We start from the raw sequence: 144,179 nt of genomic DNA, 5'->3' as shown, positions 1-144,179 counted from the left end.
CAAATGTGCGGTTTCGTTCAAGAAAAATTTCAACATCTGGAGAAGTGATGCGGAGAAGATGAAAATGGTGCAACCATATGACATATTTCTGTCCACCCCTCATATTTCAGCAGCAGGGATTCTAGGTAAACTAAGCCACGTGACTCTAATAAGTTTGATTGTAAGTGATATTTGTTGCTTTTGTTCATAATTATTGGTTGAAGGAAAATGCCGAAAATATTATTCTTTACTCAGGGAAGCAGAATGTATTTGTTATTATAGTAGTAAGTTTATGACTAATCTTGGAAAGTAAGTTTGTGATTAATCTTTATATGCATTGATTACGAAGGGCTCCCAAGATTCACATACTATCAATGTATTCTATTTTCCCGGGTGTCGTGTTTGGATGAATTTGGTTTCTGTGGAGGTATTTGAGATGAGAAAATTACTTGAAGCTGGGATTCTAAAATGATATTAACATCGTGTGCATTTAAAATCTGTTATAGTTCTCAGTACAATAATTTAAATAATAAGAGAAGAATTTGAAACATCTTTACGTCAAATTTATCGAAACAATTAAATTAATTTGAAGTTATGGTCTTAGAATAGTTGATTTCAGATTACTTAATCCCAATATGGCTTGATAGATAAACGAAAACAAGGATTCTGAGTCTCTCTCAATTGGTGTATGTATAGAGTAAAAACTTGTACATCCTTGTCATTGATGTATGTTCATTACTATTGTAAAAAATACACAAAATGGCCATAACGATGCCGGGCAAAGCTGTTTCGGGGTGCGGTCTTTAAAATTTAGTGCATTGTAAGTTCAAGCTGAAATTCTATGTAAAAGTAATTCATATTTGCTTATACACAAATTAACATTAGTTTTCTATATTTGTGATTAATTAGTATGTGAAGTAAAATCTAATGCTACTTGACAGAATTTTCATTGTGTGTCGTAACAATTTTATGTCGTAACTCATCTTAATTTGATAGGACATGTGCCTCACCATGCTATGTGCACCTTAGAGACTGAGGTGTCGGTGTACCTAGTGCATTTAATAACTATGCTAAGGGCTTGTGCTGAACAAATAAACTGCTGCATTATATTGTTCTCCATCAGTATATCATTATGGTCTGATTGGGCTCTGTCAACCAGTTGTGTAATATATTTTTTCTCCAATACCACGCAACAATTATGATTTTGGTGTGTACATTTCATTTTAGGTGCTGTCGTCACTGCATCTGTCGGAGATAATTCACTTCGAGCACAGGAAGAAAATATGTCTTCTGGGTTTCGAGCCAAAGGCGTAAACTCTGCAATTTTAGCTGATTTATTTGCGTCCATCTCACTATCTGCTCAACATGGAAATTTCCAGAAGCCTTTCCTAGACCTTACTCGCTTTTATGCCCGGATGGATATTCCTTCTGGGTCGAACTTTCTAAAGGGCGCCACTTGCATGGCGTTTGATCTCTACAATTCGCAAGTGCCAAATGTGGAAGCAGTTCGTGCAATGTGTCCCTCTGCCAGCTTCTCTTTTCAGCAGCAGGTTCATTTTTAATCTTGAGTTAACTTTTCGATTACTGAACTTCATAAAACCGAATTCCATGACTGAAACTAGTTCTGATTTTTTGTGCAGATTTCTGGACCTTTCAGCTTCCGAGTCGATGCAGGAGTGGCGCTCGACACAAAGAAAAAGGACTGGATTTTGAATGTGAATGATCCTGTTATTGCCATCGAATATGCCCTTCAAGTACTTGGTTCAGCAAAGGCTGTAGCTTGGTATTCCCTGAAACAAAGAGAGTTCATGGTAGAACTAAGATTCTTTGAGAGTTGAATAAAGAGAGATTTAAATCTTTTTGCCAGTAAAACTTCTGTGTTTTCTGTTAGCATTTTTAGCTTAATTGTAATTAAATAGATAAACTAGAACCAAAAAAAAAACCCTAACTTTTAAACTATTTACCTTCATTTTATTGAAATAAAAAGGACATCATTATTAGACATTTTGGATTGGTGGGGGATATTTGGTAAATTTTTTTTTTTTTAATAAAATAATGGCCATTGCTTGATATGCAGGCTGCAGGCACCATATTAAATTTGATTAATGATCGTTGTGCAACGGCTACAACCATATATTTTTTAAAGAAATTCCCTATAAATACATCTTTTCTTCCTATCTTCTTTTCATTCATTTCAACATTCTATATAAATCCATCTTTGTCACACCAAAAAAAAAACACCAAATTTTGATTCGAAATGGATAAAAGTTCAGACGAATCTTTTAGATATTTGTTGAATTATCCAAATAACCATTGAAATACAAGTATTGAAAATTCTCGAGTTCGTCTTAATCTGCAACAATCTTCATTTCTATTTCACACATAATACCCATCAAATTTTCAATTTTTTCTATACCCATCACCTTATTCTAAAAAATTCCAAAGTTATCCAAATTTTTTGACAGACGACCCTCGAGCTCTGTTTTATACTTTTATTCATGTCTGCCGGAATACAATCAATATTTTTTTTTAAAAAAACACTCCCTATAAATACATATTTTCTTACTATCTTATATTCATTCATTTCAACATTTTTTTTTATTTATTCATTTCAACATTCTATATACACCAATCATTGTAAAAAAAAAAACACACACACCCACACCCACACACACTTTACACCAAATTTTGATTCGAAAATGGATAAAAATTCCAATGAATCATTAGAGATTTGTTGAATTATCCAAATATCCATTAAAAAAATTCAAGTGATGAAAATTCTCGACTTCGTCCTAATCTGCAACAATCTTCTTTTCTATTTCACACACAATTCCCATCAAGTTTTCAACTTTTTTTTTTGTACATTCTCAAATTTCCAAAGATATCAAAATTTTTGGACTAACGACCCTCGAGCTTTGTTTTATACATATCCCTTGAAATATTGACAGAGTAGTCAATATTTCATGCAAGCCCTTTTCCATGGAATTTATCTGCTTCGATCATGGGGGATTCAAGCAAATGAATCGAGAAAGACTATTGTTGATGCAAGTGTCAATGATTAAAGAACATAACCAAATCATCAGGCAATCAAACTAAAAAAAAAAGGCAAGGAGCTCCAAATCATCAGGAGTGCATGCCGCCGACTCGTCTAATCCAAATTCAACTGTTGATGTGGATGATATTGAAGCCCCATCTCGTCCAATGAGACATAATACAGTAAAGAAAGGGCAAGAAAAAAATTGACTCAAAATGAAGAAGTGAATCATATTCTGCAATAGTCAATAAGATATTTAGAGGAGCATAACAAAAATAATCCAAAAAAAAAAAAAAACTTTGAACATACAATAGACTTGTTTGTTTTATTAACTTATGTTTTTCATAATTTTTGTTTTCAAATCATGTAATTTAATTTTTTCATGTGATATATTTTAGTTTCTAATCGATCGAACATTCGTATTGCTATATTGTACCATTTATTTTTTAAAAATATTAAGATTTTATTAATTGTATTAGCTGTTACAAGCTACTCGTTACGAAATATATACATAATTAAATATTAAATGAAAAAAATATAAATTAAATTAATTAAATGATAAATTATTAGCCTAAATACCCAACCATGGTGTCATTTCATGTCAGATTTTAATATTAAAGGCTTCTTATTATCAAAATTCTTTATTTCTAGCCCCATCTTGCAATTTAACGTACATTTTAAAATTTTGACTGGTCAATTTATTGATCGGATTTTTTTAAAATAAAATATCGGCTGGACCGAGCCGCCGATTTTTTTGTGGCTCGACCTATTAGATGCGCCTTGCTGAATCTAGGACAGTTTGTCCCATAATATATTAAATTGTTAAATTTTTGTAAAATGCAATATTTTTTTAATTTTATATTAATTTTAAAAAAAAAGCCAAAAAATTCATCATCGACTTGACGACAACTGAGTAGTTGCGTGAACAAACTAGTTCCCACTACGACATTTCAGCTGAGCTGAAAATCACCACAAGAAAGATCTTTTAATTAAAACTGCGGATCGATCAATCAATAATGCTACATATAATTAGGTCCAAATTTTGCACGAAAATAGTAAGTTTATATATTGATCATTCTATGAATTGTTCTAATAATATCACACCACCAAACAAATTAAATGGAATGCTCATTTTTCAATTCGGTTTTTTTCAAGTGGCTACTTTTTGACAAATAATTCATGTTCATCTTCCGAATTAATCATTGGATGATCATACACGTTCTTTGTCTTTTACGAGGAACCCACTTCATATTTGGACGACCTTCTAGTTATATGTCATGTTCACGACACCATATATAGTATATAAAATCTTATTCTTTGGGAGAAATTATATATATTTTTCGTTCAAGTACGTTTTCCATTGTAGTCTTGAATATATTCAAGTTCTGACTTCTGAATTTTAGTTTGGTATGCATTATTCGATTAGCAAAGAGCGAACTTGGTCTCTTTTAGACATTTGAAAATAGCATTTTCTTTGTTTTTGGTAATAATTCCCATATCGATCTGTTGTAATATTATTGAAGTTTCTTATATTAATTTTAAATTTTCGTATTCATATTTTTACATTTTTCATTTTGACGTATACACAAACATCGCTATTTCGGAGCATTCATGTTAAAACCAAACAATTTTAAAAATTATTGCCATGGAATAATATTTCCGTCACAAATTAATATTCGTAACGGAACTATTATTCCGTCACATAAAAATGTTTGCGCCAGATTGAAAATATTCTGTCACTATTTAGTAACAGAATTATATTTCCGTCCTTAAAGTCGTTACTAATTAGCAAATTTTTTGTAGTGCAACCTAAAACAGCATTTTAATGGTAAATAATTACAATTTTGATGAGTAATTCGAACATTTTTTTTGAATAAACTACATGCAAATTTCAATTAACATTTAACATTATATATACATACACACATTTTTATATATATATATATATATACATATACATATTAATTGGATATGCATATCTTTTTGGAAACAATGAAATGAGTTCATGTATGATTTAAAGAAATAAATACTTAATTAAAGATTGCTTGATATATATATATATATATATATTAAAATTCATGAAAATTAAAACACCATAATTATTATTTCATTTCATTTTATTTTTCACATCTATATGACTGAATTTCCTAATGAAAACATATGTATATGACTGAAATTGAAATTTTAGGAAACATGCGAATCAAAATATGGATAACAATCAAATATATTTATATTTATATCCAAACTCTTAGGTACCGTTTGGTAGGTATGATGAGATAAATAATACATAGATAAGTAATATAATGTAATAAAAAATAAATAAAAATGATAATGAATATAATATTTGATTTGATTGATGTATTATAATTTATTGATTTGATTGATAAAATTTTATATTAAAAAATAACAAATTACCATTTTATCCTTTTAACTATAAATAAAATATGAATAATATTATTTATAAGGGGTAATATAGTAATTTAAATTAAATTATTTGATTGATGTAAGATAAATAATTGATGATTTGATTGATGTAAAATAAATAATTAATAGATTGATAAATAATATGAAGAGAAGAACGTGTGATTTGATAGAATAAGTTATACACATATTAATAATATAGGCTATCAAACGGAGTCAAGCATATATACAAATGATTAAATTTCGAAGTAGAATAAACAATAAAAGATCGAAATTACAAACCCCGAGAACAACTAGAATGCAATTTTTGAAATCTTAAAAAAAAAAAGGTGGGGGGTTTGGGGGAAGAAAGAAATAATGAATGAATAGATGCAATTTTGCCTTTTCTTTGTACCGGAAACGAAAGGCATTTGTTGTATAAGCGTTTTATAAAATATGAATGGCCCTTTAATTAATTTCCCACGTGCTATCCCTCTCCAATTGTTTTTATCTTATTTTTATTTTTTAAAAAAATTCCTTTAATTTATCGAAGCTTATTTGACATTGACATACGTACACTGGGTTATTGTTGGTTTTTTTTATATTGGATTTTACGTATTTATAAAGATATTGTTGATAGTAAAAGTAAATTCAACACAAGGAAGCAATAATTATCCATCACGATGTTATCAGGATATTCAAGTTTATGGAGTAGATGAATGTTTGACTAATGTTCATTCCAATTCTTTTTTGGGTAGTCGCAGAAGAATTTTTTTTTCAGTGCAGTTTACCTAGATAGCTTAATTTACAAACTATTGCATTAACATGAAGTTTAAGCAATGCATATCGAAAAATAGCAGTTGTGAGTTTGATCATCATAAAAAATATTTATCCATAGAGAAAAATCTTATAAGAAGGACACTGAGCTGAACTGTTTCACGATTTAAAATATCTGAGTTTTACTATAAGTATCAAGTATAACTTTTGGTAAAACATTAAATACATGCACAATTATGCAATTGGTATAACAGTGGTTGTCACATGTTTGATAACCATGAATTGCTTGGATTTCATAATCATGTATTGTATTAACAATTTTCAATTCATATAATCACTTGGATGGAAAGATGTAAGCCAAGATTTCAAATTCATTTGGTTGTTTTTGTTAGGTAGATTTTAAATTCGTCCCCCTCCTATTCGCGTAGATGTAATGTTAATTACGATGGGTTTGAAATAAATCAATTATAGAGATTATTAATTTGAGATCACTTACCAAATCAAATCCTTCATTTCAAATCAAAATTTTCCATAAAAACGCAAGTAGTTACCTTATTTTTATCAAAACGTGTAAGTTGTAAAGAAAATTGTGTGTGCATACATTATTTTACAATTTTCAGTGAGCCAAATGACATTTTCTAATAGATACCTTGTAACAAACACAATTATTATCCAATCACTGAGTTGTCAAACTAAATATTTTTTGTTCGAATGTCAAAGTTTTAATAATTGCAACTTAGGTTGTGGCTTTCTTATTAATTTAATAAAAAAATTATATATATTAATAGCAATAATCTGAACACGTCTATATTGAAGATTTGCAGCAATTTTTATGACTCGTCCTTGCCTTAATGGGTTCCATTTATTGAGTTTGCACATAATCAACCATTTGTCTAAATTTCTAATGGAATGGAAAAATAAAATTATAAATATTTTTCCAAGAAAAAAAAACATTGGTATTAAGAGAAAAATATTTTTAATTAAAGAAAATTTTTTATTGAAGAAAATTTGTTGGAAGTATAATTTTGTGGTTTCAACTCTCACATAAAAAAATTTACCCTCATCAAAGAACTATCACAAAATACTATCTTGACGAGAAATGTTGCCCCCGATAGCTTCGCGTAAAGAGTTGGCCATGGTCCGGGTCCGGTCCGAGTCGGACCCATCCCCGGACTCGTCGGGTTTGGTACAACAAAAGATATACCCTTAACCGGCCTGCTCGTGGCCGATTCCGGTCCGGTTCGTGGAACCGACGGTTCCGGTCTGGATCCGATTAATCGTCGGTTTCGGGTCTAATCCGACCCTTTTATTTCTTTAAAAATTATTTTTAAATAAATATTTAAAGAATAAAAAATAAATTTAAAAATAAAGCTTTGCACAATTTTTTTTAAGCTTTGCAAAATTGAACTTATAAAAACTATCAAATATTTCATTATCTCAATAAAAAATATATTACATTTATTCAATAAAAAATATATAACATTTCAATTTTTAACATTTTATATATAAAAAAATATGTTTCATTTTCATTATATTCAATCACATCCACTCACATTTCATTATATATTCAATATATATATTAATTTTTTTTTAAAAAAATATTGATCCGTCAGGTCGACAGTCCAATCCGGCAGGTCGACGAGTTTGTTATCCGTCGGATCAACAAGGCCGGGGCCGGGTTAGACCCGGCCCTTGGCCAGGTCTATTAATCGCGTAGCCAATAAATGTTGTACATTATATATCCAAACAGAATGAAAAATGTATGACGCAGGAAACCTTTTTTTTTTTTTTTTTTTTTTTTTTTTTTTTAAGAAAATATAGTTTTAATTGGCATATGTAGAAGATGAAAAGACGATATATTCAAATTAATTAAACTTGTTAGCAGTGTTTTCAAAACTGGACCGTATCGGCCGGTTCGACCAGGAAATGGTCACTTGTCCGGTCCGAAACACTCCCAAAAATCGTTTTAGCGGTTGAACCGCTCAGAACCGGTCAAAACCGATCGAACCGGCTAAAAAACCGGTTCCATCGGTTTTCAATTTTTTTTTAATTTTTTTAATTTAAAACTTTAATTTAATATTTTATTATATATAATAAATGATTATTTGTAATTTGTGCATCGTTAAAAATATTATTTTAGTGTTATTAAAGTTTTTTTAATTAATTTATTTACTTTAAAAATATATATAACTATAATTAATATTTTGAATATATTTATATCGTTATTTATTTTTCAAACTAGGATAAATTTATTTTTTTGTCTATTTATATACATCTTTTAAGTTTTAAAATTTAAAATATATTATAAATTATATTATATTAGATAAACAGTTTTCCGATCAGATCGTTCGGTTTAAACGGTCTGACCGATTAGACCGTTTTTTCAAAATAGATCGGTTCGATCACTAGTCCGATTATGAAAACATTGTTTGTAGTATCAATAAATAAAGTAAAAAATGCCAGGCATCCGAAATCACATTTCACAAGTCAAATAATATATTTATATTGTAGAATCCGGTGGTCTCTAATTTATTTGTAAGGTAAAAGGGGTAAGTTGAAGAAATATAGTTAAAAACAAATGATTATCTCTAATTTTGTGGAGATTTTCTTCTTCTACGTGATAGTTTATTTAATTTTATTCATATTGTAAAAATAATTATTTATTTCTAAAGTCACGTGGCACATTCTTAATGGCAGCATTTGAAGATTATGAAAAAATGTAATGTTTTTTAACTACTAATTCTGTATCTGTTAAGACATAGTCGACGGTAGAAAAAAGATAAAATGATATCGAAGGGATATGATACATTACCAATAATGGTAACGCTCCAAAGAATCCATAAATCCACTCACAATTATTAAAGAGAATTTATTTTAATTTAAATTTATTTATTTATGATTTATAGATTATGTCAAAATTAAATAATTTTTGTTTTACTTAGTCATGATTTAAAAGATTGGCCGTTTAAAATGTTTTTCATGCTATTTTGCGTGAGATTTTATGTTTCCAAATTTAAGATTTTAGGTGTTAAAAATATATGTTTAAATATTGTGTAAAATAATTTAATGTTATATAAATTGTTTGATGTTTAATGGTTGCAAATTAGTTTTAATGTGTTTCAGGTATGAGTTTAATTCCGATGCCGAAGAAAATCGAGACTAGCATATGAACGAGGTTAAAAAAGTTTTAAGTTAATCGTGTTTTACATGGATATTTATTTTTAAGTTCAAATATTTATTTTTAAAGCTTTTTATTTTAAAGATGAGATTGACATTTAATTTTAAGAGTTTTGGGAGAGATATTTTAAAAACTGAATTTTTAAGTTGTCGGACCAACTTTCGGCCCAAGAACTTACTATAGATTTGTGCTTTAAGTTTCTTTCCCCAAAATCTTCTGTTTCACGCCGCCTCTTCCCCTACCCTTCTCTAGCAGCCGTCATCCCTTCCCCTTCTCCCTATTTTCGAAAATATGAACTATTTGGAAGAAGTTTATCGTTCAACTCGTTCGTTTCAAGGCTAGGTCGTGTTTCTGAGGTTCGGGTTTCTCCATACCAAAAAAGAAAGACAAGTTTTAAATGCTTTTGAAACCACCAATCAAGAATACATATATTTTGATATGGAGAAGATGTATGTTGATGTGTAAATAATTATGTATAATTCATTGATTTTATGAATTTTTGATAAGCACGATGTAGAACTGTGAAACGTGAATCGTTCTTGATGTTTTGGTTAAAGATTTTTTAGAAAGATGTAAAAGGATTTTGAGAAAGATGGTTGAATATGAGTATTTTTGGATGTATGTATTTTTAGTTTAAAACTTTTGAAAGTTTGTGTTTTTTTTATCGAATCCTTTCATGTTTAGAAGATTTTTCATGTGAGAAATTAAGTTTTCAACGAGTATATGTTTTGTCTAAAGTTTTGAGATTTGATGAAATTTTGTTTGAATCTGAGAATTTTGGTATGTATTGATGTATGAGAGGTTTTGATTCAAATGTTTAAAAATACGGGACATCACAATTGGTATCAGAGTCCAGGTTGGCTCTGGGAGACAGTTCGTGCATGCAATTTCGCCAAGGACTTGGATACTCCTGCCTCCATGACTGTAAGGTTTATGTTTTAAAGTTAAAAATTTTGATTTTTGCTTACAAGTTATGATCATGCATGATTTGCAATATAAATTTTTGTTTTGTGGAATGCATTTTGGATATGTGACTATGTTGGATTTGATCTGATTAAGAGTATCCTCGAGAATGAATGATTTATTGTTCAGAAGCATTGACTGGAACTGATATCATTTCCACCCCCCCCCCCTCCCGCCCCCCCTTATTTGGGTTAGTGGAAGGATCTTATTTTACTGAACCGAATGATAATTTTAGATTTAAGTCAATCTACTTTGGATGTTATTGTTTGAGTTGAAAGGTCTCGTGTCTGGCACAAAATTATTTGGTGAGATTTTAACTTTGGGTCTTATTACTAGGATTATTTTATTTTCGATAATGCACTTGCACAATAAGTAATATAATATGATGGTTGATTGTTCTCTTGGATCCTTTGTTGTATAGGATATGTATGTTGATAAGCTTGTGTTTGGTGTTTGTTGCTATAAACTCTTGGAATAATGATTGTGGATTTGGTTCCGATAAAAAACTTAATTGATCTTTGATGCGATTTTGGGTCCGCATGGTTAAATATCGCTAAGATAAGTTTATTATTAGATTTGATAGTTTAATCGCCATGTACAAATAAGTAAAAATTTAGGAACTTATAAAAGGGTGTTTACAGATATTTGAGAATGGATAAATGGATTGTACAAACATGGGTAATTAGTGAAGTTGTGGTATAATGCAAATTTTTTGTTTGGAAAATGAACATTAGAGTTAACCTTTGAGTTTTATGTTTAAGTTGATGTAGGCATGTGGTTGAAATTTCATCTATGGTACTGAAAATTGTGAAAACTCTCAAATTTGGGTTTACACTGTGACATAAGTTAAGTGAAATAATTCGCTTGATGTTGTGCTTAGCGAAGAAATTTCATAAAGATAGGTTTGATAGAGTAATGGGAACGATAAAATATTTTGTTGTATCATAGTGCGCAGCGGAAACATGGCTTTTGGGACACTAAAATTTGGGAACTAGACATGTGAGCGTAGATTTAGTAGATCAGATTATTGGGAGTTTCAGTTATTGGAGTTGATCAGACGAATTTCGAGGACAAAATTTTTTTTAAGGAGTGTAGATTGTAACGCCTAGAAAATTCATAAATTCACTCACGAGTATTAAAGAGATTTTAATTTAATTTTAATTAATTTATTTATGATTTAAAGATTTTTTCGAAATTAAATGATTTTTGTTTTATTTAGTCACGATTTAAAATATTGGTTTAAAATGTTTTTCATGTTATTTTGCGTGAGATTTTATGTTTCAAAATTTAAGATTTTAGGTGTTAAAAATATATGTTTAAATTTTGTGTAAAATAATTTAATTTTATGTAAATTGCTTGATGTTTAATGGTTGCAAATTAGTTTTAATATGTTTCAGGTATGAGTTTAATTCCGGTACCGAAGGGAATCGAGATTAGCCTATGAACGAAGTTAAAGAAATTTTAAGTTAAGCGTGTTTTACATGGATATTTATTTTTAGTTCAAATATATATTTTTACTTTATTTTAAAGATGGGTTTGGCATTTAATTAATTTTAAAAGTTTAGGGAGAGATATTTTAAAAACTAAAATTTTAAGTTGTCGGGCCAACTTTCGGCCCAAGAACTTACTATAGATTTGTGCGTTAAATTTCTTTCCCCAAAATCTTATGTTTCACGCCGCCTCTTCCCTCCCCTACCCTTCTCTAGCAGCCGTCATCGAATTATATGAGTTTTTGATAAGAATGATGTAGAACTGTGAAACGTAAATCGTTTTTGATGTTTTGGTTAAAGATTTTTTAGAAGGATATTAAAGGATTTTGAGAAATATGGTTGAATATGAGTATTTTTGGATGTATGTATTTTTAGTTTAAAGCTTTTGAAGGTTTGGTGTTTTTTTTTTATCGAATCCTTTCACGTTTTGAAGATTTTTTATGTGGAAAATCAAGTTTCCAACGAGTATATGTTTTGTCTAAATATTTTGAGATTTGATGAAAAGTTGTTTGAATCTGGGAATTTTGGTGTGTGTTGATGTATGAGAAGTTTTGATTCAAATATTTAAAAATACGGGATATCACAGTAAGACACGTCCCTTGAATTAGCCCTAGTTCCGTTTTATGAGATTAAATAGTAAAAAAATTATTAAAGAATCTTTATTTAAACTAACCAAGTGATTAAATAGTTCAGAAATAAGAAACTAAGGATCGGACCTTCCGAAGAGTTCGGACATTCCGAAGGCAGTTCAAAAGCACCCAACTGATCAATGTGTAGTTTGAAATTAGATGGTAAGTTCGGAATGTCTTAACTGATAGCTGACCTTTCGAAGTGAGTTAGGCCATGCACACAAATGAGGTATCAAAAATTCACAGACACGTGGAATATTGGAGCTTCCGAAGATGAGATTGGACCCTCCGAAGACAGCTATCCACTTAGCTTGACAAGATGCAAAATGACACGTCACTGCATGCATGCGATTGGAACGTCCAAAGTGCTAATTGGAGATTATGAAGTCAGTCGTTTGGGAAACTGGCACAATATGCAAGACCGGGCCTTCCAAACCAGGGTTATGAGCTTCCTGATTTCGTTTATAAATAAGCCGTGAATTTCTCATTCTAAGTGTGTGTTTGAGGTGTTTTGGTATGTGAAGTATATATTTTGAGTGCTTCTAGTTGTCTTCTCGGAGTCCGAGCGATAATAAGACTTTTTCACAGTCGTAGCAGAGCTGTGCCTAAGTTTTAGGGCCTTCGACAGCGGGTTGACGACGGATGCTAGTATAAGTATAGACTTTTATAGCTTTTAGAGTAACAATTCGCCTAGTTAAGGGCCTTGAGGCTTTTAATAAAATATTAGTGATGTATTATTTACTTGATTATAGGCTTGAACTATAGTATCCCGGTCTCATTTTACAAGATTAATTTGCTAATCATGTTTAGATTTAATAAATCATGATGAAAAGATTTTTATATGATTAAACAGACCAAGAAATTGGACCCAGAACATCCAAAAAGTGGTAAATGAGCTTATATGGGTTTTGACAAGTTCGAAGGGTCCGAAGAGATCAGAGTCAACGAAACAAGATCAGATGATATGGGGACGATCGGAGCGTCTGAACAGATATCGAAGCGTCCGATCGTGGTGTCCTACACGTGGCAATGAAACTTTAACACGTAGCCGCATGCATGAGATCGAAGCGTCCAAAGTGTAGATCAGAGCATCCGATCTGGGCCGATCGGAACGTGGCATGCATGCGCAGATCGGAGCCTCCGATCGTGCTCTATAAATAGGGGTCGAGAGGCTCACTTTCAATTCACTCCAAAACCTCTCCTCTCCCATGATGGCTCGATTTTAAGGGCATTGAGACTCTTTTATAAAGAGTTGGAGTAGGTTCTAGTATATTTTTATATAACGGACAATGTCCGTAATAGTAGGCAAGCAGCGAAGCTTTGACGAGGTGTCCAGAGGTCGTAGCAGGGCTGTACCCAAGCTCTGGGGCATTCGACATCAGCGGACTGAGGACGGACGAAGGTATAGCTCTAGCTCCTTATACAAGATAGGGAGTATGTTATAGTTTAATTAAGGCTTTTAGAGCATGTTAGATGATGCATGGTATTTATGAATTGTAGTATTGCATGGTAGGCTTGGAACCTAGATGGGGGCTTCTAGGAACTGCCTTAGAGAGGTAAATAAGTACTGACTGATATTGTTAGCGGGTTTGTATGCTTATGTGTTGCATATTATCTGACATGATGCATGTTATTGTTTTGAAATATTATGTTGCATGCGCATTTCATATTGAGCCTGCATCTCCTTTGAGATAAGCTAGTATTATAGGGTGCTCAGCCCTTTTTAGGACGATTAGACACTGAGAGTCACTATGACCGACGAGTCTGTTGAACTTTAGTGATCCAGGGACATTTGGTCCACGTCTGTTAGGAATGAGTGGTTGGGTCCAGCGGTTTGAGTCCCAACGGCTACAGCTCATGTCCTAGGCGCCAGTTTGAGTGGATTTCTGATTTGTTATCCAGATATGATACATGTTCATTACATTGCATGCATCATAGACGTATGTTTACCCGTACTAGCGTACTGAGCTTTATATGATCACGTCCATTTATTTTCTATTGTTTGGACACCTCATTCGACGAGGCAGTTGCAGGTAGTTCTCCTAGAGATTTGGAGATTGGGTGGTGACCAAGGCAGGATTGCAGGGTCAGCCACTAGGTTTTGCCATGCTGATACTTTAGTTATTTGAATTTCCGCAGTATATCTCTGATTACGATTATTTTATTGTTTAACCCCAACCTAGTGTGTATAATTGCTTGTTAGAGATATGAAAGTACTATCCGAGATAACCTGATTGAGTATGCATGCATTATATGTTGCATTTTATATGACATGTTTTTATGTGTGTATCTTATATCACGATTATTATGTTGCATACATATCATGTTAAGATTTCCTTCTTGAGATAACACAGTGGGTCACTCAACCCCTTCTTCTTTAAGTGGATGGTTGGACCCGTTAGTACGGATTCATGTCACTGCATGTTATCCACATATTTTATGATGTGGGAGTCAACTCTTAGTGAGATGGCACAAAGTGCTACATGTCATGGCACCACTTGACTGAACATAGTTCTTGATCTAGATCCTGGGTACTTTGTACACTTGAATTCATGTACTCATAGCACTTGTATACTCATATTTTCATATTGAGTGTTTTCATCGCTCACGTCCTTGGTTTTGTTCTTGGACACCCTATTCCACAAGACTGACCTTAGGTTGGATGGATCCGATAGGAGAGGTCGTTGAGAGGGCAGGGGCAGCACTGTCAGGAGTAATGAGCATGGTCCATACTTTTCTATGAGTTTTTAGTACTTGATTCGATATGGTTGTTAACATTTGGTATTTACGAGTTTATTTCGATTGTGTCGTACTAAGTATGTTTTAGTTTTCGTTGATTATCTGATTTTTTTAATGAATTTAATTGTATGCTATTAAGAATTGTTTAGTAGGTCATTTGGGACAGGTCACTACTCCCCTCCCCGAACTCGGGCTTAACAACCCGACACATCCGTGTTGCCACAAGTATTCATTTACTATTGTATATTTAAGGTCTTTACATATGCATCTTTCATGAGTAATAAGATAAAAATACATGCCATATAAAGATTAAATTATATTATTATAAGGAATATTTATTACATATATTCAATAAAATTCTTGGCCAACAGGACCGGAGCCAATTACCCATAAACTTTAATCTCATCGCTTCGTGATGCTTCTTAAACAATCATGGAAAGGGATATGTCTTCTCTTCCCACAATCTCTCGGATGATGTGAAATTTTCATAGTATATATTTGGATAACTGACCTTGGTTTTTTTGCTTGTGAAATGACACCAGTGTTGTCATAGTATATCGATATTGGATCAGGTTCATTAGAAATGATGCCCACTTCATGGATGAAACTCCTTTTCTAAACAACTTGTTTCATTACAGCTTATGAAACAATGTATTCGACCTCAATAATGGACTCTATTGTGGTGTCTTGCTTGGAAATCTTTCACGAGACAACAGTACTACCATTGAACATGAATATAAATTCAGAGGTCGATCTCGAATTATCCATGCATGATTGGATGTTAGAATCAGTGTAGCCTTCCAATTTTAATTCTCCACACCCCTATAAACTATGAATAAATTCTTAATCCTTTCAAGTACTTAAGAATGTCTTTCACGTCTTTCCAATGCAATGGACTGAATTTTTTCTGATATTTGCTCGCAACACTCTGAGCATATGCTACATCAGGGCGGAACTCATATCGTACATAATACTACCAATGGTTGACACTTAGGGTGCATGTGTTATCATCTCTATCTCCTCATCAGTCTTGGGATACATTGACTTGGATAAAGTAACACGATGAAACATTGGTTCCTATCATCTCTGTGACTCTTATATAGAGAATATCTTTAGTATGATATCAATATAGGTGGTTTGGACGAGCCCCAACGACCTCTTTGATCAATCTTACATATTTGTATTCCCAATACATAGGATGCTTCGTCGCCTGTGAATATCCTACTACAATGTACTGACTCCTACATTTGTCGTAACTGCACCCAACCTCACCACCTGACGAACTTCGTGGAATTGGTGAATGAGTCGAAGTAAGTCCAAACATGTAGAGCTTCAGTGTTGTCTCAGTTCATAAGAACTAATGGTGTACAACCCTAACATCGGACTTATCCACTCAATGAACGGTTATTACTTGAAAAGTATGAGGGAGGATAGTTCAGTGAACCCATCATATGAATTTGTATGTTTAAAAATATCTACATCCTTACCGATGAAATGAGGTACACAACACACAGATGCTAGTCTCAAGCTCAAGCGATCACAATCATATGTACGCCTACATATTCATTCAAAATATTTATTTATGCAGTTTTCATGTGTAGTAAAATAATGTAAATGGAAAATGAAGATTAAATTATACTAAAATAAAGTGTGTTTATGTTAGGAATCAGTACGAAATTTGAAGATCGAGAATTCACCAGGCAAACGAAACACACAGATAAGAACAATAATCCCAGAAAGCAGATAAAACCAACGCACACAGATCAATCAACCAACTCACGCAAAAACGATTAAACGACACAAGTATTTACGTGGTTCGGCAAAAATTTGCCTACGTTCACGGGAGAGTAACACAAAAATTTTATTAATCACCCAACAGAACAACCCAAGCTCAAAAACAGAGCTTATTACAGATATGAACAACGAAAAACTCTCAAGCTAGATACAGACTCAATTCAAGCTTTTTATTCTTGAATTCTTCCCGTTACAATCTTCGCTTGTTTCTCTCCTCCGAAATCTCTCTTTTCTTCTCTCATTATATTCTGAAGAATTTGATTTTCTATTATGTTCGTTGCAGCCATCTTCCATCTGTATTTATAGAGGATTAAACCGACTTTCATCTTGGGCTTTAGGTCAACATTAACTTACGGCCCAATTACAAAGTCAACATGGTCCAACCGGATAAGCCTTCATTCATCAGTCTGATCTGCCCTCGTACATCGATTTGCATCGATCTGCCTGCAAGCGTATAGCTTCTCGGACACTTCATCTGACTTCTATCCAAGTCACAGTACTCGAGCAATCTATCTGCATGAACTCATCCGAAGACTTATCTGGCCATCACTTCGATTTGATCCCAGTACTCGATCTGCACCGTGAACTCATCTGAACTCCGAGCTCATCTGATCTGTACAATTCAATCCGATCTCTTCTCTATTCCCATTCAATCTGATAGAAGCATACTTCAACAATCTCCACCTTGATTCTTTCAGAAGGAATGGTGCTCTCCATTCTAGCCGCCTTGGCTAATTTCCAATCACCGCATTAACTAAGTCCAAAAATTTTTTGAACTTAGCATACGGCAGTGACTTAGTCATAGCATCTGCAGGGTTGTCTTCTGATGCTATCTTCACAAGGATCACATCTCCTTTTTCAATTACATCTCTCACGAAATGCATTTTCACGTCTATGTGTTTCGATCGTTCATGATAGACTTGGTGTTTCGTCAAGTGTATTGCACTTTGATTGTCACAGTGTGCTACAACTTGATCTTGTTTTACACCCAACTTTGCTATCATCCCTTTTAACCACAATCCTTCCTTTATGGCCTCAGTCACAGCTATGAATTCTGCCTCAGTGGTAGAAAGAGCAACCACTGACTGTAAATTAGACTTCCAGGTGATCGTTGTGCCATAAAAGGTGAACACATAACCAGTCAACGACTTTCTCGTGTCTAAGTTCCCAGCAAAATCTGAATCCAAATATCCAACTACCGGATCAATCCCATATTGCTGTTTCTCAAACTTCAATCCCAGCCCAGTTGTGTTTATGAGATATCGGAGAATCCACTTCAAAGCTTCCCAATGATATGTTCCCGGATTAGCCATAAATCTTGACACTACACTGATTGCGTATGCCAGATCAGGCCTACTACACACCATTCCATATATGAGACTCCCCACTCCACTAGCATATGGAATACCAGCCATCTTCATCTTGTCTTCCTCACTTTCAGGTGACTGATTCGCAGATAGCTTCAAATGCCGTCCCAGAGGGGTCAAGACAGATTTTGCATGATTCATATTATACCGCAGAACAACCTTCTTTAAATAGTTCTTCTGACTCAGATGAATCTCCTGTCTTTTCCCGTTTCTCACTATGTCCATGCCCAGAATTCTCTTCGCTTCACCTAGATCTTTCATCTCAAACTCTGTGTTGAGCTGTTGTTTCAAGGATGATATCTCTGTCTTACTTTTACTTGCGATCAAGATATCATCAACGTAAATTAGTAGGTACAAGATAACCTGCCTTTCATCCTTCTTCAGATAGACACATCTATCATATTGGCTTCTCACAAAACCAATACCAATCATGAACTCATCAATCCTATTGTAGTGACCCTTACCCGGATCACCTACTAAACAGAACTTATGCATGCAATTAACTTAATAAAACAGATATCAGAATAAAACTGCGGAATCCAATAACATTATACAATCCCAAGTAAAGGAATCTGTAATTTTCCAATAATATACAACCAAATCGAATAGCTGTATAAACCCAAACAACAGTAATAAAACCTAGACGAAGCTCCAGCTGGCCAACCACTGACTAGCCCCTCCTGGATCCACCCTCCTCGTCCAATCGCAAACCTGCCCCATGGAATAGGGTGTCCAGAAAAATACAGAGTACGAGACGTGAGCATAAAACGCTCAGTGCGAGAGTATGAGTATACATGCATGCAAAGTGAACTCCCTATAGACTCGAGGTCAAGGATCAGATAACAGAGACAGACCGGGCCCTGGTATGTAGCACGCTGTGCCGTCGCTTCAGGAGGTGGCTCCCATACCGAGATAATCGTGGATACGCCGGACCCAAATCGATGGAAGTCCATCCACTAACAGGATAGGGTAAAACCCTACTAACAGACATCTCGAAGGAGATACAGCAAGATGCAAATGAATGCAGCATAATGGCATATAAATCATGCGGTCACATAATACATGCATACTCAGTCAGGATATCTCGAACAGTACTTTCGTACCTCAAAACAGTGAAAGCTCTACCAACTCTAGGTCCACGCCTATAGTCTGCTCTACACTGCCAAATGATACTATTATCATTAAAGTGCTCTAAAAGCCTTAACTAAGCTATTGCATACTCCTAAATATTTATAGGAAGCAAAAGCTATACCTTCGTTCGTCGTTAGCCCTTTGATGTCGATGCCTCCAGAACTTGGGCACAACTCCGCTACGACTACCGAACGCCTCGCCGACCTCCGGACCAAGCCTAAGAAGACTAGAACAGCTCCAAAAGGACTAGAAAGGAAAGGAGAACTCGGAATTGGCAAATGAAAGTGAAGTCTCGGCCTTCTATTTATAGACAACGATCGGAACTTCCGATCCTTGATCGGAACGTCCGAACCTCGATCGGAACGTCCGATCCTGCCATCGGAGCTTCCGAAGATCCTGATCTGCCACGTGTCAAAATATCACTTGTTGACTCCGGATAGGGGTGATCGGAGCTTCCGGTCCTGATCGGAGCTTCCGATCCAACCACACGTCATGCCTGAAGTAATAACATCGGTGCCTCCGATCGCTCATCGGAGCTTCCGATCCTGTTCGGAGCTTCCGATCGTGCCTTCGGAGCTTCCGATCCGTCCGATACCTAACTCAATTAATTAGCATTAATCCTTTAATTACTCAATTAGGGTACGGGCTACTACATTCTCCCCCACTTAAGATATTTCGTCCTCGAAATCAGATCTTAAGTACCGAACGCAAATACAGAAATCAGAAACATTCTTTTATTCAAATCAAACGTTTACAGAGTTTGAAACTGAATACAACTTAAAGAATGAAATCAAAACAACTCAGGATGGTCTTTACGCATCCTGTCCTCAAGCTCCCAAGTAGCTTCCTCAGTGCCTCGGTGCTGCCACTGAACTAAAACCAAAGGAATGACTTTGTTCCGTAAAACCTTATCCTTATAATCAAGGATGCGAAGAGGTTTCTCAACATAAGTCAAGTCCTTGTCTACCTAAACCTTAGACCGCTGCAGAATATGAGATTCATCCGCCACATACCGTCGCAACAGAGATACGTGGAACACGTCGTGAATACTGGATAGATGCGGTGGCAAAGCTAGTCGATAAGCCAAATCGCCAATACTCTCCAAGATCTCAAACGGACCGATAAATCTGGGAGACAACTTGCCCTTAAGGCCAAATCTGAGAATCTTGCGGAAAGGTGACACTCTCAGAAACACTTTCTCCCCGACCTCGAACTGCAAAGGCCTACGTTTGATATTAGCATAACTGGCCTGACGATCCTGTGCAGTCTTAATCCGTTTCTTGATCTGATCAACAATGTCTATCGCCTGCTGGATAAACTTCGGTCCTTCAGCCTGTCTCTTCCCCACTTCTTCCCAGAAGAGTGGAGTACGACAACGTCGCCCATACAACGCCTCAAAAGGTGCCATCCCAATACTAGTGTGATAGCTGTTGTTGTAAGCGAACTCGTTCAACGGCAAATGATCCTGCCAGGTTGAACCAAAATCCATGACGCACGCTCTAAGCATATCCTCTAACGTACGGATAGTGCGCTCTGACTGACCATCAGTTTTCGGATGATAGGCTGTACTCAAACTGAGAGTAGTACCCATCGCACGCTGAACACTCTCCCAGAATCTAGAAGTAAACCTGGGGTCCCGATCGCTGACAATGCTCACAGGCACTCCATGAAGTCGGACGATCTCCTGAATGTACATCCGTGCCATGCGATCCACAGAGTACTCTCGGCTATAGGCAATGAAATGCGCTGACTTGGTGAGTCGGTCCACCACAACCCAGATAGCATCACAGTTCTTCGGGGATACCGGCAAATGGGTCACAAAGTCCATAGTGATAAACTCCCATTTCCATTCAGGAATAGGCAGACTGTGAAGCAATCCTCCAGGTCGTCGGTGCTCTGCCTTGACCTGTTGACACACCAAACATCTCGAAACAAACTGATAAACACTGCGTTTCATTCCCTTCCACCAGAAACGAGTACGTAGATCCTTGTACATCTTGTTGCTCCCAGGATGAATACTCAACTTAGTGCGATGTGCCTGAGACAAAATCTCCTCTCGCAACTCTTCATCCTGTGGAATCACAAGCCTACCAGACAAACACAGAAAGCCATCTGACTGATAATGAAATCCAGACAAGCTACCCTCGTTAGCTAGACGAGCTAAACGCTGGGTCTTTGAATCAGACATCTGAGCATCTCGGATCCGCGAATATAAGGCTGGCTCAGATAATATCGCAAACATCTGGATACTCTGCATACCTTTCTTATGCTTGAAGGTAAAACCTGAAGTACAACAGTCACTGATCGCACTAGACATCGAACAAGTCTGAAGTGCGGATAGTCGCACCTTGCGACTCAAAGCATCAGCGGTGAGATTAGCAGCTCCCGGATGGTACTTAATCTCGCAATCATAGTCCTTAAGCAAGTCCATCCAACGTCTCTGTCTCATGTTCAATTCTGCCTGAGTGAACAAATACTTGAGACTCTTATGGTCGGTGAAGTTCTCAAATTTCTCGCCATAAAGATAATGACGCCAGATCTTCAAAGCGAACACAATGGCTGCCAATTCCAAATCATGGACTGGGTAGTTGTCCTCGTGAAGCTTCAGCTGTCTAGAAGCGTATGCGATCACATGCCCATTCTGAGTCAGGACACAACCTAACCCCTGAAGAGAAGCATCCGTGTAAACTACATACCCTCCAGATCCTGACGGTAATGCTAACACCGGCGCAGAAGTCAACCGCCGTCGAAGCTCACGGAAATTCTCCTCACACTCGGAGGACCACTCAAAATCCACACCCTTGCGGGTAAGCTGCGTCAACGGTCGAGCTAACTGAGAGAAGTTCAGAATGAAGCGACGATAATACCCTGCTAGACCCAGAAAACTACGGATCTCAGCAACTGTCGTCGGACGCGACCAATTAAGTACCGCTTCAATCTTGCTTGGATCAACAGAAATCTCCTCCCTGGATATGATATGGCCAAGAAAAACCACTCTATCCATCCAGAACTCACACTTGCTCAGCTTGGCGTACAATTGCTCATCTCGAAGAGTCTGCAGTACCAACCGCAAGTGAGAAACATGCTCTTCCGTATTACGCGAATAAACCAGGATGTCGTCAATGAAGACCACGACAAACTTGTCCAAATACTCCCTGAAGACACGGTTCATCAGATCCATGAATATAGCCGGCACATTAGTCAAACCAAATGGCATCACTAGGAACTCGTAATGCCCATAGCGAGTACGGAATGCAGTCTTGGCTACGTCCTGATCACGGACTCTCAACTGATGATACCCAGATCTCAAGTCAATCTTGGAGTAAATTGATGTGCCCTGCAGCTGGTCAAACAAGTCATCAATACGAGGCAACGGATACTTGTTCTTCACAGTGACTCGATTCAGCTGCCGATAGTCAATGCACAGCCGCAACGACCCATCCTTCTTCTTCACGAAGAGAACAGGAGCTCCCCAAGGAGATACACTAGGACGAATGTACCCCTTGTCCAAAAGATCCTGTAGCTGATTCTTTAACTCACGCATCTCTGACGGAGCCAGACGATACGGTGCTTTAGAAATAGGCAAAGTACCCGGCATCAACTCTATGCCAAACTCGACTTCCCTAGCAGGAGGAAAACCCGGAATCTCATCAGGAAACACATCTGGAAATTCATCCACAACAGGAATGCTCTCTATCCCAAAACTCTCAGCGGACAAATCAACTGCATAGATAAGGTAGCCTTCCCCGCCAGACTCTAGAGCTCGACAGGCTCTCAAAGAGGATACCAAAGGCATCGGGGGTCGCGCTCCCTCACCATAGAAAAACCAACTCTCACTCCCTTCCGGATGAAAGCGTACTAATCTCTCATAGCAGTCCACTGAAGCTCGATAGGTAGTCAACACATCTATTCCCAGAATGCAATCAAAGTCGTCCATCGCCAGGACCATGAGATTCGCCAACAGAACGTTCCCTTCGAACTCTAAAGGTCAACCCATCACTAGACGCTTAGCCAAAGCAGATTGGCCCGTCGGAGTAGAAACAGACATCACTACGTCTAGTGCAATGCATGGTAACTTATGCCTCTTAACAAAACGTGCAGAAATGAAGGAATGAGATGCACCAGTGTCAATAAGTACAAGAGCAGGTATACCATAAAGCATAAATGTACCTGCGATGACTTTCTCATTCTCCTCCACAGCCTGATCATGTCTCAGGGCAAACACCTGGCCAGAAGCTCGTGGCCTCAAATGAGAACTCCCAGCAGACTGTCCCTGCGACCTCTGCTGTACGGTAGCCTGAGAACCCGATCCTGTACCAGAACCAGAACCGCCTCCCCCAGACTGTGGACAATCCCTCCGGATATGACCAGTCTCTCCACAACGAAAACAAGCTCCAGAAGCTCTACGACACTTGTCGGATGGATGGTTCTTTCCACAGTGATCACACTTGTCCTTCTTACCGAAACGGACAACACCTCCAGAACCAGAGGAAGAAGAAGATCCAGACTTCTTGAAAGTTTGGGCACGGGGACCCAAAGAACTAGCAGGCCTCGACTGAGGGAAAGACCTGTTCCGCCGAATGCTGTCCTCCGCCTGGTGACAACGGCTCACCAAGCCCTCATAGGACATGTCGTCACCAACCGCCACACGGTCATGGATCTCAGGGTTAAGGCCCTGAAGGAACAGATTATACTTCATCTCTGAGCTATCAGCAATCTCGGGGCAATAGGATAGCAGATCAAAGAACCTCTGCTGATACTCATCGATAGACATGGTTCCCTGTCGCAGACTCAGTAGCTCGCCTGCCTTCGACTGTCGGAGTGCAGGAGGAAAATACCGCTTTTGGAAAGCTGTGCGGAACTCGGCCCAGGTGGCCACTCCTCTCGCCGCAACAAAAGGTGCAGAAGTAAACCTCCACCACCTACGCGCACGCCCATCCAGAAGATAGCCAAGGGTCTCCACCTTCTGCTCATCGGTGCATTGAAAAGTCTGAAAAGTCGTCTCCATGCGGTCTAACCAGTTCTCCGCATCCTCCGGAGACTCACCTCCAACTAAGGGCTTGGGACCCATAGCTAAGAATCGACGCACAGTGAAACGCTCGTCGTCATGGTGACGATGACGCCGTTCTCGACGAGGCTCCCGGTCGGCATCACCCCAACGCCCACCAACACTGCCATGAGAACTCTGGTCGTCACGATTTGACATCTACAAAAATACCTCAAGATGAGACTAAATCCCAAGAATTCTTTTGCATGCTCTGATACCATAAATGTAGTGACACTTACCCGGATCACCTACTAAACAGAACTTATGCATGCAATTAACTTAATAAAACAGATATCAGAATAAAACTGCGGAATCCAATAACATTATACAATCCCAAGTAAAGGAATCTGTAATTTTCCAATAATATACAACCAAATCGAATAGCTGTATAAACCCAAACAACAGTAATAAAACCTAGACGAAGCTCCAGCTGGCCAACCACTGACTAGCCCCTCCTGGATCCACCCTCCTCGTCCAATCGCAAACCTGCCCCATGGAATAGGGTGTCCAGAAAAATACAGAGTACGAGACGTGAGCATAAAACGCTCAGTGCGAGAGTATGAGTATACATGCATGCAAAGTGAACTCCCTATAGACTCGAGGTCAAGGATCAGATAACAGAGACAGACCGGGCCCTGGTATGTAGCACGCTGTGCCGTCGCTTCAGGAGGTGGCTCCCATACCGAGATAATCGTGGATACGCCGGACCCAAATCGATGGAAGTCCATCCACTAACAGGATAGGGTACAACCCTACTAACAGACATCTCGAAGGAGATACAGCAAGATGCAAATGAATGCAGTGAAAGAGTGGGTGCCAGTGAGCCAACTTGTGGCTATGGGCTTTGATGACTCTTTGTACAAACGATCTTTTGTTTAATGTAATTTACACTTTTATTAATGGCAATGACTTTATCTTTCTTCATATTGTTATATTATGATATACTATTGTTGTTTTGATAAAGACCTTGAATATACTATAGTGTATGTAAGATGTGGTAGAACATGGGGATGTCTATCATGAAATACATCTTATAGTCACTGTATATTCTAAACTGTCCCTAGTCGATTGAGCCGTCCGATAATAAGGATAAGGATCGCTCGAGTTTGAGACTAGCTTTGCGATGCGGAGTACCACGTTTCATTGGTAGGGAACATGGAGATGTTCGAAGCATGCAAATGGATATTCATAGGATGAATGATCGAACTACCCTATCCGGACTTTTCCAAGTGGTTATCACTTATCGAGTGGATAAAGTCCGCGGTTTTGGTTGTACACCATTAGTCCTTACTACTTGAAACATCATGGAGACTCTATATGCTAGTACTGTGCTTTGACTCGTTTACCGACTCTATGGGGTCATCAGGTGTCGGGATTGGGTACAGTTACAACACATATAGGAGTCGATGCATTGTTGTCAAGGATTCACCACATACTTGCGAGTGTGGATATCCTATGCGATCTGAGGAGATATTAGTGTGACGAATCTCTGGCCAGAGTACTTGATGTGATTTAAGAAATGGTTTCTTAGTAGCACATGCGATGTCACTAATTTGATCTTCAAGATATATTGCATAGTTATCGAATCTTGAGCGACTCTCGATATACCAATGGTTGTTGATTCGATCGGGATATATGGATGAAGGGACCGTACTGTACGCTAACCAAAATCTACTGGTTCTTGTAGGCACTATCAGTGATACCTAGGGAATCATGGGGCGATGTTGCTAGGCGCTTTACCATGATTCGTTGGGCAAGTCGGAAATCGTTGTTCCGAGTCACAAGGAGTTGTGAGCCCACGGCTAGCTGTATCCCTGAACCATTGAGGGTCACACAGTGTAATGGAGTTTTAATCCCCGTTGAGATAGTTAAATTTAAAGAGTTAAATTTAATGAATAAAGAAGTTGGACTTCTTAAATAAGAGTAAGGGAGTAGGATTTCCTAAAATGACATAGGGATGTACATTTTTGGAAACCACTGAATTCGGATTCAGGAAAATTTATCTTGACTTTAAAATGTGCAGAAATGGTTTCTGTGCACATTGGTAAAATCGGTTTATCAATCGGAGTCACGATGAATTTTATATTAATTTCTGAACATGCGGGCTTTGCTTGTCGGGCCTCAACTTATGACTAATGGGCCCTAAGGTGTTAGTGGCCTGCATTATAAATAAGTTATTGCAGTACAGAAATTACACACAGTTGGTCATAATTTTGAGAGACAGTTTTCGAAAAAAAACCCTAGCTCTCTCTAGAAATTCGGCCGCCCCTCCCTCTCTCTGTCAGAGATTTTCCGGTCTGTGATTTTGAATTGCAGACAGGATTAGCGAATCAAATTCGTTATTCTCTTCGCAGAAAACTTCTGATAGATTTTCTAGTGCAATCTATCAGAGGGATTAAACCTCCATTCGTGGACCTGATTGAAGGAAAGCTTGTTCATCAGTTCCAGGGAGATACAAGAAGCGCAGAGAAATCTGTGTGGTGTCCAATAATCTCGCTTCGAGATTGAAGGTAAAATTTAATAATAGTTATTTAATTTTACACACACAAATAATTTAATCGTATGGTTGATACCCACACTATGGAATTGTTCCATACTAAAAATTTTAAACTTCCGCTGCACCGGGTATCAATCGTGATTGATCTGAACGCCAGTTACCCAACAGTGGTATCAGAGCCAGGTTGCTCAGATCAAACGATTAAATTAATCGATTGTACAAAAATTTTTGAGTCTTGGTTTTTTAAAACAAAATAAATATTTTAAATAAAAAAATTTTTTTTTCGGGCAAAACCCGGGCAGCGATTGGATCGCTGCCCGGTGGGGCAGCGACGGTCGCTGCCCCGGGCGGCGCACGGCGCTGCCCACGGCGGCGCACGTCGCCGCCCAGGGGCGGCGCTCAGCGCCGCCAGGGCAGCGCTCGGCGCCGCCCAGGGGCGACGCTCGGCGCCGCCCAGGGCAGCGCACGGCGCCGCCCAGGGGCGGCGCTAGGCGCCGCCAGGGCAGCGATTGTCGCTACCCTAAAGGGGCAGCCGGGCTGCCCCGGCCCGCGCCCACGGGTGCGGGCCGGCCCGGGAGTGTACCGGGCGGCCCGCGGGAAAAATTATTATTTTTTATTTAAATTAATTTAATGTGTTAAAATTTTATTTTTGGTCCGGTCAAAAATTGTTTTTGATTGGTTCACGAGGCATCGGATCGAATTGTTCGAGTCCGAAAATTTTAAAATTGATTTTTGGATAAATTTGAATTTTTGGAAAATTTTAATATTTTATCCTTAAATTGAATTTTGAAATCAATTATTTTTGGTACAATTGATGATAAGATTTGATCTTATGTATATATTAAGTAAAATATGATTTTATCTATAAAATTAGATTCTGTAGATAAAATATGATTTTATTTAATAAAAGGTAAAATATGATTTTATATGTAAAATATGATTTTATCCTGTTTAAATTTAAATTGCCATATGCATGATATCCAATAAATTAATTTTGAATTAAATGTTATTGGATAAGGATGATCGATTGCCATGACCAATTTTGTAGGTGTATGTTAGGAATTTACATTTGTTTTATTGTTGTTGGTTTTATTAATGGGCCTGGTTTATGGCCCAATATGAATGTCATATGTAATAAAAGTGGGCTTGGTTTATGGCCCGTTCCCACCCCTAAAATGTATCCCCTACTTGTCATTGCTATTTATTGTAAATACATTAGATTTAGTGGGAGATCAAGATTTGAAGATGGTGGGCCCAGCAGACAATAAAGACGAAGAAATGTAAATTGGAAGCTAATGTAATAGGATTGCATTGCATACTGCATATTACCTAGGATTGGACTAAGACTCGTGATTGGCAACCACGAGTCAATTAGAAATGGAATCGATCATTTATATAATATATGATATTATGATTGTATGCATGTTTTAGACATAATTGTATGAATCCGGCAAGCATACAATAAATTGAAAAATGATGAGACAAATTTTCATAATTAAAAATCCCTCATTTTAAATATGATTTAAAATTGATATCAAGATAAATAAAGGAAATTTAAATTTGTTTAAATGTTCCTACCTTCCATCAACGGTCAATGTATGTGATGCTACCCGCGGATACGGTTCGGCTCATATTATTGGGGGGGCCCGTCCGTCGGAAAGCTGTACATTGGATCGACACATGTTGTAAGTTGGGTGGAACTCCCATGGGATCGGCTCATATTATTGGGGGATCCACATGGCGACCGTCCATCACAACTTAATATTGATGGGTCATCTTGACATGTCACTATAAACGGCGTCATATTATTGGGCCCTTATTGGACATGAGGTAAATACATGGGGGTTGCTTTAGAAGCAATTGGGCTCTACCTTTTGAGAATTATGGTTGGCTGATATTATTCGGGACCATAAGTTTGTCAATTGGACTCCATGTTCTCACTAAGGAAAAAGTTTCCCGTTTTCACTAGAGGGTAGTGAAATCGTTAAAATAGTGGGAGTGAGATTCATAAAATTAAATTCGCCTATTTTATGTCTTAGTAAATTGCTTAAACAATCATTGATATATGTCTGTTTTTCTTTTCAGTATTTCATACAATGAATTCGCGTAATCCATTATTCTCGATCCTCGAACAAAACAAGTTGACTGGCGCAAACTATACGGAATGGTTCCGGAAGTTGAAGATTGTCTTGACTTCGGAGAAGATGCTCTACGTGTTAGAGAAATCACCTCCGAAGGAAGCACCAGCTGACGTAAGTCCGGAGGAATTGGCCAAGCTTGATGCATGGTGGGACCATGACATCAAGACCAAATGCTATATGCAAGCCTCGATGTCTGATGAACTCCAGAGGCGATTTGAGGACACCGTGAATGCTGCTGACATTCACGCTCAACTCAAGGAACTTTTTGGGGCTCAATCGAGGGCTGAAAGGTTCGCTACTGTTAAGGAGCTAATGACGTGTCGCATGCGTGAAGGGACTTCGGTCCGTGATCATGGGGTACGAGTGATTTGGCTCATACAGAAGTTAGCAACTCTTGATTTGGTGTTGGAGCATGAACTCAACGTGGATTTACTGCTTCTGTCTCTTCCTTCTTCGTTTGACGGATTTGTGGTAAATTTTAATATGAACAAGATAGAGGCCACCCTTGAAGAGATGGTCAATATGCTTGTGACATATGAATCCACACTTAAGAAGGATAAACCGGCTTTCTTGGTGGGCTCCTCTTCTTCTGCAAAGAAGGGGCCAAGTACGAAGGGTAAGAAACGTTCTGCCCCACCCAAGAAAGTCGAACCCGAGAAGAAGCACAAGACAAAGGCTTCAAACAATGGAAAATCCAAGGATGTTTGCCATTACTGCAAGAAGCCCGGTCATTGGAAGCGCAACTGCAAGGAATATCTAGAGCAGTTGGGAACTGCAAAGGGTATGTTCTATATTGAAATAAACATTTCACTTAATACTACTTCTTGGGTATTGGATACCGGATGTGGATCTCACATTTGCAATGATTTGCAGGTGATGACAAGAAGTCGCAGGCTTAGAATGGGTGAGACCCAGCTGAGGCTCAGGAATGGTTCCAGAGTTGAAGCTACAGCCATTGGAGATGTTTGTTTAATTTTGCAGAACGGTTTTAAGTTATTTTTAAGAGATGTTTTATTTGTTCCGGATTTAATTAAAAACATTATTTCTGTTTCTATGCTAGATAGAGATGGTTATTCTTGCAATTTTGTGAATGGGATTTGCAATATTTACAAGAATGAATGTTTGATTGGAAATGGACAACTTGAAAACGATCTATACAACTTAAAACTAAAAGACGTTCCAATAAATTATGTTGATAAACCGGCGACAACAAACAAAAGGAAAATCGATAGTCAAAACCCGGCAAACCTTTGGCACGCTAGACTAGGTCATATTTCCTCAAGGAGGATGAACAAGCTAGTGGGAGAGGGCATGTTTGATATGTCTGATATTAACTCTCTACCTACTTGTGAATCCTGCCTAAAAGGGAAAATGACTAAATCTCCTTTTAAGGGGAAACCTGAGCGTAGTCAAAATCTGTTGGATTTGATCCATACAGATGTTTGTGGTCCATTTAGAGTTGGGACTCAACATGGCCACACCTACTTCATTACCTTTACTGATGATTATTCAAGGTATGGGCATTTATATTTAATGAAATATAAGTATGAAGCATTTGAAAAGTTCAAAGAATTCAAGGCTGAAGTAGAAAATAAGCTAGGTAAAAGTATTAAAGCACTTCGATCGGATCGAGGTGGAGAATACTTGAGTACCGAGTTTTTGGACTATCTGAAAGAGAATGGGATTCTCTCTCAGTGGACTCCTCCTATGACACCACAGCTGAATGGTGTATCGGAGCGTCGTAATCGAACTTTGTTGGACATGGTTCGATCCATGATGAGCTTCACTGAGCTTCCACCTTCGTTTTGGGGCTATGCACTTGAAACGGCGGTATTGTTGTTGAACAACGTCCACACTAAAGCAGTGGACAAAAAACCATACGAGTTATGGAATGGCAAAGCTCCTAAGTATTCGTACTTAAGGATTTGGGGATGTCCTGCTTACGTGAAGCAGACAGTGGGAGATAAGTTGGATAGTCGATCCAGCTTATGTTATTTTGTAGGGTATCCGAAGAATTCAATCGGATATTATTTCGATTATCCTGCTGAAACAAAGGTGTTTGTTTCTAGGAATGCCACCTTCTTGGAGAAGGAGTTCTTATTGGATAAGAAAGGCGAGATGATGGAACTCGAAGAAATTCGAGAAGAACCCGAAATACAAAATAACGATCCTACGCCTCAGGAACCATTACTGGACACGCCTGAACCTAGAAGATCCGAGAGGACTTCTAGACCTCCTGTTCGATATGGTCTTCTTCTTGAAGGGGATCAAGATGAACCCGACATTGGATGTGATCCAAGAAACTTCAAGGAAGCAATTTCTGATGCGGATTCAAATTTATGGCTTGAAGCTATGCAGTCTGAATTGGATTCAATGCATACAAACCAAGTTTGGTCTTTAGTAGATCCTCCTGATGGAATTGTTCCAATAGGGTGTAAATGGATCTACAAGAGAAAGCTTGGGCCTGATGGTAAGGTATTGACCTACAAGGCGCGATTGGTGGCGAAAGGTTACACTCAAAGACAAGGAGTTGACTATGATGAAACCTTTTCACCAGTTGCAATGTTCAAGTCCATAAGAATCCTTATTGCCATAGCTGCATGATATGACTATGAGATATGGCAAATGGATGTGAAGACTGCTTTTCTTAATGGAGACATTAAGGAAGAAATCTATATGAAGCAGCCGGAGGGGTTCACATCCATGGGAAGCGAGCATAAGGTATGCAAGCTTCAGAGATCAATTTATGGTCTAAAACAAGCATCAAGAAGTTGGAACCAGAAATTTGATGAAACAATAAAAGATTTTGGTTTCATCAAGAACCCGGAGGAACCGTGCGTGTACAAGAAAGTAGTTAAGGATGCTGTGACATTCTTAGTACTTTATGTTGATGACATCCTACTCATTGGGAATGATGTAGGGATGTTGCAGTCAACAAAGATATGGTTATCAGGTAGATTCTCGATGAAGGATTTGGGTGAGGCATCCTACATTCTTGGGATACAGATCTATAGAGATAGATCTAAGAGAATGATAGGACTCACTCAATCAACCTACATCGACACCATATTGAAACGGTTTTCAATGGATGGGTCCAAGAGAGGACATCTACCCATGTGTCATAGAGTTTCTTTATCCAAGTCTATGTGTCCCAAGACTGATGCAGAGATAGAGAATATGACACATGTACCATATGCGTCAGCTATAGGTAGTATCATGTATGGGATGATATCTACCAGACCGGATGTAGCATTTGCTCTGAGTGTCACGAGCAGATATCAGGCTAATCCTGGTCAAATGCATTGGAAAGCCGTGAAGGACATTCTTAAGTACTTACGAAGGACTAAGAATATGTTCATGGTATATGGAGGACGAGATCTGAAATTGGAAGGATATACCGACTCTGGCTTCCAAAGTGACGTGGATGACTCGAAGTCAACCTCTGGATTTGTGTTCATGCTCAATGGCGGTGCTGTCTCTTGGAAGAGTTCCAAGCAGGACACCACAGCGGATTCCACCACTGAGGCTGAATACATTGCAGCATCAGCTGCTGCTAAAGAGGCCGTTTGGATGAGGAAGTTCGTCCAAGAGTTGGGCGTCATTCCTGAATTTGTTGGTCCAGTCCCGGTGTACTGTGACAACACGGGTGCCGTTGCTCAAGCAAAGGAACCAAGGTCTCATCAAAGATCCAAACACGTACTGAGGAAATACCACATCATCCGGGAGATTGTGGAAAGAGGAGACATCACTGTCGAACGAGTGGCCTCTGCAGACAATATCGCTGATCCGCTTACTAAGCCCTTGCCAGGACCATTGTTTGACAAACATCGCAAAGCAATGGGTCTACGTAGTATGACTAGTTGGCTATAGGGCAAGTGGGAGATTGAAAGAGTGGGTTCCCAGTGAGCCAACTTGTGGCTATGGGCTTTGATGACTCTTTGTACAAACGATCTTTTGTTTAATGTAATTTACACTTTTATTAATGGTAATGACTTTATCTTTCTTCATATTGTTATATTATGATATACTATTGTTGTTTTGATAAAGATCTTGAATATACTATAGTGTATGTAAGATGTGGTAGAACATGGGGATGTCTATCATGAAATACATCTTATAGTCACTGTATATTCTAAACTGTTCCTAGTCGATTGAGCCGTCCGATAATAAGGATAAGGATCGCTCGAGTTTGAGACTAGCTTTGCGATGCGGAGTACCACGTTTCATTGGTAGGGAACATGGAGATGTTCGAAGCATGCAAATGGATATTCATAGGATGAATGATCGAACTACCCTATCCGGACTTTTCCAAGTGGTTATCACTTATCGAGTGGATAAAGTCCGCGGTTTTGGTTGTACACCATTAGTCCTTACTACTTGAAACATCATGGAGACTCTATATGCTAGTACTGTGCTTTGACTCGTTTACCGACTCTATGGGGTCATCAGGTGTCGGGATTGGGTACAGTTACAACACATATAGGAGTCGATGCATTGTTGTCAAGGATTCACCACATACTTGCGAGTGTGGATATCCTATGCGATCTGAGGAGATATTAGTGTGACGAATCTCTGGCCAGAGTACTTGATGTGATTTAAGAAATGGTTTCTTAGTAGCACATGCGATGTCACTAATTTGATCTTCAAGATATATTGCATAGTTATCGAATCTTGAGCGACTCTCGATATACCAATGGTTGTTGATTCGATCGGGATATATGGATGAAGGGACCGTACTGTACGCTAACCAAAATCTACTGGTTCTTGTAGGCACTATCAGTGATACCTAGGGAATCATGGGGCGATGTTGCTAGGCGCTTTACCATGATTCGTTGGGCAAGTCGGAAATCGTTGTTCCGAGTCACAAGGAGTTGTGAGCCCACGGCTAGCTGTATCCCTGAACCATTGAGGGTCACACAGTGTAATGGAGTTTTAATCCCCGTTGAGATAGTTAAATTTAAAGAGTTAAATTTAATGAATAAAGAAGTTGGACTTCTTAAATAAGAGTAAGGGAGTAGGATTTCCTAAAATGACATAGGGATGTACATTTTTGGAAACCACTGAATTCGGATTCAGGAAAATTTATCTTGACTTTAAAATGTGCAGAAATGGTTTCTGTGCACATTGGTAAAATCGGTTTATCAATCGGAGTCACGATGAATTTTATATTAATTTCTGAACATGCGGGCTTTGCTTGTCGGGCCTCAACTTATGACTAATGGGCCCTAAGGTGTTAGTGGCCTGCATTATAAATAAGTTATTGCAGTACAGAAATTACACACAGTTGGTCATAATTTTGAGAGACAGTTTTCGAAAAAAAACCCTAGCTCTCTCTAGAAATTCGGCCGCCCCTCCCTCTCTCTGTCAGAGATTTTCCGGTCTGTGATTTTGAATTGCAGACAGGATTAGCGAATCAAATTCGTTATTCTCTTCGCAGAAAACTTCTGATAGATTTTCTAGTGCAATCTATCAGAGGGATTAAACCTCCATTCGTGGACCTGATTGAAGGAAAGCTTGTTCATCAGTTCCAGGGAGATACAAGAAGCGCAGAGAAATCTGTGTGGTGTCCAATAATCTCGCTTCGAGATTGAAGGTAAAATTTAATAATAGTTATTTAATTTTACACACACAAATAATTTAATCGTATGGTTGATACCCACACTATGGAATTGTTCCATACTAAAAATTTTAAACTTCCGCTGCACCGGGTATCAATCGTGATTGATCTGAACGCCAGTTACCCAACATGCAGCATAATGGCATATAAATCATGCGGTCACATAATACATGCATACTCAGTCAGGATATCTCGAACAGTACTTTCGTACCTCAAAACAGTGAAAGCTCTACCAACTCTAGGTCCACGCCTATAGTCTGCTCTACACTGCCAAATGATACTATTATCATTAAAGTGCTCTAAAAGCCTTAACTAAGCTATTGCATACTCCTAAATATTTATAGGAAGCAAAAGCTATACCTTCGTCCGTCGTTAGCCCTTTGATGTTGATGCCTCCAGAACTTGGGCACAACTCCGCTACGACTACCGAACGCCTCGCCGACCTCCGGACCAAGCCTAAGAAGACTAGAACAGCTCCAAAAGGACTAGAAAGGAAAGGAGAACTCGGAATTGGAAAATGAAAGTGAAGTCTCGGCCTTCTATTTATAGACAACGATCGGAACTTCCGATCCTTGATCGGAACGTCCGAACCTCGATCGGAACGTCCGATCCTGCCATCGGAGCTTCCGAAGATCCTGATCTGCCACGTGTCAAAATATCACTTGTTGACTCCGGATAGGGGTGATCGGAGCTTCCGGTCCTGATCGGAGCTTCCGATCCAACCACACGTCATGCCTGACGTAATAACATCGGTGCCTCCGATCGCTCATCGGAGCTTCCGATCCTGTTCGGAGCTTCCGATCGTGCCTTCGGAGCTTCCGATCCGTCCGATACCTAACTCAATTAATTAGCATTAATCCTTTAATTACTCAATTAGGGTACGGGCTACTACACCTCTTGTTCCACTGCCTAGGACTCTGCTTTAGCCCATAAAATGATTTTCTCAGTAAGCAGACTTTGTTCTGGGTTTTCTGATGTATGAAGCCCTTTGGTTGTTCCATATAAATGGTTTCTTCCAGGTCACCATGTAGAAATGCAGTTTTCACATCCATCTGCTCAAGCTTCAAGTTGAGCTGGTTCACCAGTACTAACATAATCCAGATGGAACAATATTTGACCACTGGAGAATAGACCTCATTAAAATCTATCCCTTCTACTTGACCAAAACCCTTTGCAACCAATCTTGCTTTATACTTGATCTGATCTATACCAGGAGTTTCTTTTTTCTATTTATAGATCCACTTGCATCCCAATGTCTTTTGATGCTTTGGTCTGTCTACTAGCTTTCAGGTTTGATTTTTCTCAAGTGAGTTCATCTCTTCATTCATAGCTTCAATCCACTTGTTTTTCTGTTTACTCGCCATAGATTCATTATAAGTATTTGGTTCTGAATACCCCACCTCCTCAGCTACTGTCAGTGCATACCAAGCCAGATCAGCTTCACCAAACCTCTTAGGAGCTCTGATCTCCCTTCTGGTTCTGTCCCTTGCAAGATTATAAGTTCTTAAGTCCTCTTTTGGATCACTCGCTGTCATATCATCATCTTGCATCTCATCTTCCTCTTCATCTGGCACAGAAGACTCCACCTCGATCGGTAGTTTATCATTCACACTGATCTGACTGTCCTTTCTACCTGTATTCATTTTATATCCCAGTTTGGATTCATCAAACTTCACATCCCTGGTCTTGAAGCACTTTGGACCTCTTGACTCCAGGTTCCAAACCTTATAACCCTTCACACCATCCGGATACCCAATGAATATACATCTGACTGCCCTTGCTTCCAACTTATCCTGTTTCAGATGAGCATATGCTAGACATCCGAATACCCTCAATTTTGAGTAGTCTGCTGGTGTTCCACTCCATTTTTCCATTGGTGTCTTGAAACCAATCGCACTGGATGGACACCTATTGACCAAGTAGCACGCAGTAGATAATGCTTCTCCCCAGAAGGACTTAGGAAGAGAAGCATTGATCAACATACATCTGACCCTTTCCAGAAAAGTTCTGTTCATTCTCTCTGCCAGACCATTTTGTTGTGGCGTTCCTGCCACTGTTCTGTGTCTGGTAATGCCTTTCTCCTTGTATAGATTGACAAAATTATCTGATAAGTATTCCAACCCATTATCTGTTCTCAGGTGTTTCACTCTTCGATCACTCTTGTTCTCAACTTCCAGCAGCCATTCTCTGAACTTGTCATAAGCTTCATCCTTAGTCTTTAAGATGAATATCCATACTCTCCTTGAGTAATCATCTATCAAAGACATGAAGTATCTACCTCCACCATGAGTTTCTGTCCGAGAAGGACCCCATAGATCTGAATGAATGTAGGCCAATGGTTGCTCAGTTGTGTGACTTCCTTGACCAAACGATACTCTTTTAGATTTTCCAAGAGCACAACTATCACACATCTCAAGTGATTCGATCTTATCTCCACCTAACAGACCCTGTTTAGACAGCTCATGTAATCCCTTCTCACTTACATGTCCAAGCCTCAGATGCCATAGCTTGGTCCTGTCTTGCTGTTCCTGAATACTTGTTGTACTTTCAATAATCGTTTCACCTTGTAGTACATACAGGAGGTTCCTCTTGACAGCCTTCATCACAATCAGAGATCCTTTAGACACTGAGATACTGCCTGCTCCTGATTTGAATGAATATCCCTGAGCATCAAGCGTTTCCAATGATATCAAGTTTCTCTTCAACTCAGGCACATACCTCACCTTGGTGAGTACTCTGTCGATCCCATCATGCATCCTTATTCTGATATTTCCAGAGCCCTTTATCCTTCATGATTGATTATTCCCCAACAGTACCATGCCCTGATCCGATTCCTCCAATTTTTCAAACAAAGATCTTATAGGACACATGTGAAAGGAGCATCCTGAATCCAGTATCCACTCGTGGTTTTGATCACCTTTAGAAACCACCAATACTTCTGCTGAGTCATATCCATCTGTAGCTATGGCCAGTGTACCATAATCCTTGGGTTTTTCCTGTTGCTTTCCTTTCCTTTCAGGACAATCTCTTCGCAGATGTCCAACCTTCTGACAGGCATAACACTTCATATTACCCAAGTTTCTGTTCTGGTATCTTCCTTGACTCTTCGATCTGGACTTTGGCCTGTATTTCCCACTGGATGTCCTCTTATCATTTCTGCCCCTCGCCGTAAGACCTTCTCTATGTGATTCAGTGTTTGTGTTCGATTTTCTCTGAAGTTCCTTGGATTGAATAGCAGACATAACTTCTTCCAATGTTATCATCTGTTCTCTTCCATATAGCAAAGCATCCCTGAAATTTTCATATGCTTTAGGAAGAGCATTCAGAAGTATCAAAGCTCGATCTTCATCCTCAAGCTTTACTTCAATATTCTCCAAGTCATCCAATATCTTGGTAAATTCTTCGATCTGGTCTTCAAGGTTCTTCTCATCCTTAATCACAAAGGAATACAATCTCTGTTTCATGTACAGATGATTAGCCAGGGATTTCGTCATGTATAAATTTTCGAGTTTGAGCCACACCGCCGCTGCAGATTCTTCTCTGGCCACCTCCCGAAGAGGTCTATCTCCCAAACAGAGAATAATTGCACTGTGTGCTTTCTCGAGCAATTCATCCTTGTTCTTTATCTCATCGGACATCTCCTCCTTCTTCTTAAGAGCCTCCACCAATCCTTGTTGTATCAGGATTGCACGCATCGTAATCCTCCAGAGTGAGAAATCGTTCTTGCCCGTAAACTTCTCAATATCAAACTTCATTGATCCCACCATCTTTGCTTGGTTTTCCACAGACGGCGCCACTTGTTAGGAATCAATCCGAAATTTGAAGATTGAGAATTCACCAGGCAAACGAAACACACAGATAAGAACAATAATCCCAGAAAACAGATAAAACCAACGCACACAGATCAATCAACCAACTCACGCGAAAGCGATTAAACGACGCAAGTATTTACGTGGTTCGGCAAAAATTTGCCTACGTCCATGGGAGAGCAACACAACATTTTTATTAATCACCCAACAGAACAACCCAAGCTCAAGAACAGAGCTTATTACAGAGATGGACAACGAAAAACTCTCAAGCTAGATACAGACTCAATTCAAGCTTTTTGTAACACCCGGTACTTTTAATACGTAAATTCTCATGCATAATTAGGGATTTTATTTATTTAGAATGTTAGATTATGGGTTAAATAATTATGTGAAATTATTTGTGCATGATTTAAGTTATTTTAAGTATTTAACCCATAATTAGTGATTTTCATGAATTATTGGTATTTGAATTATTTTATCGTGTTGACGGGACCGTGGACGGACGAGATGACAACTTTCTATCCAATTTATTTCATGAGCCTTTTTAGAGCCCAAAAATATTATTTTGAGTTTTATTTCCTCAAAAAATTTTAGTATTTAATTTTATATAATTTTAGGAGTCCGTTTTTATTTAAATTTAGCCAAAATAGTGACTTTTAATTATTTTTAAAATTTCCTTAATTATATATTTCGGGATTTTAATTTTAGTTATCAGATTTTAATTCTTAATTAGAGTTTTTAAGTTATATATTTTAAATTTAAAAACCCTTATTAATATTTTAATTATCCTAAAACTTACTTTTAATTAAATTAAAAACCTAAACCTATTCTACCCAAACCCCTCACCCGATCACTCTCACTCAGCCGCCTCCATCAGTTTCTCACCCCCATCTCCATCGTGTTCTTCAAGTTCTTCAGCCTCCATAGCTCGATTTTGAAGCTTCCAAGTCGGTTGTCATCGCCCCGACGTCCCGAAATCGTTCTACGCACTCCTTTCTCTTCAAACTACGGTGCAAGGCATGATTCCTTCTCCTTTGTTTCGTGCCATATCTGTTATTATACGTGTGTGTGCGTGAGCATCAATCTTCTTTTAAAAAAATTTCAGAAAACTAATTGATTGTGGTTGTATGCGCACGGATTCGGTTGTTTGCTTGATCAATCTCACGTTTTTCTTAGCCATGGTTCGTACCACTGCTGATCTAAGGGTTGTAGGGTGTGTGAGGGTTGCCTAGACTCGAATGGCTCGAGTGGTTCGAGCCAAACGAGCCCAGGAAACCACAAGGTTCAGTCGGCACCCTTGGAGGCGCAGGCTAGGGTTTCGTGGAAGGGGGCTCGGGTGTTGGTCCGTGGGTTGCATGGGGCTGGGTTAGTGGCCAGGTTAGGACCGCCCAGACATGGGCTACGTCTGGGAGGTGGCGCTCCGGCCAGGGGCAGCCGGAGCCGGCCGGCAGCAGCCATGGAATGGCTGCTGCCGCGGCCGAGAAGTGTGGGGAAGGGGGGGCCGACGGGTTTAGGTGTTAGGGTTGGTTTCGGGTCGGGTCTATGGCTTGGGTCGGGTCAGTAGTGTGGTGGGTCGGGTTAAGTTGGTTCGGGTCCGGGTTGGTTGGGCCGGGCTCGAGTCTTTTTAATTTTAAAGTATTTTATGATTTAATTGGTTTTTGGGCCATTCAATTTGAAATAAAATGTTTTGGGTTCCATTTAATTACTTTGGGTTAAGTTTAAGTATTTGGGCTTAATTAATTTAATTAAGTGAGCCCACTAATTTTTTTATGGGCTTTAGGGCCCATGGAAGTTATTGGGCCAATCTTTGGGCTTTAGGGCCCATTGGGCCAAAATAGGTTGTTATTGGGTCAGGAAGGTTTTAATGGGCTTTAATTAATTAAATAGGCTTAGAATAAATTTTATTGGGCTTAAGTATGTTAATGGGCCAGTCTCAGTGTTAATGGACCAGATTTAAGTAAATAGGCTTGAGTGTTAGGGCCAGCAGTTCAGTACAATCCATGAGAAACTTGCATGTGTCCTCAATATATATTTAATTATTTTATGCATGGAAGTTATTTTTAATATTTATATGTTAGTATGAAATTAAATTAAATATATATGAGGGACACACATTTTATTTAAGTACATGCATTCATGAAATAATTTTTATGCATGATTTAATGTTTAAGGTTGAGCAAAAGAAAATAATTTTATGTTGGAAGTTGAAGTAGTGTGACAATTTGAGGGGGATTCGTCCCCATATGTGAACTATTGAAGGGCAGTTTACTACCAATTTAAGAGGTGATTCGTCACCGCCATGTACGTTGGTTACCACGCTGATCAGTATTTAATGTATGTATTTAAGGTTACACTATGGATACAACCATGCGATGTTAGAAAATACTTTGCTCAACAATGTTTATGTATTATTATGATATTTAAGTTTAATTTAAGTTTATGTTATGTTCATGATATTTTTAAGCATGCTCATTCATGTATATGTTATGTATTAGTATTAAAGTGATTTAAATTATTTTAAACCCTTGTTATGTTAGCATGTTGGGCCTCTAGGCTCACTACACTGGTATGGTGCAGGTGAGTACGTAGAGGAGGAAGTAGTACCCACCGGCGGCGAGGACCTATGAGCGGACATGCAGTGACCCCGTGACCGTTGTCTGAGTCTATATGCATGTTTTGAATATTTTATCATGTTACACATTTTTACTTATTTTCAGTAAATTGACACTATTGTATGTTTTTATTCAAATATTTTCAGTGCATGCAAATTTTATTTATTTTGCTTATGTCAGTATTTTATTAAATGTTAGACTCAGATATTTAATTTATTAAAGGTTGTTTTTATTTAAGTTATTTATTTTAAAATCTATTTATTCCGTGCATCTATGTATGGGCATGTATGTACATCTATTTTACTTAGTTTTATATTTAAAAAAAAAAAATTTCCGCATATTTATTTATATTTAGAGAGTTAGGGTCGTTTCAGTTGGTATCAAAGCGCGGTCCTTGGAGGGGTCATTACTGCTATGCGAGCTCAGAAATCCACGCTACCGGTCTGTAAGTTTTAAGTGTTTATAGTATGATTTATTTTTTTTAAGGATTTAAGTTAGCATTAATTTTAAACCACTTAGTTATGCATGGCAATTTACGTAAAGAAATATGTGGTGGTGCAGAATGCCTCCCAGACCGATGAACAGACGTGGGGGATCTTCACCTACACCTCCACCTCCACCTCCACCTCCGCAGAACCCACTTGCAGCATTGGAGCAGGCCAATGCTACTTTGATGGCAGGATTTACTGCTCTGTTAGAGCAGCAGGCTTCACGTCCCAGAATGTCCCATGAGGAGGACGTAGCCGAGCGGTTCCAGAAGAAGGGGCCGAAGGAGATCCTTGGTACCACCGATCCATTGGTGGCTGAGGGGTGGATTCGTTTTTTGGAATCCATCTTTGCATATATGGGGATCACAGATGCGGACATGGTGAACTATGCGACGTATATGTTGAGGGGAGACGCATCTCTTTGGTGGGAGGGTGCTGCCAGGGGAGTACACCTCCCTACACTGTCTTGGGCGGAGTTCAGGCGTGTCTTCTACGCCAAGTATTTCACGGAGGATGTGAGGAGTCGCATGATCCGAGAGTTTATGAGTCTCCGGCAGGGGGACAGGTCAGTGGTGGAGTACGTGAGCCAGTTCGAGAGGGGCTGTCATTTTGTGCCTCTGATTGCAGACAGTCCACCGGAGAAGATGAGACAGTTTGTGGAGGGACTGAGAGAGGATATTAAGCACGACGTACGTATGATGGACGTCGCTACATATGAGGCGGCAGTTAGTAGAGCACTGAGGTCAAAGGAGGGTAGGAGAGAGATGCAGCGAGAGCAGCAGGGGAAGAGACAGTTTCAGTCGGGGTATCAGCGACCATATTCGCAGCCTCCTGCGAAGAAGCAGTTTACTGGGCCGGCTAAGGGCCCGAATCCGCAGCAGAGGCCGCAGCAGCAGAGGCCACAACAGCAGAGGGGCAGGGCCCCTAATGCTATAGGTTTTCCTACTTTCCCGAAGTGTCAGAAGATGCATTCGGGACCTTGTCTGTTGGGAGCAGGAGTTTGTTACCACTGTAGGGAGCCAGGGCATCAGATAGCTAACTGTCCAAGGAAGAAGAACACTGCTGGTAGAGTGTTCGTCATGCAGGCAGAGGAGGCAGACCCAGACACCTCCTTGATCACCGGTATATCTTATCCCTAGTATTTTATAATTTTTCCTTTGGTTAAGAATTTCGTTTTCTTTATGGAATTGTTGTTCTTTGGGTTATCTATCTGCATGTTAGAATAAGAAGCATGTTTTACTTGTGATTAGAATTAAGGGTTAGTAGTGACTCGTTGGGGAAAAGTTTAGTAGTGGTATGAAATTGTTGAGAATTTTCTGCGTGCAGGGAGAATTCTAGTTGGAGGCAACTCCACGTTTGTGTTGCTAGATTCAGGGGCTACGCATTCGTTTATCTCCCTGGAGTTTATCAGGCGGATAGGCATCACACCTGAGATTATCGACAGTGGGTATGATGTTACTATGCCGTCAGGGCAGATTATTTCTACCTCGAAGGTTATTCGAGGATTGGAGTTGGAGCTTCAGGGACACTCCATTCGAGCAGATGTGGTGGTTTTTCCATTGAGTGGTTTTGATTTGATTTTGGGTATGGACTGGTTGACAGTCAATGGAGCTTCGATTGATTTTCGTCGAAGGTCAGTGTCAGTGAAATCGTCAGGAGGCGACCCGTTTACTTTCCATGCATCTCAGAGTAGTGATGTTCCTCAGGTGATATCTCTTATTCAGGCGAGGAAGTTGTTGAGACGGGGTTGCCAGGGGTTTCTAGCGAGTATTGTCACGGCCTCAGAACCATCTAGCAGATCATTATCAGAGATAGAGGTGGTTCATGACTTTTCGGATGTCTTTCCGGAGGATGTTGCAGGAATTCCACCAGTGAGAGATGTGGAGTTCAGCATCGACTTGGTGCCAGACACCGTGCCTATCTCTAAGGCACCGTACAGACTTGCTCCGACCGAGATGAAAGAGTTGAAGGAGCAAATTCAGGAGTTATTAGAGAAAGGCTTTGTTCGTCCTAGCTTTTCTCCATGGGGGGCTCCAGTGTTATTTGTGAAGAAGAAGGATGACAGTATGAGACTGTGCATCGATTATCGAGAGCTCAATAGGGTCACAGTGAAGAATAAGTATCCGCTGCCGAGGATAGAGGATTTATTTGATCAATTGCAGGGAGCTTCAGTGTTCTCCAAGATCGACCTGCGATCTGGTTATCATCAGCTGCAGGTTAGAGATGCAGATGTGTCCAAGACTGCTTTTTGGACACGGTATGGGCATTACGAGTTCCTAGTGATGCCATTTGGGATGACCAATGCTCCAGCGGTTTTTATGGATCTCATGAACCGAGTTTTTCAGCCGTATCTTGATCAGTTCATCATAGTCTTCATTGATGATATCTTGATCTACTCTAGGAGCATGGAGGAGCATAGGCAGCATCTACAGACAGCCTTGCAGACTTTGAGGGAGCATCGTTTGTATGCCAAGTTCAGCAAGTGCGAGTTTTGGCTCGAGCAGATGGCATTTCTTGGCCACATTATTTTGAGAGATGGGATTGCAGTTGATCAGTCGAAGGTTGAGGCAGTGCAGAATTGGGGTATTCCGAAGAATGCTTCGGAGATTCGCAGTTTCTTGGGTTTGGCAGGATATTATAGGAAGTTCATCAAGGGTTTTTCCTCTATTGCAGTACCCTTGACTTCCTTAACCAAGAAGAATGCGAAGTTCATCTGGAGTTCAGACTGTCAGAGGAGCTTCGATCAGTTGAAGGAAGCACTCACTACTGCACCGGTGTTAGCGGTGACAGTACCACACGAGGAGTTAGTGGTGTACACCGACGCATCTAAGCTGGGTTTAGGCGCAGTACTTATGCAGTGTGGCAAGGTTATTGCGTATGCGTCGAGGAAGCTGAAGCTTCATGAGCATAATTACCCGACGCATGACTTGGAGTTAGCAGCAGTGGTTTTCGCTTTGAAAATCTGGAGGCACTATCTGTATGGCAAGAAGTGCAAGATTTTCACTGATCACAAGAGCCTCAAGTACTTCTTCACCCAGAAGGAGTTGAACATGAGGCAACGGAGATGGTTGGAGTTGGTGAAGGATTATGACTGTGACATTAGCTACCATCCGGGTAAAGCTAATGTAGTAGCAGATGCTTTGAGTCGGAAGTCGTCAGTGATATCATGTTTGACCTTACAGTTACCACTACAGAGCGAGATTCAGAGATTTGACTTGGAGTGTTATCCGAGTGGTCATGCACCGAGCTTGTCAGTGTTGACGGTGCAGCCAGTTCTGCGAGATCGGATCAGGGATGGACAGTCTACTGATGAGGAGTTGCAGCGATGGAGACAGAGAGATGAGGCTAGGGGTAACCTCTTGTATACAGTGGTGGATGGCATTGTTCAGTACCGTGGTAGGATGTGGGTACCGAACGTCGATCAGTTGAGAGCTGAAATTTTAGCAGAGGCTCACACATCTCCGTACTCCATTCACCCCGGAAGTACGAAGATGTACAGAGATTTGCAGCTATTGTATTGGTGGCCCGAGATGAAGAGAGATATCGGGAGAGTGGTGTCAGAGTGCTTGACTTGTCAGCAAGTCAAGGCAGAGCATCAGCGTCCAGCAGGACTTCTTAGACCTCTTCCTATTCCGGAATGGAAATGAGAGAATATTACGATGGACTTTGTGGTTGGCTTACCGAGGAGTGCCAGAGGTTGCACATCGATTTGGGTGATTGTGGATAGACTCACCAAGTCAGCTCATTTCTTGCCGGTGAGGACTACTTACTCATTGACACAGTATGCAGAGCTTTACATCAAGGATATTGTTAGGTTGCATGGCATACCAGTGTCGATTATGTCAGACAGAGATCCGAGATTCACATCCGCGTTTTGGAAGAGTCTGCACACAGCTATGGGGACTAGACTTTTGTTCAGCACAACATTCCATCCCCAGACAGATGGTCAGTCTGAGAGAGTGATCCAGGTTCTCGAGGATCTTCTGAGAGCTTGTGTCATCGATTTTCAGGGCTCGTGGGAGACTAGACTGCTATTAGTGGAGTTTACCTATAACAACAGTTTTCAGTCGTCTATAGGTATGGCTCCTTATGTAGCATTGTATGGGAGGAGATGCAGATCACTTGTGCATTGGGATGAGGTTGGTGAGAGGATTTTACTTGGTCCTGAGATTGTGCAGCAGACAGCTGACATTGTGACTCAGATTCGAGATCGAATGAGGACTGCTCAGAGTCGTCAGAAGAGTTATGCAGATACCAGACGACGAGATTTGGAGTTCGCTGTAGGTGATCACGTATTCCTGAAGGTGTCACCTATGAAGGGAGTAGTGCGATTTGGCCGGAGAGGCAAGCTTAATCCGAGGTATATAGGGCCATTCGAGATCTTGGAGAGAGTTGGCACGTTGGCCTACCGTTTAGCTCTACCACCAGGGCTAGCGGCAGTGCACAACGTTTTCCATGTATCCATGCTTCGGAGATATGTCTCCAACCCGTCGCATGTGTTGGATTTTGAGCCTCTTTAGTTGACACCGGAGTTAGCATTTGAGGAGAGGCCTATACGGATCTTGGCTAGGGAGGAGCGGAGGCTTAGGACGTGTGTCATACCGATGGTCAGAGTCCAGTGGTTGAATCACTCGGAGGAGGAAGCTACTTGGGAGACCGAGGCAGATATGATGACTCGCTACCCGGAGTTGTTCGGGTAAGTACTTTAATTTCGAGGACGAAATTCAATTTAAGGGGGGGAGAATTGTAACACCCGGTACTTTTAATACGTAAATTCGCATGCATAATTAGGGATTTTATTTATTTAGAATTTTAGATTATGGGTTAAATAATTATGTGAAATTATTTGTGCATGATTTAAGTTATTTTAAGTATTTAACCCATAATTAGTGATTTTCATGAATTATTGGTATTTGAATTATTTTATCGCGTTGACGGGACCGTGGACGGACGAGATGACAACTTTCTATCCAATTTATTTCATGAGCCTTTTTAGAGCCCAAAAATATTATTTTGAGTTTTATTTCCTCAAAAAATTTTAGTATTTAATTTTATATAATTTTAGGAGTCCGTTTTTATTCAAATTTAGCCAAATTTAGTTATCAGATTTTACTTCTTAATTAGAGTTTTTAAGTTATATATTTTAAATTTAAAAACCCTTATTAATATTTTAATTATCCTAAAACTTACTTTTAATTAAATTAAAAACCTAAACCTATTCTACCCAAACCCCTCACCCGATCACTCTCACTCAGCCGCCTCCATCATTTTCTCACCCCCATCTCCATCGTGTTCTTCAAGTTCTTCAGCCTCCATAGCTCGATTTTGAAGCTTCCAAGTCGGTTGTCATCGCCCCGACGTCCCGAAATCGTTCTACGCACTCCTTTCTCTTCAAACTACGGTGCAAGGCATGATTCCTTCTCCTTTGTTTCGTGCCATATCTGTTATTATACGTGTGTGTGCGTGAGCATCAATCTTCTTTTAAAAAAATTTCAGAAAACTAATTGATTGTGGTTGTATGCGCACGGATTCGGTTGTTTGCTTGATCAATCTCACGTTTTTCTTAGCCATGGTTCGTACCACTACTGGTCGAAGGGTTTTAGGGTGTGTGAGGGTTGCCTAGACTCGAATGGCTCGAGTGGTTCGAGCCAAACGAGCCCAGGAAACCACAAGGTTCAGTCGGCACCCTTGGAGGCGCAGGCTAGGGTTTCGTGGAAGGGGGCTCGGGTGTTGGTCCGTGGGTTGCATGGGGCTGGGTTAGTGGCCAGGTTAGGACCGCCCAGACGTGGGCTACGTCTGGGCGGCGGCGCTCCGGCCAGGGGCGGCCGGAGCCGGCCGGCAGCAGCCATGGAATGGCTGCTGCCGCGGCCGAGAAGCGTGGGGAAGGGGGGGGGGCGACGGGTTTAGGTGTTAGGGTTGGTTTCGGGTCGGGTCTATGGCTTGGGTCGGGTCAGTAGTGTGGTGGGTCGGGTTAAGTTGGTCCGGGTCTGGGTTGGTTGGGCCGGGCTTGAGTCTTTTTAATTTTAAAGTATTTTATGATTTAATTGGTTTTTGGGCCATTTAATTTGAAATAAAATGTTTTGGGTTCCATTTAATTACTTTGGATTAAGTTTAAGTATTTGGGCTTAATTAATTTAATTAAGTGAGCCCACTAATTTTTTTATGGGCTTTAGGGCCCATGGAAGTTATTGGGCCAATCTTTGGGCTTTAGGGCCCATTGGGCCAAAATAGGTTGTTATTGGGTCAGGAAGGTTTTAATGGGCTTTAATTAATTAAATAGGCTTAGAATAAATTTTATTGGGCTTAAGTATGTTAATGGGTCAGTCTCAGTGTTAATGGACCAGATTTAAGTAAATGGGCTTGAGTGTTAGGGCCAGCAGTTCAGTACAATCCATGAGAAACTTGCATGTGTCCTGAATATATATTTAATTATTTTATGCATGGAAGTTATTTTTAATATTTATATGTTATTATGAAATTAAATTAAATATATATGAGGGACACACATTTTATTTAAGTACATGCATTCATGAAATAATTTTTATGCATGATTTAATGTTTAATTGAATAAAAAAAAATAATTTTATGTTGGAAGTTGAAGTAGTGTGACAATTTGAGGGGGATTCGTCCCCATATGTGAGCTATTGAAGGGCAGTTTACTGCTAATTTAAGAGGTGATTCGTCACCGCCATGTACGTTGGTTAACACGCTGATCAGTATTTAATGTATGTATTTAAGGTTACACTATGGATACAACCATGCGATGTTAGAAAATACTTTGCTCAACAATGTTTATGTATTATTATGATATTTAAGTTTAATTTAAGTTTATGTTATGTTCATGATATTTTTAAGCATGCTCATTCATGTATATGTTATGTATTAGTATTAAAGTGATTTAAATTATTTTAAACCCTTGTTATGTTAGCATGTTGGGCCTCTAGGCTCACTACACTGGTATGGTGCAGGTGAGTACGTAGAGGAGGACGTAGTACCCACCGGCGGCGAGGACCTATGAGCGGTCATGCAGTGACCCCGTGACCGTTGTCTGAGTCTATATGCATGTTTTGAATATTTTATCATGTTACACATTTTTACTTATTTTCAGTAAATTGACACTATTGTATGTTTTTATTCAAATATTTTTAGTGCATGCAAATTTTATTTATTTTGCTTATGTCAGTATTTTATTAAATGTTAGACTCAGATATTTAATTTATTAAAGGTTGTTTTTATTTAAGTTATTTATTTTAAAATCTATTTATTCCGTGCATATATGTATGGGCATGTATGTACATCTATTTTACTTAGTTTTATTTTAAAAAAAAAAAATTTCCGCATATTTATTTATATTTAGAGAGTTAGGGTCGTTTCAGTTGGTATCAAAGCGCGGTCCTTGGAGGGGTCATTTGTAACGCCCGGAATTATTTAATTTTAATCCGAGAATAATTAATTTGGGAATATTTGGAGTTTTGATTCAAATTCTAATATTCTTAAATTGATTAGGATTGAAATTGAATAACATGAGAATGTGAGGGCTGAATTGCAATTATTGCATAGTTGAGGGGCCAAAGTGCAAAATCATTATTTTGAGCTGGACACTTGTTATTCCTCAGCATGTTCACGTGTACTACACTATATTCCATCAGAAAATTCAGACAAGGAAAAAGGAAGAACCGAGAGCAGAATTTTCCAAACTTTTCTTCATCTTTCAAATTGTGATATCTTGAGCTACGGTTATCCGTTTTTGATTCCGAAAGATGTTCTGGAATCCTCGCAAGACGACCTTCGATTTTATGTAAGTTTCCTCTTTGTTCTTCGGGGTTTGAGATTTCAAAATGGACAGATATCAGATGTTGTTATGAAATTGTGGTGTTGAGATTCTATCTTGTATAATCTTGAAGTTGGGTTGAAGATGGAGTTGTATATCATGTTCTTGTGATTCCCAATTATGATTCGATCTATATATATCTGTTGTTCTGTTGATCTTGAAGTTTTAACAGCTGATGTTCATATTAGAAATGTTTTATTGAGTTCGGAATCGCCGAAGTACTACCGATATGCCGTTGAACTCGTGAATTGAAGTGTTTTGCTACTGTTCTTGCATTTAGAAGTTGTTGAGCTATTAGTTAATGGTTCCTTGATTGTTATGCTATCATTTCAGTGGTTGAACAGGGCATATCAACTCAAGAACGTCAACTCCAAAACTGATAAACAATAGAACAAGGTTGGTAGAGTTTGCCTTTGAAATTCTTGTTGAAGTTTGGGGTTGATATTGAGCAGATTTTGATATAGTCTTGGTGGTTGATCTTGTACAGACTTTGACAAGTTTGAAGACATCCTAAACACCACATTTGAAAGGTAAAAGTGGACTACTATTTGATTGGGACTACAACTCGAGATGGTTTGTATCGAGTTCCCCTAAATCACATACTTGTTTGCTTAATTGCTCTTATGTGTTTTTATTTGAGTTGTTGAATAAGTTTTGATGTTATGAATGCCTTGATGATGATATATGTTGCATTCATCTTGAAGACTTATTCTTTGATTTTGAAATGAACGGAAACGTTCGAATAGACGATTTGAGGAATTGTATATGTATGGCCTGGGTGGTTGTTTTAGCCTAGCGTCTGATTTGCATATATGATTGCTTCAAAGTCTAGAGAATAAAGATAAGTAACCCCACCTCGATCGGGAGAGTCGATGGATTAGTTATGATATCTACTTCTCGGGATCCCAATTGACGAATGACGAAATGAACCTTGTTTTGAAAACATGCATTGTACTTACTTTTATATCATGATCTTGATATATGTTGTTATGCATGTTTAGTTGCTTTTACTGGGAAATATATTTCTCACCGGAGTTATCCGGCTATTGTCTTGTTGTATGTGTCATTGCAATAGGAGGGAGTGGAACCGGGCAAAGGCGTACATGAAGAACAAGGAATGAGATGAACATAGCGTGATGATTCGAGTTTAGATGATTATGAGTTGTCTTGTAGTGAAATGGAGCCTTAAACATGATTATGGTTTAGATATTTGTACCAAGACTTGATTATGATGATGTTGTAGTCTTGTTTGTTGTAGTTGGGATTGAATAGATATATAAATCCTTGAATCAATATGATGTATCTTGAACTTGAATTGTATATAGCTTCTTGTGTATCTTGATGCATCTTGGTTATGTTTTAAGGCCTTGGAGTGATCTAATTGTATTCCTTGTATAGCATGATAGATGTTGCTATTGATTATACCATGTCTATACCTTGGTAGGAGATGATCTTGAATCAAAGGGATGCATGAACTCAATTTTTGAACAGCAGCAGAGTGCAGCCAAATTTCTGGCCGATTGGCCTGCGCACGGGCGAGCTACTGCTCGCGCGCGCGCGGGCCAAGCCAGGGGGCCTTTGTCCCATTGGCTTGCGCGCGCGCGAGGGGTGATGCCCGCGCGTGCGCAGGGCAATTTATTTAAAAAAAAAAAATTTATTCTTTTGTTTAGACATTGATACTTGTCTATTATTGTTGATTAATGTTTATTGAGAGATTAGAACTCGGGTCATCACAACAGGTGGTATCAAAGCAAGAAAATTCTGGACTTAGATAGACAATGAGTGGGGTAGATCGAGTCATCTGCTTTGCTTATTGATGATTTACGCTATGATTTAATTACGTGATTGAATTACATGTTTTAATTGATAGCATGATCTACTTTCAAGTAATGTATTACAGTATTGTATTTGTTTTATTTGAAAGTATGAGTACTATAATTAACGACACATGTTTACTGGAATATCTGGAATGATTAGAGGCATGTGATTTGTTAATTATGATATGCTACCTGATTATCGAATTTGATTGGAAGCATGTCTTGATGTGTACTTTGATTCTTTATTTACACCTGAATCAGAACCGAGTCTTGATCAGAGGTAAGATGATCAGAGGAGGACTGAGATAATTTGATAATTTGGTATCCTAACCATTTTGATAATCAGATATGTCTCGACGACCAGGAAGACCTCCTCTTCGACCACAGGTTCCTACTCTACCACAGGTTCCTATTCCTCTGCCAGAACAGACAGTTCATACTCCACCGACAGTTGTTACACCGATAGTGCCTCGAGCTACTGCAGTGCCGAGTAATGAACAGGGAAGTACGTCAAGAGATATGACTGATATGACAGCAACTCCTATGGAAACACTTCTGAAACGTTTCCAATCCTACAAGCCGCCTACTTTGAAAGGTACAGAAAATGCTGTTGAATGCGAGGGATGGCTTGATGATATGGAGATGCTATTTGATTCACTTGACTACAGGGATGAACGGAGAGTTAGATTGATTGGGCACCAGTTGCATGAAGTTGCGAAGAGCTGGTGGTTCACTACAAAAAGAGCTTTGGAGCGTAGAGGAACTGTACTGACTTGGAATGTCTTCAAAACTGAGTTCTACCAACGCTTCTTTCCTGTGTCTTACCGCAAGGATAAAGGGGCTGAGTTTGCAAATCTGAAACAGGGGAATTTGAATATCGAAGACTACGTTGCAAAATTCTCTACATTGCTACGTTTTGCTCCACATGTTGCTGACAGTGACGAGGCTATGGCTGATCAGTTTATCAATGGCCTGAGTCCGGATGTTTTTACACTGGTGAATACAAGGCGACCGAATACCTTTGCTGATGCCTTGAACAGTGCCAAGGAGCGGAAGCTGGTTTGATACAGCAGCGAGGAGCTTCGTATACCGCACAACCTCCGATACAGTCACAACCTGCAGCTCCAACTCCGCAACAGCAACCTTTTCGATTTGAAGGTGGTAGTAGCAGTGGAAAGAAAGGGTTCTTGCAAGCAAGAGGAAAACAGTTTAAGAAGTCTGGGAGCAGTTCTTCGAGTTCCAGTGGTACGAAGCAGAAGTCAGGAGTGTTCTGCAACAGTTGTGGTGGAAATCATCCAACCGATCAGTGCCGAGGTGTATCTGGGAGGTGCCATATATGCCAACAGACGGGTCATTTTTCAAGGGTGTGTCCTCAGAGAAATACTGGACAGGCAAGAGGTGCAGAGTCATCACGATCAGTGGCTCAACCTGGAAGACAAGCCTCTTCTGTTCATTCTTTCCAGCCAGCACATCCACAGCAGCAGACTCGACCAGGTGGAAGTCAGGCAGGCAATCAGCCTCAGAGACAGCAGGCTCATGTCTTTGCTTTGACTGAGGAGCAGGCACAGGGAGCACCTGATGATGTGATTGCAGGTAACTGTTTTATTTCTGGTTATTCTGCTTATGTGTTGTTTGATACCGGTGCATCCCATACGTTTCTATCTGCCAAATTTGTTGCATTGCATTCTTTGCCTGTTGAGTCATTACCAGTTGTAGTATCTGTTTCTTCTCCTTTGGGGAGGGGTCTTATCTCGATTCAGATAGTAAAGAATTGTGTACTACAGTATGAGGGTAATGAGATTGAGATCGATTGTTTTGTACTTGGTATGTCTGATTTTGATTGTATTATTGGGATTGATATGCTGAATAAGTACAGAGCTACCGTCGATTGCTTTCAGAAGGTAGTGAGATTCAGACCTGAGATGGCTGGAGAATGGAAGTTCTATGGTAAGGGTTCACGTGCTAAGATTCCTCTTATTTCTGTATTATCTATGACCCGAATTTTGCAAAAAGGAGCGGAGGGATTTCTTGTTTATGCAGTGGATTTGTTGAAACATAGCCTGAACCTGGCTGACTTGCCAGTGGTTAGTGAATTTGCGGACGTCTTTCCGGATGAGATTCCAGGATTACCTCCGTATCGTGAGATTGACTTCAACATTGAACTGATGCCTGGAACTGCACCGATTTCGAAAGCACCATATCGAATGGCACCAGTGGAATTAAAAGAGTTGAAAGAACAGTTAGAAGATTTATTGGCCAAGGGATACATTCGACCCAGTGTTTCTCCTTGGGGAGCTCCAGTACTGTTTGTTAGAAAGAAAGATGGTTCAATGAGATTGTGCATTGACTACCGGCAACTGAACAAGGCTACGGTAAAGAACAAATACCCTTTGCCTCGTATTGATGATTTATTTGATCAGTTGCAGGGTTCTTCTGTGTATTCCAAGATCGATCTGAGATCAGGATACCATCAGCTGAGAGTTAGGGATTCTGATATTCCTAAGACTGCGTTCAGAACCAGGTATGGACATTATGAGTTTATAGTTATGCCGTTTGGTTTGACGAATGCTCCAGCTGTATTCATGGCTTTGATGAACCGTGTGCTTCAGAAGTATCTCGATGATTTTGTGATTATTTTTATTGATGATATTCTGATCTATTCCAAGAATCTGATTGATCATGCTGAACATCTGAGAACAGTTTTGAAAACCTTATGAGCCGAGAAATTGTATGCTAAACTTTCGAAATGTGAGTTTTGGCTGAAACAGGTTGTCTTTCTTGGACATATTATATCTGGAAATGGTATTTCTGTGGATCCAAGTAAAGTCGAAGCAGTGATCAATTGGGTTAGACCGATATCTGTTCCTGAGATCCGGAGTTTTATGGGATTGGCTGGGTATTATCGTCGATTTATCAAAGATTTTTCCAGTATTGCGAAGCCAATTACTCAGTTAACTCAGAAAAATGCTCCTTTTATCTGGTCTGAAGCTTGTGAATCTAGTTTTCTTGAGTTGAAGACACGACTGACCAGTGCACCAGTCTTGACGATTCCTTCAGGTACTGGTGGTTTCACTGTTTACTGTGATGCATCTCATCGAGAATTAGGGTGTGTTTTGATGCAGCGAGGACATGTGATTGCTTATGCCTCAAGACAGTTGAAGCCTCACAAAACCAGATATCCGATTCATGATCTTGAATTGGCCGCCATTGTATTTGCTTTGAAGATTTGGCGACATTATTTGTACGGGGAGCAGTTTGAGATTTATTCTGATCACAAGAGTCTGAAGTATCTATTTTCACAGTCAGAATTGAATATGAGACAGCGGAGGTGGCTTGATTTGCTTAAAGACTTTGATTGTGAGATTAAGTACTATCCAGGGAAATCGAATGCGGCAGCAGATGCACTCAGTCGAAAGGTATGTTCTTTGTCCTTATCGACGATTGGTGTATCGAATTTGATTGAAGACTGTTGTCTGTCTGGGTTAGTATTTGATACGAATTATCAACCTCTTCGACTCTATCAAATGCAAGCTGAACCAGCTTTATTGGTAAGAATTCGAGATGCTCAGAAACTTGATCAGAATATACAGAATTCGATTGAGAAAGTCAGATCAGGGCATGTATCTGAATACCGGGTTCGAGATGATCTTCTTTATGTTCACAATCGCCTTGTAGTGCCTGATACTTCTGATGTGCGACAACAACTACTGACAGAGGCGCATTGTAGTCGTTATAGTATTCATCCTGGAGGTAGGAAGATGTATAATGATCTGAAGACTCGATACTGGTGGAAGCCAATGAAGTTTGATATCACTGAGTTTGTGTCTCGATGTTTGAACTGCCAACAGGTGAAGGCTGAAAGGAAGAAACCGCCTGGTTTACTTAAGAGTTTATCCGTGCCAGAATGGAAATGGGATCATATTTCCATGGATTTCATGACGAGATTACCTCGATCTTCTAGAGGTTATGATGCTATCTGGGTGATTATCGATAGATTGACGAAGTCTGCGTGTTTTATACCTTATTGATGACGTACAGACATGATCAGATGGCAGAAATTTATGTCCGTGAAGTTGTCAGATTACATGGTGTGCCGAAGTCTATTGTATCAGATCGTGATCCTCGATTTACATCTCACTTCTGGCATAGCTTACAGAGTGCTTTGGGTACTCAGCTTTGTTTGAGCACAGCTTATCATCCACAAACAGACGGGCAGTCTGAGCGTACCATTCAGACATTGGAGGACATGTTGAGAGCTGTAGTGCTTGATTTTGGCACGAGTTGGCAAGATTCATTACCTCTTTGTGAATTCTCGTACAACAACAGCTATCAATCGAGTATTGGAATGGCTCCTTTTGAAGCTTTATACGGAAGAAAATGTCGATCTCCTTTGTACTGGGATGATATTTCAGAAGTACCTGACACTGGGCCTGATATGATACGTGATCTGACTGATCAAGTGAAGCTTATTCAGACAAGAATGAAGACAGCTCAAGATAGACAAGCGAAATATGCTAACATTCGACGTCGACCTTTGTCTTTTGATCAGGGGGATCGAGTATTCCTGAAGATTTCTCCTTTCAGAGGTACAGTCAGATTTGGCAAGCGAGGGAAGTTGTCTCCACGCTACATTGGTCCGTATGAAATTCTGGAGAAAATAGGCAATCTTGCCTATCGATTAGCTCTTTCTCCGGCGTTATCTGGAATACATGATGTCTTTCATGTATCAATGCTTCGAAAGTATCTTTCTGATGAATCTCATGTACTTCAATCTGATGAAGCTGAACTTGATGAGACTTTGAGTTATTTTGAAAAGCCGATTCAGATTCTTGATCGTAAAGAGAAGCAACTTCGTACGAAGACTATTCCGCTTGTGAAGGTTCAGTGGAGTCGTCATGGTATTACAGAAGCGACTTGGGAGACTGAATCAGATATGAGACAACGATTTCCAGAGTTATTTTCTTGATGTGAGTCTCCTTTAGTTTTCTGTTATCTGATATCTGTGATATGATTTGTTGATATTACTAAGATTTCGAGGACGAAATCGAGTCTTAGTGGGGGAGAATTGTAACGCCCGGAATTATTTAATTTTAATCCGAGAATAATTAATTTGGGAATATTTGGAGTTTTGATTCAAATTCTAATATTCTTAAATTGATTAGGATTGAAATTTAATAACATGAGAATGTGAGGGCTGAATTGCAATTATTGCATAGTTGAGGGGCCAAAGTGCAAAATCATTATTTTGAGCTGGACACTTGTTATTCCTCAGCATGTTCACGTGTACTACACTATATTCCATCAGAAAATTCAGACAAGGAAAAAGGAAGAACCGAGAGCAGAATTTTCCAAACTTTTCTTCATCTTTCAAATTGTGATATCTTGAGCTACGGTTATCCGTTTTCGATTCCGAAAGATGTTCTGGAATCCTCGCAAGACGACCTTCGATTTGATGTAAGTTTCCTCTTTGTTCTTTGGGGTTTGAGATTTCGAAATGGACAGATATCAGATGTTGTTATGAAATTGTGGTGTTGAGATTCTATCTTGTATAATCTTGAAGTTGGGTTGAAGATGGAGTTGTATATCATGTTCTTGTGATTCCCAATTATGATTCGATCTATATATATTGCTGTTCTGTTGATCTTGAAGTTTTAACAGCTGATGTTCATATTAGAAATGTTGTATTGAGTTCGGAATCGCCGAAGTACTACCGATATGCCGTTGAACTCGTGAATTGAAGTGTTTTGCTACTGTTCTTGCATTTAGAAGTTGTTGAGCTATTAGTTAATGGTTCCTTGATTGTTATGCTATCATTTCAGTGGTTGGACAGGGCATATCAACTCAAGAACGTCAACTCCAAAACTGATAAACAATAGAACAAGGTTGGTAGAGTTTGCCTTTGAAATTCTTGTTGAAGTTTGGGGTTGATATTGAGCAGATTTTGATATAGTCTTGGTGGTTGATCTTGTACAGACTTTGACAAGTTTGAAGACATCCTAAACACCACATTTGAAAGGTAAAAGTGGACTACTATTTGATTGGAACTACAACTCGAGATGGTTTGTATCGAGTTCCCCTAAATCACATACTTGTTTGCTTAATTGCTCTTATGTGTTTTTATTTGAGTTGTTGAATAAGTTTTGATGTTATGAATGCCTTGATGATGATATATGTTGCATTCATCTTGAAGACTTATTCTTTGATTTTGAAATGAACGGAAACGTTCGAATAGACGATTTGAGGAATTGTATATGTATGGCCTGAGTGGTTGTTTTAGCCTAGCGTCTGATTTGCATATATGATTGCTTCAAAGTCTAGAGAATAAAGATAAGTAACCCCACCTCGATCGGGAGAGTCGATGGATTAGTTATGATATCTACTTCTCGGGATCCCAATTGACGAATGACGAAATGAACCTTGTTTTGAAAACATGCATTGTACTTACTTTTATATCATGATCTTGATATATGTTGTTATGCATGTTTAGTTGCTTTTACTGGGAAATATATTTCTCACCGGAGTTATCCGGCTATTGTCTTGTTGTATGTGTCATTGCAATAGGAGGGAGTGGAACCGGGCAAAGGCGTACATGAAGAACAAGGAATGAGATGAACATAGCGTGATGATTCGAGTTTAGATGATTATGAGCTGTCTTGTAGTGAAATGGAGCCTTAAACATGATTATGGTTTAGATATTTGTACCAAGACTTGATTATGATGATGTTGTAGTCTTGTTTGTTGTAGTTGGGATTGAATAGATATATAAATCCTTGAATCAATATGATGTATCTTTAACTTGAATTGTATATAGCTTCTTGTGTATCTTGATGCATCTTGGTTATGTTTTAAGGCCTTGGAGTGATCTAATTGTATTCCTTGTATAGCATGATAGATGTAGCTATTGATTATACCATGTCTATACCTTGGTAGGAGATGATCTTGAATCAAAGGGATGCATGAACTCAATTTTTGAACAGCAGCAGAGTGCAGCCAAATTTCTGGCCGATTGGCCTGCGCACAGGCGAGCTACTGCTCGCGCGCGCGCGGGCCAAGCCAGGGGGCCTCGGTCCCATTGGCTTGCGCGCGCGCGAGGGGTGATGCCCGCGCGTGCGCAGGGCAATTTATTTAAAAAAAAAATTTATTCTTTTGTTTAGACATTGATACTTGTCTATTATTGTTGATTAATTTTTATTGAGAGATTAGAACTCGGGTCATCACATCATTACTGCTATGCGAGCTCAGAAATCCACGCTACCAGTCTGTAAGTTTTAAGTGTTTATAGTATGATTTATTTTTTTTAAGGATTTAAGTTAGCATTAATTTTAAACCACTTAGTTATGCATGGCGATTTACGTAAAGAAATATGTGGTGGTGTAGAATGCCTCCCAGACCGATGAACAGACATGGGGGATCTCCACCTACACCTCCACCTCCACCTCCGCAGAACCCACTTGCAGCATTGGAGCAGGTCAATGCTACTTTGATGGCAGGAGTTACTGCTCTGTTAGAGCAGCAGGCTTCACGTCCCAGAATGTCCCATGAGGAGGACGTAGCCGAGCGGTTCCAGAAGTAGGGGCCGAAGTTGTTCCTTGGTACCACCGATCCATTGGTGGCTGAGGGGTGGATTCGTTCTTTGGAATCCATCTTTGCATATATGGGGATCACAGATGCGGACAGGGTGAACTGTGCGACGTATATGTTGAGGGGAGACGCATCTCTTTGGTGGGAGGGTGCTGCCAGGGGAGTACACCTCCTTACACTGTCTTGGGCGGAGTTCAGGCGTGTCTTCTACGCCAAGTATTTCACGAAGGATGTGAGGAGTTGCATGATTTGGGAGTTTATGAGTCTCCGGCAGGGGGACAGGTCAGTGGTGGAGTACGTGAGCCAGTTCGAGAGGGGCTGTCATTTTGTGCCTCTGATTGCAGACAGTCCACCGGAGAAGATGAGACAGTTTGTGGAGGGACTGAGAGCGGATATTAAGCACGACGTACGTATGATGGACGTCGCTACATATGATGCGGCAGTTAGTAGAGCACTGAGGTCAGAGGAGGGTAGGAGAGAGATGCAGCGAGAGCAGCAGGGGAAGAGACTGTTTCAGTCGGGGTATCAGCGACCATCTTCGCAGCCTCCTGCAAAGAAGCAGTTTACTGGGCCGGCTAAGGGCCCAAATCCGCAGCAGAGGCCGCAGCAGCAGAGGCCACAGCAGCAGAGGGGCAGGGCCCCTAATGCTATAGGTTTTCCTACTTTCCCGAAGTGTCAGAAGATGCATTCGGGACCTTGTCTGTTGGGAGCAGGAGTTTGTTACCACTGTAGGGAGCCAGGGCATCAGATAGCTAACTGCCCAAGGAAGAAGAACACTGCTGGTAGAGTGTTCGTCATGCAGGCAGAGGAGGCAGACCCAGACACCTCCTTGATCACTGGTATATCTTATCTCTAGTATTTTATAATTTTTCCTTTGGTTAAGAATTTCGTTTTCTTTATGGAATTGTTGTTCTTTGGGTTATCTATCTGCATGTTAGAATAAGAAGCATGTTTTACTTGTGATTAGAATTAAGGGTTAGTAGTGACTCGTTGGGGAAAAGTTTAGTAGTGGTATGAAATTGTTGAGAATTTTCTGCGTGCAGGGAGAATTCTAGTTGGAGGCAACTCCACGTTTGCGTTGCTAGATTCAGGGGCTACGCATTCATTTATCTCCCTGGATTTTATCAGGCGGATAGGCATCACACCTGAGATTATCGACAGTGGGTATGATGTTACTATGCCGTCAGGGCAGATTATTTCTACCTCGAAGGTTATTCGAGGACTGGAGTTGGAGCTTCAGGGACACTCCATTCGAGCAGATGTGGTGGTTTTGCCATTGAGTGATTTTGATTTGATTTTGGGTATGGACTGGTTGACAGTCAATGGAGCTTCGATTGATTTTCATCGGAGGTCAGTGTCAGTGAAACCGTCAGGAGGCGACCCGTTTACTTTCCATGCATCTCAGAGTAGTGATGTTCCTCAGGTGATATCTCTTATTCAGGCGAGGAAGTTGTTGAAACGGGGTTGCCAGGGGTTTCTAGCGAGTATTTTCACGGCCTCAGAACCATCTAGCAGATGATTATCAGAGATAGAGGTGGTTCGTGACTTTTCGGATGTCTTTCCGGAGGATGTTGCAGGAATTCCACCAGTGAGAGATGTGGAGTTCAGCATCGACTTGGTGCCAGACACCGTGCCTATCTCTAAGGCACCGTACAGACTTGCTCCGACCGAGATGAAAGAGTTGAAGGAGCAAATTCAGGAGTTATTAGAGAAAGGCTTTGTTCGTCCTAGCTTTTCTCCATGGGGGGCTCCAGTGTTATTTGTGAAGAAGAAGGATGGCAGTATGAGACTGTGCATCGATTATCGAGAGCTCAATAGGGTCACAGTGAAGAATAAGTATCCACTGCCGAGGATAGAGGATTTATTTGATCAGTTGCAGGGAGCTTCAGTGTTCTCCAAGATCGACCTGCGATCTGGTTATCATCAGCTGCGGGTTAGAGATGCAGATGTGTCCAAGACTGCTTTTTGGACACAGTATGGGCATTACGAGTTCCTAGTGATGCCATTTGGGATGACCAATGCTCCAGCGGTTTTCATGGATCTCATGAACCGAGTTTTTCAGCCGTATCTTGATCAGTTCATCATAGTATTCATTGATGATATCTTGATCTACTCTAGGAGCATGGAGGAGCATAGGCAGCATCTACAGACAGCCTTGCAGACTTTGAGGGAGCATCGTTTGTATGCCAAGTTCAGCAAGTGCGAGTTTTGGCTCGAGCAGATGGCATTTCTTGGCCACATTATTTCGAGAGATGGGATTGCAGTTGATCAGTCGAAGGTTGAGGCAGTGCAGAATTGGGGTATTCCGAAGAATGCTTCGGAGATTCGCAGTTTCTTGGGTTTGGCAGGATATTATAGGGAGTTCATCAAGGGTTTTTCCTCTATTGCAGTACCCTTGACTTCCTTAACCAAGAAGAACGCGAAGTTCATCTGGAGTTCAGACTGTCAGAGGAGCTTCGATCAGTTGAAGGAAGCACTCACTACTGCACCGGTGTTAGCGGTGACAGTACCACACGAGGAGTTAGTGGTGTACACCGACGCGTCTAAGCTGGGTTTAGGCGCAGTACTTATGCGGTGTGGCAAGGTTATTGCGTATGCGTCGAGGAAGCTGAAGCTTCATGAGCAGAATTACCCGACGCATGACTTGGAGTTAGCAGCAGTGGTTTTCGCTTTGAAAATCTGGAGGCACTATCTGTATGGCGAGAAGTGCAAGATTTTCACTGATCACAAGAGCCTCAAGTACTTCTTCACCCAGAAGGAGTTGAACATGAGGCAACGGAGATGGTTGGAGTTGGTTAAGGATTATGACTGTGACATTAGCTACCATCCGGGTAAAGCTAATGTAGTAGCAGATTCTTTGAGTCGGAAGTCGTCAGTGGTATCATGTTTGACCTTACAGTTACCACTACAGAGCGAGATTCAGAGATTTGACTTGGAGTGTTATCCGAGTGGTCATGCACCGAGCTTGTCAGTGTTGACGGTGCAGCCAGTTCTGCGAGATCGGATCAGGGATGGACAGTCTACTGATGAGGAGTTGCAGCGATGGAGACAGAGAGATGAGGCTAGGGGTAACCTCTTGTATACAGTGGTGGATGGCATTGTTCAGTACCGTGGTAGGATGTGGGTACCGAACGTCGATCAGTTGAGAGCTGAAATTTTAGCAGAGGCTCACACATCTCCGTACTCCATTCACCCCGGAAGTACAAAGATGTACAGAGATTTGCAGCTATTGTATTGGTGGCCCGGGATGAAGAGAGATATCGGGAGAGTGGTGTCAGAGTGCTTGACTTGTTAGCAAGTCAAGGCAGAGCATCAGCGTCCAGCAGGAATTCTTAGACCTCTTCCTATTCCGGAATGGAAATGGGAGAATATTACGATGGACTTTGTGGTTGGCTTACTGAGGAGTGCCAGAGGTTGCACAGCGATTTGGGTGATTGTGGATAGACTCACCAAGTCAGCTCATTTCTTGCCGGTGAGGACTACTTACTCATTGACACAGTATGTAGAGCTTTACATCAAGGAGATTGTTAGGTTGCATGGCATACCAGTGTCGATTATGTCAGACAGAGATCCGAGATTCACATCCGCGTTTTGGAAGAGTCTGCACACAGATATGGGGACTAGACTTTTGTTCAGCACAACATTCCATCCCCAGATAGATGGTCAGTCTGAGAGAGTGATCCAGGTTCTCGAGGATCTTTTGAGAGCTTGTGTCATCGATTTTCAGGGCTCGTGGGAGACTAGACTGCCATTAGTGGAGTTTACCTATAACAACAGTTTTCAGTCGTCTATAGGTATGGCTCCTTATGTAGCATTGTATTGGAGGAGATGCAGATCTCTTGTGCATTGGGATGAGGTTGGTGAGAGGATTTTACTTGGTCCTGAGATTGTGCAGCAGACAGCTGACATTGTGACTCAGATTCGAGATCGAATGAGGACTGCTCAGAGTCGTCAGAAGAGTTATGCAGATACCAGACGACGAGATTTGGAGTTCGCTGTAGGTGATCACGTATTCCTGAAGGTGTCACCTATGAAGGGAGTAGTGCGATTTGGCCGGAGAGGCAAGCTTAATCCGAGGTATATAGGGCCATTCGAGATCTTGGAGAGAGTTGGCACGTTGGCCTACCGTTTAGCTCTACCACCAGGGCTAGCGGCAGTGCACAACGTTTTCCATGTATCCATGCTTCGGAGATATGTCTCCAACCCGTCGCATGTGTTGGATTTTGAGCCTCTTCAGTTGACACCGGAGTTAGCATTTGAGGAGAGGCCTATACGGATCTTGGCTAGGGAGGAGCGGAGGCTTAGGACGCGTGTCATACCGATGGTCAGAGTCCAGTGGCTGAATCACTCGGAGGAGGAAGCTACTTGGGAGACCGAGGCAGATATGATGACTCGCTACCCGGAGTTGTTCGGGTAAGTAATTTAATTTCGAGGACGAAATTCAATTTAAGGGGGGGAGAATTGTAACACCCGGTACTTTTAATACGTAAATTCGCATGCATAATTAGGGATTTTATTTATTTAGAATTTTAGATTATGGGTTAAATAATTATGTGAAATTATTTGTGCATGATTTAAGTTATTTTAAGTATTTAACCCATAATTAGTGATTTTCATGAATTATTGGTATTTGAATTATTTTATCGCGTTGACGGGACCGTGGACGGACGAGATGACAACTTTCTATCCAATTTATTTCATGAGCCTTTTTAGAGCCAAAAAATATTATTTTGAGTTTTATTTCCTCAAAAAATTTTAGTATTTAATTTTATATAATTTTAGGAGCCCGTTTTTATTCAAATTTAGCCAAAATAGTGACTTTTAATTATTTTTAAAATTCCCTTAATTATATATTTCGGGATTTTAATTTTAGTTATCAGATTTTACTTCTTAATTAGAGTTTTTAAGTTATATATTTTAAATTTAAAAACCCTTATTAATATTTTAATTATCCTAAAACTTACTTTTAATTAAATTAAAAACCTAAACCTATTCTACCCAAACCCCTCACCCGATCACTCTCACTCAGCCGCCTCCATCAGTTTCTCACCCCCATCTCCATCGTGTTCTTCAAGTTCTTCAGCCTCCATAGCTCGATTTTGAAGCTTCCAAGTCGGTTGTCATCGTCCCGACGTCCCGAAATCGTTCTACGCACTCCTTTCTCTTCAAACTACGGTGCAAGGCATGATTCCTTCTCCTTTGTTTCGTGCCATATCTGTTATTATACGTGTGTGTGCGTGAGCATCAATCTTCTTTTAAAAAAATTTCAGAAAACTAATTGATTGTGGTTGTATGCGCACGGATTCGGTTGTTTGCTTGATCAATCTCACGTTTTTCTTAGCCATGGTTCGTACCACTGCTGATCGAAGGGTTGTAGGGTGTGTGAGGGTTGCCTAGACTCGAATGGCTCGAGTGGTTCGAGCCAAACGAGCCCAGGAAACCACAAGGTTCAGTCGGCACCCTTGGAGGCGCAGGCTAGGGTTTCGTGGAAGGGGGCTCGGGTGTTGGTCCGTGGGTTGCATGGGGCTGGGTTAGTGGCCAAGTTAGGACCGCCCAGACGTGGGCTACGTCTGGGCGGCGGCGCTTCGGCCAGGGGCGGCCGGAGCCGGCCGGCAGCAGCCATGGAATGGCTGCTGCCGCGGCCGAGAAGCGTGGGGAAGGGGGGGGCAACGGGTTTAGGTGTTAGGGTTGGTTTCGGGTCGGGTCTATGGCTTGGGTCGGGTCAGTAGTGTGGTGGGTCGGGTTAAGTTGGTCAGGTCCGGGTTGGTTGGGCCGGGCTCGAGTCTTTTTAATTTTAAAGTATTTTATGATTTAATTGGTTTTTGGGCCATTTAATTTGAAATAAAATGTTTTGGGTTCCATTTAATTACTTTGGGTTAAGTTTAAGTATTTGGGCTTAATTAATTTAATTAAGTGAGCCCACTAATTTTTTTATGGGCTTTAGGGCCCATGGAAGTTATTGGGTCAATCTTTGGGCTTTAGGGCCCATTGGACCAAAATAGGTTGTTATTGGGTCAGGAAGGTTTTAATGGGCTTTAATTAATTAAATAGGCTTAGAATAAATTTTATTGGGCTTAAGTATGTTAATGGGCCAGTCTCAGTGTTAATGGGCCAGATTTAAGTAAATGGGCTTGAGTGTTAGGGCCAGCAGTTCAGTACAATCCATGAGAAACTTGCATGTGTCCTGAATATATATTTAATTATTTTATGCATGGAAGTTATTTTTAATATTTATATGTTAGTATGAAATTAAATTAAATATATATGAGGGACACACATTTTATTTAAGTACATGCATTCATGAAATAATTTTTATGCATGATTTAATGTTTAAGGTTGAATAAAAAAAAATAATTTTATGTTGGAAGTTGAAGTAGTGTGACAATTTGAGGGGGATTCGTCCCCATATGTGAACTATTGAAGGGCAGTTTACTGCCAATTTAAGAGGTGATTCGTCACCGCCATGTACGTTGGTTACCACGCTGATCAGTATTTAATGTATGTATTTAAGGTTACACTATGGGTACAACCATGCGATGTTAGAAAATACTTTGCTCAACAATGTTTATGTATTATTATGATATTTAAGTTTAATTTAAGTTTATGTTATGTTCATGATATTTTTAAGCATGCTCATTCATGTATATGTTATGTATTAGTATTAAAGTGATTTAAATTATTTTAAACCCTTGTTATGTTAGCATGTTGGGCCTCTAGGCTCACTACACTGGTATGGTGCAGGTGAGTACGTAGAGGAGGACGTAGTACCCACCGGCTGCGAGGACCTATGAGCGGACATGCAGTGACCCCGTGACCGTTGTCTGAGTCTATATGCATGTTTTGAATATTTTATCATGTTACACATTTTTACTTATTTTCAGTAAATTGACACTATTGTATGTTTTTATTCAAATATTTTCAGTGCATGCAAATTTTATTTATTTTGCTTATGTCAGTATTTTATTAAATGTTAGACTCAGATATTTAATTTATTAAATGTTGTTTTTATTTAAGTTATTTATTTTAAAATCTATTTATTCCGTGCATATATGTATGGGCATGTATGTACATCTATTTTACTTAGTTTTATTTTAAAAAAAAAAAAAATTCCGCATATTTATTTATATTTAGAGAGTTAGGGTCGTTTCACTTTTGATACTTGAATTCTTCCCGTCACAATTTTCGCTTGTTTCTCTCCTCCAAAATCTCTCTTTTCTTCTCTCAATATATTCTGAAGAATTTGATTTTCTGTTATGTTCGTTGCGGCCATCTTCCATCTATATTTATAGAGAATTAAACCGACTTTCATCTTGGGCTTTAGGTCAACATTAACTTACGGCCCAATTACAAAGTCAACATGGTCCAACCGGATAAGCCTTCATTCATCAGTCTGATCTGCCCTCGTACATCGATCTGCATCAATCTGCCTGCAAGCGTATAGCTTCTCGGATACTTCATCTGACTTCTACCCAAGTCACAGTACTCGAGCAATCTATCTGCATGAACTCGTCCGAAGACTTATCTGGCCATCACTTCGATCTGATCCCAGTACTCGATCTGCACCATGAACTCATCTGAACTCCGAGCTCATCTGATCTGTACAATTCGATCCGATCTCTTCTCTATTCTCATTCAATCTGATAGAAGCATACTTCAACAGTTTACTACACAGTCGATAAAATTCTCAATTAACAGTTGGATTGCAAAATATCTAATCTAACATTTTTAGTGGTTTTTAGACCTTACAAAATATTTTAATATCTAATTTATGTTCTTATATCTTACTAAATTTGTCTTGAAACCTTTTGGATAATAGCATGTCTTTTGTGAGATGCTATCATGGATTTATATTGTGAGACATGATCTATATTTTTTAAAAAATAATAATAATATTTTTTGCATAAAAAATATTATTTTTTTAATAGGTCGAGTTAGATATCGGATCTATACACCAAGCTCGTATGAGTTTGTTAATGGGTCAATTTTTTGAGACAGAATTTCGATCTGACACGATATATGAAAGAATGTTATGTTTTTATCTAAAAAATAATGCATTATATTTTACTATAAATATAAATCGAATCAACCTATCTCATGAATCATGGCACAAAAATCCTACTTTCTGTTCTAATGACACCTGATACCCCAACGTGAGACAAGATCTCGATCTCGATTACAGAAGAATTTGGTGCATAATGATGACATTGAGATTACTCGATTATTCTTAATAAAATTTATATAGTATTAAAAATAAATTTGGACTTATTGTGACTGCCCAACCTCCTACAAAATTTACACATTTCACAATTTTCAACCAAAATAATATTTCATAAAATAAAAGCGAGAAGTTACCAGACAAAGGTTATATTATTTCATGTTAATTAAGAAATGTATTAAGTTTACATAATAATGACAAATGTTTTACTAATGTGTAAATAAGTAAGATGTAGATTTGTCAATAACGGGGTGTCCAAGTTGGTGAAGTAGGTGAACTTTTGGTCAGAGGTCAGAAGTTCGATTCCCCTGCTAACACTTTCTTGGACTAGTCTGTCATACAAAGTTTTTCCAGTGTGGTTTACCTGACTAGCGTAGTTGGCATGCTATTGCGTTAGTCCGAAGGTTTATCCAGAGCTTACCGAAAGATAGCGGCTGCAGATTCCCACGTCACAGAAAAAAAAAGTAATATGTAGATTTAAAATTTAATATATTGTTTCATTATAAACAATAAAACTATGATCAAAATTCATAAATTTGAAATATAACAATCCAAACACAATCAAATTTGTTTTCAGGTAATGATAAAAATTAGACATGATTTTTTTGGGTAATTTGTTGTGCAGTCTGCTCATTCGCATTTCAATCTGTCAATTTTGCATTAAACTTATGATAATGATTTATTAATTATAATTATAAATTGCTCGTTTGATACAAGTAATACTTAATTGGTCCCTCCTCGACTGTTAGGATATCTACTTCTGCAATTATTTCCTATATATTTAAGTTTAGCACTCAAATAAATGACTCATGCTTAACAATATATAATACATATACTATCTCGTTAAGCATGAGCTAACTTATGTAAGATTTACACACACACACATACATTTTATATATAAACGCGTGCGCACATACATATATGGTTCGCGCGCATGTATATATATATATGTATGCAATAGTACAACACATCTATCCATATCAATTAAACTCTTCATTTTCACCAAAACCATTGGAGTTCAATCCTTTTCACAAATTCATTTCATATGAATGATATCCCATTCATAATTTATTATTTTATGGTAAATATTAAAACTTTGATGATATTGTTGTAGGATAAGTTCATGATATACAAAAAGTTATAGTTATAAGTGATATCGATGCAACTTAAGTTTTTTTATTGTGAGGAAAATGATTTTTTTTGCTAATTAACTAGCTCAAATTTTGTTTTAATACATTAAGTTTTTTAAATTTTGATTTTGGTACGTATATTAATTTTTATTTCGATTATTTTGGTCCAATTGTTAACGTGACATCTGATAAGATAACAATTTTCAATTTCACATCAGCATTGATGTCATGTTAGCATTTTTTGATATCACATCAACAATTAAACTAAAATAGTAAAAAATTATTATATAAAAACAAAAATTTGGAAGCATGATAGACCAAAACTCATAATTTAACTAGTTAATAAAATCAAAAAAGCTATTTTTTAACAAGAACGACAAGATATAAAAAACTATCACTTTTTAATTAATAGATAATACTACTAGGGGTGCTCACGGTTTGGTTAACCGCCCGAACCGATCCGAAATCAAAAATTCAATTTGAACTGAAAATCGAACCCAAAATTTGGTTTGGTTTTTGGTTTTCAGTTTTTTAAAATTTGGGTTTTCGGTTCGCTTCCGTTTTTTCTGCTCGATTCAACGAACCAAACCAAACACTTGTTTTAATTATTTTTAATTGGTTTTTAATATTTTAATTCATTTTTAATTTATTTGTTTTTATTAATAAATAAATATAAATTAAATAAATAAATAAATAAAAATTTGGTTAAACCGAAAACCGAACCGAAAAATAAAAAATATTTTGGGTTTAACCGAACCGAAGTGTGAAATTATGTTCGAATTTCGGTTCGAATCTTCGGTGAAATTCGGTTCGGTTAACCGAATTTTCGGTTCGGTTCGGTTTGAATGAACACCCTTAAGTACTATTATATATACCTCGACCATATTATCCAAGTTGACCTTTTTATTTACAGCTGTCCACTCGGATCCATGTAACTATGTTTTTCAACCTTCTGAGGTCCTCATCAGTTATGGCTATGACAGTGTTTGCTTTGAGAATTTTCATTGGATCGTCTGTGATGACATATAATATATCATCATCTTGGGTAGAAGAGATGTTCCTACATACGAATTTTTCAATCATCACAATCTTTTTTTGAGAACATTGAGATCTTATTTGAAAGAAGCCATTTGAGTATGTATATAAGAAGTCGAGAAAAACATGCTTTGATACCACTTGTTGGAAACGATTGCATATTTAAAATTTAATTTTTTTTTGAGCCGTCTTGATATATTTTTTAGCTATATTATATTTTTTCTCAAGGGGCAAGACTACTTGAAAAGTACAAAAACTATCTAGCATTTGTTATCGATACTATAAACTCAAATGGACTAGAGAAGTCAATAAGATAAGCTATAAGATAAAAAAAAGAGTAAAGTAGATGACACAAGCAATTTTATTCTACTAAGTTTTTAAATTTTATTTTGATACATTTAATTTTTATTTCGACTATTTTTTATTCACTTGTTCCACCAAAAAGGAAATTAATCAATAGAAAACTTTGTTTTTACAACTGCTTCTATAAAACCTACTTCAATCTTAATTAGTACTTAGCCATCCCTTAAGTTGAAACTCATAGTATACAACAAATAACAACACAATACTACATAAAAATGAATACTCATACTTATGTACTGTATCTTGATATAACCCGTAGTGAGGTTGCTAAATTCCGAGTTCTTGAGTGGATGGTTGGATCTGTTGGTGCAGGATCAGGTCATCGATATCCACAGATGTATTCCTGGTGTGTAAGTCACCTCCTGATCCGACGGTCTAGTGTGCTACATATCATGACGTCACTTGATTGAACAAGAGCTTTTACCGTGATAGGTTTTCGGTGCCTGTATATTTGCATTGACATTCATAGCATGTGTATACTCATATTTTCGTACTGGGTGTTGTTTTCACGTATTCGGTGTTGTCTTGGACACCCCATTTCACGAGACAATACTTAGGTTGAACGAACCAGGAGGTAGCGGTCGTTGAGGTTGCAGCAGTTCCGTGGTTGATGTTTGTTTCTATTATCAGGTTTTTATTGAGGATATTTCAGTATTGTTTTGATGAGGTTGTATAAACAATGTTTCATCGTTGGTTTTATGGCCGGTTATATTCCGCCGATTGGTTGGTTGTAAGACTTTATTTTCGCTGTTTTATGGATTATTGTGTTTTGAGATTGAACTGCATGCTTAATAATATTTAGTAGGTGATCCCGAAGCGAGTCACTGGAAGATTTATTTTTGAAGGACTTTTTTCAAATACTGTGATATGATCAATTAGATAACGAAACGGTCGGATAGAGTTTTGACTTAACAGTCTGAAGGTCAGTTATAAAAACAACTCGATGAGCTTCTGGAGAGCTTTCTCATATGTATGCCTCGGGCTTGTTGTCTAACACCTATTAATACACTAAAATTTGGCTTGAAACTAAAAATAATTACATGTTTGTTTTCATCAAAACTAAAAGATCTAACATATTGATTATTCATTTGCATATTCATAACAAAAATTAATCTAATAATAATTTTTTTTGATAAATTTATTTATTTAATTATTATAAAATAAACATAAATCTATATTTGATAATATTAATAAAATTATCCTTTTATTCTTTTAGTATACGTCAAGAATATGTAATAGATCATTTGAGTTGCACATTTTTTTTCTTTAAAAAAATTGTATCTAATTTACAAAAATAATCCAATAATTTGATCTTTAAAAATAATTTCAAATGGTTTGGTATGTTTGAGTTTATTAATTATTAGTTAATAATTGGAATTATTTTGGCCATTTAGGACCATTTCAACAAAAAAAAGTCTAATATATAAAAAACATGTCTTTACTAACAATTATTAGTTACATAATTAAATATAGATTACTGAGATTATTTCAATATTATAACACAATATTATGATTATTATTATTATTATTATTATTATTATTATTTCAACAACTGAGGTGAGCGTAAGGTATTACCAACCACTGAAAAGCCCATGCCTTCTTATTACCCAACGCCTCGTTCTCTGTATTTCCCAGAATTCCATGTGCTTTCTGCGATATTACTTCAACTTCAAAACAAGTTTTTCTCTGGCATTTCAAGAAAAATACAATAAAGTAATCTCTTCGTCTTCTTCAAGACCCTTCATCATTATTTCAATCAATAATGGTACTATGATATCTATATTTACATCCACTTGACATTATATATTATATTAGTAAAACATTCAAAACCGAGGAGATCATTCCATAGAGTTATGAGCCTGTTTGTTTGAGGAGATCATTGGGTTATGGACATTGGACAAAGATTTCAGATATATCGGATTTTGAGTTTGGATGAAATAGGATTCTGGGAGGAGGCAAATATTTAATATATCTCCATCCCATCAAATCAAAGGTAAAGTTCGAATCTTTTTGGCATTTCCCATTGTTTTCTTGGTGAAAATGATGTGATCAGAGAGCTATGTGAGGATAGTTAACGATTGTTTGTTCGATGTTCCTCTGTTAGATTTGGTTGCGTTTGCTCAATCTTATACTTGATAACAGAAAATGGCAAGCTTTGTCCTTTGATTTATTCTATGCGACTAATCTCACTTTGTGTATTCTTCTTGAACAAGAGAGGGTCTTTCTTTTTTGTTTTTGTTTTTTTTTTGTTTTTAGAGGAAGAGTGGATCATTTGTTTTACTAATATTGTTGACCGTTGATAATCCTGGAAGAAATGACGCCCATTGTGTAAGGTGGTTCTGTTTCTTGATCATCTTTATTTTTTGTGGCAGTCCTTTTGAAGTCAAGAAAATGGGTTCCTATAATTCCGGTTTGTCCAAGGAAACTCAAATCTTTCATCTGAAGGTGTGGGCTTTAGTGGGCATCTTCTTCTGCATCTTTGCTGTACTTGTTCTTTTGCTGCTATGGTGTTTTGTAGCGCGTAAGAAATTTAGGACAGGGAACAAAATTCCAGTTAGCCGGATACCAAATTTGTCCAAGGAAATCAAAGAGATAAGAATGGACCAGAATTCAACTAACCATTTTGATCCTGAAAGAGATTCCTTCTCCATTGGAGAAAAGTTTCATGAAAATGATTCTGATAAGCTTATAGCTCATTTTATCAATGGGAAGGAAAGTAATGGAGATGGTAGTGGTCACTCAGGTTCATTTACCTTCACAGTGAAAGATGATGCTCCATTTGAATCTGTGGAGAAGCAGGGTTCTCTGGCAGTAAACCAGCCGTCCTCGCATCCTATTACCATACCGTCCCCTCTAGCAGGCCTCCCTGAGCTCTCGCAGCTCGATTGGGGTCACTGGTTTACGCTAAGGGATCTTGAAATAGCAACCAATAAGTTTTCAAAAGAAAATGTCATTGGTGAGGGCGGATACGGAGTTGTCTATCGGGGCCAACTGACCAATGGTACTGTTGTGGCAGTGAAAAGGCTACTCAACAATTTGTGAGTCGGTTTATGGATTTTATTCAGCTTAGTAAGAGAGAATTTTCTTACGTGCTTTCTTTAGGCATTGATGACCATGTGATGTTTAAATTGTAGAGGGCAAGCTGAGAAAGAATTTAGGGTGGAAGTAGAGGCTATTGGTCATGTTCGGCATAAAAACTTGGTTCGACTTTTGGGTTATTGTATCGAAGGTACTCATAGGTATTATTCTTTCACACTTCCTATCTTTACTTTCAAGAAAACAAATCAAAATTGGTAGAGAAAACATATAGGCCATTATATGTAATTAGTTACCTTTTTCCATCTATTTTGCCACACATATAGGTTATTGGTATATGAGTATGTAAATAATGGCAATCTAGAGCAATGGCTCCATGGAGCAATGTCCCAGCACGGATACCTTACTTGGGAGGGACGAATGAAAATTCTACTCGGCACTGCCAAGGGGTGAGTTTACATATCTTTATGTTGCCAAAGTTGGGTGATCATAGCCATCTGTTTATTGATGTAAACTGACATGACTGTTGCAGAATAGCTTACCTACACGAAGCGATTGATCCCAAGGTGGTTCATCGTGACATTAAGTCAAGCAATATATTGATAGATGACGACTTTAGTGCAAAAATATCTGATTTTGGCCTTGCCAAGTTGCTTGGTGCTGGAGAAACTCACATTATCACAAGAGTTATGGGAACTTTCGGGTGAGTTTTATTCCGGATCCACTTATTCTTTATCTTGGACTTGTTTGTAAATTGTTAGCTCTTCAAAAGATGTTGGGCCGGATATTGGTTTTGTAATCTTAAAATTCTCATATTTCCCCTTCTCGTTTCGTATTTGCCTCTCTTATATAGATACGTAGCACCAGAATATGCTAGCAGTGGCTTCCTAAATGAAAAGAGTGATGTTTATAGCTTCGGGGTTTTGCTTTTGGAAGCGATAACTGGAAGAGAACCAGTAGATGACAGTCGACCTTTGCCTGAGGTATATAGTTTTAGTTTGTAATAATAGTCTTTGAATTTATGCAAAGCTCTGATTCTGGTATCAAATGTGGAGGAGAATAGCACACAAATTCAACTATCCTTTCGCTTTCATGCTAGAACCAGAGCCTGATGCCAACTGATTTTGTAAATATTTCCAAGTTATTTTCACTGGCATCCCAACTCTCGAGACTTAGATTCACTTGTTGCACATTATTGAACTGGTTCTCTTTTCATAATCACTCTGTTGATGATCTTGCAAAGCAGAAAAATCTGGTTGATTGGATAAAGATGATGGTTGGGGCGAAGCGTTCTGAGGAAGTGCTTGATCCAAATATATACAACAGGCCATCTAAATCTGCCTTTAAACGAGCTCTTTTGACTGCCTTGAGGTGTGTCGATCCCAATGTCGAACAAAGACCTCCAATGAGTCAAGTGGTCCGCATGCTCGAGTCAGAGGAATACCCTGTACCGAGAGAGGTCCGCTTAGTTTCTTTCTCTCTGGTTTTTTATTCGAGATAGAATTTAACTAAAACAAGAAAACCACCTGAATCCATCTTTCAGAGGTTGTTTCATATGCAGCGTTTTCGTGTTCTGCTTCAGGGTCGTAAGAAGGCGAAGGAATCCTTCAGACCATCCTCGGATGGAGAGCAAATACACAGATACTGATGCAACACGTGAGACGATTCCAAGTTGAGGTTGGATACAATATATATACATTAGTATAGCTGGAAAGCCATGAAGTGCCAAGTGAATTCAAGATACAACGAAATTAGCTAAAGGGTGTTTTTTTTCCTTAGAAAAGAAATATACATACGATATGAGAACGATTTATTAAAATCGAAAGATACTGATATATACATCTCAGCACGAAGGATTCCTTCATTAATAGTCGGACTCGCCGACTATCAGGAGGATCACAGTGTTTTTCCATCTCTTTGAGCCTGTGAGTATGGATTTGAAGGGCCACTATACTTAGAATTTGTGCAGTTCCGTTTTGAAAGGACTTCATATGAGCTCTCCCTTGATGGAATAAAATCGAAATCTAAATTCTTATGATTCACTCGTATAAATAAAATGTGTACTTTATGACACAATGTATTGTGTTTATATCGAATGTATTGTGAATACGCACGCCTGCACATTGAAAATAGAATATACCGGTGAAATTTTTGCTCTTGTGGTCGTTGTTAGTGATCTAGATTTTGATCCTAAAACTCGATCATATCCATGATTTCATCGTTTTTAAAAGAAAACAAAATAATATTTTTTTTTTTGAAATTCAAAATCGAGTTTAAATAAAGTTACTTTCTATTATACTTCACACATGAATTTACTATATACAAAGTTGTATCTACTAATATTTTGTGTGTATGCATCTATCGCCTTATTCCCTTGTCAAGGTTTACTAATATATCATTAAGGTATGAAGAATACTTGTTTTGCCATAGAGTTATGCAATATGCATAACAAGAGTTACACACGCGGTTATGTGTTGCTTTTGAGATTGACATTACTCGCGTCAAGATTTGATTTTAGGAAGGAATTGATTTACCAATTGAAATTGTTATAAGAGATAAATGAATAAACAACTATGAAGATTCTAAATTGGCAATAATTACATGAAATTTATGTTATTCAAAACTTTAATTTTATTTATATTCACAATTCTCAGTATATATACAAGATAAAGATATTAACAGAGTTTTAACACTCGAATATCATTTTAAAATAAAGGATCTAATGAGATCAAAAAATGCACCAATCAACATACATTATGTTGTTGGATTAGCAATATCGAACAGTGTGCATTAGCACAACTCACAATCTAAAAAAATGATCGAGATTTCAACGATCTTTCAGGACATCACAAGGGTTGAACACCCAATAAAGTATTCATTGAAGAAATAAATTCTAACAAACAATGGAGTTCAGATGATCTTCAACTGAAGAAACATTCATCTGCATTACCGAGAAGATCATTATCATTTGCTAAAAATGATGAAGATATACTAGAGAATAATGGAACAATGAACTAAAATATTCTTAAAATTAAACGAGCTATTATTAATGAATCAACTTCATCATAATGACATCTTTAATAAAATTAGAAAACGAACTAGAAGAATTAGAAAACAAAATTAATAAGATTAATCTAACAATACAAGAGTTAGAGAAAAATCTCAGAGAATACATTGATTTAGCTACGACCAGATTAATAATAGAACAAGAAAGATTTAGTAAGAAAATATTAAGCTATCTTAAGAAAGTTTTTCCAAAGGATAAAGGGAAAGGGAAATTGGAAGAAGAACCACCATTCAAAATTGAATCATGGTATAGAAATCCTCTCATTTATGGAAAAACTAAGTATTAAGATGTTTAGTGAAACAGATCAATCTGATTATGAACAAATATGAATTAATACAGAAGAACTGTATCATTTACACCAGGAATCAGAACAATATAGAGATATGAATATCTTAGAAACAGAATCAGCAGATGATTCTAGACCACAAGTAACTCTAAGGATGAATGTAGGGGGCGTGGTAGTGGAACCAAAAATGAAGGATTCGAATACAATAAAGATCAATACTCTGGAACATATAAAGATGTTAGAGATATTCTTAGAGAATCAAAAACATCAGGATTTGCAAAACAAAACATTCTAGATTTAGGGTGTTCTACTACTAAAGAAAGAAAATCAAGGATATATCATTGGGCAAATGAACTATCAGTACAAATCCAATTAACATAATTAGATAAAAGTGAGAAGATACAAGTATTAACTCATGGAATGATAAAAATTACATTGGTAGGAGCAGTAAGAACTTGAGCTGAAAACCTAGTAATAATTAATCTACCACAAAGAATGACAAGACATCGATATTTTAAACTATTTGTTGAAGCCTTGTACCAGGAATTTTTAGGAGTATCAAACAATGATGCTAATTTAGTAGCCAAAAACATAGAACAAAATAGAGCAATTTTTTATCCTGGATAATGTCAAACTTTGTAATTTATTCTATTTAGAAGAATTTATCTGTGATTATGAAATAAACTATTATCAGCTAATAGACGCTGATAAAAAGGAACATTATAAATTAAGTATTTTTAATAAAATACATAATATACCAATAAACAATAAAGATGAATTCTTAACTAGATCTTACGTCAAAACATTATGAGGAGTTATTAAATTTATCAAAGATATAATAACAAAGAAATGTCATGAAGTAACACTAAATAAAAGAATATCCAAATCCTACAAACAAAACAATAAACTTTGTTGTGATAAAATAGAATTTACAGTAAAAGAATATGGTTGTAAAACAAACATACCACACAAACATCTAGAGTGACAGAAACAAAATAAAAATCAGAATAATTGATAAAGATTTTGATCAAGAAGAAGAGCAGCTCAGGTATAAGTTGATTCAGTGATTACAGAACAATGAGAATAGATATAATTGAAGAAGAAGTCAGAAAGAATAATAAGATAAGATAAAAGAAAAGATATCTAGAACTCACAGAATTGAAGTAAGTATTTCTTCAGTTTACGAGATTCAGTAGTAAGATAAACCTTATAAATAATTTAATAGGAAATTCATTTCTTATAAGAAAATAATTTTTTTCAGAAAACATTATAGAAGAAAATTTTATAAGAAATTTGATAACAAAAAACCACCTTGTCCAAAAGATAAAGAAAAAAATTGCACATGCTGGTTGTGCAATGAAGAAAGACATTATGCAAACGAATGTCCAAAACGTAGTGAAAAGAAAAAAAAAGTTAAACTTTTAGAAGAATGACACACTATTGAATTTTATCCAGTTGAAACAATCGAATTTTCATCAGATGATGAAAATATTTATTACTTTGAGGAATTAAGTGAATCCGATTTAGAATATGATTCAATTGATGATTCAAGAATAAATATTGATTCAGGCTAATCAATGGTCAATTTTGATTAACCCTAATATATTTTTCTATCTATACAATTGAAGGTTATTTACCCAAATTTAATTTCTCAAGGTCTATTATTTTAAAAAAATGTCAACTTAAGGATATTAATTAAATTGACCCACAACGGGTAATTGTAATTAGATGGTTATTTAATGAAATAAAATTTGAGGGAGGTCTATTTAAATCTTCCTTTTTTAGGTTTATAAAAAAATCATATGTTGTTACATCGTCAGCAGAGGTGTTGAGCCATCGCAGACGTCGTCGCTGCCATGGTGGGCCATTTAAAAAAAAATGACCTTATTTGATCTTCAATTTTGGTCAATTGACCTTAATTTTTTTTTTTTAGGTCCATGACCTTCATTTCGATTAAAAATACATTAATTTTAATTTAGAATTAACAAATTGTACTTTATGAAAAATAAAATAATAAATAATTATATATTCTAATTAATGTGATTGGTCAAATTCAAATTTAACGTGTACGTTGGCTCTCTCTCCTACTATTTTCTATGTTTTTCACCAGTTGATACGTTTTCTTCTCTTCTTCAAACCCTTTGATTTCTTCTTCTCTTTTCACTTTCATCCACTCAACGTAATTTCTTTTCTTGGTTCCATTCACAAGCTAAGAAAAAATATTTTTTTCCTAATTTTTTTCAAGTTTGTATGCATATTCTGTGATGGTCTTCTTTTCTTCTCTTCTGATTTTCATTCACCTTGTGTGATTTCTTTTCTCCATTCACAAGCTAGGTATACATATTTTTCCTCTACTTTTCTTTTTGTAAGCTTCTATGTAGAAAGAGCTGATAATTGTCGAACATGACCGAGTAAAATTTCTTCAAACATTTCTTCGATTTTTGATCTGTTCATTATTACTAATTTTGAAAACAAAAGAGTTCAAAATTTCAAATATAACTGGACCCTCCCTTGGAAGCCCTAAATTAACAATGCTCAAACGTATTTGCATTTCAATTTTAATTGTCAAACTAGTTGTTGCTAATCTAGGGCATATCACATATGTTTCAAATTGATATATGAAAAATCACATATATCTTCAAATCATACAAAACATTACAACTCAGAAACTATTACAAACGAATTTCACAACTTTTTTTGCAAAATAGGTAAACAAACTTACAAAAACTCTTTCATTGGATATTGGAAGTAGCAATGGTCATGTGATGGTGAAGAAGATGGACACTCTAAAAAGATGGTTGTGGGAGAAAGAAGATGGCCACTGGAGTGCAAAACATATTTTCTGGAGAAAGATATGGAAGAATGGTGGAAGAAGATGGTCACATGAAGAATGAAAATGGTTTATGAAGACTATTAAAGGGTTTACGAGATGGGTTGTGAGGTAGAGTTTACGGACTAATATTTGAATGAAAAATATGGTTTTAAATTTTAATGGTTGAATTTATGAATAAAGATGTTTTAATAATTTATTTAAGAAGGATATTTTTATAATATAATAATTGAAGGTTATTTGAAGGTCATATTTTTAAATCTTTCCCCGTCATGGCCCGGGAAAAGAAGTGCTTGGATGTCAGTGAACCAAAGACTGTGGCAACGACGAGGACAAATCGATTTATTTCCTCCCGATTCTTCTTATTTTATGAAATGGTTTATTTTTTCCCTTCTTGTTGGACCAATACACACTAGGGACCCGGCCCAGATGGGGCGGTTGAAACCCGGTCAACGAGTTTCGGGTCGGGATGGGTCTAAGTCAACGGGTCCGGACACGGATTCGGGTCGCGTCCTGGGTTTATGTGAACCCGCCCCATATATATATATATATATATATTATATATATAATATAAAATAATATATAATATATTATATATAGTGTATATTAATATATACAGTATCTCTATATAATATATTATATTATATATATGGCATATATATTTTAGATATACAATATATTATATACAGTAATATACCGTAGATTATATTTATGTATAATTTTTTTTTGTACAGTATATATCGTATAATATTGGAAAAATTGCATATATCACCCCTGTGATATCCCGGGTTCGCTGATAACCCCCTGTGTAATTTTTTTGTGCTAAAACCCCCCTATGTTTTCGGATCGGTAGCACACACTCCCCAACTTAATTTTTAGTCAAATTAAAAATAAAAATGCCAAAATTACCCCTACATAAATAATAAGATTTGTCACCTATATCACTCATTTTTCTTCCCTTCCTCTCTGCCATCACTGATATCTTTCATTTTCTTCCCTTTCTCTCAGCCAAACCCTAAACATATGAACTGCTGAACTTTCAATCGGACACCAGGAGGTCAATTAATTGCTCATCTTCAAGACTTGTATTTCGTAACTTAATCTGGTAAGTTTTAAAGATGTGACTGAGTTTAGGAGCGTTCTTACCGATTGGACAGTTAGGGCAGGAGTGGAGTTGTTGTTTATAAAGAATGAGAAAAGTAGGGGCACTGCTGCGTGTAAGGCTGGATGTGAATGGAGATTACATGCTAGTTTGGTCATGGGAGGACCAACATTTCAGGTAAAAACACTTACTGGAAAGCATTCATGTGTTAGGGCCACTACCAACAAATTTGCCACCTATAAGTATTTGGCAAAAAGAATTGAAATGATTGTAATCGAAAATCCTAGTATTCTAGTGGAAAAGCTTAGGAGGACTATCATTAGAAAATGTCGTGTTGAGGTTAACAAATACAAGGTATACAGAGCCAAGAAAGCGGCTCTAGAGAAATTGAAAGGTAGGATTAAGGCTCAATATTTAAAACTATGGGATTATTGTGAGACTGTTAGAAAATAAAACCCAGGTAGTAAACTCATATTAAGAAGAGATCTTTCATTTGATGTTCCTACATTTCAGAGAATTTATTTTAGTCGGCATTGAAGTTTGGATTTTTAGCTGGTTGTCGATCTGTTATAGGTCTTGATGGATGTTTTTTGAAAACTACTTATGGTGGGCAACTCTTAGTAGCGGTTGGAAGAGATGGGAATGAAAATATTTTCCCAATCTCAATGGCAGTGGTACAAGTGGAGAATTATGATAACTGGAGATGGTTCATCAATGAGTTGTTGGAGGATATTGGAGAGGGTAGGTGGACATTCATCACTGATAGACAAAAAAGGCTATTAGAGGCACTTAGTGAGCTTGCACCAGATTGTGAACATAGGTTTTGTTTACGCCATTTGTACCAAAATTTTTCAAAAAAGCATCCTGGTGTGGACTTGAAGGGGCTGTTGTGGGGAGCAGCAAACACAACAAACAAGAATGACTTCACAATCTGGATGAAAAGAATTGAAACAGCCGATCCAAAGACCAGTCCAGATTATGAAACTGCTGCTGAATGGTTAAGCAAAATCCCTCCAGCTCATTGGGCCAGGTCTCACTTCCCTATTTCATCCTTTTGTGATTTTATTGTCAATAATATGACTGAATCATTTAATAGCTATATTTTGGAAGCAAGAGACATGCCTATAATCTCTATGTTGGAGTGGATTAGAACAAAACTAATGATCAGAATTCAGGTGAAGAAGAAAGGAATTGAAAAGTATGTAGGCGAGGTGTGTCCAAATATAGTCAAAAAAAGTGAATGAGTATGAAGAAAAGGGCAGAAATTCACATGCACTCTTTTGTGGAGGGATGGAGTACCAGGTTCAAAATCCGAATGGACAGTATATTGTTGATTTGGATAAAAAAAAGAATGCAGTTGTGGGATATTTCAGTTGTGTGGATATCCATGTTCACATGCTTCTGCAGCAATTAGGGAGCATAGACTTCAAATTTCGGAGTTTGTTCACCAATACTACAAAAGAGATGCTTACTTGAGGACATATTCTCACATGATCCACACAGTACCAAGTGAAGATTATTATTGCAAGACAACCTATGAGTCACTCCAGCCACCAGAAGTGAAGAAAAGATCTGGGAGGCCTAAGAAAAAAAGGAAAAGAGGGGCAGATGAGGTGAAAAACACATCGACAAGACAAGGGCTGACTCACACATGCTCTAATTATTTACAAACAGGCCATAATATAGGCAGCTGCACAAATCCTAGACGGGTATGAACAGTTTTTATTTTTTTATGCATGCATATGTAATTGATGATAGTTTACTAAATATGTTAATTATGAACTAGAGCACAACTTCATCAAGGAATCAAAGAACAGGGAGAAAGCAAACAAGATCCAAGGAGGTAACATTTAAAATTCAATATTTACGTTTATAAATTTCTAACCTTAAATTTTATTAGGCCACCTCCATAACAAGGAACAATAGAGGCACAAGTGCCCAACATGCGGCCTCATCACAAAGGAGCACAGTTCCTGAATCCATAACAAGGAACAATAGAGGCACAGGTGCCCAACATACGACCTCATCACAAAGGAGCACAGTTCCTGAAAATTCACTTCAACCATCTTCGGCTTCAAATTCACAGCAACCACCATTAGCTACACAACCACCACAATCCTCAATGGCACAACATCATCGGGTTCATATGATTTTAATGCTAATGCCAGTGCAAGTGGTACCGCAAGTGCAAGTGCAAGTGCAAATGCAAATGCAAGTGCAAGTGGCCATGCTAATGCAAGTGAAAATGCAACATCTACTGCAATGGGAAATGAATTCGCAACTGTAAGTGCAAATGCAAGAGTGAAGAAAACCACAATATCAGCTGTTTTGGAAAAAAAAAATCAAAAGGAGAGCAAGAGAAAGGGCTGGACTTGCTTTATAAGAAAGACTGATTTTATGAACTTTTGTGATTCAAGTACAATTGCAACCTTTATTTTGTGTACTTTTGTTAAATGAATGGATGTACTAAATTTATGAATGGTTGCACTAAGTTAATGAACCTTCATTTTGTTATTTACTTTGATGCATTGAACTTTCATTTTGATCAATGAATTATGTATTGAATCTTCATATTCCAATAGAATTAGAGTTCATTCTATTAGAAAATGCATTGAATTACAACATTAACATCGAATTACAGTAAAATACATTCAACATAACTTCATAATTCATTAAACTTCTTAACAATATGGCATAAAGCCACAAATTACAGAAAACTTCTTAACAATATGGCATAAAGCCACAAATTACAGAAAACTTCTTAAACTTCTTAACAATATAGCATAAAAGCCCCAAATTGCATAATCCCCAAATTACATGAACATAACAAAAGGAACCCAAAGGACTCTTACAGAACTTTATCAACACCTGCAGCTACATTGGTGGTAGGATCGAACCTTTAGAAGCTTGAATTCCAATATCACATCTTCATTGCCACTGTCATGCAAATTTTTGGTAGTCGGGCTTGGAATCGAAGCTGATGGCTGCCCACTCCCCGATCTTTCGCTTGTTGGACATGGCATTGATGCCGATGGCTGCCCACTTCCCATCTCAGACGATGGCTGCCCACTTCCTATCTCAGATGACACCTCAACACCACCTACACTTTCAGGGACACACCAACGAAAATACCCACATTTCTGAAAAGAGCAACAATAATACAGTCGTCCTTTGGATGGTTTCTCAGTTTGGACAACTCGAATATGAGCCTTAACGTTGCACTTACACCATGGAGTTTGAGGATACCTCACATCAACCTTTGATTCCATCTTCCCTAAATATTCCACAAGAGAAGCCGAGAGAAGAACAGATGAGTGAAAGAGACGAGATACAATACATTCACATATATCAATTATCTAAGGGTATTTTAGACTTTTTTTATAAAAAAACTTCAATATTCGCATCTCATAGCGCGTGTACTACAAACCATGGCGGGAAGGGTGCGTGTGCTACCGATCCGGAAACACAGGGGATTTTTAGCTCAAAAAAATTACACAGGGAGTTATCAGCGAACCCGGGATATCACAGGGGTGATATATGCAATTTTTCCTATAATATTATATATATTTATATAGTATATATATTAAAATATATATAAACATATTGTATATATATATTTCATATAAATAAATAGATATGTATCTATAATATATTTATGATATTATAAATAATAATATATTTAATTTTTATTTAAAAAATAAATGTTAACGGGTTCACGCCTAAAAGGTGGGTCGGCCCGCCTAATGGTGGGTTACGACGGGTTGTGGGCCGGCCCGCACCGCTGACCCGTTTTGACATCTCTATGTATTAACTCATGGAATAATAAAAATGACTTTCATAGGAGCAGTAAGAACTTGGGCTGAAACCTAGTAATAACTAATCTACCACAAGGAATGACATGAGATCAATATTTTAAACTATTTGTTGATGTCTTGTACCAAGAATTTTTAGGTAATAACTAATCTACCACAAAGAATGACAAGACATCGATATTTTAAACTATTTGTTGATGTCTTGCACCAGAAATTTTTATGAGTATCAAACAATGATGCTAATTTAATAGCCAAAAACATAGAACAAAATAGATAAATTTTTATCCTGGATAATGTAAAACTTTGTAATTTATGCTATTTAGAAGAATCAATATGTGATTATGAAATAAACTATTGGGTAAATTGCATATATCACTCTTGTGAAATCCCGTGTTAGCTAATAATCCCCTGTGAAATTTTTTTAAGCTAATAACCCCCTATGATTCTAGATTTGTAGCATACACACCCCTTCTGGCTAAAAAATGACGAAAATGCCCTTGACTTTTATGAACTATTTAATTTATCATTTATTTTATGTAGGGGTATTTTCGTCATTTTTTAGCTGAAAAAGATGTGTATGCTACAAATCTAGAATCACAAGGGGTTATTAGCTTAAAAAAATTTCACAGGGGGTTATTAGCTAACATGGAATTTCACAAGGGTGATATATGCAATTTCCCCTAAACTATTATCAGCTAATAGACGATGACAAAAAGGAACATTATAAATTAAGTATTTTTAATAAAAATACCTAATATACTAATAAACAATAAAGATGAATTCTTAACTAACTCTTACGCCAAAACATTAGGAGGAACTATTAAATTTATCAAATATATAATAACAAAGAAATTTCATGAAGTAACACTAAATAAAAAAATCTCCAAATCCTATAAACAAAGCAATAAACTTTGTTGTGACAAAATGGAATTCACAGTAAAAGAATATGGTTGTAAAACAAACATATTACACAAACATCTAAAACGACAGAATCAAAATAAATTTAATAAACCTTATAAATCATTTAATAGGAAATTTATTCCTTATTTTTCAGAAAACCTTATAGAAGAAAATTTTATAAGAAATTTGATAACAAAAAATCACCATGTGCAAAAGGTAAAGAAAAGAATTGCACATGTTGGTTGTGCAATGAAGAAAGATATTATGCAAACGAATGTCCAAAACGTAGTGAAAAGAATACAAAGTTAAAATTTTAGAAAAATTATACACTATTGAATTTTATCCAGTTGAAACAATCGAATTTTCATAAGATGATGAAAATATTTACGGGAAATTGCATATATCACCCATGTGAAATCGCATGTTTGCTGATAACCCCCTATGAAATTTTTTTGAGCTAGAAGTCCCTTACGATTCTAAATCTGTAGCATACACCCCTTTCTGGCTAAAAAATGACTAAAATGCTCTTAATGTTATAATACAATTTAATATTAAAATATATTTCGTGTATGACAAATATTATGATAAAATAATTATATATAATTTTCATAGTTATTTAAATAAAATTAATTATTTTACTCAATTAAATATAAAATTATAAAACAAAATTAATTTAATTATTTATTTAAGTAAGGGTATTTTTGTCGATTTTTAACTGAAAAGGGCGTGTATATTACAAATTTTGAATCACAGGGGGTTATTAGCTTAAAAATATTTCATTGAGAGTTATTAGCAAACTCGGGATTTCACAGAGGTGATATATGCAATTTCCCCAAATATTTATTACCTTGATGAATCAAGTGAATCCGATTTAGAATCTTATTCAATTGATGATTCAAGAATAAATATTGTTTCAAGCTAATCAATGGTCAATTTTGATTAGCCCTAATATATTTTTTCTATCTATTGAATCGAAGGCTATTTACCCAAATTTAATTTCTCAAGGTCTATTATTTTAAATAAAAGTCAACTTAAGGCTATTAATTTAATTGCCCCAAAAATGGGGTAATTGTAATAAGAGGGTTATTTATTGAAATAAAATTTGAGGGAGGCTTATTTTCCTAATAGTGTGTTTGGTTCCATGGATTTCATCAAATTTGGTGAGATTTGGAATTGCAAATCTCATTTTGAGCGTTTGTTATAATGGAATTTTAAAATAAAATTGGTATTTGATGGGGTTTGATGGGATTTGATATAATTAAATTAAATTTCAGCAAAAATGAAAAAATTTCATGGAATTTAATGAGATTTGGGTTATACAGTCTAAATAACTTCTTCTTCAATTTACAGAGCTGTAACAAATGCATTCACAAAAAAGCTAAGTCACATCCAAAAATTCTAGCCGTTGATGCATCACGCAGATGTTTTCTGGAGAATTTATGGTGTGAATTCAATGGTGTCTGTTAAAAACAGACAAGTATTGTTCTTGAGATTGATCAATGATGGGGTTGATGCAGAGGCTGGTGTTGTGATCGGAGGGCATCAAATAGAGAACAATATTCTACTGTTCGATGTGGAAAACATGAGGGTGGTATTCAGCGCCACTCTTTCGCTTCAGGAAAAGGGAACTTTCTCGCCAACGGATGTTCTTTGCTCAATTTTGGAAGTGCTGAAGTAGTTGAGTGATTTGACGTAGACTATTCTGTAGTCCAGTCAAAATCACAAAGTCATCGGTGGCGGTAGGACTCTTGGATTTGAAGTTCTTGACACGCTCATTAATCAACAGAGATATCAGGCTTCCTCGAAGCTTCAAGTCGATGAGCTGTCTTCTTCCCAGAGCCTCCACGATGTCTTCAGTGTCAGCAAAAAGAAGCATCTTCTGCTCAATAACGGATGTTCTTTGCTCAATTTTGGTTTGTCGCCTCCTCTAATTTGAGACCTCTGCAATTTTTTGGATTTTTCTGGAGCCGAGAGGAGAAGAGAAAAAAGAAGGAGAACGAAGGGGAGGGATGACAGTGTAGCAACGAAGATTCAGTACTCTACCATTTTTCCGATGGGATTTTGGTCAGAACCGAGAAAAGAGATGATAGAGGAAGGAGGAGAATTACGGGTAGGGTTGAGGGAGTAAGCAAATAAAATGAATATATCAATTAAAAAGGACATGTAAATGTGTAGAATATTAGATTAGGGAGTGCAAAACAAGTTTTTGCTTGTGTCAGGTGGCTCAAATAAAAAATTTCTGGCCTCGAGACTGATCCACAACTTTAGTTTGTAAATAGGGATTTATTGCCAAGTTTCCCAAATTTTTTTCATTATTTAATACAAAATAAATATTTTCTTTATATTTATAAATTATATTTATTGTATACCATGTATAAAAAAATATTTGACAATTAAATATTATTAATAAGAAGTATACTTTAAAAATAACAAGTAAAACAAAAAAATTTAATTATAAAATTAGTTTAATTTTAACTATCAAATCTAATTTCTAATTAACATTAGCCAAACACTCTAATAAAATTCTAAAAATTGCAGCTATTTAAAAGCTGAACGTACTCTTTACCTGCTTATGTATTCATAGCAGCTTGAGTAGTAAAGTCTTGTGCTATGAATGCATAAGCAGGTAAAGAGTACATGTGTTGAGCTACTAAGGAAGTAATAACCCCTAAAGAAGCTAGAGCAAGAGCTAATTGAAAATGAAGCGAATTATTGATTGTGTCATAAAGACTCTTATGCCCACGGCCCAATCGTCCCCAAGAGGAATATGTGCATCTAAAAGATCTTTGATACTGTGTCCAATCCCGAAATTAGTTCTATACATATGATCAACAACAAGAAAAATAAATGCAATAGCTAAATGATGATGAGCAATATCAGTCGGCCATAAACTTTGTGTTTGTGGATGGAATCCTCAAAGAAGAGTTAGAATGGCAGAATTCTAATTTCAATTCCAATTTTAAGTCAATTCCAAATCTCATTTTGAACTATTCCAAACACACTTTTTTAGGTTTAAAAATCATATGTTGTTACGCTGTCTGCAGAGGTGTTGAGCCATCGCCGCCGCCATGGATGCCAGTGAACCAAAGACTATGGTAACAACGAGGACTAATCGATTTATTTCCTCCCGATTCTTCTTCTTTTATGAAATGGTTTATTTTTTCCCTTCTTGCTGGAACCAATACACACTTTACGTTCAGCTTTTAAATGCGCAAGATTAAATTTTTTCCCCCAAATTTTCTATAATTTCGTAGATTATGGTCAATATTCAGTTCTTGCTCAGATCTCTTTACCGTAACAATGTGCGAGTTTCAGGATAGAGTGTGTAATTGTCAATATGAATCCAACTTTCGTTTGACTTTTTTTCTGCTATCTTTCGTGCGCACAAATTACGTTAGCCAGGTAAACCGTTTTGTGTGACAGGCTAGTTTAAGAAGGTGTTGTTAAGGGAATCGAACTCCTGACCTCTTGTCAAAAATACACCTATTCCATCAACTTGGACATCTCTCGTCGTTTGACTTTTTTTTATTACTCTAGTTAGTGGTTTTGCCCACTACATGTTTGTTGAATTGAGGGTTAAAGGAGGAGAATTTTATGTCAACTTAGTATGATTCTTCTATATTGCGCAGGTGTCCGGCAGCCGTTGCATTTGCCCTTATTCCAAGCGGTGTGCAAGGAAGAGCCTTCCTCAAGAAATGATCTTCACTATTCTTTTACATCTTCCAGCTCTAGTTATACGTGATCTCATGAGACACGTTTCCCGAGAATGGGACCTCATGATCCGTTCCCCAAATTTCATCCACTGCCATCTTCTGAATTCAACCAGTGGAATTATATTCCAGCGGTTTTCTGAGCCTCGCAATGCGATTTATGTGGAAATGAGAGGAGGTAGTCTCGAGATATCTAAGTTTGACTGCGGGTCTGGACATCTACATCTAATACCTACTAGCTGTAATGGTTTATCTTTGATCCGTGATTCAAGAGACCTGTATATCATTAATCCCTTGACGAAGCAGCGAACCGTGCTTCCTCCTTTCTTTCTTCTTATAGGTCTCCATTCACAATTTAAATTAGCCTTTGCCGAGGCTTCCATGGAGTATAAAGTTGTGTATGCATTGAGACTTAAACCACATGCTCCTCCGAAACAGATTGCTATGCTAACTGTTGGAGTAGATAAAGTTTGGCGGCAAATTGATGTAGAACACTTACCTCTCAAAACTAGGATAGCTCTCAATACTTTCCCAGTGGTTACTGGAGGTTACGTACACTGGATTGGAGAATCGTTTGTTTTGACTTTGAATGTAGACACTGAAACTTTTTGTGAGTTTTCTATGCCTCGACTGCGAGAGAGATTCAGATATTTTCTTCCAATGGGCAGTAATCTATCAGTTGTTTATGGTTCCAGCAAGTTTACGAGGGATGTTTGGGAGATGAATTCAAAAACTGGAGAGTGGACCATGTTGCTCAGCTTTGACTGGAGACTTGTGCGATACAGATTGAAGGGCTTCTTTAACAAATATCGGGAGAAAATAGTTCCCATAGGTTGGTTAGCAGTGAGGGAGGTGTTGGCCTTCACTACTTCACATGATCAGAGACGTTGCATAGCTTATAATGTTAAGACCACAGAAATTCAGTGGTTCGAGTTGGTCACTGATTTTTCGAACACAGATGCAAAAGCATACAATTTTTTCTCTCATGTGAACAGTTTCGTCTGTTTGGAAGGGTGATTTTAAGTGGACGGACCACGAAAGATATGGGGAATACTAATTTCAAAGAATGGCGTGCGCTTGACATGTGTTTGTAGATAGGGTGTGTCTCGTAATTTATTTTGTTGTTGGGCATAACTGTACTCTTAATTGATGGGAGCCATATATTTTTGGTTCTCCGTGTTTGTTTAAATTATCTTTTTTTCTCAATCCATGCGAGCACGTAGAATAGATGATAATCTTATGATGATGAAGATATCTTTTAGCAAAAGATATGAAGTTGTAACTACATTATTACATTCATGGACTCTTGTAATCGAACGTGTATCACCATATAACTCAAAATAATCTCTGAAGCAAGCTTTGTTGTGATCCTTACCAGGCTGTCCCAACTTCTCATTTTCAGCAGATATGCCAATGTTATTGAGGAGCGAGCTGTACAACTTGACATATTGGCAAGTGATCAAATCAAACACACCAAAGTTTTTTCTCAAAGAACTAACTTGATTTGTGGAATGCTCGAGTTAAGAGTTCCACTCCGAAATACTGCTATTTATGGCTTTAACAATTTGGACTCAATCTCAAACAGGCAGCTGATTCGACTGCTAGGGGTTTACGTACAGTCTTTGCGCTTTATAATTTCTGCAGTACTGCTCCGATATGAGTTAATTTGATTTCAGAATGGATTTGAAATGACACAATTGTTAGGTGCATTTTAAAATCCGTCTCGCTTAAATTAACAAAGGCTAATTTTAAATTCACCTAATATAAGCTATCTACACAATCCTGTGGATTTGGCATGGTGGTTTGAGACATATAGTTACGAATTACAACACTCCAATCCAAAAAAATGGAGTCGCAATAAAAGAAGAAGAAAAGGTCATTAAATAGTTTCAAAAAAAAAAGAAAGAAGAAAAGGTCATTATTAAATTGAAATATGTTAATTAATTTAAGGGCAATTTGCTCAAAAATCCCTAATGCAAACATGTTTTGCTTTGGGGTCTCTAGTCATAAAATGTGGTACAAAACAATACAATATGTGGTACAAATACAAGATGTGGTACAAATTAACAAAAAATATGGTACAAAAAAGTGGCTAGGGAGTTCCACAAAACAATACAATATGTGGTACAAAACCATACAAGATGTGGTACAAATTAACAAAAAATATGGTACAAAAAAGTGGCTAGGGAATGCAGAACAAAACATGTTTGCATTAGGGATTTTTGAGCAATTTGCACTTAATTTAATGGTGCTTCTGTTTTTACTTTTCTTTTTTTTTTTTTTTTAATAAAAAAATTGGCATCAGATTGGTATTAGTCATTCCATTTTTTGATCCTTGTGAAATGAATGGTGGGATTTGAACCTGATACATCACGGTGAAATATGATTGTTAAAAATTCAATATTAAAAAAATTAATTAATTTTTTATATTCTCAAATCCCAAGCACATATTTTTGTTCGTACGTGCTTTTAGAACTAAATATGTTCAATATTTGTGAACACCAGCTATCTTAGAATTTTCATAGAGAAAGTATATGCAATTTTTTTAATCTAAATATCTTTCTACTTTCATCATCATCTCATTCCAAGATTGAATCTATTTGTACCTTATTTCATCCATTCATATAAATCATGCAGAGAATCCTAGTTCAGCATTATATGTTGACCCTTCACCGATTCAGTCCTAAATCTTTGAAATTTCTCTCGCTTTAGTTCGAAATGTTCCAAATTTCTCGATTTCGTTCCAAATATTTCCAAAAAATTATCGATTTAGGCCTTCGTCATTTTGTTTGTTAAAACTAAAAGTGGACATACTAATCAAAATCTCAAAACCTTAAATCACAAATCTCTATTTTCATTTTCAAACATTTTTTTTTCTTTCTCGGTACACCATATGTACATCACCGACGAAAAGAACTTTGCTTGCTTTCTGAAACGAACCATGTGACGCTACTGTTTTTTTTTTTTTTTTTACAAAAGCAAGTTTGTTTATCTCCAACTTCCTCTCTCCATTTTTTCCTTCTTGGATTGGGTCTATAGAAACATTTTATACTGCAATTTGATAAAATCTTAATATATAAGATTTTTTTAAAAAATCGATTTTTTTAATTGTTTTTTAGCTCCGCGATGAAAAAAGTAGTAGTTTTTTTTAAGAGAGCAATGAAAGTTGTTGATAGTGTATGCTTTGGTATATTATTTTCAACCAAATGGTCTTGAAAAGGGTTAGTAGTGGCCTCTAGGCTTTAACCGGTAATAAATTTCATGATGAGCCATTAATCCGAACAAACTTTATCTACAAGGAATCGGAGATATATACTTGCTAGGCAACATCATTTCCAGGAGGGAGATAGGAAATCAAAATAAGAAAGAAGAAATCGATCGATATTTTATAGTGTTACACAAATTAAGACTTTAAGATCTGGATTTTGGATTTTTTAAGATGGTGTATGGTTAGTTTTAACGAGCAAAATGACGGAAAAATCAAATTCAGCATTTTTGGAAATATCTAAGATGAAACAGAGAACGTTGAAACATATAGGCTATAGGATTGAAAAAAAAAGTCAAACATATAAGACTGAATTAGGATTTTCTCGCATTCATCCACTAAGTTTTGTTATTTTAATCTAAAATTTTTTATTATTATTTTAAAACCCACATAACACGACTACTATAGATTTAGAATGTGCTGATAGGTAATATATATATATATATATATATATATATATATATATATATAAAAGAGAGAGAGAATGTGCTCATAGGTAAAATAATAATTAAGCATATAGTGACTCATACTGTAATCCAATAAAATCTTAAATCACGATTAAATAAATCCAGCGGAAACATAAGTCAAAATACAAAAATCAATCTTGTTAGTATGATATCAATATAGGTGGTTTGGGCGAACCCCAACATCCTCTTTGATCAATCTTATAAATTTGTATTTCTAATACATACGATGTCACATTGCCTATTAATCTCCTATTACAATGTACCGATTTCTATACGTGCCGCAACTGCACCCAACCTCACCACTTGATGACCTTCGTGAAATCGTTGAAAGAGTCAAAGTACAATTCTAACGTGTAGATCTTCAGTGTTCCAGTTCATAAGAAATAATGGTGTGCAACCCTATTTCCGGACTTATCCACTAAAAATTAAACATAACAATTATAATAAAGATAATTTTATAATAACTTTTTATTTATAAACATTTTATTAATAGACAGTATGATTTATTCTATTTCTTTTATTCATTTTATGAAAAAATTTGATTATTGAAATATGACTCAACCCTATCACTATGTTAAAAAAAACATACATGTAAACATAAAATATGAGGAAATATTTTAACAAAATAGTTTTTATACAAAAGTATAAAATACAATAAATTAATCTCCTTGCAATAATAATTTACATATTCAAAGTATTATTTGTTATTAAGTGATTTTTGCTCAACCTTTTTACTAAGTACTATTTAATGATATTTGATAGTTTTATTTTCAATAATTTGAATTTTTTATACCGAGTTAATAAATTATTTTTATCTAACCATTTTATTTAACTCTATTAAAAGTAATGTTTGTTTATTATTAATCTATTGATTTTTATATCAATTCACGTGTATATATATATATATATATATATATATATATATATGCATAACATTCCATTTATTAAAGTGATCATCTAAATGAATGATATTTTATTTCTATATTAGAATGTATATTTTATAAAAAAATATTAACAATTATTGGTTTATAAGCTACACAACAATAAATTTAGATTACCATTGTTTTTCTTTGAAATAATGTAACCATGCATTTTGAAAACAACCAAACTAATACCATAAACATGAAAAAAATAATAATATACGTATAGAATATATTATTAAACGCATAGAAATTTGAAATAAATCATCATAATAAATAATTGAAATGAAAAATAAATCATATAATAACATATAAAATTTATGTATGATAATTTTTTAGACAATTTGACACAATCAATAGTAATATGAAAGTTACATAATTAAATAACTTCTATTAAGGTTGAAATTGAATGTGAGAAATTATTACACCCAATCAATTATTACACCAAATCAATTGTCTTGTGTATTTTTTCATCTTTGTCCCTATATTTTTTGTAATTTTACTTATATAACCTTCATTAGTATCTCATTCATATAGAACAAAAAGATAAACATGTATATACACAATGCAAAAACTTTGCTCATAGAAATTTGAAATAAATCATCATAATAAATAATTGAAATGAAAAATAAACCATATAATAACATATAAAATTTATGTATTATAATTTTTTAGACAATTTGACACAATCAATAGTAATATGGAAGTTATTGAATTAAATAATTTCAATTAAGATTGATATTAAATGTGATAAATTATTACACCCAATCAATTATTACACCCAATCAATTGTCTTGTATATTTTCTCATCTTTGTCCCTATATTTTTTTTTTTACTTATATAACCTTCATTAACATCTTATTTATATAAAACAAAAGGGTAAACATGTATATACACAATACAAAAACTTTGCCCCTACATTCATACGTTTATAGTAGGTATAGATTTTACTTATATAATCTTCATTAACATCTCATTCATATAAAACAAAAGGGTAAACATGTATATATACAATGCAAAAACTTTGCCCCCACATTCATACTTTTATAGTAGGTACTAGTAGAAAGCACGTACGTCCCATGTGATCACACATAATCAATTTATAATTTGTGGGTCATATCACTCAGAGTTATAATCATTTTTGTAGAATTTATTTCCTGAAATTAAAATTCATCTCCTTAATATATATGATAATATTTTAGTCTGATTAAAAATGAGTTAAAATTTCCTACAAAATATAGGTGTTCCCTAAATTTCATAAATTTAGTCCTAAATCCTAATAATATGTATGATGATATTTTCTATCCGTATGTTGGGATCGGTTCAGAGGGTAGAGGGGGGGTGAATACACTCTGAAACTTATTTTCTTTCTTTTCAAAATGATCAAGTGAAGTTTAGTTCACTTAATCTGTTTTCTCAACTTCTAAAACGGTTTGAACAACTTAAATAGTGCGGAAATAGTTCAGAGGTTTTAGTGATGCAAAAGCAAGTTATAACACGATGTATGAGCAATATATAAGATAAATATGCAATAAAGACTAAGACACGATTTATGGAAGTTCGAAGGCTTAATCCTTCTACGTCTCCCCTTCTTCCACTTAGGAAGGAATTCACTAGAAGACTTTGGTTATTACAACGTCTTGCAATACACCCACTTCAGACTGAGAACTTATCCAATGCCTAATCCAAAACTCCTAGATTTACACAGATAAGATTCTCAGTTCTTATCAGACTGGTGGAAGCTTTCAGAGTAGCTTCAAGTCTCTTCAATAATGAATACAGTCCGGTTGAGCTTCTCAAACTGCAGAGCGGTCGAGAGGCTTGGAAACCCTAGGATGATCCTTGAAGATCAGATATGTAAACTGTAGGCGAGGGTTTATTTGAGCAGCAAGTGAATGATCTTGTAAGTGTGCTCAAGTATTGCTTCAGTATATCAGATGAGGACTTCTGATAGTATTCAAGTGATTGAGTTGATTGAGATTTTTCGTGTTGCTTGTCTTCTTGTCACTTCTTGAGCAATCTTCCCTTTATATAGGTCAATCAACAACGTCTTTATTTTTGAACGTTCTGATGCTGCATTGAATGCACATTTAATGCTTCATAAATGCATTGATGATTCTGCATGAAGATCGTACACTTCTTTAAATGCAGACAACTTCCAGGGTCCAAAACTGGTATAAACGGTCGAATGCTTTATCTGTAGCCATTCTGCGTTTTTGCCATTTTAGTGCAACCTGTTGTCTCGATGCAAGAGTCAACAGATCTTCTGATACGCCGGTTCTGCTTTTGATAAAAGATCTTGCAATGAACGTCTTGTCTCAAGTATTTGTCTTGAGATATCTTGATAAGCAGTTGGCATTCTACCGGTAGATAGATTTATCCTCTGCTGGTTTGAATAACCAGTCGATAGGCTTGTGACTGCAACCGGTCGAGAGACAAAGGCGGTTGACAAGCTTCCGGTAGATAACTTGAAGGGTTTAGACGGTTGCGGTAGGAGTTGTAGTAGATTCCTGAAATACAAAAGATTGGCAGCACATTCCTATACAATGAGTTGTTGTTTGTTATCACCAAAATGTCGGATTCAACAATTTCCCCATTTTTGGTGATGACAAAACTTAAGTGCTCCGAAAACAATATGAAAGCATTAAAATGAACTTCATTGAGAGAATGAATTTCATTAATTACAATAAGCATTCTTATTACACCTACTGCAGAAAAACAAAATAAGATACAGCTGCGATAAGTAAAGAAGAGACAAGTTGTTCATCTTTTGAACCAACTGGCTCCTCCTGACCTATCGCCTTCTCTTATTCTTCTGTCGGCTTCTTCCTTTCTTCTGGATTCTTATTCACGTCTTCTTGCCTCTGCTGCTCTTCGTTGCTCTTCTTCCCCCTTTTTGGCATCACCTTGGTTGAGTCGAAGGATGATCTCAGTGAGTTGAGTGCCAAGGCAGGCTTGCATAGTATCAATTTTTGCATCTAGTTGAGCAATTAGAGTAGCTTGCATAGTGTCCATCCGATCATTCAACTGCCTATGAAGGCGGTTTTCGGATCTGACAACTTGTTCGGAGACGGTAGAGAGCGTTTTGATTTGAGTGCGATGATGGGCAGTGATCTCTTTGGACAGATGAGCAAGGTCTCTAGACACGGTCTCAAAATGCCGAATCATCGTCTTGCGTGAATTGTCAACCCATGAGGATATGTTTGTGATGTCTTGTGAAAAGGATCGAACTGTTTGCATGAGCTCATGAAGCCTATTTATCAATGTGTGATCCAGAGCTGCTGCCATGGCTTCAATATATGAGTCATCAGTCTGAAGCATTTGACTCTGTGTGTCATTCCTTGGTGAAGCCGGGCCAGACTCAGGATGATGTAATGCTGGTGATCTGGCTGGTGAGCTAGCTGATGTACCTTCCAATAGTGGTACAGTTGGAGATGTAGGGGTCTCGACTGCAGCCAAGATGGTTGGTGGAGTACCAGGATCAGCACTCGGTTCATCCATTAGGAGATTTTCCACAAACTTTTCAGTAGATGGAGACGGTTGAAGTGCTGGGTCAGCATCAGTCACTGGCTGTTCTGGAGGGGCAAGTGATACAATAGTGCTTGGTATCTCTGTTGGGGGCACTACTGCTTCACTGCTGCAAGGAGCCTCTGTCACAGAGGTGACCGGAATTTCTTGTTCAATCACTTCTGAAAAATCTTGTAGACGACTGGGAGAGGTGTGAGCGGTCGCCGCTGGAGATGAGTGAGCAGTCACAGCTGCTTCCGGTTGAATTACTGCTTGGACTGCGGTTGAGGCGGGGTCGACCGATGAAGATGCTCCCACAATCGATTTTAGAGCGGATGACTGAAACAGGTCAGCAGTGATGAGACCGGCCAGAATCCCATCTGAAAGAGTAATAGCAGAGACGTCTTCTTCACCCTGATCTTGGGTAAGAAAAGTCTTCATCATCACCTGTGCTTCCAGTCCATAAGCCTGTATACAAGCTGCTGAAGCTGTCGTCTTTACGTTGTTAAGAGCTTGGAAGTGCTGAAGTAGTTGAGTGATTTGACGTAGACTATTCTGTAGTCCAGTCAAAATCACAAAGTCATCGGTGGCGGTAGGACTCTTGGATTTGAAGTTCTTGACACGCTCATTAATCAACAGAGATATCAGGCTTCCTCGAAGCTTCAAGTCGATGAGCTGTCTTCTTCCCAGAGCCTCCACGATGTCTTCAGTGTCAGCAAAAAGAAGCATCTTCTGCTCAATAACGTTCAGAGCTTTCCACTTAGAAAATATTTGAGCAAGCGTCAGGTGAGTACGGGAATGATGCCATCTGTCAAAGCGCTGTAGGTGACGCTTGACAGTGCAGAGAACGTGAGAGATGATCAAGTTGAGCTCGACAGTAGCTGCTGGTTGAGCCTTAGGTGAGTAGATCATCACACCTTTCCCTTTGTCCTTGGGATCAGCGAGAGTGACCTTTGGAGTTTATGAGGCACCTTCCATGATTATCACACCCTTGGTAGGACGTGGAGCAGTAGTAGCAGTAGTGGTAGTAGTCTCGACCGTTGGCAGAATTAGTGTTGGAACGGTAGGAGCAAGTCCAGAAAGGGACTTTAACCTCTTGTGCTGTCTCTTCTTCTCGCCTGCAGGCTTGGATGGCACAGCTGCTTTGGATACAGAAGGAGATGACTTGCTGAAGGCTTGAATCAGTGGAACGTTCTCACATGATTCTTCTTCAGAGTCAGATTCTATGATAAGTTGACGCTTGGCAGATTTCTTGGTATGGGCTGGTTTGGCCGCTACTGGGACTGTTGAAAGCGGTTGAGTGACAGCAACAACACTTGCGGTTGAAGGCAGAGTGTCGACCGCAACCTCTTTCTTGTTCAGAAACTTGAAGATTGTAGACTTGTTGAGCCATTTGGTGGGATGCAGAGGCTCAGTCTTGGAGAAGTCTACTCCAAGGACGCTCAAGGTGTGGCAAATTTGCAGAGCAAATCCCTCGGATTGCCCTTTTCCCCTGATCATTTCACATAAAGTAGTGAACAATATGTCTGACCAGTTGATGTTGATTTTGGAGGCGATACAAGCCATGTATTGGAATTTCTCCATCGTCACCTTGTCGTACGATCCAGCCTTGGCAAGAAGATTCTTGGCCACGATGTTGGTCAATAGCCTGAATGGAGCTTTAAGAGATGTCTTCTGAGCCGGCAGTTTGATCGAAGCATCAGTGGTTGAGAATTCCTTCAACCAATATGAGCAGTTACCATCGGGAAGATCCGCGCATTTTGTCAAACCCCTGGAGGGCAGATCAAATGTGCTGGCGAAGAACTTTTGATTGAAGGAGTAGGACTCTGTCCGGATCAAGCATTTGACAGTCCCATGCTCGATTTGAGCGGTTGCAAAGAACTCCTTCAAGACAGGCAGATCGCAGATGGCGCTGCTTCCCAAAAACTTCTTCAGTCCAGAGGCTTCAAGCATGGTGAAGACCTCAGTGATTCCTGCATTGTTTGCCTCAATAACGGAATCAAAGTTGATTGCAAGGCAAGTCTTCTGGATCGACATGATAGCTGTAGATAAGAACTCGAGCAGAGAGTAAGCAAAAGCTTGATAGTAATGCGATAGAACTTTTAATGCAATATGAAAGCTTTAGCAACGGTGAAAGGTTGATATACGAGTGTAAAGAAGTATATATAGGAACCTATGGGCCATATGGTGATGTCATGAAAAGTATTTTTGAAATTCAAAAAGTTTTGAAGAGTATAATCACCGCGCCCAATTAATGTCATTTGGTTCAAAGCACAAAGCTGTTAGTACGGAGCCTGTCAGAGACTAGCTAAAGGCGGATGATATGCCAACATTTATGGCAATGTAACAGCTAAGCTATTAAAGTCATACTAGCAATCATTCCCCCTAAAAGCATGCATACTAACTTAGATCTACTAAGCCAAGAATATTTCGAAAATATGAAAACTTAGCGTCCGGTAAAGGCTTGGTGAATATGTCTGCTGCTTGTTGATCGGTAGAGATGTATTCCAGCCTGATTTCCTTCTTTAAGACATGATCTCAGATAAAGTGATGCCTGACATCAATGTGCTTTGTCCTAGAGTGCATCACTGGATTGTGAGTGATGGCTATGGCACTTGTATTGCCACAGTAGATTGGAGCTTCACTCGACCGGATTCCATAATCATTAAGCTGCTGTTGAATCCAGAGTATTTGAGCACAAGAGCTGCCAGCAGCAAGGTATTCTGCTTCGGCGGTCGAGGTAGCAATTGATATCTGCTTCTTACTTGACCACAAAATTAGTCTATCTCCAAGGAATTGACATGTGTCACTTGTACTTTTGCGATCAATTCTACAACCTGCATAATCTGCATCTGAATAGCCAATAAGATTAAGATTTGAATCTTTGGGATACCAAAGACCTACATTAGTAGTTCCTTTAATATATTTAATTATTCGTTTGGCGGCAATGAAATGAGATTGCTTAGGTGCTGCTTGAAATCTAGCACATAAACAAACTGAATACATGATATTCGGTCGACTGGCAGTCAAATAAAGCAATGAGCCAATAAGGCCTCGATACATTGTTACCTCGACCGGGATTCCCCCTTCATCTTTATCAAGCTTGATTGATGCACTCCTGGGGGTAGATACAGTTGAGCACTGTTCCATTCCAAACTTCTTTACCAATTCCTTGGCATACTTGGATTGATTGATAAATATTCCAGTTTCAAGTTGCTTCACTTGCAATCCAAGAAAGAAATTTAGCTCGCCCATCATGCTCATTTCAAATTTCTCCTGCATCATCTTAGAGAACTTTGAGCACAACTTGGGGTTAGTTGACCCAAATACAATGTCATCAACATAAATTTGTACTAGTAACACATGATCACCTTTTACAAATTTAAACAAGGTCTTATCGACCGTTCCAATTTGGAAATCATGTTCCAATAAAAATTTTAGTAATGTATCATACCATGCACGCGGTGCTTGTTTTAATCCATAGAGAGCTTTGTCAAGTTTATAGATATATTGAGGATGAGTAGGATTGACAAAACCTGGTGGTTGTTCAACGTACACCTCTTCTTGAAGTAGACGATTGAGGAATGCAGACTTGACATCCATTTGATAAACTTTAAAGTCCTTGAAAGCTGCATAGGCAAGAAAGATGCGGATTGCTTCTAGTCTTGCAACTGGCGCGAAGGATTCCTCAAAGTCTATGCCTTCTTCTTGTCTGAATCCTTGTGCAACAAGCCGAGCTTTGTTACGCACAACAGTGCCATGTTCATCGAGCTTGTTACGAAACACCCATCTAGTTCCAATCACATTTTGATTTTCCGGTCGAGGAACTAGATGCCAAACATTGTTGCGGGTGAATTGATTCAACTCTTCTTGCATAGCTTCAATCCAGCTGGCATCTGATAGAGCTTCATCTATCTTCTTGGGCTCTACCTGAGATATGAAAGCTGCATGCAAGAATTCATTAATCATTTGACCACGTGTTTTTCGAGGAGCAGAGGGGTCACCTATGACCAACCCAGGTGGATGATCTTTGTTCCACCTAAAATAATTCCCTAAAGGGTTGTCATCAATTGGTTGACGAACGTCCTCGTTTACTGGATCATCATTGGCAGGAGGATCGTTATCAACCGGTGGATCCTCTTCTGTCCTTGTTTGATCACACACGGTAGAGGGAACTGGATCATCCTTCTTTGGAGGATATGGATCACTGTCACTCTCTTTCTGTAGATTTGTGTTTTCCAGTCTATGACTCAGATCATTTATGCTCCCTTGAGTTTGTTCTGTACAAAGAGTAGATTCATCAAACATAACATGAATGGTTTCCTCGACCGTTAGTGATCTTTGATTGAACACTCGATAAGCTCTGCTAACGGCTGAGTAACCAATAAAAGTTCCTTCGTCTGCTTTGGCATCGAAGGCTGTCAAATGATTTTTGCCATTGTTGTGGATAAAGCATTTGCACCCAAAAATTTTGAAGTATGAAATATCAGGTTTTGTGCCATTCCAGATCTCATATGGAGTTTTGTTAAATCGTTTATTAATCATAGATCTGTTTTGAGTATAGCAAGCTGTGTTAACTGCTTCTGCCCAAAGCCTTTGAGAAACATTTGAATCAGCAATCATAGTTCTGGCTGCTTCTTTTAAAGTACGGTTCCTTCTTTCAGCCACCCCATTTTGCTGTGGGGATCTAGCAGCTGACAACTCATGCTTGATTCCCTGATCATCTAGATAAGTCATAAGAGTGGTGTTTAAAAATTCAGTCCCTCTATCACTCCTGATTCTATCTATCACAGTAGATTGTTCATTTTGCAAGCGTTTAAAAAGCTTAATCAGGTGAGGTGCAGTTTGATCTTTTGAAGAGAGAAAGATGACCCAAGTAAATCGAGAAAAGTCATCTATAATAACAAGAGCATATCTCATTCCCCCTATGCTTCTTACTGGTATAGGACCAAATAGGTCCATGTGAAGTAAATCTAAGCATTTGGAAGAAGACATACACCCTTTATTTTTAAAGGTTGCTCTCACCTGCTTTCCTAGTTGACAAGCAGGACAAACTTTGTCTTTTATAAAATCTCCTTCAGGCAGACCAGAAACCAAATCATGCTTCCTCAAGTTAGAGATGAACTTAAAATTTAGATGATTTAACCGCTTATGCCACAACCAATGTTTATCATGATGAGCAGTAAGACAAGTAGGTGAAGAAATATGTGAGCAAGACCAGCTTACCTTGTAGGTGTTTAGGTTTCTTACACCGGTCATAAGAGTCTCACCTTTGTCATTTTTGATGATGCAAGTGTGTTTGTGAAACTCGACCGAATGATCATTGTCACATAGTTGACTAATACTTATCAAATTATAGCACAGTTTGTCAACAAGCAACACATCTTTAATAATGATGTTACCATGGATAATCTTACCCTTACCCACGGTTTTACCTTTGGAGTTGTCTCCAAAGCTGATCTTTGGTCCTTTGCACAGCACAACTTCTGTTAGAAGTTCTGGATTCCCTGTCATGTGCCGTGAGCAACCACTATCTAAGTACTAGGTAGTGTCCTTGATAGAAGTGGTCTTCTCGCCCGTTTGGACTTTTAGTACCTGCAAAAAGTGAAGAACTTTTGGTACCCATATCTAGTAGGGTCCAGGTCGGATTAGCCCTTTCGGGACCCACACCTGGAACACCCTTACAGGTTTGCCCGTGTGTGTGTCCAGAAATCTGTGCGGTCGATAAGCAGTAAATGTGTGTGCTTGTGAGGTTGCTGTGTGCTGCTTGCCTTTTTGATCTTTATCAGTTAGCCTGTACCTCTTTTGAACTGGCCTGCAATTAAAGTACTGGTAAGGCTTCTCCTTTGACCATCTTCTCTTAGAGTAGTTAGACTCATTCCATGGCCTTTTGAAATTAGATTGGTTTCCCTTTCTTCTTTCATTAGGTTTTGGTTTAATCCAAGTTCCTCTTTGATTAGAGATCTGGGGATCCACATATCCCAGCCCTCTATGCTTAGAGCTTCGTTCGTTAGATACTTTCTGATTTTTGTCAAAGCTGCACTCATCATGTTCATATATCGTGCTGGACCTGACAAATCTTATTTTGTTAAGATTGCCTTTGTCCAGGCTTGACTGAATACAAGATTCCATAGACTGTTCATTTGTTCCAAACCCTAGACCGGTTTTGTCATGTGCCGGTCTTTGGATTTCTTGAATCTTGTCAATGGTTACAGAAGATTTATTCCAAGCCTTAATTGTTTCAAGTAGTTTTTTGTTCTCAGTCAAGGTTGCTTGGAACACTCTTTTCAAGGTGTCATTCTCAGTAGCCAGCAGACTTAGCTTGACCTTAAGACCATCAAGCTCTTTTCGCTGCATGCAGCTTGATTCGCTTAACATATCTTTTAGGTCAGCTTTTTCTGCCTTTACCTCATCGAATTCCTTGGATAATGCTTTGTATTCATTAGCCATTTCGTGTAAAGCAGTAACTAGATCACTGTGAGTAAATTCAGGTGAACCAAAGTCAAATACCTCCTCAGCTTCTTATTCGATGTCAGCCATAAGGCATTCCACCTTATCATCATCGCTGTCATCTGAAGAGCTTCCGATATTGGGGTTGTCAGAGTCAGACTCAGCCCACTTGCTTTTGCTTTCGTCTGCTACTAGAACCCTTTGGTCTCTTCCTTTTCTAAACATCCTCTTGTCCTCCTTGCCCCTTCTTCTTTCGAAGAATTGCTTCTGATCATTGCTCTTAGGCTTGGTGCAATCTGCAATGAAGTGGCCTGGCTTGCCACAGTTAAAACAAGTAGGACCATCGTCTGTATGGTCCGATTTATGATAATTTTTAAATTTAGAATTGTTTTTACGCATAAATCTACCAAATTTCTTGACAAAGAGTGTCATGGCTTCGTTGCTGATTTGCTCAGCTGATCTCTTTGGAGCTTCCTCGACCGGTGGACGCATCATCGTTGAGGTTAAGGCCTTGGTTGGTTGAGAGGTAGATGGTTCATCTTCTATCCTCATGTTGAGCTCGAACTCGTAGGCTTTGAGATCTGCAAAGAGATCATGCAGTTCAACCTTGCTTAAGTCTTTTGACTCCCTCATGGCCACTGTCTTGATCTCCCATTCTTTGGGCAAAGCTCTCATAACCTTCACAGCAATTTCACGGTTAGTATAAATTTTTTCTAAAGCAATAAGATCACAAATGATACAACTGAACCGTTCATCAAATTCAGCCATGGTTTCCCCTGGCTTCATTTTGGCATTTTCATATTTTTGAATGGCCATGGTGAGCTTGTTTTCCTTGGTCTGGTCATTTCCTTCACACAGCTGAGTGAGCTTCTCCCAAATCTCCTTTGCTGTGGAGCATGTCTTGATTTTGCTGAACATGTTCTTGTCTAGTGTTTTGTATAGGATGTCTCGGGCCACATTGTCAAGATTGGCCTTTTTTTGTCCTCAGTAGTCCACTCAACTCTTGGTTTCTCAATCATTTGTCCTGCACCATCGGTTAGAGCTGGGTTGACCTTCATGATTTTGATAGGACCGTCTGTTATGACATATAGCATGTCATCGTCCTGTGCTGCAAGATGTGCCTGCATGCGAATTTTCCAGTCATCATAATCTTCTTCAGAAAACATAGGAATTTTGTTGAAAGAAGTCATGATTTTAAAACTTTAGATCAGCAGTTGAGAAAGGAACCCGCTCTGATACCACTTGTTGGGATCGGTTCAGAGGGTAGAGGGGGGGTGAATACACTCTGAAACTTATTTTCTTTCTTTTCAAAATGATCAAGTGAAGTTTAGTTCACTTAATCTGTTTTCTCAACTTCTAAAACGGTTTGAACAACTTAAATAGTGCGAAAATAGTTCAGAGGTTTTAGTGATGCAAAAGCAAGTTATAACACGATGTATGAGCAATATATAAGATAAATATGCAGTAAAGACTAAGGCATGATTTATGGAAGTTCGAAGGCTTAATCCTTCTACGTCTCCCCTTCTTCCACTTAGGAAGGAATTCACTAGAAGACTTTGGTTATTACAACGTCTTGCAATACACCCACTTCAGACTTAGGACTTATCCAATGCCTAATCCGAAACTCCTAGATTTACACAGATAAGATTCTCAGTTCTTATCAGACTGGTGGAAGCTTTCAGAGTAGCTTCAAGTCTCTTCAATAATGAATACAGTCCGGTTGAGCTTCTCAAACTGCAGAGCGGTCGAGAGGCTTGGAAACCCTAGGATGATCCTTGAAGATCAGATATGTAAACTGTAGGCGAGGGTTTATTTGAGCAGCAAGTGAATGATCTTGTAAGTGTGCTCAAGTATTGCTTCAGTATATCAGATGAGGACTTCTGATAGTATTCAAGTGATTGAGTTGATTGAGATTTTTCGTGTTGCTTGTCTTCTTGTCACTTCTTGAGCAATCTTCCCTTTATATAGGTCAATCAACAACGTCTTTATTTTTTAACGTTCTGATGCTGCATTGAATGCACATTTAATGCTTCATAAATGCATTGATGATTCTGCATGAAGATCGTACACTTCTTTAAATGCAGACAACTTCCAGGGTCCAAAACTGGTATAAACGGTCGAATGCTTTATCTGTAGCCATTCTGCGTTTTTGCCATTTTAGTGCAACCTGTTGTCTCGATGCAAGAGTCAACAGATCTTCTGATACGCCGGTTCTGCTTTTGATAAAAGATCTTGCAATGAACGTCTTGTCTCAATTTTATTTGTCTTGAGATATCTTGATAAGCAGTTGGCATTCTACCGGTAGATATATTTTTCCTCTGCTGGTTTGAATAACCAGTCGATAGGCTTGTGACTGCAACCGGTCGAGAGACAAAGGTGGTTGACAAGCTTCCGGTAGATAACTTGAAGGGTTTAGACGGTTGCGGTAGGAGTTGTAGTAGATTCCTGAAATACAAAAGATTGGCAGCACATTTCTATACAATGAGTTGTTGTTTGTTATCACCAAAATGTCGGATTCAACACCGTATATTTTTTTAAAACACATTTTTTATGGTTGTAAATATGGTTTAAGATTTAGAAATAGTTCTTTTCTGGAATTCAAAAATCATGTTCATTTTTTTAAGCTACTAAAAAAATTTAACTTTAATTTTAATTTTATTATTAATTGTGTATCTCAGATTAATTTGAATGTTCACATCATACTACGAATGATAAACATACACAACTTAAATATTCAAATTTTGTCTTTTTTCATCGTAACCACTTGGCAATCCGATCCATTCATCTGTTTTATTATGTGTCTTCTTCTTTGAGTAAACGTAGCCAGTTTCTCGCCATCTTCGATATCAATGATTTAATGTGTTGGTTGTTCCGATTAGTTGCTCATCTTATTTTTTATTTATATATTTTGGTGAACCTTTCTTTTTTCTTCTTCGATGTCATTTTCTCTCTTGACGTTTTAGCTAGTTTCGAAGATTTTTTGTCATGGTATTTGCAAGCCTTCCGTGACAATACAGAGGGGCGCTTTTTCTTTAATTTTTACTAAGTTATTTATCCATCTTGAAAAAAAATGTATGTTTTTTCATGATTGGATAGTCAAGTACTTGTTATTTTTTCTTCACCTTGATGTTCCTATTATCATATATTTTCAATATATATTATATCATGTAATTTACAATCATGTATCAATTTTGAAATGAGAAAAAATATTTTATATAAAAGTAAATACATACAACGATATAAATGTATATGTACTCAAATATTGGTTAGGACATAATTTTTATATATAAATTCAAAATACAAGACTTACTAATTTTGAAAAGAGAAATCTTTAAAAAAAAATTGAAAACTTCTGATAACAATTTAAAAAATATTAGAATTAAAAAATATATTTTTGAAACCTTGATATTTTTGTATAGATACGAAGAAGAACAAAATTTTAAATAATAATTATACAAAATAAATTAATATATAATTATATCAACCTAATATTACCCACTTTTTATTGGCTAATAGCATTGTATATTATTTTTAAAATTTAATAATTTAAAATATCATTGTATACATAATTCATATTTTAATTACTAATATAACTAATCTAATATTTCATTCACACAATCAAAAAAAATATAATCTTCATAAATTGCATACCATGAATAAATTTTTATGAAAAAGAATTAAATAAAATTGTCATGTTAAGTAACAGTGGTCTTGTCCTAAATTTTGTTTTTTTAATTGATACATGTTTTACTATTAAAATATCATTTTTTTTTTCTAAACCCATTTTATGATTATTTTTATTTATTTAAACACAGCATTGTTTATTATTTTTTGAATTTAATAATTTAAAATATCATTGTATATATAATTACTAATATAATTGATCTAATATTTCATTCACACATTCAAAAAAATATCATCCTCATAAATTGCATACCATGAATAAATTTCTATGAAACCAAATTAAATGAAATCTTTATGTTGAGTAACGGTGGTCTTGTCCTAATTTTTTTTATTCATAATTGTTTTTACTATTAAAGTATCATTTCTTCTAAACCCGTTTTATGATCATTGTTTTTATTATTTAAACATAGCATTGTTTATTATTTTTAGAATTTAATAATTTAAAATATCATTATATATATAATTCATATTTTAATTACTAATATAATTGATCTAATATTTCATTCACACAATCAAAAAATAGTTGTATATAATATTCATATTTTAGTTGTAAAAGACACCATTTTGACCAATTAAATGTCAATAATAAAGACCTAATAAAAATATATATATATGAAACCATTATGAGGCACTAATTAATGCCCAACAAAAATTTACTTTCCTTACAGAAAATGTACTATATGTGTTGTATATTTACTTTTATATCCCTATGAATATTTATTAGGAATACATTGGCAAGAGAATAAAAGGGCAAAGTCGGTTAGCCACAACCGTAAAACAACGATATAAATGTAAAAGTACTCAAATATTGGTTAGGACATAATTTTTATATATAAATTCAAAATAAAAGACTTACTAATTTTGAAAAGAGAAATATTTCAAAAAAAAATTGAAAACTTCTGATAACAATTTAAAAAAGATTAGAATTAAAAAATATATTTTTGAAACCTTGATATTTTTGTATAGATCCGAAGAAGAACAAAATTTTAAATAATAATTATACAAAATTAATTAATACATAATTATATCAACCTAATATTACCCACTTTTTATTGGCTAATAGCATTTTTTATTTTTTTAGAATTTAATAATTTAAAATATCATTGTATATAATTCATATTTAATTACTAATATAACTGATCTAATATTTCATTCACACAATCAAAAAAATATAATCTTCATAAATTGCATACCATGAATAATTTTTTATTAAAAAAATTAAATGAAATCGTCATGTTAATTGGTAACGGTGGTCTTGCCTTAAATTTTATTTTTTTTAATTGATACATGTATTACTATTAAAATATCATTTTTTCTAAACCCGTTTTATGGTTATTGTTATTATTATTTAAACATAGCATTGTTTATTATTTTTTGAATTTAATAATTTAAAATATCATTGTATATATAATTACTAATATAATTGATCTAATATTTCATTGACACATTCAAAAAAATATCATCCTCTTAAATTCCATACCATGAATAAATTTCTTTGAAAACAAATTAAATGAAATCTTTATGTTAAGAAACAGTGGTCTTGTCCTAATTTTTTTTATTCATACTTGTTTTTACTATTAAAATATCATTTCTTCTAAACTCGTTTTATGATTATTGTTATTATTATTATTATTTAAACATAGCATTGTTTATTATTTTTAGAATTTAATAATTTAAAATATCATTGTATATATAATTCATATTTTAATTACTAATATAATTGATCTAATATTTCATTCACACAATCAAAAAATAGTTGTATATATTATTCATATTTTAGTTGTAAAAGACACCATTTTGACCAATTAAATATCAATAATAAAGACCTAACAAAAATATATATGAAACCATTATGAGGCACTAATTAATGCCCAACAAAAATCAATTTGCATGTCTTACAGAAAATGTACAATGTGTGTTGTATATTTACTTTTATATCCCTATGTATATTTATTAGGAATACATGGACAAGAAAATAAAAGGGCAAAGTAGGTTATTCACAATCGTAAAACGTTGCCCTTTTATTCACTCTTTTATATATATATATATATATAATATATATATATATATATATATATATATATATATATATATACATATATTTATATATAATATATATATATGTTTATTAGGAATACATGGACAAGAGAATAAAAGGGCAAAGTAGGTTATTCACAATCGTAAAACTTTGCCTTTTTATTAACTCTTTTAGATAGGTATATATATATATGTTTATTAGGAATACATGGACAAGAGAATAAAAGGCAAAGTAGGTTATTCACAATCGTAAAACTTTGCCCTTTTATTCACTCTTTTATATAGGTATATATATATATATATATATATATATATATATATATATATATATATATATATACTTTTAGATAGGTATAGAAATCAAAAAAATATCGTTGTATATATTATTCATATTTTAGTTGTAGAAGACACCATTTTGATCAATTAAATGTCAATAATAAAGACCTAATAAAAATATATATATATGAAACCATTATGAGGCACTAATTAATGCCCAACAAAAATTTACTTTCCTTACAGAAAATGTACTATATGTGTTGTATATTTACTTTTATATCCCTATGAATATTTATTAGGAATACATTGGCAAGAGAATAAAAGGGCAAAGTCGGTTAGCCACAACCGTAAAACAACGATATAAATGTAAAAGTACTCAAATATTGGTTAGGACATAATTTTTATATATAAATTCAAAATAAAAGACTTACTAATTTTGAAAAGAGAAATATTTCAAAAAAAAATTGAAAACTTCTGATAACAATTTAAAAAAGATTAGAATTAAAAAATATATTTTTGAAACCTTGATATTTTTGTATAGATCCGAAGAAGAACAAAATTTTAAATAATAATTATACAAAATTAATTAATACATAATTATATCAACCTAATATTACCCACTTTTTATTGGCTAATAGCATTTTTTATTTTTTTAGAATTTAATAATTTAAAATATCATTGTATATATAATTCATATTTAATTACTAATATAACTGATCTAATATTTCATTCACACAATCAAAAAAATATAATCTTCATAAATTGCATACCATGAATAATTTTTTATTAAAAAAATTAAATGAAATCGTCATGTTAATTGGTAACGGTGGTCTTGCCTTAAATTTTATTTTTTTTAATTGATACATGTATTACTATTAAAATATCATTTTTTCTAAACCCGTTTTATGGTTATTGTTATTATTATTTAAACATAGCATTGTTTATTATTTTTTGAATTTAATAATTTAAAATATCATTGTATATATAATTACTAATATAATTGATCTAATATTTCATTGACACATTCAAAAAAATATCATCCTCTTAAATTCCATACCATGAATAAATTTCTTTGAAAACAAATTAAATGAAATCTTTATGTTAAGAAACAGTGGTCTTGTCCTAATTTTTTTTATTCATACTTGTTTTTACTATTAAAATATCATTTCTTCTAAACTCGTTTTATGATTATTGTTATTATTATTATTATTTAAACATAGCATTGTTTATTATTTTTAGAATTTAATAATTTAAAATATCATTGTATATATAATTCATATTTTAATTACTAATATAATTGATCTAATATTTCATTCACACAATCAAAAAATAGTTGTATATATTATTCATATTTTAGTTGTAAAAGACACCATTTTGACCAATTAAATATCAATAATAAAGACCTAACAAAAATATATATGAAACCATTATGAGGCACTAATTAATGCCCAACAAAAATCAATTTGCATGTCTTACAGAAAATGTACAATGTGTGTTGTATATTTACTTTTATATCCCTATGTATATTTATTAGGAATACATGGACAAGAAAATAAAAGGGCAAAGTAGGTTATTCACAATCGTAAAACGTTGCCCTTTTATTCACTCTTTTATATATATATATATATATATAATATATATATATATATATATATATATATAATATATATATATATATATATATATATGTTTATTAGGAATACATGGACAAGAGAATAAAAGGGCAAAGTAGGTTATTCACAATCGTAAAACTTTGCCTTTTTATTAACTCTTTTAGATAGGTATATATATATATGTTTATTAGGAATACATGGACAAGAGAATAAAAGGCAAAGTAGGTTATTCACAATCGTAAAACTTTGCCCTTTTATTCACTCTTTTATATAGGTATATATATATATATATATATATATATATATATATATATATACTTTTAGATAGGTATAGAAATCAAAAAAATATCGTTGTATATATTATTCATATTTTAGTTGTAGAAGACACCATTTTGATCAATTAAATGTCAATAATAAATGCCTAATAAAAATATATATGAAATCATTATGAGGTACTAATTAGTGCCCTACAAAAATTTACTTGTACGTCCTTATAGAAAATGTACTATGTGTGTTGTATATTTACTTTTATATCCCTATGTATATTTATTAGGAATACATGGGCAAGAGAATAAAAGAGCAAAGTCGGTAATTCACAATCGTAAAACTTTGCCCTTTTATTCACTCTTTTATCACTCTTTTAGATTAGATAGTTATTATTATTAATAAATAATAATTATTATAGACTTTTAGATATGTATAGATATAGATATAGATATAGACAGATAGATAGGTATAGATAAATAGGTTGCTAATCTTTAAGTTTTGTCAAATAAACAAAACAATTTAGATGACAAAAACTTCACTTTATTGCCATTTTTGATGGAAAAAAAACGTCACTTTATGAATTGTTGAAGCAGTGGAATATCACCATGCATGCTGCGTAGAGAAAGAAGCAATAGCCTATAACAGGTACCACTCTTTCTTCATTGTTTCTTTACCTCCTCTGGAAGTTCAGTCTCCCCATGAAAAATGCGAAGAGGCAGGCGAAAAGAACAGGAAAACCGAGCAGAGCAACTGCTACTAGCCATAAACGATCATGTCGAAACCCAAAGTATTCTTTTAGAAAGGTTCTTGCAGATTTGACTTCTCCAAACATTACTATGCCTACATCCAAGTCTCCATATTGTGATGTCAGCAGACCATTCAGGGACCATGACGACGGAGAGATCCAATAGCACCAACTCCACCATATAGGAATTTCCTGCATTTTTAAAAGCACAACTCGATGAGCAAGAAATCTGCAGAAAATGAGTGAAAGTGGGCTAAAGTTGGATTGGCTACATTGAATGTTGTTTAGTTTTATCAGCTTTGATGGTAGTATACTCTATACTGTAAAATTCATTGGATTGAGTTCATTTTGGTGTTCCTGTTTGATACGATTTAGGCATGTTGTATTAGATATATATTTGATTGGTTTTGGAGGAAGCCTAATTCTACATAGTTGCATTTACACATTGTTAGGAACTGTAAAAATCTTTTATAAGACAGCACATCTAATCACCTTCCCTTCCTTGAATTACAGACTGAAGCCAAAAGGGCAGTGAAATTCGAAATGTTTTGTAGGATCAAGAAATCAAAATAGCGGAGGGATTTCCCAAGAATTGGTCTTAATTTGTTTTCCTGTTTTATCTATGCAATCAACTATTCCAAGAAAAGATAAAAATCCTCACCGGCCCGGGCAGTAGAAAACCTGAGAAAAGACTCCATATAGTGTAGACCGCTGTTGACATCACCGAAGCTACTTGGAGACTTGGACTTAGTGAAATTATAAGCATCCCAAGGTAAATAAAGTACAGAAATGTGCAGAATGTAGTGTAGAAACACCAGAGCACCTTGCTGATAGATGCATAATACCCTACTGACGGATATATGATGGTCACATAGAGAGCTGCTAGCAGAAATACATATGGTAATTCTATTGTTACCTGCAACATCAAGGTAAGATTGATTTTACTCAAAATTACAGTCCACTATTGTGATAATTAAAGTTTAATGTGGTGGCTGACCTGTGCTAGTGAGTAGGCCATTGATGAGTACATCCCAGCGAATCTCTCACGGTAAAAAACTGTTCGCTCGGTTGCAACATATGGTAGTACTAATGAACAGTTATTTATACCCAAGAAGATGACCGCGAGATACATTGATCCAAGAATGTTGAGGAAATCTTGCTCGTTGTTTCTTGAAAAAGAAAGGGAAAATAACACGGAGATGAGCCATTTTCTCAGCAGTAAATTGAGCTTTATGTATAGAAAAGCGTCGTAGCTTCATAACAATTCATTTAAATCATACAAGTCTCAGAATGATTATTCATATTTCAAAATATTGAGAACAGAGATCATCGATCATGAGGCGGTAGTAAGTTTTGATGATAAGCGCACTTCGAAGATATTTTGTTATAATGGAGGGCTTGCTGGCTTGGCATTGGTGCTTAGGACTAATCAGCCGAAGTGAAAATTGATGATAAAATGAAAAGAGATAGAATCATGATCTGTGTTCGAGCAAAATGACATAAAATAAAAGAACTTACATGTCTTGCCCCTTATGCCAAAATATCGCTCCAAAGAATAGCGCCGCAACAATCATGAAAAGGAAGCGTGTCAAGTTGTATTCTGGGCTTCTCCAATATGACATGCACTGTTTCCAAAGGCAAGCCTTGAACTGTTCCAAACCATTCTGTGGATATTGAGTTGGAAAATGCAAGTCTTTCGAACCTGTTTGTGGTTCACTCAGCTGCCTTACAATATTAATTATTTCCCTGTGTCAATCAGTCAATGTATGAAGGCAAATTATAAGGGAAAGGCAACAGTTAGCACTTCAAAGGCAGATAAGTATCAGTGTGTAGTAATGCATCAATAAATACTTCCGTTAAGTACATTTATCAACTTACTGATAAAGTGTTGACTCCTTGTAAATTTTAGCAAAGTCTAGTCCAAGCTCTTCTTCTACTGATGTAGAAGTTACCTCTAACATCCATGTTGCAGGATTATAATTGCTTCTTATCTTTGGCAACTGTGGAATTCTCTGGTAGAGGCCAAACATATGGAATCATTATGCACAGGAAAAAATGAGGAGCTTAAATATACTACTGAAATTCAAATAACAAAAAGGGCTTGCATACGAGATGATTTTTTATTTTTTTTGAAAGTATACATGAGATGATTTGATAATCTTTTTCCATAATTCCCCAAAGAATTTTATTAGGAGACTTATTCTCGTCTTCTTATATTTGGAAAAATGTTTTGTGTGATTTATCTAACTCAAATGCTATTCTAGCTGACCGCTAGAGACTAGTTCATTCTTCAAGACTGAACGCGCTTAAATTTCCACTGGACCTGAAGGAAAATGCTCTGTCGTGCCAGAAATAAATTGTGGCTGCATAAAATAAAGAATTGTTTGAAACTTTCATACCTCAAAATATTCTATAAGTTTATGGGAATGGTGACCTAACTCTCCAGAATAGATGATTTTCCCTCCTCTTTTCATTAGAATCAACTGCAAAGATTAAGCAGATGTCAGTTTCCTTCTAGAATTTGCCGTCTTTTTCGTATGTGGATTAGTATTTTTAAAATCTTTATCAAACACAGTAAGAACAGTTTCCACTGCCTATATTTAACAAAACGAACAACTTTTATTCAATTGAAATGGACGTATGTGTACCTCATCAAATACTTCAAAAACGTCGATGCTTGGTTGGTGAATGGTACAAACTGTGGTTCTTCCAGTGGCAACTATTTTTTTCACTGTGCGCATGACAATAGCTGCTGCTCTAGCATCTAAACCCGATGTCGGTTCATCCATGAAAATGATTGATGGGTTGGAAACAAGCTCCACTGCAATAGTTAGCCTCTTCCTTTGCTCAGTAGAAAGCCCATTTTGTCCTGGAATGCCAACAATGAAATCTTTGATTTCATCAAGCTCAATCATGCTTATGACTTCCTTAACAAATTCCTGCATCATGTACACATTAAAGCTTCAAGATTTCATATGCTCATATTTTTCAGGTTTATCATATCCAATTAAAATACTGCCATATATAAGGAAATTTTCTGTCTTATGACTATCACTCATTTAACTACACTAAAGCTAATTGCTTTGTGGATCATATCTTGTGAATAGTCATAGATGCATGTAATTCAGATTGGTTTCAAAACTGCAGTACCCTTGTATTAGTTAGTCATCAAATGTGCAAGCAGAGGTTAGTTCGGAACACAGATTTATGAGTTGTGAGTCGATTTCTTTGTGTCACCCATCGCATTAAATTATTAGTATTGCCTCAAATGTTTACAGCTGCAACCTTATTGTTATTAACAGTTAACATTTGATACTAAAAATATTTTCTACACGAGAAAAATGCAGAGTTCCAAAACAACCAAATTGACTCTTGGATGGTGTAATCTACACTCTGTAATCCTGTAACTGATGACCGGAAACATTGAGCTACCACGACTGTTAAAACAAACTCTTACTTTCTTAAATTGGTTTAGTCGTGAGAATCATTGTTCTTATACATAACTTTGGAGTGATGAGTGCATACAGTATTGTGGCCCTACTGTTATGTAAGTAGTTTAGCTTGGAAAACAACTTTCTGAACAACCAAACTGCTAGTCGTGTATCTAATATACTTCTTTCTGGTTTTATACTGATCTAAGGTTATTTATTGGGCTTAGACCCTAAATATCAGTTATGTAGTGGAGTCTAGTGGATCCATGCAGAACTATTTGTTATTTTTTAGTTTAAAATCATATCATATGAAGATTCATCTTTAATAAAAATAATAATAGATAGAGTTACCGTACACGTTTGCTTTCTGGATCAATCTGTGTTGGTAATCGCAACCAAGCCGAGTACATCACAGATTCTTCAACTGTAATTTGTGGCGAATGTATGTCATACTGCTCACAGTAACCTGATATTCTAGCAAATGTTTCCTGAACTTTGGGATATCCTGCAATTCTTATTTCTCCTTCCACAGTTCCACTACTTTTTCTTCCAGAAAGGACATCCATGAGAGTTGTTTTCCCAGCACCGCTGATTCCCATTAGTGCTGTCAGGATTCCAGGCCTGAATGCACCAGTCATATCATGAAGCAGTTGAAGTTTTCTCTGGTCGAAACCACTTTCTCTCATTTCCTGTGCATATGCAAGTAGGTTATGTACTAAAATATTGTCGTGGATTTGTAAAGTGGCTAGTATTTCTCACAAGGGAATTAAGAAAACGTTAAAAATAAAAATGCGATTTTGAAAGTTACAGATGTCACCTTGGGTGTATCAACAAAATATTGCACTCCTTGAAAAACCATGGTCAGTGGCTGGAATGGTATGATCATGTTTCCTTTGATGGAAGACACTTGATCTGCCATTTCTTGGAAAGAGATGCCCATTCTATTTATGTTTGTTTTATGATTAGCTAATTGGATTTCCGAGGAATTTGGAGGATAAGAGGCTTTAGTTGAATCATTTTCTAGGGATGACTTGTGATTTTCTCTTTCTTTAAGATGTAGTAACTTCTCTTTAGAAATAATGGCTTGAGATGCCCCCGGAGCTGAAATTTTCGGTGTTCATCAGTAAATATTTGAGGATTTATTGATAGATACTTGTAAGGGGAACATACCTTTTAGGTAAGTCAAGGCTAGTACAAAACCAATGTCAAACATTATCATGAATCCAAGTAATACCCCTACTGATATCCAATAAAAATATCCACCGAAATCCATCCCATGCCCAGCTAAAATAGTCTGTCCTAAAGTTGTGTTTCCCAGGATGACCTGTAGATAGGAATTGGTTTATAAAACTTCAAGTTTGTTTCATGTATTATAGCCTTGACCTATTTTTGTTAACCTTTTGCCAGCGCGGAGAAAGGAATTCATTTAGTGAAATCCCTATTTCCCCATATGTCATTGGTGATAACCAAAATCCCCATCTCAACCATGGTGGCAGAGAGGCTGCATAAAACAGAATCTTCTTTAGGAATCAAACTTAATTTGTTGTAGCATGAGATGGAGATAACTTACGTCTTTGAATAATGAAACCTCCGAACAAGAACATAACCACTAATGCTAATAAACCGAAAGTCGTTGCAACAACCATAGTTTTGAAGATTGATGCTACGAATCTGCAGAGAGATGTTGATGTACCATGTACCAAAAATAGTAGGAGAATTTGGCAGAAGAACCTAGAGGGATGGAAAGTATGGTGTGAAACACAGACTAAAGAAATCGACAACTTAAGTAACGGATCTAGTATATGTTAGAGCTTACACTTGACTTACCTTTCGACTTCAGGAGAATATCCAATGACATAGTATGTCATTGATGTCCATATTATGGAGTCAAGAAGTGAAAGTGGAATCTTTAGGACAGAAGCTGGGATTGAATACGCCCATACTGGATACAGACAAAAAGCCTTTTGTTTGCAGAACACTGGGAGCCTTGAAACCGTCAATGCTAGTTCTGCAACTCCATTTGTCATAAGTCTGATAAGCGTATAGAACAGAGAACCCATCATGTAGTTTGCATGTTTCAAGTCAATAGCCATTCGAGTTCTCATGAATATTGTCATTGTTATGAAGGCAATGATGATCAGCTGGAAGATGTTAGGGAATGATCTGTTTTAGATTGAAAATGCTCACAGTCAAATTACACATGTATGGTCTTTTATACATCAAAGTTACCTGTACTGTTTTAAACACATATAAAGGGATATTCCGCTTCATGAGAAGCACTTCTCTGGCCATACAAGCTTTGAACAATTCCAATTTGCTGATGGTGCAAGTGCTGAATGATAAAGCATTTTCATGGGATTGGGATTTGTCATATTTCTTAGAGAGCCCCTGGTTTAATTGTTCTCCGAGGTAGCTGGTTTCAAACAGCTCACAGAACTGATCCACTGAGATATAACTATAAGTATCATATGATCTACACCAGTACTTAGATTGATCTTTTCTTGATATTACCTGAAAATTATCATATAATGCATCCATTAAACCACTTCATTAAATTGTAAACAGTGTTAAACAACATGTCGCGCACCTCCTGAAGGAAGTCTGCTGCACTCTTCCGATCTGGACATTTGAATCCACAATTCTCGAAAAACTGAAGGACCTCACTGCGAGGCCCTTGATAGACAAGCCTGCCTTCTGCCATCAATAATACATCATCAAAGAGTTCAAATGTTTCCGGATCTGGTTGAAGCAATGCAATTAAAATTGTTGCATCAGTCAAGTGAGCAAGTTGCTGAAGACAGGTCACTATCTGAAAGGTTGTGGAACTGTCTAGGCCTGTGGATATTTCGTCCATAAATAGTGCTTTAATTGGACCAACAATTATTTCTCCAGTAGTCAGTCTTTTCTTCTGTCCACCTGAAATTCCTCTTTGAATTGCATCCCCAGCAATGACATCAGAGCACATATCCAGTCCAAGGATCTGTCAAATGTATTTGCCATCGGTGATATATGATGTATTCTTTGCATTTTCAAACATTAAGCTGGTTTTCCTCATAGGACTTAGGAGTTACCTTCAGTATATAATCTGTCTGAAGATTTCTTCTTTGACCCTCGATTGAAATCGCCTGTTACCACATCAACTTTCTTGGTATACTTAATCCATTGAAATCTAAACATATAAAACACACAATCACACAAACAATTGCCTTCATGTAGGTGTCGATATCAGGATCAGGTATAATGCCTGCTGCTTTTTCTCTTTTGCACACTTCTTGCATGATATCTACATGGTAGAATAAGTCAGCTCATGTGCTACGATGGACTGATTAATCTGCAAGGAGAAAAAAAAAAGAAGAAGCAAAAGAAGAGTTTGGTGGATGGTCAAGTTTCTGGACCTCCTCTACTTCCAACCCCTTGACAACGTGCAGAAAAATCAATTGTTTCCTTCACCGTCATCTCCGGCACGTGGATGTCATATTGGCTTATGTAAGCCGATGTTTTTTCTGAAACAAATTCATGCAGTTCATAACCGTTGTATGAAACTTCTCCTTTAACCTGTAAGTTGCAAATTTAGATACCATAAGCAATGTGAGTTAAAGTTGCCTTGAGTGAAGAAAGAAATCATCGATGATCCTGATATTGTCTATTATTTAATAAAGACAAAAGTTATTAGTTAGTGCAACAACTTCTTGGCTTGCCACATTTTCTAACTTTTACTTCCCCTTATTATATAATTGCATAGTGGAACACTAGTACCATAATCCTTTCGATCCCCAAAAGTAACCACTTATTGAATAGTTGATTTTGATTTCAGTTTGTTCTCGTTATATGAGGTATGATTCAAAAAACTCGTACATCACGTGCCAAGTCATTGAACTTCTAATTTTCTTGTACTCTTTCAAACAAAAACAGGAAAATGATTTCTAAAACTTTGTGAGTGGTTTGCCTTTTTTGTTTCCTGATGCAGAAAATTGAAGGTGTTAGAGTAGATTTTAGAAAGATGGTTTGAGTAGATTTTTACCGGGGGCTACAAGCTCTATGTCAGGTAGACAAGAATGGAAAGCTGTCAGATTCTTTAGAAAAAAGAAGCTCTATGATAGCTTATTATAAGACGCCGTTGGCAATTCGCACTGCACTTGGACGGGTGATAATGACCTTGTGGACCTTGCCAGAATATGAGTCATTGAACAGGTTTTTATCCCAAAGAATAAAGGGTGGAGGTCTTGGTTCAACCATTCATAAATCTTTTATAATTTGTTTATAATTTGACGCCATGTTTCGTATTTTTTAACCCAACCTTGAGAGGATCTTGCAACTTTCCAGCAAGAGCCTTCAGCAGTGTAGTTTTTCCGCAGCCTGGGGGACCAAGAATGAGAGTAAGCCTGCAAACACCATATTTGATTTTGTTATGAAACACGCATTGCAACTTAGAGAAGTTGTTTATCAGTGAGCATTAGCTTCACTGGATATGTAATTCTGCAAAAATAACCTATAGTAAGCATAAAAGCCTGGGATTAAGCTTCAGGGGCAGACGCTGTTCTCGACTAATCGTCAATATGTCCTAGAAATCTGTTACTTTATCATCTACTTCAGTCAAACATTTGAAATATATGTACTTGAGTAGTCCTCACCTTGATGGCCTGATGATCCCACTGATGCCTTTCAAGATGCTTATCCTGGCTTCCTGAGACTGGCACCCGAAAGCCTTTTGAACCTTTTTAAATGATGAAAACATAGCATAATTAAGTTTAACAAGTTCCTGTCTAGTTCTGAGATATATAGACTTGAAAAATCCTATGTTTTCCTTATATGGCGTTTCTTTTCTCAGGACTTTCAAAACTACTTACTAGAATCATGCTTGCAAGAGAATTCCAGATTGTTGGCAGGGGCTTTCCATCAACTACTCGACACTCCGCTTCCACAGAAAGATGCCTGAACCTCACCTCGATTGCAGGTAATTTTACATCAACTCTATGTAGCAAGATTACATGTTAGCCCAAAAATATGACAGATACCATTCGTCACGTATTTGTGGTCGAAAAGGCCTAGAAAAAGTTCTGTTTAAGCATTACACTAAGTTCATACCTGTCTATTCGTTCTCTTATTCTTTTAAGCAGCCTCAGGTTATCTTTCTCGACGTTCTTTATCAGCTTCTGCACGAAAAGGCGTCGTTCAAGTGCTCCAAGCTTAGCAACATTGACAATTCTTTTTCCTTCCATCTTCGCATCAGCTTCTGTAGTTTCTTGACTAATATCAAACACTGATGTCCTGAGTCGTCGGAACGTGGGTAATCTCTCGATCGCAGCCCACTGTAATTCGAGTTCTTCATCCTCCTTCCTAGATGAATCAAGAGATTGAAAAAGAGGATCACTGGTGTCACTAATGTATGATTCCATATCCAAAAATTGTGAAATCAACAATAACAATGGTGTTAAAAAATGAGATGCCTAGACATGCATTTATGAATTCTTTCTGGCCTATTATTGAAAAAATGTAACATGTGTTTCACATATGATTATAATTATGTTTTGTTGGAAAGTTTTTTTTTTAATGCTTTGTTTTCAATTTGTACCACAATATTCATGCTCAGCTTATTTGTTTCCAGTGGAATGCAACATTATTACCACAATTTTCATTACTTCCGGCAAAAATTTCATTAGCATTGCACAATATTTTGAAATATGAAAATAATTCTTGATTATAGCTCATATGATTCTAGGATTCGAGATTGAATCGTAACAAATTAAAAACAAAAGAATCCCGTTAATTTTCACTGTTTAGAATATTATAAAGTCAGAATATTTAAAGTAATCATTGTTAATTTGTGGCTCCTGAAGGATGGGACCTCGATTCTTTAGTGGGAAATAGAAGCTTATCTATCTAAATTTTACATGAGAATTGTGGAATGAATCAATTATGGTTTGATCGAAATTTTGATCGGTTGGAAAAAATGAGTTGTGTACTCATTTAAAGTTGATAAATAATTCGAACAAGTTGCGAACGAATTCTATATCGCGAGTAGAATTCGTAAGAAAATTATTTCTCGATTATTGATCAAATAAAGTGAATGAAAAATTAATTAGTTCGAATTTATCGTGTTGAAAAGTTAATGGAAACGATAATGTGATGTAGCCAAAAAATACAAGTACTGGTACGTAAGGTCTGTAGTCGGAACCTTGCAACGTAGAGCACTCACGTAGCGTAAGGTAAACACGTAGCGTAGAGTGAACCTCGCAACGTAAGGTAAACACGTAACGCAGAGTGAACCCTGTAGCGTAAGGTAAACACGTAGCGTAGAGTGAACCCTGTAGCGTAAGGTGAACCTTGCAGCGTAAGGTAAGCTGAAACTTCGTGGATCGTCACCTGCGTCACAAGCAAACGTCAGAGGCGCCGGGCGGTTCCCTGGCGTAGGCACTCCGACGCTCAAGTCAGCAAAGAGCACAATGATAATCTCTCAAAATAAGAAAGCTCAAGTTAGAGAGAAAAAATGAGAATGTACCCTAGATATAAGATAGACAAGTCTATTTATAGATGTTTTAGGAGTGCTTCGCGGGCTTGGGCCCTTGTGTCTTGAGCTCATAAATTTGGGCTTATTTGATTAACTAACAAATTGGGCTTCCATCCCATCATAAGCCCACCACTCTCGAGTGAATTCATGTAATGGAGACGTTCGAGAGTAGATTTGTGGAAAAATAGTAGAATTTATCTTAGGAGTCCCTCATTAGATGACGATCTTGAATCGAGTGAAGTGTAGCCATAATAGGTGTTTGACTTGGCATGACTTCGGGTATCTATATGAGGCGTTGGATGACATACTCGTGAAACTGACATTCGCATGATTATTATCTTTCGCGCATTTGTTGATGTATGTTGCGCTTTGTAATGCTTAACTGGTGTGTACTTGAGAGGAGACCAGTCTCTCAAGATTTTGTCTCAAGGGGAAGTCCTAAACCCACCTTATAGGTGGTGAGGTATCCCGGGACTCGTGTTCGTCATTGGCCTCTTACGGAGTCGTTGTTTTTGGGTTTATTTACCTCTAACGACTACCTGGGTCGGTGACGTTTTCGTTAAGCATGGAGAATGGGAGAAATTTTTATGGCGCATAGTAAACCAATGTGTGTTCGATAAAAGAACTTTTAACTTTATCGAAACAGGTCTTGATGAAACTGCATAACATAAGGTGAGAAGTTGACGATATATGAACAAAGTTGCGAGTCAATTAAAACAGATCTTAAGAATAAAATCTTTTCAAACTCGCCACATTCCACGGTCGGGGGAGTATTCTTCCATCGGTGTGTTGGAGCCGATAAGTACCCATCTTAATGATTTCAATCACTTTATGTGGCCCTTCCCATTATTGATCGAGCTTTTTCGACCTGGTGCAGAACATCCGCTCTTCTCATAACAAGATCTCTTACTTGAAAATATCGTGATTTTACTCGATTATTGTGTAAGATTTAGCCATGCGAGCCCTATAAATTTCTGCGCGGACTGATGCTTCTTATCGCAGTTCATCGATTAAATCAAAAGAGTGTCGAAGTGCTTGATCATTCTGGGATGATTCATATTGTTTGACCTGCCAAGAGGTCTCTCCTATTTTTGCTGGAGCTACAGACTCAGCGCCATAAGCTAGATTGAATGGTGATTCTCCTGTTGATGCATAGGGTGTCGTTCAGTACCTATAGTACGCTTGGTAACTCTTCTACCAACTTTTCTTTAGCATTACCCAAGCAGGTTTTAAGATGCTGCAACATTGTTCGGTTAGTAACTTCTGTTTTTCCATTAGCTTATGGGTTGCCGACTGATGTGAAAAACTGATGGATAGACAGGCCTTTGCACCATTCCTTTATCTTTGCTCCGGAAAATTGGGTTCCATTGTCTGAGATCAATGCTCGGGAAATTTCGAACTTGCACACTATGTTTTTCCAAAGAAAACCGATGACATCTTTTTCGGTGATTTTTGTCAGTGGCTCCGCCTCAACCCATTTGGTGAAATAATCTACTGGCACAATAAAGAATTTTCTTTGACTTGTAGCAGGAGGAAAATGGCCTATAAGGTCCATTCCTCACTGGGCAAAAAGTAGTGGGCTATCCAATGGTTGTAGCAATGTTGCGGGCTGGTGGTGAAGATTGGCATGTTCTTGGCATGACCGACAATGTTGGACGAGTTCCAAATCATATTTATTCATGGTAGGCCAAAAGTATCCGTGACGTAATGCTTTGGAAGCCAGTGATTTTCCCCTAAATGATTTCCACATATTCCTTCGTGAATCTCACGAAGAACGTAATCTGCTTTACTTGAAGGGAGACATTTCAGGAATGGCTGGGAGTAACCTCGCTTGTATAATTCTCCATCTATGATAGCAAATCTGGCAGCTCGCACTTTTAGCTTTCGTGCAGTGGTAGGTTCTTCACGGCTTCTTCCTTACTGAGCGTCAGGAATATTACTTTTTGACTATCGATGTTTGGGCTAAGGAGATTGCTAGTTTCGCTAAACTGTCAACCTCTTCATTTTCATTCCTGGGTACTTGTTTTATCTCGTAGTTCTCTAGCCGGTCAAGGAGCTCGTTAACTCGAGTCAAGTATGTGCGCTACTTTTCTTCTTTGGTTTCATAAGTTCCATGAACTTGATTCACTATTAGCTAGGAATCACTGTAAACTATCAACGTTGTTGCTCCTATCGAGAGAGCCACCTTGATGCCAATTATGAACACTTCGTATTCAGCTTCATTGTTTGATGCATTGAATTGAAATCTGACAGCACATTGGAACTTGTCTTGTTGAGGGATTTCTAGCACAATTCCGTCTCCACTTCCATGCGATATGGAAAATCCATCTACATACAGTGTCCAGGTTGAGGCTGATGATTCTGCGTCAACAGTTGTAATTGCAATGAGAAAATATGCAAGAACTTGCACTTTAATAGTCGGGTGAAGCTGGAACTCAATTCTGTACTGACTCAATTCGATGGCGCATTTAACCATTCTACCAGACGCCTTCGTTCTGGAGAGCACTTGCTTGAGCGGATGATTGGTCAGTACCACCATTTGATGAGATTGGAAGTATGGACGTAACTTTCTTGTTGTAGTCACTAAAGCTAATGCTAGCTTTTCTATGTTGGTGTACCGAAGTTTTGCTCCTTGTAATGTTTGGCTTGTGTAATACACGGGTTTGAACTCTCTTCCTTCTTCAACTACCAGTACAACACTAATTGCTTTGGATGATATTGCTAAATAAAGTAGCAAATTATATTCTTCACGAGATTTGGTTAGGAGTGGAGGTGTTGATAGATATCTCTTCAAATCTTCGTATGTTTTTTGACATGCTTTGGTCCATTGGAATCTCTTTCCTTGTCGTAATATTTTGAAGAATGGCAAACCTTTGTTTGCAGAACGAGAAATGAAGTTTAAGGCTGTTATTCTTCCAGTCAAATTCTACATTCCTTTAACGCTCCGTGGGGGTTGCAAGCCTAGAACAGCTTTAATCTTTTTGAGATTCGTCTCTATTCCTCTTTGTGAAACCATGTAACCCAAAAACTTTCCACCTCGCATGCCAAAAGAGCACTTTTCGGGGCTCAACTTCATCTGATATTTTTCCAATATTTCAAAACACACGGAAAGGTCCTCAATATGTTTGTTTGCTTGGATGCTCTTAACTAGCATGTCATCTATGTAAACCTCCATGTTTCGTCCAATTAAGTTTGCCAACATTTTATTCACCAATCTCTGATACGTGGCTCCAGCATTCTTGAGTCCAAATGACATTACATCATAGCAATAGATTCCGCGATCAGTGATAAAACTTGATTTTTCTTGATCATTGAGGGTTGGGCCTATTTGATTGTACCCTTGGTACGCATCAAGGAAGCTAAGCAGCTCGCAGCCTGCAGTTGAATCGACCAAGATATCTATGCGAGGCAACGGAAAAATATCTTTTGGACAAGCATTATTTAAATCGGTATAATCTATGCAAAGACGCCACTTTCCTCCGGGTTTTGGAACCAATACGACATTTTCTAGCCATTCTGGGTACGAAGTCGGTCTGATATATTTCATTGTTAAAATCTTTTCAACCTTTGCAACAATATGTTTGCTTTTGTCTGGACCAAAAGATCTTTTCCTTTGCTCGACTGGTTTCATTCGCTGATCCGCATTAAGATGATGAAGTGCTAATTCTGGAGGTATACCTAGTAAAGCCTCATCACCTCAAGCAAAGACATCGACATTATTCTGCAAAAAGTTTTTCAAAGTCTTTTCCTCTTTTACTGGCAAATCTGATCCGATCTTTAGGATTTTCTTTGGATGTTCTTGCACTATCTCTATGTATTTGAGGGTTTTTGCGGCTTTCATTCTCTTTTGCTCTTCCGATTCTCTCTCGATAAGGTGTATGTTGTTTCGATCCTTATCATAGTCAAGCTATTGCTTCTTTCTTTCAATGAGTTATCACAAGGACCTGACTGTTTACGACTTCCCGTAGAGTTCCTTAGGATAGATGCATGGCATTATCACAACCCGACTATCTCCGATCGCCTCATCGATTCCGTCAAAAATTTGAAATTTCAATTTCATGAGATACGTAGATGTTATTTCTTGAAACAGCTTCGGACTTGGACGTCCAAGTATGACATTATAAGGTCAAAGAGCCTTAACAACTAAGAATTTAACCATTTTGGTGGTTCGTCGAGGATATGATCCTAGAAAAGTGGTAGTGTGAGTTCCCCTGCTGCTTCAACTTTCTCTCCCGCAAAACCGACGAGATGAGTTTTTACTTGCAATAGTTGTGTGTTAACGTTGTTTATTCTCATTTTCTAGAATGCCCCATAAAATGATATATGCTGAAATTTCGGAGTCCACTAGTATCTTTTTCACCCAAAAGTTAGAAATTGTTGCGGAAATTATGAGGGCATCGTTGTGTTCATCTCGAAAATTTTCCAAATCTGCATTTCCAAACGATACCTCTTCACTTGGTCTTGAAATCTCATGTACTGTTTGGGTGGAGAACTGACGTGAGGATGAATAATCTCCCTTGACTGCACGCGCAAGATTTTTCCGTGCACGGTTTGTATCACCGCAAGCTGACGTTCCGGTTATGACAGATATTGTGCCTCCCGTAGGCATATTCACTTCCCTCTGGTCAGGTTTTTTACTTGTGTCACCTCGCTCTTTTCGTTGTTCACGTTGACGGTTGTCATCATGATGCTTGTTGTCTCGTTGTTGACTACAAGACTTATCCACATAATCACCCAAGTATCCTCGCTTGATTAACTTTTCTATCTCAGCACGGAGGCTAAAACAATCTTCAGTGGTATGCCATTTATCCTTATGGAAACGACAATACTTCTCCAATCGTTGTCGCTTAGGGTTCTCCTTCATCGGGCAAGGAGGTTGCAATAACCTCTGTTGTTCAGCCACTATCATTACGTCTACCAGACGTGCATTCAGGGGGTTGAATTAAATTCGGGGACTTTGAGCAGTTCATCTGTCTTCTTTTCTCTTACTTTCTGGTTTCTCTTCCTCCCGTCTTCTCTTCCCCAGGTATCTTGGCTCTATAGACTCTTCTATGCGGATATATTTTTCTACCCTTTCCAGTAATTCTTCTAGGGTGGTTGGGGGCTTTCCTGCTATCGACTCTTTGAATTTTCTGTGTAGGAGGTTCTGTTGCATTATCCCTGCTAGCAAGTCATGGTTAACATGAGGAACTTCTTGGACGGCTTGCGTAAACTGTTGTACATAGTCCCGTAAGCCTTCCCCTTCCTTTTGAATGATTGTAAACAGATATGCTGCGGTTTTCAGATACTTTTTGTTGATCGAAAATTGATGGAGAAAACGCTGAGTTAACTGTTCTAAGTTTTCAATGGTTCCGGAAGGTAGTTTGTTAAACCAAGAAAGTGCGCGCCCTGACATAGTGGTTCGGAATATCTTGCAGTAAGCAGCATCACTTATGTCATATAAATCCGCTTTCGCATAAAATTTGTCGAGGTGATCTTGTGGATCACCTGTTCCCTCATATTCCGGAAGATTGACGATTTTTATTCCCTTGGGCAATGATTCAGCTAGGATAGCTGTAGGGACCTCGGGTGCTAATCTCATCTTAAGGGACAATGAACAGGTAATTATCAACAAAGTATGATAATTAAATCAAGACTCAAGAAAATCAACAAGCACAATTTTTTTTTTTTTTTATAAAGGTGGCTCGCTCGAGCGAGCTTAGGTTGCGCTCGAGCGAGCACCTCTCGGGTTCAACACCCAAACATGGCTCACTCGAGCGAGCCTAGGGTGCCGCTCGAGCGAGCTGTGCTCTGCCCGACTTGCTAAAGTTCTGCTCTTGAGCTGTTCTAGTTGGTTTTCTCATGTCTAACCATCTAGATATAACAAATATATATATATATGAAGAATAACATGATACATTGGTGATATATAGATCTAAACTCCCAATTGTTTACAACAACTCATATATACAAAAGAGATGTTATCTTATCTAAGTTCACCATATCATACTACATCTGCTAAGACCCGAAGTCACCACGTGCTATTACTCTTCTCTTGAGCTATTCAAGCCATGTCTGACTTCCTCATGCCCCAACCTGATGCAATGCACATATACAAACAAAGCAACAGCCGGATAACTCCGGTGAGAATAAATCTCAGTATGAACAACATGCATATACATCATTTAAGCATGTAATATCTATATGCCAAATGATTCATAAATCTCTAATCATGTAATAACAAGTAAAACATGATAGTATATTTGTTTATCTCAATACCAAGCATATAAACTCATTCAAATCTTGAATGTCATAACATAACATGCTAGCCTTTATAAGCGCATATTCTAAACCATAGAAATCTCTAGGTTAATGCATAAATGCAATGCATGTGCCAAGAAATAGGCTATCAAATCTGATATCAATAAATTGTAGTAATGGAATCCTGGGGAAATAAAATCTTTAACCAACCACCGACTCTCCCAATTGAGGTGGTGTTAAATATCTCAATTCCCCTGACTTTGGTGCAACTATAGTGAGTCATTTAGCTCTGAAAAATAAATCTATATTCCGTGCCATGAGTCATCTGACTCTGGAAGTAAATCTACATTCCATGCCACTCACTACAGTTCTCCAAACGTCATCTGCACTTTAGGCCATTCTGCCCTCTATGCTTTTCAGGCTAGAGTTCAAGATGAATGCAACATGTTCTGTATGCATTAAATGCTATAAAACACCTTGAACACATCAATCATATAATCATATGAGCATATAATCACTCAACGATACTGACAAATCTGTAAGTATCACATGTAATACATAAAACATGTTCAATACAAAAAATACTATAAATCAAAGAAGACAAGTAAACATTTACATAAATATTCTGAAAATTCAAGAAGATATCTATCTTGAATAATCTATCTCATTTATGTAAACATAAACAATAACATATATGAAAACATGCATGTATGTGATTTTAGGCAACTCGATAATCAGAAACAATCTCGAGTTATTCTGCCCATCTTATTAATGTCTATTCATACCTTTCCTTCTGAATCTGAGAAGCTCCAATGCTGGACAAATAACATCAAAGAACTTCCATCAAAATCTGCTCAAATCAGTACAATCATTCAAAGCAAACTAGCTTCATACCTTCTTCAGTCTTTCTCGGTTCAAAGGCAAACTTCTCGAGTTCGTCGATTCGAATTCGATCTTTTGCATTCAAATCTGAAATGCATTGATTTTCAATTCAATATCAGCTCCCAATATCACTACAATCTCATAAATTCTGAAACAACTACAAGACTTGATTGTTCGGTCAAAATCAAAACCGACGGCATAACGGTTCGAATTCGAAAATCCCAAAGGCATTAACATCAATAATACAAGCATATCAATCAAATATCATCACCAATTCCAGTAGCATAAAACGTGAACATCAGCCCCTAAAAATCAGATTTCTGAAAAATCTTTCAAAAATCGAAAACATGTTCAAACGACGATCTTTTCCCGATCCGTCTTAGATATGCTATCGTCGTATATGCTAGAACACGTTTATACAATCAAATCATAATTCTAACAACAACTTAAAATTCAAACATGGTAGAACTTCATAAAACTTACGTCAAAACGTAGCAATCGGAGCTGTGATCGCAAATATATGTTCAATCAAAAATTCTACCGGGCGGATCGAAAGATGTCGGAGCTTAAAGGGACAAAAATGGACTTGGAACCCTTGTTTCTCCATTCCCACGTTTGCTTCTGGAATTTGGGCTGAAAACTGATCGGATTACACGTTTAAAAATACAATTTGCAAAGAAAATTGCACTTTGGTCTCTGAACTTTGACCTAATTGCAAATCAGTCCCCGGACAAGAGATTTAATTCAATTTCAATCCTAAATAATTTAAGAATAATAGAATTTCATTCTAAACTCTAAATATTCTCAAATTAAATATTTTCGAATTAAAATTAAATCATTTCGGACCTTATCGCATTTTAGTCCTTGAACTACTCAATATTTGCAAATGGGTCCTTGCTCGGATTTCATTCGCAAATTCAATCCTTGATATTTATAATCTTGGAATTCACATCTTAAATTACATAAATATTAATTCAAATATTTTTAATCTTTTTAATTTAAGAATTTCGGATATTAAAATCTTAAAATCCGAAAAATCCTCAAATTAAATATTTCTGACCCGAAATTAAAATCTCTAATTTCCATACATTCTTAAATTCATATTTTCTCTCTTATTCGGAATTTAAATCTTAAATTCCTTAATTAAAAACTTAATATTTTCGGGCCTTACATTTCCTCCCCTCTAAGGAATGATTTCGTCCTCGAAATCGCATTCGATCTGACTGCGGATTCTCGTAAGCTGTATAGCTGACTGAAGTAATACTGACTTAAATTCTCTGAGCTTTCGATATCTATTCTGATATCTTCTCTTCTATCATATCTTAATCTTCTTTCTGATTGCTTCTGCAATACATATAATCATTGAGTCAACTTATATCTAAGTTGCTCTTTCTCGTGATCTAACTCTGCATTAGTTAGTCTGTTTTGCTTACAATCTTATCGACTTTTGTTGTATCTGAATTGAATGCACATACATATTCTAGCTGATATTCTTCACCCAATGCATATGGATAACAATTCATCTATCTGACAATTCACGATTGAGTATTAATCAACTAGCTAGATCAAATACTCATAGCTTCTAAAATCTCTTTCTGAACCTAATGATGCTTGGGAAAGAATTTCTTTTCTGATCATTCTGTTCAGGCTTCAAATCTCTATCTGTTACTCATCTTCTAGCTCTATTAATGCTGCTTTATTCTTATTATGTTCGAAGCAATCTTCACATTCTCTATCGTTTCTTGACTCATATCTGGTCTGATAGCTGATATTTCTGTAAGATTGTTTCAATATAAAGACAATTCTGTGTTTTTGATCAATCAATCATCAAAATATTGTCTTTATATCTATCAAATAGCTGTCACAGGAATCATAGTAATCACGTGGCACATAATCAATCAACTAGTACCGAATCTAGTACTATAATTTTGAGCATATCCTCGGAAATCTGGATAATCACATCTGATAGTCCACTAATCAGAGGATGGTATAATGAAATCTCATACAACCAAACACTCAGAACATCTGACAATCAATGTCACAATCTAGAAAACAAATCTAAAGTCTCTATCTTGATAATAGATTTCCATAATTCCTGTAATCTGATCATCTTGCTAAATGTATGACAAGTATCTTTTATGTTTGTATCATATATAATACAACATATTCATAAATCTGTCGAAATCTACTACACTCTAAACTGCAAAATCATGACGATTCGAGTAGATTCAAACTAAAGTCGTTCACAAAGTTGATTTGTTTTCAACTCTTATGTAACTAATCTTTTTCTGCTTCTTTTACTGGAATTTTAGTATTGGTACTGTCAATTCTGTCGTATCTGTTTTTAGTTCTTCTTCCAATACTAATTTCCAAGTACTGACTACGTGTAAGTCATACATGTTTAGAAAACTGAATGGATATTAAATTTGTTGTCATATGTCACTTTCAGAATCTGATATTCTATATCTAGAATATCTGACATAATCAAATGATTATTCACCGCAAAAATTCATCTGTTCTGCTCTGCTGTCTTATCTCTTATCTTAATCTACCGTTCTCAAGCAATATGCTGTTTTTATCTTTCCAAACCAATTTGAGTTTAGCTTGGATCGCAACAATTCTGATCGTTTGATTATCTGTCAAGCATAAACATTCAACAAGTATATATCTGTACTCAATAAATCCATCACTTATCTAAAACCCATAAATCTTACTGATGATCTGAATCTGAATTTCTATCAGTTACGAGACAAATACATCAAGATATACTGAATAAACACATCAAATAATCAATAATTCTCAAATTTCAAATCAAAGGAACTTGCTCAATGCAAAATCATCCAAAATCAATTATTCTGAATGACAAAATCTGCTAAGTGAAAACAACTCACTTGCATTTCAAAACTCAACGCAAATGAATCAAAACAGACTCTAGCAAAGGAATAAGAGTCAATCAAAATCGATCGAGGTCGAATACAAAAACCTCAGAATCGATAACAAGAAATTCAAGAATCATGATTTCTATGATGGAATAGCTTCAGCAAAATTGAAGAAAAAGCTCAACTGTAACTGATTTTTCTTATTCTCTATTGATATGAGTTCATTTATTAATTCTTAATTCTCAGCTGACAATAGTCGAATATACTCTTTTTAACTTAACTTATTGTCATAGAATTAATCATCATTTCGGTACTATATAACTCTTTTCTACGCAATCTGCTAGCTGTTTCTGAAGTTCTTCACTTTAAGTAATGCTTTTCTATACAAGTTGTCATAATACCATTGTACTAGACACCACTCTATATAGAATTGCATTCATGTCGTAGAAAGGTCGAAATATGTCATTGAACTATGTCTGTACATTCTAACCACTGACATAGCTGTCAATTCTAGGTTAATTCTGTACTAGTTCAATATATCGACTAGACTTCTACTGGCATTCTTCCACGGTCAAACGTGATATAACCAGTACCGAAATAACAAAATCTACTTTCTGAAACTCATATCATAAATTGCTAGTCATGTCTATTTCTTTATCAGTGCACGGATTCAATCAATTGGTAACTGGTACTCAGTTATTGCATTAATATCTATAATGCATTCTAGCTTAATATCTCACGCCTGATATCAGCACATTCAATCTTATTTCCTCAATTTTATATTTCATCTGCTATGACTAATCTTACAAATGTATTCCATCTACTCACAGGCAAAATTTCAGCAAATACGATGAATACAGGCTCATCAGATATAGATTATAGCATAACAAATCACTGATCTATGAATGTATGCTATGCAATCAATATATAAGCGGTTAACTGGAATTAACTCACTTACCTATAATATTCTTATCTGATACAACTTGAGCCTTTCAGCTAGGGGAGCTATGCTTATATATCTTCATCTGCTGGCATTTAGACTGACTCGATCTTTGCTGTTATTGTCACTATCGCTTGCTTCATGGCTATACAGCTATGAAAGTTTAGTGAAGGTGATGATTATAGTGTTTCCACAATTACAGAGGCGTGAATAAAAAAAATTCAACTCTGCCTCATACTACCAGTTCATGATTTCGTTCTTCTATTACTGTCTTGAAATCAACTTATGCTTCTAGTCTGCAAAGTCTACTGTTCTATCTTCTTTAGCATATACGAAAAGAAATAATTATTTTTACTTACCTGCCAAACAATTTCAGTTCTTCTTCTGGCAACTTCACCAACTTCTTGCTAAGTCCTGAAGTTGATATAAAATCAAGCTGATTCTATGTTCATCTGAATATTCTTCTCTTGAACAACTGATCCAGCTCTTCAAATCAACTCCTTTCTAGACATAGCATATTCTGTATCTTTCTGAGTTGATGATTCATAGCTTTGGAGTTGTTCAACTCACATACTCCTCAGTGCATCGGCTCAAAAACTTACCTCAACACTATTATGTTCTATCTGCGATTCTGTTCTGTCTGAGGTTCTCATGCTATCTGCATAGTCTGTCTTATTCGATAACAGAAGCAATATATATGGCAGAGATTATAAATAACATACATATATTCTCATGCTTCTGAATAGAACACATGCTTGTAAATTCTCATGCTTTTTCAAATAATACATGCTTGCAACGAATTCATTTAGTCTAATGAATTCAATAACTCAAGTATACATATCAGCATATAAGCATGTAATTCTTATCTCAATAGAGAAAGTAGTGTTTAATCAAACAATCATAGTCGCATATAATTCTGTAAAGCAAGTAAAGCATACTCATGCCATACTATAAATGCATGCGACTCAATCTACCCCGCTCAACTTCTATCTTAGTCCAAGAATTTATGCTCTCATACCACCTGTTGTGGGGACCTCGGGTACTAATCTCATCTTAAGGGGCAATGAACAGGTAATCATCAACAAAGTATGATAATTAAATCAAGACTCAAGAAAATCAACAAGCACAAATTTGTTTTTTTTTATAAAGGTGGCTCGCTCGAGCGAGCTTAGGTTGCGCTCGAGCGAGCACCTCTTGGGTGTTGGAACACGGTCGTTCTCCGGATCGAAAAAGAAAGTGATACCCGATGCAGCGGAAGTTTTAAAATTTTATATGGAACGATTCCATATGGGTATCATATTCCTACGATTAAAATTGATAATATAAAATTTAAACAATATAAATTTTACCTTAAAATCTCGAAGCGAGATTATGGACACCAACAGATTAAACTGCTCTTGTTGTATATCCCAGGAACGGATGAACGAACAATTCTTCAATCAGGTCCACGAACAGAAATTTAATCCCTCTGATAGACTGCACTAGAAAGTCTATCAGAAGTTTCTACGAAGAGAAATAACAGATTTGATCTGTTAAACCAGACTGCAAATTCAAAATTCACAGGCCGGAATTTTCGAACAGAGAGAGGAGAGGGGGCGGCCACACCTAGAGAGAACAACTAGGGTTTTTGAAAATTTTGTGACCTCTGTTGTTTAATTCCTGTACTGCAATAACTTATTTATAATGTGGGCTGCTAACAGCTTAGGGCCCATTAGTCATAAGTTCAAGCCTGACAAGCAAAGCCCGCATGTTCAGAAATTAATATAAAATTCCTCGTGACTCAGATTGATAAACCAATTCCACCAATGTGCACAGAAACCATTTCTGCATCTTTTAAAGTCAAGATAAATTTTCTGAATCCGAATTCAGTGGTTTCCAAAAATGTCCATCACTATGTCATTTTAGAAAATCTTACTCCTTCTACTTTTAAATAAGAAGTCCCACTTCTTTATTCACTAAATTTAACTCTTTAAATTTAATTATCTCAACGGTGATTAGAAATCCATTACTTGTGTGACCCTCAATGGTTCAGGGATACAGCTAGCCGTGGGCTCACAACTCCTTGTGACTCGGAACAACAATTTTTGACTTGCCCATCGAATCATGGTAAGAGCGCCTAGCAACATCGCCCCATGATTCCCTAGATATCACTGATAGTGCCTGCAAGAACCAATAGATTTTGTTTAGCGTACAGTACGGTCCCTTCATCCATATATCCCGATCGAATCAACAACCATTGGTAAATCGAGAGTCGTTCGAGATTCGATAACTATGCAATACATCTTGAAGATCAAATAGTGACATCGTATGTGCTACTAGGAAACCAAGTAACCTAAAACACATCATGTACTCTGGCCAGAGATTCGTCACACTAATATCTCCTCAGATTGCATAGGATATCCACACTCGCAAGTATGTGGTGAATCCTTGACAACAAAGCATCGACTCCTATATGTGTTGTAACTGTACCCAATCCCAACACCTGATGACCCCAATAGAGTCGGTAAATGAGTCAAAGTAAAGTACTAGCATATAGAGTCTCAATGATGTTTCAAGTAGTAAGGACTAATGGTGTACAACCAAAACCGCGAACTTTATCCACTCGATAAGTGATAACCACTTGGAAAGTCCGGATAGGGTAGTTCAATCATTCATCATATGAATATCCATTTGCATGCTTTGAACATCTCTATGTTCCATACCAATGAAACGTGGTACTCGGCATCGCAAACGCTAGTCTCAATCTCGAGCGATCCTTATCCTTATTAACGGACGGCTCAATTGACTAGGAACTGTTTAGAATATACAGTGACTTTAAGATGTGTTTCATGATAGCCATCCCCATGTGCTACCACATTTTACATACACTATAGTATATTCAAGGTCTTCATCTAAACATTTTATAGTATGTCACAACATAATAATATGATAAAAGATAAAGTAAATGCCATTATAAAAGTGTAAATTATATTAAACAAAAGATTGTTTATACATAGAGTCATAAAAGCCCTTAGCCACAAGTTGGCTCACCGGACACCCACTCTTTCATTGGGTTCAACACCCAAACATGGCTCGCTCGAGCGAGCTGTGCTCTGCCCGTCTTGCTGAAGTTCTGCTCTTGAGCTGTTCTAGTTGGTTTTCTCATGTCTAACCATCTAGATATAACAAATATGATATATATATATATATATATGAAGAATAACATGATACATTGGTGATATATAGATCTAAACTCCCAATTGTTTACAATAACTCATATATGCAAAAGAGATGTCATTTTATCTAAGTTCACCATATCATACTACATCTGCTAAGGCCCGAAGTCACCACGTGCTATTACTCTTCTCTTTAGCTATTCAAGCCATGTCTGACTTCCTCATGCCCCAATCTGATGCAATGCACACATACAAATAAAGCAACAGCCGGATAACTCCGGTGAGAATAAATCTCAGTATGAACAACATGCATATACATAATTTAAGCATGTAATATCTATATGCCAAATGATTCATAAATCTCTAATCATGTAATAACAGGTAAAACATGATAGTATATTTGTTTATCTCAATACCAAGCATATAAACTCATTCAAATCTTGAATGTCATAACATAACATGCTAGCATTTATAAGCGCATATTCTAAACCATAGAAATCTTTAGGTTAATGCATAAATGCAATGCATGTGCCAAGGAATAGGCTATCAAATCTGATATCAATAAATCGTAGTTGTGGGATCCCGGGGAAATAAAATCTTTAACCAACCACCGACTCTCCCAATCGAGGTGGTGTTAAATATCTCAATTCCCCTGACTTTGGTGCAACTATAGTGAGTCATCTAGCTCTGGAAAATAAATCTATATTCCGTGCCATGAGTCATCTGACTCCGGAAGTAAATCTACATTTCATGCCACTCACTACAATTCTCCAAACGTCATCTGCACTCTAGGCCATTCTGCCCTCTGTGCTTTTCAGGTTAGAGTTCAAGATGAATGCAACATGTTCTGTATGCATTAAATGCTATAAAACACCTTGAACACATCAATCATATAATCACTCAACGATACCGACAAATCTGTAAGTATCACATGTAATACATAAAACATGTTCAATACAGAAAATACTATAAATCAAAGAAGACAAGTAAACATTTACATAAATATTCTGGAAATTCAAGAAGATATCTATCTTGAATAATCTATCCCATTTATGTAAACATAAACAATAACATATATGAAAACATGCATGTATGTGATTTTAGGCAACTCGATAATCAGAAACAATCTCGAGTTATTCTGCCCATCTTATTAATGTCTATTCATACCTTTCCTTCTGAATCTGAGAAGCTCCAATGCTGGACAAATAACATCAAAGAACTTCCATCACAATCTGCTCAAATCAATACAATCATTCAAAGCAAACTAGCTTCACACCTTCTTCAGTCTTTCTCGGTTCAAAGGCAAACTTCTCGAGTTCGTCGATTTGAATTCGATCTTTTGCATTCAAATCTGAAATGCATTGATTTTCAATTCAATATCAGCTCCCAATATCACTACAATCTCATAAATTCTGAAACAACTACAAGACTTGATTGTTTGGTCAAAATCAAAACCGACGGCGTAACGGTTCGAATTCGAAAATCCCAAAGGCATTAACATCAATAATACAAGCATATCAATCAAATATCATCACCAATTTCAGCAGCATAAAATGTGAACATCAGCCCCTAAAAATCAGATTTCTGAAAAATCTTTCAAAAATCGAAAACATGTTCAAACGACGATCTTTTCCCGATTCGTCTTAGATATGCTATCGTCGTATATGTTAGAACACGTTTATACAATCAAATCATAATTCTAACAACAACTTAAAATTCAAACATGGTAGAACTTCATAAAACTTACGTCAAAACGTAGCACTCGGAGTTGTGATCGTAAATATATGTTCAATCGGAAATTCTACCGGGCGGATCGAAAGATATCGGAGCTTAAAGGGACAAAAATGGACTTGGAACCCTTGTTTCTCCATTCCCACGTTTGCTTCTGGAATTTGGGCTGAAAACTGATCGGATTACACGTTTAAAAATAAAAGTTGCAAAGAAAATTGCACTTTGGTCCCTGAACTTTTACCTAATTGCAAATCAGTCCCCGGACAAGCGATTTAATTCAATTTCAATTCTAAATAATTTAAGAATAATAGAATTTCATTCTAAACTCTAAATATTCTCAAATTAAATATTTTCGTATTAAAATTAAATCATTTCGGACCTTATCGAATTTTAGTCCTTGAACTACTCAATATTTGCAAATGGGTCCTTGCTCGGATTTCATTCACAAACTCAATCCTTGATATTTATAATCTTGGAATTCACATCTTAAATTCCATAAATATTAATTCAAATATTTTTAATCTTTTTAATTTAAGAATTTTGGATATTAAAATCTTAAAATCCGAAAAATCCTCAAATTAAATATTTCTGACCCGAAATTGAAATCTCTAATTTCCATACATTCTTAAATTCATATTTTTTCTCTTATTCGGAATTTAAATCTTAAATCCCGTAATTAAGAACTTAATATTTTCGGGCCTTACAATAGCTGTAGTGAATGGGTTGCGTCTGGCATGTAGAATTGCCAAGGATTTTTCTTCTTCATTCATTGGGGTGCTCTGAGCTCAACTCTGGGCCTCATCCTCTCTATGGGTTTTCTTCTTCTTGGAATTAAGTGGTGGAGTTTTTTCTTCATTTGTTGTTTTCTTTTGTGCATCCTCTTTCGGGTTAGCGGTGGATAAACCATTTTCGTCGGCTATCTTCTCGGCCTTGTCATTTTGTTGGGACTCCAAGAATCTTGCCAATGCTTCACTCGCAGCGCGGGCGGCGGTCTCCTCTAACATGGTTCTCAATTTTGTCTGTGTAATATGCATTTTCGATTGATGTGGTAGTCCATCGTTTTCCGTATCTTGAGAGTTATGAGGCTGATTATTCATTCTCAGTGACGAGGTAAACAGTTTCCCACAGACGGCGCCAAGCTGATGTAGCCAAAAAATACAAGTACTGGTACGTAAGGTCTGTAGTCGGAACCTTGCAACGTAGAGCACTCACGTAGCATAAGGTGAACCTTGTAGCGTAAGGTAAACACGTAGCGTAGAGTGAACCTCGCAACGTAAGGTAAACACGTAGCGTAGAGTGAACCCTGTAGCATAAGGTAAACACGTAGCGTAGAGTAAACCCTATAGCGTAAGGTGAACCTTGCAGCGTAAGGTAAGCTGAAACTTCGTGGATCGTCACCTGCATCACAAGGAAACGTCATAGGCGTCGGGCGGTTCCCCGGCGTAGACACGTCTATTTATAAATGTTTTAGGAGTGCTTCGCGGGCTTGAGCCCTTGTGTCTTGGGCTCATAAATTTGGGCTTATTTGATTAATTAACAAATTGGGCTTCCATCCCATCAATATGTATTTGAGTATATAATATAATATATTATGTTATATTATATCACATACATATATATATATATATATATATTATAATATTATGTTATATATTATATTATATATATTAAGTAAATATACATAATTCACTCGGCCATGTGGCCGAGTGAATTTGAAGTATATCACACGGCCTTTGAATGGCCGTGTGGTGTGGTGAAGGGAAGCACCACTTCATGTGAAGTGGTGCTTGTTCCAATTGGTGAAAGGTTGTGTCTTTTCATCAAGGTTTTTCAACATCCATAAATAAGGATCCCCTATCATTTGCATCTCACACCATTTTCTATTCTCTTCTCTTTTGTTTAATTCTTCTGCGAATTTTTTAAGCTTTTAGCGCTTAAGATTCGAATTACAAGACATAAAATCTTGGTTCGAATTTTCTAAGCTTTTTGCGCTTAGATTCGATCTTTAGAATTAAATTCGAGAGGTGTTTCAAATTTTAAGCAAAACACTTAGATTCAAATTTTACAAGACATAAAATCTTGGGTTTGGATTTTTAAGTTGAACGAGTAAAATTAGAATTCATAGCATTCTGAACATTTCAAAGTTTGTGTGACTTTAAAATTTGTAGTGCTACTATTTTAAAGTCGATAGTCATTGTATCTTGGAAAACGTTTGCCAATAGTCGTAAGCACCGGGACGGGGCAATAACGTTTTAAGGAAAAAGAGTCAAACTCTTGCCTCGACTAATTTTTCTATAGCCATTTTTGTTCACCCGCATATACTCAATATATCCAAATATTACTAGTATTTTACCCAACAATCTTAAAACGTTATTTGAACCAGTTATGGCCCAAGTGCAAGAATTACAAGTGATCTTGCAAGAAATTCATGCGGAGGGAATGACTCTTAGTGACTCATTCCAAGTGGCGGCCATGATCGAAAAGTTGTCTCCTGTGTGGAAAGACTTTAAGAATTATCTCAAGCATAAATGCAAAGAGATGAGTCTTGAAGACTTGATCGTGCGCCTGCGAACAGAGGAGGACAACAGGGCATCCAAAAGGAAGGCCGAAACAAGGATTGAGGAAAGGGCAAATTTGGTGGAACAAAATACCAGCAAAAAGAGAAAGCACAAAAAAAAAAATGGTCCAAAGAAGGGAAAAACCAAAAAGTTCAAGGGAAATTGATACAATTGTGGCAAATCCAACCAATTGGCTCGAGATTGCCAAGAAAAGAAAGGTAATCAAAAGAAATTAAGGGACCAAGTGAACATCTCCAAAGACGATAAATTGTCAACTTACATGTCTGATCTCATGTTGTCTGCGGTTGTGTTTGAAGCCAATCTAGTGGATAATCCAAAAGAATGGTTTATTGATACTGGAGCAAAAAGACATGTATGTGCAGAAAAAGAGATGTTCTCTACTTACACCCCGATCGTGGATGTAAACTCTTTATGGGTAACTCAACTACGTCAAACATTGTGGGTCTAGGTAAAGTGGTGCTAAAATTGGCATCCGGCAAAGTACTAACACTTATTGATGTGCTGCATGTTCCGGACATTCGAAAGAACCTAGTATCTGGATCAGCACTTGTCAAAGCTGGATTTATACAAGTGTTTCATTCTAACAAGTTTGTATTGTCTAAGAATGATATGTTTGTAGGAAAAGGCTATATGGAGAAAAGCCTTTTCAAATTAAATGCGATGAATGTACTTCGTAATATTGAAAGCAATAAAAGATATGCTTCTGTTTACTTGGTCGAGCCGTGTGATTTATGGCATGATCGTTTGGGTCATGTAAATTATAATTCATTACGTAAACTAGTAAAATTAAATTTATTGCCTTCAATTGATGTTAACAAGAAACACAAATGCGAGATTTGTGTGGAAGCTAAATTAACAAATGCCTCATTTCCATCTGTGGAAAGAAGCACGTCGCTTTTAGAATTAATTCACACCGATTTATGTGATTTAAAGTTTGTGCAAACTAGAGGTGGAAAAAAGTATTTCATTACTTTTATTGATGATTGCACAAGGTATTGTTATGTATATCTGTTGCGAAGTAAAGATGAAGCTCTTGAAGTGTTTAAACACTATAAGAATGAGGTTGAAAACCGATTGAACAAACAAATAAATTGCTGAAAGGAAAAATTGCTCTCTTAAAGAAATGATGAACGCAATGTTATTGAGTTTAGGATTACCACAGAACTTGTGGGGGGAAGCGATCCTTTCAGCCAACTACATTCTTAATGAAATATGACACAAGAGTAAGGATGAAAATCCATACGAGTTGTGAAAAGGTCACAAGCCTTCCTACAAATATTTAAAAGTGTGGGGGTGCTTGGCAAAGGTGGAAGTACCAAAACCAAAGCAAGTAAAAATTGGACCAAAAACAATAGATTGCATATGCAAATAATAGTAGTGCATATTGATTTTTGGTACATAAGTCTGAAATAAGTGATGTGCACGAAGGAACTATTATTGAATCAAGGAATGATGTCTTCTTTGAAGAAACGTTTCCTTGTAAGGAAAATAAAGAGATAAGTTATCGAAAAAGGACTTATGAAGATAAGAGTGGTCAACTCACGGAAGAACCACAAGAACAAAGACGTAGCAAGAGGGTTAAAACTGCTAAAGAATTTGGCCCTGATTTTCTAACATATATATTGGAAAATGAACCAAGGACAATCAGTGAAGCACTATCAAGTCCTGAAGTCTTTTTTTGGAAAGAGGCAATGAACAATGAGATTGAATCCATTATGCAAAATCACACATGGGAATTGGTTGATCTTCCTACGGGAAATAAACCATTGAGATGCAAATGGATTCTCAAACGAAAATACAAGACTGATGGATCTATTGAAAAATATAAGGCTAGATTAGTAGCCAAATGTTATAGACAAATGGAAGGTCTTGATTATTTTGATACATATTATTCAGTGACGAGAAAAACATCAATTCGAGTATTGATATCAATTACAGCATTGTATAATCTAGAAATACATCAAATGGATGTAAAAACAGCATTTCTCAATGGGGAACTTGAGGAATAAATATATATGGAACAACCCGAAGGGTATGTGGTTCCCGAACAAAGGAAAAAAAAATAGTGTAGACTCGTTAAGTCATTATATGGGCTTAAACAAGCACCAAAACAATGGCATGAGAAATCTGACAAAACTATGTTGTCAAATGGTTTCAAAATTAACGAGTGTGATAAATATATTTACATTAAAGGCACACCCAAAGCATATGTTTTAGTTTGCCTATATGTTGATGATATGTTAATTGTGGGAAGTAATATTATCATCAAAGCTACTAAGAAAATGTTGACGAAGAATTTTGATATGAAAGATATGGGAGAAGTAGATGTCATTTTGGAAATTAAAGTTACCAAGACATCGAAAGGACGTGTGTTGTCGCAATCTCATTACGTGGAGAAAATATTAGAAAAATATAAATGCGAATGACATGTCCTTGATTAAAACACCTGTAGATCCAAATCTACATCTTGCCAAATATAAAGGTGAACCTGTATCTCAATTAGAATATTCAAGGATAATTGGCAGTTTAATGTATATCATGAACTGCACTCATCCGGATATTGCATATGCTGTCAACAAATTAAGTAGATTTACGAGTAATCCTAGTAATGAACATTGGAAGGCATTGATAAGGGTACTTAGATTTCTAAGATACACTTTGAACTATGGATTACATTATACGAGATATCCTGCAGTGCTAGAAGGTTATAGTGACGCAAATTGGATATCGGATACAAGGGATTCAAAATCCACAAGTGGTTACGTATTTACCATTGGTGGTGGTGCCATATCATGGAAGTCTTCTAAGCAAATTTGCATTGCTCGGTCCACAATGGAATCCGAATTCATTGCTTTGGACAAAGCAAGGGAAAAAGCAGAATGGCTTCGAAATTGCTTAAAAGAAATCCCTTGTTGGAATAGGCTCGTGTCCTCAATAATAAATCATTGTGATAGTCAATCTGCAATTGGAATGACACAAAACAACATGTATAATGGTAAGTCTTGACATATATACCGTAGGCATAATACCATATGACAATTGATCTCTAATGGCATTATCTCCATTGATTATGTAAAATCAAAGGAGAATCTCGTGGATCCACTAACAAAAGGTATACCGAGAGATCAAATGAATTGCCTATCGAGGGGAATGAGATTAAAACCCCAAAATTAAATCTTGTACTGGATACCCAACCTAGTTGACTGGAGATCCCAAGATCTAGGTTCAAAAGGGACAACTAAATTATAAGATTGGAGAAACACCTTGGAGAAATCTCCTTCCCATTCCTATGATAACAGGTGTTGTACGCAATAGGGGTATGAGGATAGGTCTATACCTTTAATGATTCCTACGACATACGAAATGGTATGTTAGAGTATTGCGGAATACTCTCCTAGGAGATCACCTACGTAAGTGCAAAGTGTGGCCGCTTCAAATATGTAAAGCACTCGCGGAACCAAGTGGTGTCCAAGGCTGAAATGGACACAACAATGAGAACCAAACGAAATGTTAGAAAGGTTATTGTGTGAGCATAACTGTCTTGGTTTACACAAAACGGCGAATAGTTCAAGGCATCACGTCCACTAATTGCCAAGTAAATCCGATTATGTTTCACTAAGGAATGTTCAAAGCCAAAAGCTATCTATCCTGATGCAATAATTTTTTGCGAGAACGCTATTTGTCGAGTCAGCATAGTCACATGCATTAATTTTCATTCATGTGGGGGATTGTTGGAAAAAATGAGTTGTGTACTTATTTAAAATTGATAAATAATTCAAAAAAATTACGAACGAATTCTATTTCGCGAGTAGAATTCGTAAGAAAATTATTTCTCGATTATTGATCAAATAAAGTGAATGAGAAATTAATTAGTTCGAATTTATCTTGTTGAAAAGTTAATGGAAACGATATATTTATATGAGTATATAATATAATATATTATGTTATATTATATCACATACATATATATATATATATTATAATATTATGTTATATATTATATTATATATATTAAGTAAATATACATAATTGGCCGAGTGAATTTGAAGTATATCACACGGCCTTTGAATGGCCGTGTGGTGTGGGGAAGGGAAGCACTACTTCATGTGAAGTGGTGCTTGTTCTAATTGGTGAAAGGTTGTGTTTTTTCATCAAGGTTTTTCAACATCCATAAAAAAGGGATCCCCTCTCATTTG

General features: G+C 36.8%; 6 protein-coding genes across 7 annotated transcripts in view; 4 read left to right on the top strand and 2 right to left on the bottom strand.

Moving 5' to 3' along the window:
* The window catches only part of LOC140890032 (protein TRIGALACTOSYLDIACYLGLYCEROL 4, chloroplastic), a 4,232-nt gene extending 2,251 nt beyond the window's left edge, over positions 1-1,981 (top strand). The window contains exons 3-5 of the mRNA XM_073297782.1: positions 1-125; positions 1,207-1,529; positions 1,620-1,981. The exon at positions 1-125 is cut by the window's left edge and continues 230 nt beyond it. Coding sequence (XP_073153883.1) covers positions 1-125; positions 1,207-1,529; positions 1,620-1,817 — 646 coding nt within the window. The 3' untranslated portion in view covers positions 1,818-1,981. The remainder of the gene's footprint in view (positions 126-1,206; positions 1,530-1,619) is intronic.
* A 15,733-nt stretch (positions 1,982-17,714) lies between these two features.
* On the bottom strand, positions 17,715-18,350 carry LOC140864851 (secreted RxLR effector protein 161-like). Its single transcript, XM_073269238.1, has 2 exons — positions 17,955-18,350; positions 17,715-17,816 (listed from the first exon to the last, which is right to left on the bottom strand). Exons 1-2 carry the CDS (start codon positions 18,348-18,350, stop codon positions 17,715-17,717), a joined length of 498 nt encoding a protein of 165 aa, XP_073125339.1.
* A 52,916-nt stretch (positions 18,351-71,266) lies between these two features.
* Positions 71,267-74,837, top strand: LOC140874164 (probable receptor-like protein kinase At5g18500). Of its 2 annotated transcripts, none has more exons than XM_073277449.1 (8): positions 71,267-71,657; positions 72,037-72,702; positions 72,799-72,903; positions 73,027-73,149; positions 73,233-73,403; positions 73,554-73,683; positions 73,947-74,159; positions 74,283-74,837. In XM_073277449.1, exons 2-8 carry the CDS (start codon positions 72,056-72,058, stop codon positions 74,346-74,348), a joined length of 1,455 nt encoding a protein of 484 aa, XP_073133550.1. In that variant the 5' UTR covers positions 71,267-71,657; positions 72,037-72,055; the 3' UTR covers positions 74,349-74,837. The 2 variants fall into 2 exon arrangements, with proteins under 2 accessions (XP_073133550.1, XP_073133547.1); XM_073277446.1 differs by having other exon boundaries at positions 74,262-74,837.
* A 4,030-nt stretch (positions 74,838-78,867) lies between these two features.
* On the top strand, positions 78,868-81,229 carry LOC140864844 (uncharacterized). The gene is made up of 3 exons (XM_073269230.1): positions 78,868-78,952; positions 80,041-80,379; positions 80,559-81,229. Exons 1-3 carry the CDS (start codon positions 78,868-78,870, stop codon positions 81,227-81,229), a joined length of 1,095 nt encoding a protein of 364 aa, XP_073125331.1.
* Positions 81,230-87,418: 6,189 nt separating this feature from the next.
* LOC140875853 (putative F-box/kelch-repeat protein At1g12870) lies at positions 87,419-89,716 on the top strand. Its single transcript, XM_073279666.1, has 2 exons — positions 87,419-87,792; positions 88,327-89,716. The coding sequence occupies exons 1-2, from the start codon at positions 87,766-87,768 to the stop codon at positions 89,422-89,424; spliced, it is 1,125 nt and encodes a 374-aa protein (XP_073135767.1). The 5' UTR covers positions 87,419-87,765; the 3' UTR covers positions 89,425-89,716.
* A 21,656-nt stretch (positions 89,717-111,372) lies between these two features.
* On the bottom strand, positions 111,373-120,501 carry LOC140860217 (pleiotropic drug resistance protein 3-like). Its single transcript, XM_073263147.1, has 22 exons — positions 120,155-120,501; positions 119,917-120,040; positions 119,701-119,783; positions 119,367-119,451; positions 118,465-118,624; positions 118,276-118,352; positions 118,141-118,194; positions 117,657-118,049; positions 117,299-117,580; positions 116,897-117,210; positions 116,640-116,800; positions 116,467-116,570; positions 116,240-116,393; positions 115,887-116,170; positions 115,426-115,758; positions 114,287-114,577; positions 114,038-114,121; positions 113,517-113,650; positions 113,157-113,384; positions 112,636-112,807; positions 112,300-112,554; positions 111,373-111,830 (listed from the first exon to the last, which is right to left on the bottom strand). The coding sequence occupies exons 1-22, from the start codon at positions 120,463-120,465 to the stop codon at positions 111,564-111,566; spliced, it is 4,350 nt and encodes a 1,449-aa protein (XP_073119248.1). The 5' UTR covers positions 120,466-120,501; the 3' UTR covers positions 111,373-111,563.
* Positions 120,502-144,179: the final 23,678 nt, after the last annotated feature.

The sequence above is a fragment of the Henckelia pumila genome, chromosome 1 (assembly GCF_033568475.1).
Source record: "Henckelia pumila isolate YLH828 chromosome 1, ASM3356847v2, whole genome shotgun sequence".
In the NCBI taxonomy this organism is placed as follows: Eukaryota; Viridiplantae; Streptophyta; class Magnoliopsida; order Lamiales; family Gesneriaceae; genus Henckelia; species Henckelia pumila.
The sequence above is the reverse complement of the archived record's forward strand: the minus strand, read 5'-3'. Positions and strand labels throughout refer to the sequence as shown.

What these genes read in the sequence shown, in the direction of transcription:
- LOC140864851 (XM_073269238.1), bottom strand. Translation starts at nt 18,350, where the DNA reads ATGGTGTGTAGTAGGCCTGATCTGGCATACGCAATCAGTGTAGTGTCA. An exon ending in TGGGTGTAAAACAAGATCAA is followed by an intron (nt 17,817 to 17,954) that starts GTTGTAGCACAC and finishes ATCCTTGTGAAG; the next exon opens with ATAGCATCAGAAGACAACCC.
- LOC140874164 (XM_073277446.1), top strand. Translation starts at nt 72,056, where the DNA reads ATGGGTTCCTATAATTCCGGTTTGTCCAAGGAAACTCAAATCTTTCAT. An exon ending in TGTATCGAAGGTACTCATAG is followed by an intron (nt 72,904 to 73,026) that starts GTATTATTCTTT and finishes CCACACATATAG; the next exon opens with GTTATTGGTATATGAGTATG. An exon ending in CTACTCGGCACTGCCAAGGG is followed by an intron (nt 73,150 to 73,232) that starts GTGAGTTTACAT and finishes TGACTGTTGCAG; the next exon opens with AATAGCTTACCTACACGAAG.
- LOC140864844 (XM_073269230.1), top strand. Translation starts at nt 78,868, where the DNA reads ATGGCCACTGGAGTGCAAAACATATTTTCTGGAGAAAGATATGGAAGA. An exon ending in TCACATGAAGAATGAAAATG is followed by an intron (nt 78,953 to 80,040) that starts GTTTATGAAGAC and finishes CCGATTGGACAG; the next exon opens with TTAGGGCAGGAGTGGAGTTG. An exon ending in GGCTCTAGAGAAATTGAAAG is followed by an intron (nt 80,380 to 80,558) that starts GTAGGATTAAGG and finishes GATCTGTTATAG; the next exon opens with GTCTTGATGGATGTTTTTTG.
- LOC140875853 (XM_073279666.1), top strand. Translation starts at nt 87,766, where the DNA reads ATGGATGCCAGTGAACCAAAGACTATG. An exon ending in CCAGTGAACCAAAGACTATG is followed by an intron (nt 87,793 to 88,326) that starts GTAACAACGAGG and finishes TATATTGCGCAG; the next exon opens with GTGTCCGGCAGCCGTTGCAT.
- LOC140860217 (XM_073263147.1), bottom strand. Translation starts at nt 120,465, where the DNA reads ATGGAATCATACATTAGTGACACCAGTGATCCTCTTTTTCAATCTCTT. An exon ending in ATGTGTTTAAAACAGTACAG is followed by an intron (nt 117,211 to 117,298) that starts GTAACTTTGATG and finishes AACATCTTCCAG; the next exon opens with CTGATCATCATTGCCTTCAT. An exon ending in AGGTTTCATTATTCAAAGAC is followed by an intron (nt 116,571 to 116,639) that starts GTAAGTTATCTC and finishes TGTTTTATGCAG; the next exon opens with CCTCTCTGCCACCATGGTTG.